The sequence below is a fragment of the Oryza sativa genome, chromosome 1, assembly GCF_034140825.1.
Source record: "Oryza sativa Japonica Group chromosome 1, ASM3414082v1".
Taxonomy (NCBI): Eukaryota; Viridiplantae; Streptophyta; class Magnoliopsida; order Poales; family Poaceae; genus Oryza; species Oryza sativa.
This window is the reverse complement of record NC_089035.1, coordinates 2,347,262-2,485,548: the sequence shown is the minus strand read 5'-3', so window position 1 is coordinate 2,485,548 and position 138,287 is coordinate 2,347,262. Positions and strand designations below refer to the sequence as shown.

Sequence of the window (138,287 nt, the reverse complement as noted above, 5' to 3'; positions counted from 1 at the left end):
AGCCAAGTGGTATTCTTTCTTTCAAGTTCCAAGAGCATTTATGTTCTTAGTGGGTTTTATAATTCATGACAAATGTATTTACACCTAAATTTAGCACCTAGGGATGAAATAGGGGAAAACTGCTAAAGTTTGGCTAAATCGAGGTGATTGGTGACTCTATATCACCGCAAGACGTTTAGATGTTACAATCATGTTTGTCGACTTGTCACAAAAAGTTGCCAACGAAATAATTAAGAAACTAACGTGTTTATTAAGTATCAAGAGAGCGCAATATATATGACCACAACGATGGGCATAAGTGTGTTTGCATCCCTCGACTTATATGCTGTGATCGATTAGTATCCCTCAATTACAAAACTGAGTATAAAAGCATTCCCTAATTATCAAAATCAGTACAAATCAACTCTCTCTCGGTGGTCTTTTTGAGCGGTTTTGTTTAACTTATCATTTTGACTCGGTCCACACACATACTGACGTGACGTTTACGTGATAATTATATATTCTAGGAAGAAATCAGAAAAACCATAGGGCCCTCATATTAGTCATGTGGAAAAGGTAAAAAAAAAACACGGCCGCCACCACAGTTTTCTCTCTCTCCTGTAAGGCCCCGAGATAGCTGAGCTCTAGTGGGTGGCGACGGCTAGGGGAGGCTTCATCATCTCCGTCATCAACTGTTGACTGCTGCTGTGCTGAACATCATAGATAAGGTAGAAGAAACCATTAATATCACCACGGCAGATCATGCATACAACAACATCGCCGAGGATTACAACTGCAATGCGTTCATTCGAATATGGCCGATGGCAGGTGCAGACCTGCAGTACCACGCTTACATTTTTCAGATGTTTTCAGCAAATGAAGTTTTATATCAGCTTGAATTTGCTTTCGTGAGATAGTGTGATGGGAACAAAACCTTATGTAGAAGCAACCTTACGTGCTCAGATGAAATCATTTGTATCATGGAGCTCTTCTTATTGCCTCCAAACAATGGAAATGTTTTTTTTTTTTTTGAAACAAACAATGGAAAAGTTTTGCATAGACAGGGGTTGGCGAATTAAACTCCGAACCTCAACCACGCGATTTATTCGTGCTCAACTGGATCGCCACTTTATGGCCCATTAAAGCTTTGGGCATCGTTTTGGGAGAAATTTGTAAGCCCAAGTCAACCCATGAAAATATGGATAGCTGCCCAAGTCAGCCCAAGTTTAGTTGGGCCGAGCTCACTGTGATAGTTGGATCATGTCCAGGCTGCGGGGATATGCACAACATTACTTGATATTCATTCTCGCTGCCAAATTTTCAGATTCAGTCACAGCATCACAATGCACTAAATCACGAATATTTAGTGCAATTTAGTCATAAATTTTGATATACAAAATGGTATGGTTATAACTAGTCTGAAAAAGGCTGAAGATTGCACACAAACAACGGTAAAAGCCTAATATTAGAAAGGAGATTGAGCATCCCTCTCCTAATAACAAATCTTCCGAATTCCGATTATTACATGACATGCCAGGAAAACTGTCATACTCACCAGTCTCCCACATGTGAAAAATACAGACAATGGCAAATATACAAAAGTTGGGCTCCTCAATATACTCCCTCCATATTTTAATGTATGACGCCGTTAACTTTTTATCCAACGTTTGACCATTCGTCTTATTCAAAAAATTTATGTAATTATTATTTATTTTATCGTGACTTGATTCATCATCAAATATTCTTTAAGCATGACATAAATATTTTCATATTTGCATAAAATTTTTGAGGAAGTCACGATACCTGTATGAACCACTCAAATCAGAAGAGGTGGCTGCGGTGTTCTTACAAGTCAACAGCTGAACGGCGCACGGCCATCATAGCATCCACAAATCTGTTGCAATTAATACCGCATCCGCGATGCCGACCAGATCCTGGCCAAGATCCGCCGGCGCAGTTTCACGGCGAGGGGGTGGCCGGAGGACGGCTTCCGGCGACAGTGATCGGATCGTGGCCGAGCAAAATTCCGGCGACAAGATTTAGCGAATTGAGGCAGAGAGGAGGCAAGCGGATGTAGTTAGGAAGACGGAGCAGCGAGACGGAGACTTTTTTGGAGTGTGCAGGGCGAGGGCGAGGGCAAAGGCGAAGTCGCCATGGCCGTGGCCCTCTCGGGCCGCCGCAGTCGCAAGTCCGCGAGACCGCGACCCTGTGATGTCTCCTCCTCCACTAATCCTCATACCCTCCTATGTGGCATGTGGGGTCCACTTAATATGCCCCACCTTTCCTCCAAAATCCAAACAATTCAATCATAATCTTTGATTAAAAACTGGATAGAAAAATCACAAAAAGAATCCTTTTGGCCATCACATGACAGCGGCTACTTCTTCCCAAGGGAGAACAAGGCGGCGGCGGGCCGGCCGTACGGTGCGCACCGTCGCCGGAGCCCCGCCAGCGGCAGCGACGAAGTGGATGTCGAATTGGTGATCACGAACACCATAATCGCCGGTCGGCGCGCCTCCGCCGGCTTCGCAATTCGCGGGGTACTCCAAAATTCCAAATACACTCTTCTGTAAATGAGCTGATTTTTTTGGGGTTGATTTGGGGACTCAAACTTTCATCTCATATTCATCAATACGAGCACTGATCAATAACACAACAGCATCAGGAAATGGAGGGAAACAGCGTGATCGATTGATGGTAGAATAATGACCCAAACAGCAAACAGCAAGAAAGCAGCATCACACAACTGAAACAAGTAAGATACATATAAGAGAAGATACATTCGCGCCTATCCAGGGAGAAGCTGGCGCGGTAGGAGGCGGCGGCGGCGATGTCGGTGTTGGTACGTGTAGATGAACCAAGGTGGGATTACCAGAGCAGAGCCGCTCCGGTGAGGCCGGCGGCGACGAGGAGGGGTGCAATAGAGGCGTACATGATTTTCTTGCCGACGGCATGGCGGCCGCGAGGGTCGTCGGCGACCCAGACGGCGGCCGCCACCTGTGCCACTCCGGAGAGGAAGGATCCCACGAGAGCGAGGTGGTAGTAGGCGCTGTCACCAAAGCACGACGGTGGCCCCCGTGTCGCGGCCAGATTGATGGCCAGAGAGGCTGTGGCGAGGCCGAACGCCCCCAGCGCGCGCGCCGCGGCGATCTTGGACGCAGCGCCGACTGCGCCGTCGGCCTGATCCAAGCGAGCAACGTTCACCATGATCAGCGATTATACGGTGCGGGAGGTGGTCGGGTGGTGGACGCCGTCGGAGGGGGAGAGTTGGGGGGTGGTGGTGGTGGTGGGGCCTAAATAGGCGGAGTACTCGGGTAGTGCGTGGCAACAAGGGACGCGTGGGCGGAGGCGGGCAAAACATGGCGAAATCTTCCGTTTCCTCCTCGCCTCGGCATCCTTCCTTCCGGCGTAGTATCGCAGCTTGCCACTAGAGTTCATATAGAAATACAATTTAGAAATAATTGAAATTCGGAATTAAAAATATAAGAAATATTAGAAGAAGAGACTAGAGTCCATATAGAAATACAATTAGGAAATAACTGAAATTCAAAATTAAAAATAAGGAATATTAGAAGTAGAGTATAGAGTCCATATAGAAATACAATTAGGAAACAATAGAAATTCAGAATTAAAAATAAGGAATATTAGAAGTAGAGTATAGAGTCCATATAAAAATACAATTGCGTGGCTAGCACCCATACAAAATTATATATATTTTTAATATGACTTTACTTAAAATTTATTAATTAGTTATCTCGTTGTCTTAAGATTTTGAAATACCAAACCTTACCATCCTTGTAATTCTAATTTTATAGTTTTAAAAAGTTACACCAACTACTACCCCTTACTTCTGTCATATCCTTATTTATTTGCTTGCTCGGTCTACTACTGTTTCTATTCATTCTTCTTGGAACCTTTAAAATTTTGATCTTATAGTTTTTAGAGTTTATTGTCCTATTTGGTTTCGTTTTTATAATTTCTAGAAGTCCCGTCAAATACTACCATTATACTCCTCTATGGTCGTCCACTGCCTCTTCTCTTTTCATTGATATTTTAAAAATCAAACATAATTATCGTTTAGGTTTATTTTTTTTACTTTTTAGAAGTTCCGCTAAAACGTCAGCGACTTTGTCACTGTACTCCTCTGCGACTCGCCTGCTGCCTCCCTTTGTTATTATCATTGAGATTTTAAAATAAAAATGATTATCGTTGGTGTTTATCTTTTCACTTTTTAGAAGCTCGAACCTTTAAAAATTGGACATTATAGTTTTTAGAGTTTATTGTCTCGTTGGGTTTCATTTTATATAATTTGAGAAATCCCGTCAAACGCTGCCACTATACTCCTCTATGACCCATCCGCCGCCTACTCTTTATTATCATTAGGATTGTCAAAGTTGAACATAACTATCGTTGGAATTCATTTTTTACTTTCTAGAAGTCCCACCAACCATCGACGGCACTGCCATTGTACTCCTATACGATCTGCCCATTGCCTCTAATTTTTATTGTCATTGAGATTTTAAAAATCAAATATGATTATCATTGGTTTTTCTTTTACTTTCTAAAAGTCCCGGCAACCGCCTTGACCGATTGTTTCATGACCTGCCTATCGTCCTTCCTTTTAATCATCTTTAGTATTCTATTTGGTGTTTTATTAATAGTTTTTAGATGTCCCATCAACCGCCACCACTCTACTCCTTTATAAGTCTGTTACTTAATTAATCTCGTCATGTGTTTTAGATGGTCTTTTCTTTTAATAGTCTTTATTTTTTACACCAATTTTAGTTATATATAAATTGTATTCCTAGTTGAAATCTTATTTTCCTTTTTCTAATTTCAGATTTTATTTACTTATTTTTCGAATTTTAACTACTATCGTTTGGGTTCTTTTAATTTTTTATTTTTGTTTTCAATTTCAGTTTTTCAAAATTGTATTCCTACTTGAACTCTCTTTTTAATTTGTCTAATTTTGGATTTTATTTTATTCTGAATTTTAATTAATCTCGTATTGGGTTCTTATATGTACTTTTATTTCAATATTGCTTGTACTTAATTCCGAATTTTAGTTAATTTTAAATTGTATTATTACTTGAACTCTTCTTTTCTGTTTTTTTCCTAATTTTGATTTGTTTTATTTTTTATTCCGAAATTTAATAATCTTGTATTGGGTTTTATATGGACTCTTCTTTCAATATTGCTTAATTTTAATTCCGAATTTTAGTTATTTTTAAATTGTATTTCTACTCGAACTCTTCTTTTTCCTTTTTTTTTGCTAATTTCGGATTTTATTTTATTTTATTTTTTTATTCTGAATATTAATTAATCTCGTATTAGGTTCTTATAAGGACTCTTTTTTCAATAGTGCTTTTTTTAAATTTCAAATTTCAGTTATTTTTAAATTGTATTTCTACATGGACTGTCCTTTTCTTTTTCTCCGATTATTTCTTTTTTTTCCCAGTAATATGTCGTGTAGGTGTTGATATCAAGATGAATTAATGCACGTGGCTTTAGCGGGACGGCAAGATTATTTGGGCTAAGTGAACTTGAGTCCAGATGGACTCTTCCATGGACTGTGCATCTGTTTTTTTTCCCTTTTATTCCACACCCAATCGGAAAACATCCTTGATCAAAGAGTACTATTAGAAATCCAACATAAATGTATGCTCATTATGTACGTGAAAGATTAGGGGTAACTATCATGTATTGAGTAGACTTTGTTTCGTATTGATAAAATTTCTAGTTATTTCCTAATTGTATTTCTATATGGACTTTATACTCTACTTCTAATATTCTTTATTTTTAATTCCGAATTTCAGTTATTTTCTAATTGTATTTCTATATGGACTCTATACTCTACTTCCAATATTTCTTATTTTTAATTACGAATTTCAGTTATTTCCTAATTGTATTTCTATATGGACTCTAGTTTCCTCTTCTAATATTCCTTATTTTTTAATTCCGAATTTCAACTATTTCTAAATTGTATTTCTATATGGACTCTGCCTTTTCTTTTTCTCCGATTAATGTGAGAATTTCTAGCCCATGAGAGCGAACGTGGAGGCTCTTTTTTCTATTCCTTTAATAATATAATAGATCGATCAAAACCGACTAGGGAATTAGAAGGTTGGACAGAGATGGTAGAGAGATAAAAATGAGAGTATATATAGGCAAACGGTGTTGGGTGTTGTGGCCCACCGGCGTGAAAGCGACTTGAAAAATGCGGTAGACTACTGGCTGAGCTGTCCACGCGGCATACAAGCCTCAGGACGTTTACCAAACAGCCCCTATATTCATCCGGAACTTGGCCTGTATGGATCCGTTCTCCACCCAAAAAACACAAATTCGACGGGAATGCGGCCCGCACCCGCACCTTACGAACTTGAAAGCGACTATAGCCCGTGGGTGAGGGTCGTTTAATTTTCACGAAAATCTCGGGTAGAACTATCGCAAAAAGAAGAAGAAGAAAATCTCGGGTAGAACACTCCGAAGTTGCACAAGCAACAAGGTCGAGTGTCGAACTGTCAATGAACAAAGTGTGGGGTTTGACTGGCTGACAATACGGGCTCCATTCGATCTCGCTGACCTTGTCATCCGTCATTCGGATGGTGCATGCGATCTTGATTCCAAATTTCCTTACCTTTAGTTCCAAATTTCCGTTATTTATAAATTTTGTTCATATATAGACTCTAAATCCTTCTTTCAATATTTTTATTTTTCAATTTCGAATTTCACTTATTTTTAAATTGTATTTCTATATGAACTCTATATATACTTCTCTTCAAATGTTCTTTATTTTTTTAATTCTGATTTTTTAATTATTCATAAATTATGTTGCTATATGAACTCTATACTTCTCTTCCAATATTATTTATTTTTTAAAATTTTGAATTTACTTGTTATATGGACTCTAAACTATTTTTAATTTTTCTGTATTTTTTTAATTCTGAATTTCAGTTATTTCTAAATTGTATTGTTATATGGCCTCTAGACTCTCTTCTCCTAATAATCCTTATTTTTAATTATGAATTTTAGTTATTTTTAAATTTTATTACCATATATATAAACTTTCTTTTTTCTTTTTCTCCGATTAATACGAGAATTTCTAGGCTCTGAGAACGAACATGGATGATCATTTTTCTGTTACTTTAATAAGTTAATAGCTAATCATATTAAAAATATAATCCTTAGAAATTCCATCCTTTAAAACTAGCATGGTGGCCCGCGCAAATTGCGCAGCTAGCAACATTATATTTTCTCTCATATAATAGCATATATGTTTTCTCATTATATTATTCAAATATATTAAAATGATAACATAATTTTAAATTTTGCAATAACTTTACGAAACTACTAATGTGCAATATTCATATTGTATTTTATATACGTGTTAGTTATTAATTATTTTTATTATCAAATTTTAGTTATTTATAAATTATATATATTCGACTCATCTTTTAATATTTCTTTTTTTAATTCTGAATTTTTATTATTTCTAATTGTATTTCTATGTGGACTCTAAACTCATCTTTCAATATTCTTTAATTTTTAATTTCAAATTTCAGTTACTTCTAAATTGTATTCCTATATTGACTTTAAACTCTTCTTCCCATGTTTTTCTTAATTTTGAATATTAGTTATTTGTAAATTGTATTTTTATACGGACTCTAAACACTACTTTTAATTTTATTATGTTTATTCCGAATTTTAGTATGGACTCTATACTCTACATCTAATATTCCTTATTTTTTTAATTCTGAATTTCTTTTTTTTTTCTTAATTGTATTTCTATACGGACTCTATACTCTATTTCTAATATTCCTTATTTTTAATTCCGAATTTCTATTATTTCCTAATAGTATTTCTATATGGACTCTATACTCTACTTCTAATATTCCTTATTTTTAATTCCGAATTTCAATTATTTCCTAATTGTATTTTTATATGGACTCTAGTCTCCTCTTCTAATATTCTTTATTTTCTAATTCCGAATTTCAACTATTTCTAAAGGACGCCTACAATTTGACCTCTTGCGAGCCTGGCCGTGCCTATTACTCTATAAATGTTTGGGTTCCGTTTTAAAAGAATGCTTACAGCCTTTTATCAATTTAATTTAACAAGCATTTTTATATATCACTAGAAAAATATGCCCGTGCATTGCAACAGGTGAAATCCATGACTCGTGGGGGATCCATCATACTTGGTGGAAAAGAAAAGAAGAAACGTGATATGAATAATTTCCTGTTATTTCTTTTAAGGCCCTGTTTGAATCTACTTAAAAGGGTGGATAAAATTTTGGATTAAAATGGCACGTTTTTCAAACTGTTAAACGGTGTGTTTCGTGCGAAAACTTTCTATATGAAAGTTGTTCTAAAATATCAGATTAATCTATTTTTCAAGTTTGTAATAATTAAAACTTAATTAATTATATATTATTACCACTTCGTTTTACGTGAAACACTTAATCTTCATCTTCATCTTCAGAAGATTCAAACACCACCTAAGTATGTATGGGATGCTTGATTACCATAACAGCAGGTTAATTAACCCGATCAATACATAGACTTAGGAGTTAGGACATGTATAATATCAATTAATAACATATTGTTAGAGTTGTTAACAAGGTAACTTTGCTAACATTTACTACGAAAGAGGGTAAACAGAGAAACAACATGTTGTTACGCATGACAACATCTTAACATTGACTCTTAGCGGTTATAAAAGGAATTTTCGTTGTATAAGAATGAAGAAAAGGAAAGAAAAATAACAAAAATATTGTTTTACTGTATTAATTAATGGGGCTATCAAAATGGGATTCACATGATTTTTTATGCTTCCATCATGCAGTGTTTCACCAAGTAGATCGGAAATGTTTTACCAAGTAGATCGAAAATGTTCCAATATTTTAAAAAAAGCTAGAACACAATCAAGTCACCCCATGAAACATTTTGTAACAATGTATGAAATAACGGTTCCGAAAATATTGAAACATGAAACAAATCCAAGTACATCGAGAAAAAGTCTATATGTGATTCGCATGATTTTTTAAGCTTCCATCATGCACATTTTGATGCCAATCAAGCGCTGTTTCGCTAAGTGGATCGAAAATATTTCACCAAGTAGATCGAAAAAGTTTCAATCTTCTAAATAACTGAAACACAATTAAATCACCTCATGAAATATTTTGCTACAACGTATAAAACAATAATTCTGAATATATTGAAACACAAATAATTTAGATATCAAAAATCGTTCGACTGCCATTTAACCTTCATGTTAATTATATATTTAAGTCTTTTATCGTCTTAACTGTTTATAAGATACTAATAGTCTCTGCTATACCAGGGCCTTGAATATGCCCCTATATGGATACATCGAACCAAAATTAGGTTATGAAATAATAATTACCCAATCAACCTTAGGCCTGGAAGATTAAGTATTATAATCACATATTGGGGCTCAGAAATAGGAAATATAGTGTAATAGCACGGTACAAAACAGGCCTAGCCAGCCCATAATGAGAACATCCCAATTCATAAATGCCGATAGATTGATTCAGAGAGAGTTTGGGTCAAGGCCGAACAATTAAGGGACTACCTATACATTTGTCAACAAATTTTTCCTCAAAAATTTGACAGATGTAATTATAGTACAATCGTAATGTAATTACACTGTAACTTATATGTAATTACACTGTAACTTGCATGTAACTACACTGTAACTTATATGTAAGTTTCACATAATTTTGAATCGTTAGATCTATTACAAGATTTGTTTTGGTGAGGAAAAAAACAAATCATAGCACACACATATGTGAAAGAATTTGTTCCCATGACCTAAATTTTACCGAAATAACATGTTACGGAGAGATTTTTGAAAGTTACATACAAGTTACACTATAGTTATAGTGTAATTACATGCAAGTTACAGTGTAATTACACTACGATTGTACTGTAATTACATGTGTCAAATTTTTGAGAAAAAATTTATCGACAAATATATAGCAAAATCGACAATTAATTCTCCTGATGGACTCGTGATGGAACCAAATTTTCACCGGAAGTCTTATACTTATAACTTACACTATAAAAAATAACCATGTGTTGTGACGGGTGAAAAAATTCTAATCAAAATATATATTTTTCATGCATAACCATATCAATGACAATGTTTGTATGGATCGTTTGTAATTAATACAATCAAAAAATTGAAACATCTTCAATGTAATGGTCCAACATCGACGGTGGACATTAATTAATTGGTAAAACATTTTCGATCTGCTTGGTAGAGGCCGGGTAAAAAATACCCTTCTCTAAAAAAAACATCGACGGTGGCAACCTGACTGATGCGTGCTTTACTTAAAATAATTAGATTAATCATGCGAGAACATACATCTATAATCTAAAAATACTCTTTCAATCTCATTCTTGCAACCAATAATAGAATCAATCAAATCATACACTGCCTTGCATGGTCAAGTCAACACAAAATAGAGTTACTGTGCACTCTTCTCTAAATAGCAATTAAAATATGTTTATTTTTTAATATTATTTCTATATCATATGTTATTAAGAATAGTAGTTATACTTAACAAAAATAGTCTAACAATTGCATACAGAGACGTGCAGGGTCTCCAATACATGAGAATAGATGAGAAAACAAAAGTTGTGTAGGAAATGGAAAAAAAATTGATGGATCCTATCCAACCCATGCGTCCATCAGTCTTATCTCCCGTGAGTCATGCGGGTTTTCGGGGCGGTGCCTACTATAATCGCTAGTTTTTTTTCTCGTGTTGAGTTGGATGATTTTCTCTAATTTTTTTTTAGAAATGATAGTTTTTTTTCTCATGTTAAGTTAGACGGTTTTCTCGAACTGTTTTTAGAAATAGCGATTTTTTTCTCGTGTTGAATCCAATTGTTTTTTTTACTCGTTTTTTATAAACGGTGTTTTTTCTGATAGTTTTTCCAGAGCGGGTTGTTTTTTATGAATGGTGTAGTAGATGGAAAAAAAATCAATGGATCCTATCCAACTCAAGCGTACATGAATTTAGCATTTTTCTGACAGTTTTTCCAAAGCAGCTTGTTTTTTTATATATAGACGGTGTTTTTTCTTGCGCAGTTTTTTCAAACCATTTTTTAGAAATGGCGCATTTTTTTCTGATAATTTTTTCCTCGCATGTTTTTTTTAAAAAAATTTACGGACGATGGAAATATTTTTTCTCGCATGTTTTTTTATTTTTTACGAAAGATGGGAAACCTTTTATAGCGTGTTTTTTTTCCTTTTTTCTAACTTTTTTCTCACGCGTTTTTATTCTCTCGTGCACTTTTTGTTTTTAGTTGTACGATAAAAACTTCTCCTTTTAAATAGTTAGGTTAGATTAAAGATAGAGAAGAGATACATACGGAAATGAATACAAATTGGACTTTTTTCCCGTCTTTTTATTTTTTTTTCTCACGCGTTTTTTTTATTTTATACGAACTTTTTTCTCTACTTTCTTAGGGAATCGGACGGACTTTTTTTATTTTTTTTTGGGTTTTTTTTGCCTTTATAGGAATATTTTCCCTCTTTTTAAAGGAATCCGATCTAGCCTTTTTCTTGCCACTTTTTTTTGTTTTTCGCCTTCTTTAGGAATCGGATTTTTTCCAGTTCGGATCTACGGATATTTTTCGCCACTTAGGTGAAACAGACTGTCAGGGTTATGGATACCACATACCTAATAGTAGTTGACTAAATCTCGGCAGGACCCACCACATACCATGTCTTATACGGAAACAACCTTCGAATATAGGAGGAGTTCCGCATAAGGAATGATGAATAGAGTTATACATGGAAACGACAAGGACTACTTGGATTATATTCATATTGGTTTCCCTAGTTCTACTTGGACAATAGGACACCTATGGGTATAAATACAAGGCCCTCTAGGAGGAGAGGGGACACAGAACAATAGATCAAGACACAAGATCAACATACAAGCCAACATGTGCCAAGATAAGACGCCGGATATCGACTTCAGAGATAAGCATGACTAGTCCCCCACGGTATCTACGGATATTGTCAGGAGAGACAGCACTGTCTTTGATCTCGCCGGATGCAGATTCGAGGAGGAAGGCTACCCTATTGTCGACTACGAGTCAGAACTTCAAACCGCCAAGTTGACAACAGTTAGATAGGCTACCCCAAATATGGTACTGGTGTGATTATGGTGAATAAGAGTAACGACCGACTTCAACCAATAGGAGTAGGGTTATTACCTGACAATTCAGGGGTCCGAACCTGTATAAAAATCATCGTCTCCATCTCTTTTACCTCAATCTCGCATATATCCTAATACCAACGATCCCCATACCATGTAAATACCGGAATCGCGACATCAAACGTCGACACAGACCTCTTTTATTTTTGTTGTTTTCTTCGCTATTTTTTCTCAGATTTTTTCCCCATTTTAAGGGGGAATTGGATCTACGTTTTTTTCGCCACTTTCTAAGTAGTAGAGATAGAGATTTACTTTTTAAGATTTAGAAATTATAGATCTACTTTTTAAGTAGTAGAGATAGAGATTTATGTTTTGAACCTACTTTTTAAGTAGTAGAGATAGAAATTGTTGACACTTTTTTTATGGCCAACACAAGATCACCTAACGATTTGTGATTTAATCGACGGAGTCGTCAAAATCGATAGATCAAAACTAGCCGACTAAACCGATTTTGAGATTAATTCACTTTCGTATAATCACACGGCTAATTTAAGAGCAAATTAGCAAAGAAGGTAAATATCGTACTTATGTGACGACGAACTACTAATTTCCGAGCAAACTAGCAAAGGATAACCTCGTCTCTTTTATGGAAAAGCACGACCATTTTTCAGCACAAAACGGCAAATATTAACCAAATTCTAGGGTTACTAGAACTCATCCATGAAAGTAAAATAGAAAATAACGAAAAAGTAAAGAACGAGAGAAATAGTATATCCATAAATTGTTCGAGGCTTTTCAATTAACCGTACACCCGCATATATACGCAGGTAGCATGGTCATCGGTCCAACACAAAAATAGCAAGGTTCAAACAAAAAGGAAACAAACTGTTAAGATGGAAAATCTATCGGCTCTAGTGTTTGGCTTATTCGGCATATTCACAAATGAAAAATAATTTTGTGAATAAAACTTTTATATACGTGTTCTTAGTGATCTAAAAGCAAATGTTGATAAATAAATTTTGATAAAAAAACATTAAAATCAGCTTCAAATTGAAGGTTAAAAATTTAAATTTTGGCTGATAAGTATAAGCATACGTAAACAAGAGATGAGGCCGCATATCTTCCTAGCAGCTGCACACGCTAATCATATCGCATCGTTTACAAACCGACGCCACAACTGCATATCCTTCACGCAGCCGCACACCAATGCCATGCTAATACGGCTCTCGCGCACGCAAGCGATTAAGGGAGAAGTCAAGTAGATTAGGGAAAAAAATGCCATGCTAATATGGCGCACGCAAGCGAATAAGGGAAAAGTCAAGCAGCAGCACGCACGTATATGATCATCAGCCCCAAAAGCTCCCCAACGGCAGCAAATTTTTGCCGGCAACCAACTGCACAGGTCTTCACCTCTCAATCTACATGCAAATAGTACCAACGCAAAAACCTTCCTTAAATGTGGTTAAACTTAGCTGACCCATAGCAAAAGAGTCTGTAGCCTAATGGTTACAAGAGCCTCAGTAGCACTTAAGGTCTTAGATTCGACTACCCATGAGAGCGAATTTTTCAGGATTTAACAGCGTTGTGCTTTCAGTGGTAAGCGACGTACCCGTCGACAGCGGCCCAGTCTTCGAAGATACTCATAGGGGTAGGGTTTGCGTGCGTGTATTCATAGGAGTGAGTGCGCGTGCGTTATAAGTGTCTGCGTTATACTGTCTAATTCTTGAAAAAAACTTAGCTGACCCATAATATCTCTATGTCACAAGATAAATGCTAAGCCTCCCAGCAATCACACACATTTAACCAACCACTCGATAAAAAATGAACTATCAGAAACCAATTAGGACGATTTGTTAGTTTCCAAATTTGATAGCAAATTAATAGTATTTGAATGGAAAATGAGATTTTCTTATGTCAGAGAGGTCGACACTAAAATGATTGATGGTTAGGTTCAGCGCGATTGTATTTGGCGCCGATATAGGGTGCATATACGCAACAAGTTTTCTCGCAATCTGTTTATAAAATATGTTCTTTAAAAGGACTAAATGGCAAACATCACGTAGATCTGCTTCTCTCATCATACGACATCGCAACTACCTGTGCGAGAGTGCATCAGTAGTACGTAAACAAATATAAATCAGGCCGGGAGATCTATTACATCAAGTACAATGCAAATGCACGCCTGGAAACACATCTCATGCATAAAGATATACAAAGCCGAGTTGACAAACTTACGAGCCTTTGGATACGACAAATGGTCCAAATGGATTGTTAGACCAACACAATGCAAGCCTGCAAGGGACACCAGATCAAGGTCATCACCACCTGATTGGCGAAAAACTTCAGGAATACTGTTGCATACTGTTGAGAGCGCTATCACGATTGGTAAAGGGACATTAGAAAGCATCACATCAATGTTACCCCATCACAAAGAGATCGATCAGAATAATGGTCGTTGTCAAACAAGCTTCAATTTCACACCCAGGTCAGCTAGCAGAGCACAAATATGGGTTGACAAAATAAGTAAAACATCAATTTTTATTCCTAGTTCATTTTGTATACAGTACTCGCGTTTGTTTAGTGAGAAGAGTATAGAATAAGGCCAAATTGGACCATTTGATACTCATGTGTCCCAATGCCCCTTGTTATGTCGGTTCAATGACTTTTAATACCACCACCAACAACTCACCACAAAAAACTACTCCTACATTACTTATCGGTTATCACAAGCATAATGCTTGTCAGGTTTGCACACCCCGAGCACAAGTTGACATGATTAACAAATTTCACAACTCTTTGCTGCCAAGCTTTCAGAATCGGTCACACCAGCACAAAATGCACTAAGGGTGTGTTTAGTACGTTGGGTGTAAAGTTTTTTATATACGGACACAAATTTGAAGTATTAAACGTAGACTAATAACAAAAAAAAATTACAGATTCTGCATGTAAACTGTGAGACGAATTTATTAAGCCTAATTAATTCATCATTAACAAATGTTTATTGTAGCATCACATTGTCAAATCATGGCGTAATTAAGCTCAAAAGATTCGTCTCGCAATTTACATGCAAACTGTGCAATTGGTTTTTTCCAACATTTAATGCCCCATGCATGTGTCCAAATATTTAATGTGACGTTTATGGCAAAAAAAAAATTAGTATCTAAACAAGGCCTAATTCTAGGATGTTCTATCAGCTCATTGTTTTCTGCCCAACCAACACAAATTGTGAACCTTAATCACAAATTTTGTCGTAGAAAACAGAACTGTTATAACTACGTTCACTCAAGGAACTACAAAAGCCTTACAAGGGAATTTGCCTATGCCTCTCCTAAACAACTCTTCTGATTACATGATGCAGAACATTTGGTATGCACACCAATCTCCACATGTATAAAAATTACAGACCCTGGCAATTATATGTCAGGTTTGATTCTTCAATATGCCAGTGATCCACAATTACCAGAGGATAGAAAACACCAATTTCTGAGTATTGTACAATAACTCAAATGTGTATGAATTTTCACCAAACATATCAAATTGCTCTATCAAATCCTGGTAGGCTGCAGTGATATGAAAGTCTTCTGAGCACCGGTTGTGTTCCAGACTTCCAGGGTTCAACAACAGAACCTACACCAGACTATCATCTTATGCCAGCAGAAGGGCATGTAAGAGCAAGTGACTAGCAACCCCCATAACAGCCTGTGGGCATCAAAACAGACAGATCTCCTGGCAAAGTTATGTCTAACAAGGCTATGAAACATTTCCTTCGCTGCTCTTTGAGTCTTTGACAGGTTAATATACAGGCCTCTCAAATCAGAACAGATGGCTCTGGTCTTCTTACAAGTCAACGTTCCCCCTATGGAAAAGCAGAACCACATACTATCCGTTAATAAAGAACTGTTCCTGATGGTAAAAATACACAATTAAAAATCTGTTGTTCAGTACATGAAACAGATAGGCACAAGGATGATGATTCTTTAAGAAGTATGTTAAAATTTACCAACTCTTTCTGTTATACTTACACTTTAAAGGCACCTGCTATTCCTATTCATTTTGACCAAAAAAAAAGAGACGAGAACAAGCAAAAGATTTGCTTGTCTTTTGTACAAGTAGAGAATGATTTATAATCTGCACTTCCATCACTCAGAAGAACAGCATTACCACCTATTACACAGTACAAATTTTAAAAGTTGAATGTTTTTTCCGAGACGCATTATGGTATTTCGAAGGTACCAAATGCCCTTTATATTTCTCCTAACACCTCCTCTGCTCTGGTTCTGCTATTTCTTTGTTTGCTCCTAAAGTCCTAAGTTTGTAGGAATGCCTCTAGGCCCTAGTTCCTGGCCTTGGGTTGCCATGCCGCTATTCATCGAGACAAAAAAAGGTCATCTTGAACAATTCAACATTACGAGATGTTCTCAAGCGTTCAGCAATAAGTCAAAACGTGGACACTAACTACTATCAACCACAGCATATCACAACAAAATATACAGCTGAATACACAGCTTTTTTACATCAAAACAAAAACAATTATAGATGTAATACAACAGTAGGGAGATAAGCCTATTCTTAGAAGTTTAACAATTAGAGTATAGTGTGTGGATTGACATGTATGAGTTATCACGTGTTGCCCCGAGGCCATTTCACATCAAAATAAACACATACAGTTCACATTTCATAAACCTATCAGGCAAACAGATAACCATATTCATGTACGAAATATGGCTGCAGTGCTGCATCATTGGGTATAGAATTTTAGTTGATCTCAATGTCTTGTAAAAATGGATTTTCAAAAGTCTATTGGTTCAGATAGACAGAGCGCAAGCACATAGCATGAGCGTAGCTACCTACAAAACCCAGACTTATTATAAGAGTAAGAGAATAGATGAGTTCCAAAATTTTTTTTGCAATTACTTAAGTTTCAGTTATGGAACAATGGAAATTAGCACAGCAGAGAAACCATCATTTCAATTTTGTTTGCATAAGGGTTGTTGAAAGAAGCAATGTGTTTCTAGCACAACTCCCATTCAGCTCTAGTTACATGAATTGCCAATAGCAGCATGTAACAGAACACAAATCATGTATGACAATGCCAGAAATTTAATAACGTTATAGCAAATCAAACAAATACTCATAACAGGATATAACAGCCATAAACAATAGCTTACCTTAGCGAACTAATTGGATTGTACTGTGGCACAAGCTTGCTGAAATGCATCTCTTTTTTCTTTACATTAAACCCCTTTTTTTTCACTTATACATTAAAAGAGAACAAATCATCTTGAACCACTCAACATAACAAGATGCTCAATGGTTCGGCAATTTAACTAAAAAGACATCTTGGAACTAAATATGCACCGATCGTAAAGATCAACTGGTGCGATGAACAAGAAGCACATCACATACTGCCAAATACCAATATCAGTCTATACCTTTTCTTTTTTAGTCTAAACATAAGGGATTATATGTAACTGACAGCACAGAGAAAAACTTACTCTCAGCATTTTGACAAGGTATCAAAGACAATATCAAGGGACCTAATGTGCGATACAAATGATTATATGTCTCCCTGAGTGCAGTTTTCATGACCGGAATGCGCACTTGTGAAGTACATAGCGTGCTACCAAACAAGTCTAGTATAATCTGCGGGCTCGAAAAGCATCGGCAGGCAATGTAGGATTTTATGGGAATAGCAACTGAAGATGTGGATACTGACGGAATCAGCATAACTCAATTAGCAGTAACTCAAAAACACATCAACGATTCTGTCCTCCAAACCCAAGTGCCCCCAAAACCTACCACAAGCGATCCCGATCAGATCCTTGCCGAGGACGGGCGGCGCAGGTTCGCGCGGCGAGGGGCTGGCCGGAGAAGACGAATCCCGGCGACGGCGACCGGAAATCCATGGACGAGCGGAATCTCGCGCGCCGCACGGGCTACCGCCTCGATCAACCACCGCCGGAAACGCGATAGCACAGTGGAGATAGCGTTGGGGGATCAACCAGGCGTAGATGCGGAGGCGGAGGCGCCGGCGAAGCAGCCGACCTCACCGGCAAATGGCCGCGCGAGATCTCCATGGCCGTAATAACCGCCGCCGGCAACGCAAGGTCAAAGGATATCATGCGGCATTTGGGCCCCACTTCTATGGCCCATGTAGCAGTTCAGCATTGAGAGAGAAAATCACCCCCCAAAAAAACAAAAAAAAAAAGTAAAGTGCATTGGCGGTACTTAAACTTGTAGGTTGTGTCATATAAATTCATAAACTCTCAAAATGCATATCCAGGTTCCAGAACTTGTCAAAATGTATCATCTAGGTCCCAAATTGACACATTCCCTCTATGATCCTATGTGGCGCTGATGTGGCAATGCCACATGGACGTGACTTGTCTTTTTTTTTCTTCTTTCCTTTTTCTTTTTCATTTTCTTTTCATTCTTGTTTTTTTCCTTTCTTTTGCACGGATCACAGAGAAAAGGAGAATAAAGGGAAAAAAATAAAAAGGAAAAAAATAAATGGGTATCATTTATCAGTCAAAATAATGCCACGTCATGTCTGTGTGGCATGCCACATCAACGCCACATAGGATCATGAAGGGGTTGTGGCAATTTGGGACCTAGATGACACACTATGACAAGTTCTGTGACTTGGATATGCATTTTGAGAGTTTAGGGATCCAGATGACACACCCATACAAGTTTAAGGACCGCTCATACACTTTACTTAAAAAAAATATATATGGCTTTTGGCGGAACGCAAGCTTCCAGATATAAGCTTTTCGGCGTCGGCGTCGATGGCGAGCGGCGTAGAGACTAGAGAGACGCCACTGCTGCTATCCATGATGAGAAACGCCGTTCGCCGGCGACGGCGTCAATACGCATGGATCCTACGATGTACTCAAGCTGAAAATTACTACAAAATAATCTGTTTTTTTTTTCTTTTGCGAACACCATACAATACAAGCACCATACTTTCAACTTGGGATATTTGAAGTATCAAGACTCTTGACAAACGCTCGTCGATTAAGCCGACCGGTCATTAATCGAACAAACACGACAGCCAAACAAAACATACAGAACGAGACACTCAGACACTGATATGATCATACGTAAGGTGATACCTTCAAAGCCTGGGTGATACACACAAACTCTACAAGAAGTAGTAGTGCACACAATTTCCAGGGACACAAACACGAGCAACAAGCTAGAGATCGACGCCAGCGGACGGTGATGCGGTCGGACAGGGGCTTGTGCATGAACATTTGACGGACTTACCACAGCAGCGCCGCCACCGATATCCCGACGGCGGCGAGGAGCGGCGGGACGGCGGTGTATAGCAGCTTCTTGCCGGCGGCACGGCGGGCGGCCGGGTTGTCGGCCACCCAGATTGAAGCGCCGACCAGGGCGACCCCGCCAAGGAAGGCCCCGGTGAGCGTGAGGCGGTAGAAGGTGTCGGCGACGAGGCTACCCGGCGGCGGCTCGAGCGCTGCGGCCAGAGCGGCGGTGGCCGCGGAGACGGTGGCGATGCCGACTGCCCCCAACGTGGCCTCCGGTTCCCGGCGATCAGCACCCGCCGGAAGCTGTGGCGCCATCTCTTTCGCTAATCCCTCCCCAAAATGGACAATCTCCCGACCGGTTCCTAGCTGATCAATGATTCGATCCTCTCCTTAATGGATCTAGCTATGAATTAGAGGGATCTGCGGTGAATCAGGGACGGGACGGGGTGGGCTAGCTTCCGAGTTCCCAACTATGAACGTGGAAGTATATATATTGTGCGATGCGCGCCCCCTGCGGCTTCCAGCTTCCTGTGTGTACGCGGGATGCGCGCAAATAATTTCATGGAAGTTCTCCGTTCTGAACTTTGACGAAGGGTTAAGATTAAATGGATGATGGATAATGAATGGTTAGGATTTAAAAATGGGTGGGAAATTATTTCCCTTAGACATTTGCCAAACACTGCCAAAGCGTCGGTGACGTCACCCTCCATTTATGTCCCTCCCTCTATTCGTGGTATGTGTCGTTACTGCTGTGATTATGATGGTGATGTTTAATACTATAATATCTAATCTAATGTTCTTTGTGTATGATCCATGGTGGTTTCGTGTAATCTACTGTTTTTTCATGTATTCATGTCCCTGTGATGTTTAATAAATTAGGCGGGTCGTTAAAGTATGCAGTAGTACTCCTGGTTCCTGTGATTGCCACAACGAAGGGCCTGTAATTAATTTCTTTTCTAATTCAGGATTCTGGATTGTCGCGGGCATGGTTTCCAAGTTCCAAGCTCCTAAACAATGTGTTTTGTGTAAAATTAATTGGTAAAGAAACATTAGAAACATCACATCAAAGATGCAGGTCATCAGCACAAATGGGTTGACAAAGAATCATCATTTAGTCCCTATTTCATTTTTGTATAAAGTACTCGTATTTGTTCTTCTCTTTTTGAGAGGTACTCGTATTTGTTTAGTGAGAAGAGTATTGAAAAAATTGGGCCATTTGAGACTCCTGTGTCTCGATTCCCTTAGTATCTCGGTTTAATTTGCGTCTCCACCACAGAATCAGCTCTAAACCAAACATACCATCACCAGCTCACCTGAAAAACTATAGGCATAGCACCTATCAGTTATCACAACCATAATGGCTGTCAGGTTTGCACACCCGGGCACAGGTTTAAGTTCCAAGGTTTTTAATTTTGAAACTAAGATTTCTGCCGCAGGTGGGTGATAGAACCGAAATTTCTGAGTTTTTTTTTATTTTTTTCGTACAATTTTTTTTGAATTTTTGACTGATTTTGAATAAATTTGACCAAATTCGGAAAAAAAAAAGCAAAAAACCAAAATTTTGGGCGATATGTGAGCATTTCGGTTGGGGGGGGGGGGGGGCGGGGAGTTTCGAACCCTGGGTTTAACAAGAGTAGCAAAATTCACAGCTGCAGGAAAAAAATGCTGAACATTGCCCTTGCTGCCAAGCTTTCAGAATCAGTCGCAACAGCGCAATGCATTCAACTCTAGGGTGTTTTATCAGTGCTTTTTTTTTTTCTGCACAAAAGACAGGAATTGTAGACACAGTTTAATCATAAATGTCGTCATAGAAAACACTACTGTTATAACCATGTTAAACTATCAAGGAACTACAAAAGCCTTACAAGAGAATTTGCCTATGCCTCTTCTAAACAACTCTTCTGATTACATGACATTCCAGAAAATTAGTACACACACCAGTCTCCACATATACAAAAATACAGACCATGGCAATTATACGTTAGGTTGATTCCTCGTTATACCAGTGATCCATAATTACCGGAGGATAGAAAACACCAACTTCAGACTACTGTACGATCGCTCAAATGTGCATGAATTTTCACCGAACGTACCAAACTGCTTGATCAAGTCCTGATACCAGGGTTTAACAACAGAACCTCCACCATGCTACCATCTTATGCCAGCAGAAATGCATTTAAGAGAAACTGAGCAAATGTTTAACAATGCCATAGCAGTCTGTGTGCTTAAATAGAGAGATCTCCTGGCAAAGTTATGTATCACACAGCTATGACGCATTTCTTTTGCTGCTCTTTGACAGGTTATACATGCCTCTAAAATCACTAAATCAGAGCTGATGCATCTGGTCTTCTTACAACTCAACATCCCCCTACATAAAAGAAGAGCCATATACTATCCGTTAATAAAGAGCTGTTAGAGATGGCAAAAATACATGTGCAAATCTGTTGTTCAATACATGAAAAAGATAATGGCACAAGGATGATGATTCTTTCAGAAGTATATTAAAATTTACCAACTCTTTCCATTATACTTGCACTTTAAAGGCACCTGATATTCCTATTCATTTTGACAAAAAAAAGTAGATAAGAATAAGCAAAAGATTTACTCATCTTTTGTACAAGTAGAGATTGATTTACAATATGCAATTCCATCACTCAGAAGAACAGAATTTAACCACCTATTACATAGTACAAATTTTAAAGTTGAATATATTTTACGAGATGATTTATGGTGTTTCAAAGGTGCCAAATGTCCTCTGCTCTGGTCCTGCTACGTCTTTCTCCGTTTGCTCCTAAGTTTCTAGGAATACCTCTAGGCCCTAGTGCTCTTGCCTTGGGTTGCCATGCCACTATTCATCAAGACAAAAAAGGTCATCTCGAGCAATTCATAAGAGTTAAACATTACGAGATGCTCTCAAGGGTTCAGCAACAAGTCAAAACACGGACACTAACTACTATCAACCAGAGCATATCACAACAAAATATACAGCTGAATACACTGCTTTTGACATCAAAACAAAGGAATTATAGATATAATAGAACAGTAGAGGGATAAGACTTTTCTTAGAAGTTTAACAAGTAGAGTATAGTGAAAAGAGAAAAGGGCATTAAGAAAATATCTCAGGACCTAGTGTATGGATTGACATGTATGAGTTATCCTGCGTTCCCCTGAGGCCATTTTCACATCAAAATAAACACAGAGTTCACAGTCCATAACCTATCAGGCAAAGCGATAGCCATATTCATGTATGAAATATGGCTGCACCATTGGGCATAGAAGAATTTTAGTTGACCTCAATGTCTTGTGCAAATGTATTTACAAAAGTCTATTGGTTCAGCAAAAGAACAGATGAGTTCCTACAAATTTTGCAATTACTTAAGCTTCAGCTATGGAACAATGGAAATCAGCACAGAAGAGAAACCAGCCCATTAATTTTGTTCGCATAAGGGTTGTTGAAAGAAGCAATGTGTATCTAGCAAAAATCCCATTCAGCTCTAATTACATGAATCACCAATAGCAGCATATAATCAAGTACAAATCACGTATAACAATGCCATAAATTTAATAACTTTACAGCAAATCAAATAAATACTCAGAGCAGGATATAAAGGCCATAATAGCTTAGCGAACTAATTGGATTGTACTATAACACATGGTTGCTGGAATACATCTCTTTTTCTCTTCCCATTAGGAGGGGACAGCCCTCGTTTTTTACTTCCATTAAAACAGAACAAATCATCTTGAACCACTCACAAGAAGATCAACATGACAAGATGCTCAATGTTTCAGCAACTTAACTAAAAGGGCATATTGGGACTAAATATGCACCGATAGTAAAGATCAAGTATTGCGATTAACAAGAAGCACATCACACACAACCAAAGACCAATATCAGTCTTTAAACATAAGGAATTACTAGACGTAACTGGACAGCACAGAGAAAAGCTTACAATTTGCATTTTAAGCAGCATACTGAAGAGAAAATGGTATCTACGACAATATTTGGGGACCTAGTGTGTTGGATCGCTTGATACAATTGATAATATGTCTCCCAGGGTCTATTTTTCATCACAGGAATGCGCTTTACATAACCTACCACGCAACGCAACTGCTGAGATTTTAGGGATTATGGGAACAATCAGCATAACTAAATTAGCAAGGAACTCAAAGTCAAAGCACATCAACGATGCTGTCCTCCAAACCCAAGTGCCCCCCAACACCTACCACAAGCGATCCCGACCAGATCCTGGCCGAGGTCGGCCGGCGCAGGTTCGCGCGGCGAGGGGCTGGCCGGAGAAGACGAACCCCGGCGATGGCGACCGGAAATCCGTGGACGGGCGGAATCTCGCGCGCCGCACGGGCTACCGCCTCGATCAACCACCGCCGGAAACGCGATAGCACAGTCAGTGGAGATAGGGGTGGGGATCAATCAGGCGTAGATGCGGAGGCGGAGGCGGAGCAGCCGACCTCACCGGCAAATGGTCGCGTGAGATCTCCATGGCCACCGTAGCCGCCGCCGCCGCCGCCGCCGGCAACGCAAGGACAAAGGTCATGGATATGATACGGCATGTGGGCCCCACTTAATATGGCCCACCCTTCCCTCTCTTCTAACAGTTGCCCCCCAAAAAAAAAGGAAAAGAAAAAAAAAAGGAGAAAAAGATGGGCTTTTAGCACCAGAAGGACACGACGGCCGACAAGGCAAACTTCCAGAACTATTCAGCGTCGGCGGCGACGGCGAGCGGCGCCGATATGCATGGAGTACTCCAAATCCACTCTTCCCTAAATGTAATTAAGCCAAAAACTAGTACTGCATAGCTCCCCTTTGAATCACCATACTTCAAATTGGGAGATATGAACTCATAATTTTTTTGAAAATTCACCCGGGGGGGAGAGCTTCCCCACCTGAATCCATTAATAGCAAAGAAAGTACAGAGAGTCCAATTATATATCGAGGGAGCGGATAGAAAAGGAGAAGAGAGATTTCCACGCCGAGATTACATGTCTGTCATCTAACTTAAGTCTCTCAGCCCACGCCGAGATTTCCACGCCGAGATTATATGAACTCATAATTAACAAAACACTCGTCGATTAAGCCGGCCATCAATCGAATAACACTTTGACAGACCAAGAACAGAAGGAGACGTGATCATACATAGGTGATACACACAATGGACTAGAATAAGAAGCAAACACTATTACATGATGATACTACAGCTCCACGAGACACAACCACGACGCAGCGATCGACCAATAAAACAAACAATATGAAGAATTAAGGTTACATTTGATTGACATAAGGAGAACGCTAGGGACGGCCGGCTTGGCTCCGATCATGGCGGATAGTAATGCGGTCGGACAGGGGCTTGTACATGAGCGTTAATTTGAGAGGCTTACCAGAGCAGCGCCGCCACCGATAGAACGACCGCGGCGAGGAGCATCGGGACGGCGGCGTAGAGGAGCTTCTTGCCGGTGCCACGGCGGGCAGCTGGGTTGTCGGACACCCAGACTGAAGCGCCGACCAGGACCACCCCGCCAAGGAAGGTCCCTGCGAGCCCGGCGACGGCGAGGTGGTTGTAGGTGGTGGTGGTGCGGAGGCCGCCCGGCGCCGGCGGCGGCTGGAACGCTGCGGTGGCCAAAGTGGTGGCCGTGGAGATGGCGGCGACGCCGAGCGCGCCTAATGCGTCACTCACCTCATACTGTGCCGCCATTTAATCTCTCGACTGATTGAGCCGCTCCTTGGACCTGGATGAAGTAGAAGAGAGAGATCGATCGGTTGGGAGGGAGTTGGTTGCTGGAGATGTGCAACTCAAATGCGCTATATATGGACGGCATGGTACTGGACCCCGGACCTCCTAGAACATAAAGTGGTCCTAACTCATCTAAAATGGTCATAGCACATACTGTAATAACAACAAAAGTGGTCCTAACTCATCTACCTGGTCGCGGGACGTGTTGTAACAAAAAAATACGGCATGGTACTGGATCTCCTCGAACAGAACAAAAAAAAAAGTGAGAAAGAAATCACATTGAGCACATGGCATCGCGGCGCCAAATCTACTCCCACTGACACAGCGGGACCAGAGACCAGAGGCCAGAGGCCCTAATCGTCCGCTAGTGGAAGGAAATTGCTGGTAGTAGTATTGACGACGTCTTTATCAACGAAGCTTCGTGCCAACCCGCTCTTCCTTCTCCAGTTTGCTTCAACCCGATTATTTCCCGTCGGGCGTCGGGCCGTCGGCTACACGTTGGGGACGCCATTTCACCGGCTTTTTTTTTTTTTTTTGCGGGGGGCATTTCACCGGCTTTTGTGTCAGTTGGAGCAAATTCAACCCAGAAATCAATGAAGCTTCATTCTAGAGGTGATGCCTAGGCAAATAAGACAAAACAGTTTACTAAAGAATAAAAATTAATTTATAGGTAAAATTTTTACTGCCTTTATTCTAAAATATGTATAGCTGTCAGTTACCGTGTCCAATGTTTGACCATCCGTTTTATTTGAAAAATATTGATGATTAGTATTTTTATTGTTATTAGATGATAAAACATGTATAATATTTTATATGTGACCAATTTTTTTAAATAAGATAGACGGTCAAATATTGGACACGGAAACCAACAATTACGCTTATATTGGGACAGAGGTAGTATATATTTATTTGTAACAACCTAAAACTCAACGCTAAAGGCTTGGTTTTAAGAGCTTTCTTCGGATAGCACTACGGCTCGGACGTTCGATATCTCACCAAATATCGGACGCCCAGCCAAACACCGAGCGTATGTGCATGTGCATGTTGCCGCACTTTATTCTTCACTCCTCAATCATGAAGAATCTTCTCATCTGACGTCCCATGTCCTAAAGAAAATTGGTTGGTCAAATGTTCTAGTTGACCATTGAGTGAAACATCAAATTATATATGGTGAAACAAAAAATCAGCAACTGAAACATTTAAAAATTTTATGAAACATGATGAAGATATACGTTGAAACATATCGCTATCACATATGAAACAATAGTGTTAACGGATTGAAACATATGTTTTTCTTTCATCAAAATATAATCATGTGATATCTTGTTGTAAAGATTTAATTACAACGAATACAACGGTGTGACCGAATCATAGATTGGATAATTAGTTTATGAGAAAAATTATTTTGAAGCTCGCTAAAATGCATACATGCATGCATGTTTGAGGTGGAGAGAGAGTAGTGAGATATAGTTTCATGAAATTTGTGAAACATGCATAAGAGACATATTGAAACATATCTATCACTATCGCGTATGAAACAAAGAGTGTTAATGGATTGAAACATATGATTATTTTTAATCAGAATATAATCATGCGACATCTTGTTGTAAAGATTTAATTACAACAAATACAACAGTGTGATCGGATTGTAGATTGGATTAGTAATTTACGAGAAAAAAAATGTTTTAAATATCGTTAAAGGTACATGTGTGTAGGCTTGAAAGGATGTGTCAGAGTCAGCCCGTCCAATTTTTCTCCTTCCGTCCGGACGTCCGAGTTGAAGCATTAACGGTTTTCTTCTCAAATCAACCTATATTCGGACGATGTTATCGTTCCGTTGACTTGTGTCCTTCTCAAAGGCTTGGTTTTAAGAGATTTCTCTTGTTAGATTGCTATTTTTAGATTTAGTGTATGGTTTTGACCAGTTTTCCATAATTAATAAGATTTTAGGTCTGACTTTTCCTATAAACTAGATAACTCTCTTCTCCCTACCCGTTCCCTCAAAAAAAAAAAAGGGGCGGACTAAGGCTTATTTATATGCCAGTAAATCGGTAATATGGCGATGCAGAGGCTGAACGGTAGGCGTGAAAAAGTACACTCACTTGAGACAACTGTCGCTAATCCGAGTACTCGATCAATAGGGGGAGAAATAGATTTTGTAAATCACCAATCAGAAAAAACAACATTCCGAGTAGCAATTCTAAGGCTTACGGACCTTAAGAAATGTGTAATACAGCTTAGAAACCATAAGTTTGTGTTCCTTGCAATTTTATCGAATTGTAAAGAGGGATCCAAACTGCGGGTGATGCACAACAAAACATAGTTCTGAACATAAGTTAGGAAGAACATGGTACGAAAAGATTTCACTAGTCATCGTCCTTGATTCTTTTCAGCAGCCTAGCGGCCCACCGGCGTAGTCTTCTCTTCAGTGTGAAGCCCACCACGACACCGACTGCGAAGCTGACGGCGCTGATCTTCGTGCAAGTTGATAGAGAGACAACACGACCGCAATCCCATATGGATCATGAAAAACAAAAGCTTCCACAAATCTGTTGCAATACCACCCACAGCCGCGACGGCTACGGGCAAACGGCTCGCCGGCGCAGGTTGGCGGCGAGGGGAAGATGGCAGCGGAGGACGGATTCCGGCGACGGTGATCAGGTTGTGACCGAGAAAATTTTGGCGCGCCGTTTCAATTCACCGCTTCACGCGCGAATTGAGAGGCAAGCGGATGAGTTAGGGCGCAGAAGCTGCGAGACAGAGATACTTGGAGTGGGTGGGCAGGGCGAAGGCGAAGTCGCCGGCGCCATGGCCGTGGCCCTCGGCCGCCGCAGCCGCAAATCCGCGACCCTTACCCTCTCCTCCTCCACTAATATTACTCCTACTCCTATCCTACGTGGCATGTGTGGGGTCCACTCATACAACCAAACATTATAGTAGTAATTCAATCAGAATCTTGATTAAACATAGATACAAAATTCACTAAAAGAACCCTTTTGACAGCGGCTATCTTCCCAAGGGAGAACAAGGAGGCGGGCCGGCCGTACGGTGCGGCGTGCGGCGTGGACGTACGGACGCCACACCGTCGCCGGAGCGGTAGACACCCCGCCGGCAGCGGCGAGGAAGTGGACGTTGGATTGGTGATCACGAGTGCTCCAAAATTCCAAATACTCCCTAAATTAGATAATTTCTACAATTAGTTGATTTGCCTTTTCTATATGGACTTAAAACTTGCATCATCACATGTTCCATCGGTCCAAGCATTGATCAACTAACACAACAGCTAGCACAGCAGCAAGCGGTGGAGGAAACGAAGTGATCGATTTATTGTAGATATATAGGCGAGGTGATACACAAAAGCTCGATCAGTGACCCAAACAGCAAGAAAGGAGCATTACACAACTGAAACAAGTAAGATCGATATAGATACATTCGCGCCGATCTAGGGAGAAGCTGGCGCGGGAGGCGGCGATGTCGGTGTAGTTGAACGAACCTAGGTGTAATTACCAGAGCAGAGCCGCTCCGGTGAGGCCGACGGCGACGACGAGCGGCGCGATGGAGGCGATCATGATCTTCTTGCCGACGGCGGCACGGCGACCGCGTGGGTCGTCGGAGACCCAGATGGCCGCGCCAACCTGGCCCATTCCGGCGAGGAAGGAACCCACAAGAGCGAGGTGGTAGTAGGTGTTACCACCGTAGGCCGGCGGTGGGTCGCACGCGGCGGCCAGGTTGATGATCAGAGAGACCGTGGCGACGCCGAACAGCCCCAGCGCCGCCGCGATCTTGGAAGAAGCAGCGCCGTCGACCTCCGCTTCCCGGCGAGCAATGTCAGCCATCACCTGTGATGTATGGATCTTCCTATTATTCAGAATCAAATAAATCTAGGAAATTGAGAAGGTTGGAGCTTGGCAATTAGCAGAGATGCTAGAAAGATCAAGCTAGAGAGGAGTGTTGTGCCTGCGTGCCTTCAGTTTTGCCCTGGTTTATATAGCGGAGGGGAGGTGAGGAGAGATGACGGGCATGTGGCATTCTGTCCCCTGTCGTTTTCTCAGTCTCATATCTTTTGACTGTCGAATGGTCTCGCTCGTTTCTTATGTAAGAACCGGATAAAAATTTAGATACTCGTGGCACGTTTTTTAAACTGTTGAACGGTACGTTTCGTACGAAAACTTTATATATGAAGGTTGTTCTAAAATATTAAATTAATCAATTTTTTAAGTTTGTAATAATTAAAACACAATTAATCATACGTTATCAACACCTTATTTTATGTGAAACACTTAATATTTATCTTCATTTCATCTTCTATCCCTACGAGCGGTTTGTTTCTATCTGGGAATGATGTCATCGGTTTGTTTCTATCTGGGAATGATGTCATTCAGATGGTACAGACTTCCGGACGTTTCAGATGGTTTTTACATAGGAGATCGTGGTTAGTACCATAGAAATTGATAGCGATAGGAGCACCATATTGACTGGGAGACTTTCCTCGAAAAAAGGATATCTTTTATAACAGCGTGTGATGAATTTTCACATTTCCTCAAAAAAAAAACCGCACTGGACTACGATTGGTGACTAATATGTTCCACATTTCTCTATCCCCGTCTTGATCTTTTGGCTAATACTCCCTCTATCCCAAAATATTTGACGCCGTTGACTTTTTTAAAAATGTTTGACCGTTCGTTTTATTCAAAAAATTTAAGTAATTATTAATTCTTTTTCTATCATTTGATTTATTGTTAAATATACTTTTATGTATACATATAGTTTTACACATTTCACAAAAGTTTTTGAATAAAACGAATGGTCAAACATGTTTAAAAAAGTCAACGGTGTCTAACATTTAGAGAATGAGGGAGTACTTCCTTTTATCATTTTGTTGTCTTTCCCTATCGCCATCTTTCCACCTTTTTCTATTAATTGTCCCCATTGAGGGACCTAGCTAGCGTGTGGATCGCTTGATACATCCCATCGCCATCTTTCCATCTTTTTCTATTAATTGTCCCTATTGAGGGACCTTAGCTAGTGTGTGGATCGCTTGATACATCCCAGGGTCAATTTTTCATCACAGGAATGCGCTTTACATAGCCTACCATGCAACGCAACTGCTGGGATTTTAGGGATTATGGGAATGGTATCTGAAGATGTGGATACTGATAGAGTCAGCAGAACTAAATTAGGCAGCATAACCCACTTTCTCCGGTCCTTTGGATGAACCACACTTAGGGTTGAAAACGGAGCAGATAGTTTCTGTCCGCTCCGGAGGAAAACGAAAACGGATACCTCTCGGATCGGATATTTCTCGGATAGTTCGGATACGGATACGAATACGGATATTTTCTTCCGGATGCGAATACAAATATGGTATCGGGGTTTCCGTCGGATACGGATAATAATTCGGATGTCCGGTGAACAGTGCTATTCAGATATCCGCAGAAGCCATGAGACATACCTCATTTCTTTATAACTTTATGACCTTCAATATACCTTTTTACATTTTAATAGTAGTTCATCTCTTAAATCTAGTCCACACTATTAATATTATTTAAATTTTAAAAAATATTTATAAATTATACTATATTTTATATAAAATGAGCTAACTATATATGTTGATATTTTTTTATATTAGAAGTTAAGTTGGTTTTCGTGTTCCGAAAAAAAATTGTTTTCGTATTCGTGTCCGATCATATTCGATACTTATTTGTATTCGAGATAATCCGTATTTGTTTCCGTATTCGAGCTATCCGTATTCATTTCCATATCCAGCAAAAAATATGAAAACGAATATGGTATGAGCATTATCCGTCCGTATCCGCTCCGTTTTCATCCCTAACCACACTGGGCTGCAATGTCAAAAAAGGAAAAACCACACTGGACTGCGATTGGTTTTTTTTTTAAAAAATAATAATTCACCCGGGAGGGGGAGTTTCCCCACCTGTATTCATTTGAAAAGGGAGAGTCCAAAGGGTTTAGATCGTGAGGATTGCTCCCATCCAGCAGGTACCACGGTACTAGCCCAGTTCCAAATCTCAGCCATTCATTCAGCTCGATCGGACGGTGGAAATTATGCGGTAACTCAGTACATATTTGCCCATGAGGTGGTACCAGAATAGTTAGAGGGGTGGAAGGGTAATGTTGTCTTTTCACGTAGGGATGCGTTTTGAGTGGTGAAACTAGGGTTTTTACAATCCATCTCGATTCAGCTCTGATCCGTGAGAGGTGGCGGCGGTGCTGGACGGGAGCAACGCTCGGAGGACAGCGGCGAGGTGGTCCTTGGGAGGTGGCGGCGGCTGATCCGTAGGCGGCGGCGGCGAAGTGGGCGGTGGCGACAGCTGATTCGTGGGAGGCGGCGAGTAGGTGGTCCATGGGAGGCGGCGAGGAGGTGGTGGCTGGTCCGCGGGCTGCGGTGGTGAGGTGGTGTTGGCGGCGGTGTCCGGTGCTTGGGCCCGTGTCCGCGAGGTGGCGGCGGCGATGGCGTCGGCAGCAGGTGGTTCGTGGCGGGCATCCTTCTTCAACCTCTGGTTATTCTGTAGCACTGCCCACAGCTCAAGCACTCAACTGTTATGTTGAGAAAACGAAGGCAGAAGAGAGAAAATGAAGCTAGAGCTGGAAATGGCTGACCGGCTTTCAGACATGGAAAATTCATTCAAGAAGTTGTCCAAGCAGAAAAAAGAGACTGATGACATTAGAAATTGGTTCATAGGAATAGTAGTTGTAGCTGTGTTCCTTCTCATGAAGCTATTTGATAATATGTACTATGCTTGCCATTGTTGATTTTGTACATGTCAATTACCAGAATTAATGGATGGGGATCACCCAGCATGTTGATGTCTCAGCAACCAATCCATGTGAATTTTGTTTATCTATCTCCCATTGTCTGAAACTCTAAATTACAGCTTTTTGAGATGGGTTGTCTAACTTATCCTTCAGTTTTAGATTCTTGCTAAGTCCTAGTTCGTTCTGTTTGGCTGAAAATTTGCAGAACTCTGTTTATCTATCTCCCTGTTATGAAAATAGATGCACAACGGACACGAATTTTACATGGAAAACCCTTGCGGGAAAAAACTACGGACGCCGACCGGCAATGATTACTACAGAGGAGATGATTACAAACGTAGGGGAATCACAATGGGAACGTCACCCCTTCCTGTACGGCTTACAAGAGTATATATAGGGGATAAAAGAAAGACCTAATAGAAACTCCTACTATGAAACTAATCCGAATATATTGTGGGCCCAAAATTTGGATCACATATTTAACAATCTCCACCTTGAGACGAATTTCCTCTTGTAGCATAAAAACATCAATCACCAAAAATACCTCATGTAGGTAAAATCACCGCGCGCCAAATAGTCTCTAGGACTATACTGTAACACCAACCAAGCTTGAGCAAAACTCAAACTTAGTAGCAGGAATTGTCTTTGTCATCATATCAGCTGGGTTATCATGAGTACTTATCTTGCATACCTTGACATCATCTTCAGCAATCACACCTCGAATAAAGTGATATCTCACATCAATGTGCTTTGTTCTCTCATGGAACATTTGATCCTTTGTAAGGCATATTGCACTTTGACTATCACAAAATATATTAATGTAAGACGTAACTCCACAAAGCTCAGTGTACAAACCTCTAAGCTAAATAGCTTCTTTACAAGCTTCAGAAATAGCCATATACTCTGCTTCAGTAGTAGATAAGGCATCAGTTGCTTGCAAACTTGCCTTCCAACTAACAGCACATCCTCCAATAGTGAAAACATAACCTGTGAGCGATCTTCTCCTATCCAAATCTCCAGCAAAATCTGAATCCACATAGCCAACAAGTCCATCTCTAGATCTCCCAAACTGCAAACAAGCACTAGATGTACCACGTAGGTATCTGAAAATCCATTGAACAGCTTTCCAATGCTCTTTGCCAGGATTAGCCATGTATCTACTGACAACACTCAATGCATGTGATAAGTCAGGACGAGAACATACCATGGCATACATAAGTGAACCAACTGCACTTGAATAAGGAACTCTAGACATGTACTCAATATCATAATCTGACTGTGGACATAAATCTGAAGATAATCTAAAATGTGCAGCTAAAGGAATACTCACTGGTTTTGCATCATGCATATTGAAACGACGAAGAACTTTTTCAATATAACCTTTCTGACTAAGATATAAATTGCCAGAATGTCTTTCTCTAGTAATTTCCATACCGAGAATTTTCTTCGCTGCACCCAAATCCTTCATCTCAAATTCACTACTCAATTGTGCCTTCAACTTTGCTATCTCTGATTTGTCTTTTGCAGCAATCAACATATCATCGACATAAAGAAGCAAATATATAGCTGAACCATCAACAACTTTGAGATAAACACAACTATCATAATTGGATCTTCTAAACTTCTGAGAAAGCATGAAAGAGTCAAATCTCTTATACCACTGTCTAGGTGACTGCTTCAACCCATAAAGAGATTTCTTCAACCTACAAACTAGGTTCTCTTTTCCAGGAACAGCAAAACCTTCAGGTTGCTCCATATAAATGTCCTCTTCTAACTCCCCATGTAAAAATGCAGTCTTAACATCCATTTGCTTTAGTTCATAATCATGCATTGCAACAATACTGAGTACGGTGCGAATTGAACTATGCTTCACAACAGGGGAAAAGACATCATTGAAATCAATACCTAAAATCTGGCTATAACCTTTAACAACTAACCTTACTTTGTATCTTGCCTCATCACTTGGAGATATACATTCCTTTCTTTTGAAGATCCACTTGCAACGGATAGGTTTCTTCTCCTTTGGCAACTTCACCAATTCCCAAGTATGATTCTTTTCAAGTGACTCCATCTCATCATGCATAGCAGTTATCCATCTATTGCAATCGTCAGAAACAATAGCCTCAGAATATGTAGAAGGTTTGAATTACCTTCAATTTCTTCTGCCACACTCAAAGCATAAGCAACTATGTTCGCTTCTTCAATATATCTTTGAGGAGGTCTAGTATTTCTTTTAGGCTTATCTTTTGCAATAGAACGTTTTGGAGACTGCTGAACTATAGAAGAATCTGAATCTTCAATAACAAGTGCATCTTGGTTAATAGCAACATTTTCTTTTTCTGGTGCATGCCCTGAACTGATCAAGTGCTCCACCTGCACATTTGCTTTCTCCTGACTCTCAACAGGAACATTAGTAGAATGTTTGTCATGTAACATAACTGATTCATAGAAGACAACATTTCTACTAATCACAACCTTTTTGGTTTCAGGACACCATAACCTATAGCCTTTCACACCAGACGGATAACCAAGAAAAATGCACTTAATAGCTCTAGGCTCCAATTTACCATTATCAACATGAGCATAAGCAGTACAACAAAATACTTTTAAGTCTGAATAATTTGCTGGGGAACCAGACCATACCTCAATTGGAGTCTTCTTATCAATGGCATAACTGGGTGATCGATTGATAAGATAACAAGTAGTGGAAACGGCTTCCGCCCAAAACTGTTTGGGCAAACCTGCATTAGACAACATACAACGGGCCTTTGATATAATTGTCCTGTTCATACGCTCAGCTACGCCGTTTTGTTGAGGTGTGTGAGGAACGGTGTAGTGACGCACAATGCCTTCAGACTTGCAATATGATTTAAATATCTTAGAACAGAACTCCATCCCATTGTCAGTACGAAGGATTTTCACCTTCCTTTCAGTTTGTCTTTCAACCATAGTTTTCCACTCTTTTAAACACATCAAAAGCTTGATATTTGTGCTTCAAGAAATAAGGCCAAACTTTTCGTGAATAATCATCAACGATAGTCATCATGTAATGAGCACCTTCAAAGGATGTCTTACGAGCAGGCCCCCATAAATCAGAATGCACATAATCAAGTATACCTTCAGTAGTATGTGTAGATGTGTTGAACTTCACCCTCTTATGCTTGCCAAAGATGCAATGCTCACAAAATTTGAGCTTCCCGATGCTTTGTCCATCTAGCAATCCTCGCTTGCTCAATTCTGCCAAACCAATTTCACTCATATGCCCAAGACGCATATGCTAAAGATTAGTAGCATCGGAATTAGATAATGAATCAGAAACTGCTACAACATTACCTAATATAGTTGTACCTCGCAGATGGTATAGGTTGGCAGATTTAATATCAGCTTTCATCACAACGAGAGAGCCTTTGGTTACCTTCAAAATTCCGTCTCCACCGGAATATTTGTACCCTTTGCGATCAAGAGTACATAAAGAGATGAGACTTCTCTTCAAATTTGGAATATGCCGCACATCTGACAATGTTCTAATACAGCCATCAAACATCTTGATCTGAACTGTTCCAATACCTGCAACCTCGCATGGTGTATCATCACCCATCAAAACAGTACCACCTTGGACAGCTTCATAGGTGGCAAACCAATCCCTATTCGGGCACATGTGATAGGTGCATGCGATAGGTGCATGCAGTATCAAGAATCCACTGGTCACTAGTTTGTACACAACCAACATAAGCAACAAGCAATTCTGCATCAGACTTCTCATCAGTAACAACTGCGGCTTTACCTTCCTCTTCTTTCTTACCTTTTGGTATATACTTTCCGGTTCTTTTGTCTTTGTCCTGTAGCTTCCAACATTCAGAGATATCATGTCCATCTCTCTTGCAGTATTTGCATGACTTATACCTACCTCTGGACTTTGATCTCCCACGGTAGCCACTTGAACTTTTATCTCTTGATTTGCTGTTTGTGTTCTTCTCCTGTTGCCTGCCCCGAACAACCAAGCCTTCTGCTTGCGAATTTGAACCTTCAGAGGGTACCATCTTCTTCATCTTTTCTTTGGCATGCAAAGCATCATAAACTTTTTTCAAAGTTAGAGTATCACGACTATAAAGTATAGTATCCTTGAAGTTTGCATATGAGCTAGGCAATGAACACAATAAAATAAGGCCTAAATTCTCTTCATTATACTTTACCTCCATAGACTCAAGGTCAGCAACAATTTCCTTAAAAGTGGAGAGATGGTCCATTACAGACCCATCATCTTGCAACTTGTGCAAAAATAACTTTTGCTTCAGGTGCATCTTACTGGTCAGATCCTTAGTCATGCATATCTGTTCCAGCTTCAACCACAGCCTAGCGGCTATCTCCTCCTTAAGCATCTCCTGCAAAATATTATTAGATAGATGAAGATGAATATATGACATAGCCTTATGATCCCTTTTCTTCTCATCGTTGGACCAATCCTGTGTCTTCTTGTCAAATCCAGAAAGTGCATCATCGAGGTCTTGTTGTGCAAGAACGGCTCGCATCTTCACTTGTCAAAGTGAGAATCTTGTGTGTTGGTCCAGGAGCGGTAGATCATACTTCAAACTCGCTATGGGAATTAATCCTGAATTTGCTAGAAAGAAATTAGGGTAAATCTAGCAAAAACGCGAACCTCTGGTGCACTTTCCGTGTGCACGAAGCGTAGATCAGGGTATCTCCTGGTACACAAGCTTAGGTGGCCGTAGCAATTCCCACTTTGAAAAAATCAACCGGATCAGAAATCTCTCGGTAGATTATTTTTGTTTTCTCGGGAACTGTGCGCTGGTTGGATGGATTGGACGCTGTTGCTCCTCCTGCTTTTCTGCTTCTCCCGCGCGGCTTCCACGCGGCACTGCTGCTGCTCCTGCGTGGATGCGCAGGGCGGTCAGGAGGACGGCAAGTCGGCAACTCGACGACACCAACGAACGACGAGCGCCGCCGCCGCCGCTGATCAGATTGATTCTCCGATCCCAAAAACACCGGTGGCCGCGTGATTAGTAGATTGATGTCCAATGCTATGATACCACTTGTTATGAAAATATATGCACAACGGAGACACGAATTTTACGTGGAAAACCCTTGCGGGAAAAAACCATGGATGCCGACCGGCAATGATCACTACAGAGGAGATGATTACAAACGTAGGGGAATCACAATGTGAACGTCACCCCTTCCTGTACGGCTTACAAGAGTATATATAGGGGGATAAAATAAATACACCTGATAGAAACTCCTACTGGGAAACTAATCCGAATATATTGTCACATATTTAACACTCCCACTGTCTGAAACTCTGAATTACAGCTCACTAGTACGAGTATGTTTGTTTCAGTCTTTCAGAATCATGTAAATTATACTTTTTTTCAGCAATTATTGCCCATGTGTCTAGCACTTTACTCCAGTGATTCCTCAACTTTTAGATCTCTAGCTGGATTGCTGTTCATTGAAAACACTTGTTTGTAACCATTGTTGTGCTGCTGATCACTCCGCAGAATGACATGTATTTTACAGGAGATCGAGCAAAAACAGCAGACAAAATATTAATGGCTCTCAATACGACATATATATCATGCTCTGTTCACAGCAGACAAAAATTATGTCAAAAGCTCCATTCAACGATAGATCATGCCCTGTAAACAGCATAAAAAAAACAGACGACAGATGAGCTTAAAATTTTCCATTCAAAGATTAAAGTCTCCAGCAAAAGCTTGTGCTTTTCTCACAAATTCATTACAAGAAACATGGCAGATTGAATTGTTCATTACAAAATAACTAGACCATATAGTGGAGCAGTGTTTGAGCCGTAATGGGGGCCTAGGCTGCGCCGATGGCAGCGGGGGAGGTTAGGTACTTGCTTGAGCCGTCGAGGGGGGGGGATAGGGGACACAGAATACCACGGCACCTTCGCTCGTGAATGCGGCGGCGTTGCTGGTGACGGAGCGCGTCGGTGGCTTCGCTGCCGCGGACAGCAGATGGATGGGGAAAAAATGGGCACTGGCGGAGGCGTGGATGCGGGGCGAGCGCGCCGTTTCTCCAGCACCGCGGCGCGGACGGTAGATGGATGGGAAAAAATCGTCCAGCGGGGCGTGGATGCGGCGCAACTGCTCCGTTTCTGCGCTCGGAGGGAGGAATAGATGAGAAAGAAGCGATGCGGGGAGGGAGGAAAGAAAGAGCGCAGCTAGGGAGGAAAGCGGCGGCGTGACTCTGGAATCGTTCCGCTTCTCTTTTCTGTTTCCCAATCGTATCATTTCAAGATGGACGGCCAGATTTGATCTTGTACCTCCCGGTACTAGTACCGTCTGGTACAGGCTGCCGGACGCCGACGGGAGTAAAACTCTTAGATCATTATTACTCTCTCCATCCCATAAAAACCAACCTAGTACTATTACGAATCTGGACATACATATGTAGATTCATCGTACTAGAATATATCAGTACTGATTTGTTTTTTATGGGACGGAGGGAGTACATGTTTAGAGTTCTGAGTGAGGAGGAGAAAAGATCTTTCTAGGAAGAAATTACAACTCTATCATCGAGCTTAATACGTTCCGCCCAAAGAGTCACATTTTTAATGCAATTCGTCAACAATCTATGAAGAGACAGAGCTTCATTTCTTAAAACCACTCCATGCCTGTGATTCCAAAGATTCCAAAAGCAGAGGAGGTAAAAGACCTGGAAATGCTTTGGGGGAATGTGAACTGGTGGTAGAAGGGCAGCCAGGTCTCTCGTCGTCGAAATGTGGACTGCGATTGGTGGCTAATATGTTCCACATTTCTCTATCCCCGTCTTGATCTTTTGGCTAATACTTCTTTGATCTTTTGGTTAATACTTCCATTTTGTCGTCTTTCCCTATCACCATCTTTCCACCTTTTTCTATTAATTGTCCCTATTGGGGGACATAGCTAGTGTGTGGATCGCTTGATACATCCCAGGGTCTATTTTTCATCACAGGAATGCGCTTTACATAACCTAGCTACCACGCAACGCAACTGCTGGTTTTTTAGGGATTATGGGAATAGTATCTGAAGATGTGGATACTAACAAAGTCAGCATAACTCAATTAAGCAGGAACTCAAAGCACATCAACGACACTGTCTTTCAAACCCCAAACCCCAAGTGCCCAACAACCACAAGCTATGCCGACCAGATCCTGGCCGAGGACGGCCGGCGCACTAATGTTATAACCATGTTAAACTCTCAAGGAACTACAAAAGCCTTACAAGAGAATTTGCCTATGCCTCTTCTAAACAACTCTTCTGACTAAATGACATTCCAGAAAATTAGTACACACACCAGTCTCCACATACACACAAATATAGACCATGGCAATTATACGTTAGGTTGATTTCCTCATTATACCAGTGATCCACAATTACCGGAGGATAGAAAACACCAACTTCGGAGTACTGTACGATCGCTCAAATGTGCATGAATTTTCACCGAACATACCAAATTGCTTGATCAAGTCCTGATACCGGGTTTAACAACAGAACCTCCACCATGCTACCATCTTCTGCCAGCAGAAATGCATTTAAGAGCAACTGAGCAAATGGTTAACAATGCCATAGCAGTCTGTGTGCTTAAATAGAGAGATCTCTCCTGGCAAAGTTATGTATCACACAGCTATGATGCATTTCTTTTGCTGCTCTTTGACAGGTTATACATGCCTCTAAAATCAGAGCAGATGCATCTGGTCTTCTTACAACTCAACATCCCCCTACATAAAAGCAAAACCATATACTATCCGTTAATAAAGAGCTGTTAAAGATGGTAAAAATACATGTGCAAATCTGTTGTTCAATACATGAAAAAGATAATGACACAAGGATGATGATTCTTTCAGAAGTATATTAAAATTTACCAACTCTTTCCATTATACTTGCACTTTAAAGGAACCTGCTATTCCTATTCATTTTGACCAAAAAAAAAAAAGTAGACAAGAATAAGCAAAAGATTTGCTCATCCTTTGTACAAGTGGAGATTGATTTACAATATGCAATTCCATCACTCAGAAGAACAACACTTACATAGTACACATTTTAAAAGTTGAATATTTTTTACGAGATGATTTATGGTGTTTCAAAGGTGCCAAATGTCCTCTGCTCTGGTCCTGCTACGTCTTTCTCCACTTGCTCCTAAGTTTCTAGGGATACCTCTAGACCCTAGTACTCTTGGGTTGTCATGCCACAATTCATCAAGACAAAAAAGGTCATCTCGAACAATTCATAAGAGTTAAACATTACGAGATGCTCTCAAGGGTTTAGCAACAAGTCAAAACACGGACACTAACTACTATCAACCAGAGCATATCACAACAAAATATACAGCTCAATACACTGCTTTTGACATCAAAACAAAGGAATTATAGATGTAATAGAACAGTAGAGGGATAAGCTTATTCTTAGAAGTTTAACAAGTAGAGTATAGTGAAAAGAGAAAAAGGCATTAAGAAAATATCTCAAGAGTGTGTGGATTGACATGTATGAGTTATCCTGCGTTGCCCTGAGGCCATTTGACATCAAAATAAACACATAGAGTTCACAGTCCACAACCTATCAGGCAAAACGATAGCCATATCCATGTATTAAATATGGCTGCACCATTGGGCATAGTAGAATTTTAGTTGAACTCAATGTCCTGTACAAACGGATTTACAAAAGTCTATTGGTTCAGATAGAGAGCGCATGCACATAGCATGCCTGTAGCTCGAATGCATACCTCACATTTATTATAAGAGTAAAAAAACAGATGAGTTCCTGCAAATTTTGCAATTACTTAAGTTTCAGCTATGGAACAATGGAAATCAGCACAGCAGAGAAACCAGCACTTTAATTTTGTTTACATAAGGGTTGTTGAAAGAAGCAATGTGTTTCTAGCAAATATCCCATTCAGCTCTAATTACATGAACCACCAATAGCAGCATATAATCAAGTACAAATCATGTATAACAATGCCAAAAATTTAATAACTTTACAGCAAATCAAATAAATAATCAGAGCAGGATATAACGGCCATAATAGCTTAGCAAACTAATTGGATTGTACTATAACACATGGTTGCTGAAATACATCTCTTTTCTCTTCCCATTAGGAGGGGACAGCCCTCGTTTTTACTTCCATTAAAACAGAACAAATCATATTGAACCACTCACAAGAAGATCAACATGACAAGATGCTCAATGCTTCAGCAACTTAACTAAAAGGGCATACTGGAACTAAATATGCACCGATAGTATCATAGTAAAGATCAAGTATTGCGATTAACAAGAAGCACATCACACCCAACCAAAGACTAATATCAGTCTTTAAACATAAGGAATTAGATGTAACTGGACAGCACAGAGAAAACCTTACACTTTGCGTTTTAAGCAGCATACTGAAGAGAAAATGGTATCTACGACAATATTTGGGGACCTAGTGTGTTGGATCGCTTGATACAATTGATAATATGTCTCCCAGGGTCTATTTTTCATCACAGGAATGCGCTTTACATAACCTACCACGCAACGCAACTGCTGGGATTTTAGGGATTATGGGAACAGTCAGCATAACTAAATTAGCAAGGAACTCAAAGTCAAAGCACATCAACGATGCTGTCCTCCAAACCCAAGTGCCCCCTAACACCTACCACAAGCGATCCCCGACCAGATCCTGGCCGAGGACGGGCGGCGCAGGTTCGCGCGGCGAGGGGCTGGCCGGAGAAGACGAACCCCGGCGATGGCGACCGGAAATCCGTGGACGGGCGGAATCTCGCGCGCCGCACGGGCTACCGCCTCGATCAACCACCGCCGGAAACGCGATAGCACAGTCAGTGGAGAGAGGGGTGGGGATCAATCAGGCGTAGATGCGGAGGCGGAGGCGGAGCAGCCGACCTCACCGGCAAATGGTCGCGTGAGATCTCCATGGCCGTAGCCGCCGCCGCCGCCGGCAACGCAAGGACAAAGGTCATGGATATGATACGGCATGTGGGCCCCACTTAATATGGCCCACCATTCCCTCTCTTCTAACAGTTGCCTCCAAAAAAAAAGAAAAGAAAAAAAAAGGAGAAAAAGATGGGCTTTTAGCACCAGAAGGACACGACGGCCGACAAGGCAAACTTCCAGAACTATTCAGCGTCGGCGGCGACGGCGAGCGGCGCCGATATGCATGGAGTACTCCAAATCCACTCTTCCCTAAATGTAATTAAGCCAAAAACTAGTACTGCATAGCTCCCCTTTGAATCACCATACTTCAAATTGGGAGATATGAACTCATAATTAACAAAACACTCGTCGATTAAGCCGGCCATCAATCGAATAACACTTTGACAGACCAAGAACAGGAGACGTGATCATACATATGTGATACACACAATGGACTAGAAGAAGAAGAAGCAAGCACTATTACATGATGATACTACAACTCCACGAGACATAACACATGACGGAGCGATCGACCAACAAAACAAACAAATGAACAATACAAATGGAATAATTAAGATTGCATTTGATTGACACAAGGAGCACGCTAGGGACGGCCGGCTTGGCTCCGATCATGGCGGATAGTAATGCGGTCGGACAGGGGCTTGTACATGCTTACCAGAGCAGCGCCGCCACCGATAGAACGACGGCGGCGAGGAGCGGCGGGACGGCGGCGTAGAGGAGCTTCTTGCCGGTGCCACGGCGGGCAGCTGGGTTGTCAGAGACCCACACTGAAGTGCCGACCAGGGCCACCCCGCCAAGGAAGGTCCCTGCGAGCCCGGCGACGGCGAGATGGTTGTAGGTGGTGGTGCCGAAGCCGCCCGGCGGCGGCTCGAACGCCGCGGTGGCCAAAGTGGTGGCCGTGGAGATGGCGGCGACGCCGAGCGCGCCCAAAGCTGAGGCCTCCGGTTCGCGGCGAGCATCACCCAGCAGTAGCTTTGCCGCCGCCATTAGATCTCTCGATCGATTCGTGGCTGCCCGACTCGATCCTGTGGGGAAGGCTTGGTTTCCTGGAGAGAGAGAGGAATATATAGTGATAACCCCGCGGACGCAAACGAAACGACGACATTCGACGGATTTTGCATGTAGTAGAAAATTTTGCACAATGGGCAAAATAGTAAAAAGATCACGACCTACCAAACCTGACATAAAACTGAAAACGACATTCAACGGATGGAGTAGTCAAGAGAAAGACCCACATGGCATTCCAATCGCGGGCTCGCGGCGCGAGTGCTCGATCTAGTGCCACTGACATAATGGGACCTTCTGTACTGGGCCCACTTGTCATCCAGTCATTCCAAGGTACTAATAACCCTTCAGTTTACGTTCTGCGCTACGGTGGAGAGAGATTAGAGAAGCTTCTGCGAAGGGCGAACGCACATAGATAACCCTGCAGTTTACGTTCGGCCTTCGGGTACACGTCGACCCGTCCCGTGCTCTTTTTATTTTGTTCGGGGCACACGTTCGGGACGGGGTCCGCCGCCCCCCGCCCCGGCGCGACTGAGCGATTTTTCCGGGTTTTTTTCGTTTCTCCTGTTTTTCCTTTTTCCATTTTCGTTTCTCTTCTGTTTTTCTTTTTTGTTTTTTCGTTTCTCTTCTGTTTTTGGTTTTTTCTTTTTTTAATGTACGTATTACAAAGTTTGTATTTGTGTGTATACCAAGTTTGTATTCATACGTATACAATCTTTGTATTCGTATTTTTTTCTCTCGGTTTTTAATATGTAGATATACAAAGTTTATATACACGTATGCAAAGTTTATATACGCATATGCAAAGTTTGTATACGCGTATGCAAAGTTTATACACGCGTATATAAAGTTTGTATATGTGCATATTTTTTATACATCGATTTTTTGGTACACATAAAAATTATATATACACGTATGTATATACTTTATATATATATGCATAAACTTTATATTATTTAATACAAAATTTATATGTATATATACAATAATACAAAGTTTAATATACAATATATACATATTCATATATACATGTAGTAGTAGCAGTAGTAGTGTATGAGTTGTAGATTTGTAGTAGTAGTAGCAGTAGCGTATGAGTAGTAGTGGTGGACCTGGTGGTCGCGCGCCCGCGTGACCGCGCGACTGATCGCGCATTAGGGGCACCCCCCTCCCCCCTGTATGCTCCCTCCTCTCCCCCTTCTTCTCTTCCTATTACACCACTAAAAAAATAAAAAATAAAGTTGAAAAAGTTTATGTATAGAAATATTATATATAAAAAATATTTGAATTCAAATTTAAATTTAAAACGGGTATGTAAACTTTTGACTTATAAACTTTGGATCTATAAACTAATATTTGAATTCAAATTCAAATTTGAAACGGGTATGTAAACTTTTGACTTATAAACTTTGGGTTAATAAACTTTAGGTGTATAAACCTTAGATGTATAGAAATACTATATATAAAAAATATTTGAATTCAAATTCAAATTTGAATCGGAAATATAAATTTTTGACTTATAAACTTTGGGTCTCTAAACTTTACATGTGTAAACTTGAGGTGTATAAATTTACTAAAATAAGAAAGTAATGTGGTGCCAAAAAAGCAAACCACGTGGAGGAGGGGGTGATCGCTCAGGGCGATCGATCGCCCCTTAGCAATCTGATTTTCAGCCCACAAATTTTCCATAAATATATATATCTTTATCTTTACCTATTATAAAAGTTTAAGATGTTTTTTCCAACTTTTTTTCGTACGTTGTACCTGGGCGCGCGGTTCGATTCCCTCCCGTACGCAAAACAGACAACTCTATGGTTTGCTATATGGCTTAATTCTAAGGTCGATACGATGCGATTTTGCTCTAATTATTGAAAAAACGGAAAGAGAAGGAGATAAGGATTAAAATCCCTCAATCAATTTTGTTTTATCTCCGTGGATGTGGAGGGATTTCACGAAGGGGATGGTTTCCGACAGTGTTGGGAAGCTGCGGAGTTGGACGGAGGTAGGGGACGACCATGTAGCACTGGGACCCACGCGACAGCTAGAGGAGGAGAAGGGACACTAATTAGACTTTGTGGTTGCTTGATGGGCTGGATGCGCGCTTGCAGGTCGAGGTGGAAGGGAGGAGAAGTCAGGTTAATGGGCTGGCTTTGCTACGGGCTAAAGAAAGAATGGGCTCAAAATGGCCCAGGGAGAAAGGAGGGTTCTCATTTAAATAAATGATAAAATGATGTTTGTATTATCAAAACTAGTTGGGTTGCCCGCGCAATTGCACGGCTAGCACCCAAACAAAATAATATATTTTTTAGTATGATTTTACTAGCTATCTCATTGTCTTAAGACTTTGAAAGACCAAACCTTATCATCATCGTGTTTTTAATCATATAGTTTTTAAAAATCACACCAGTTGCTATCCCTCATGTCATCTCCTTCTTTATTTGCTTGCTCGATCTACCACTATTTCTATTCATTCTTCGTGGAACCTTTAAAAATTGGATTTTATAGTTTTTAGAGTTTATTGTCACGTTGGGTTTCATTTTTATAATTTCTAAATGTCCCGTCAAACGTTGCCATTATACACCTCTACAGCCCGTCCACTGTCTCTTCTCTTTATTGTTATTGAGATTTTAAAAATCGAACATAATTATCGTTTAGGTTCATTTTTACTTTCTAGAAGTACCGCCAAACCGTGAGTGGCTTTGCCATTGTACTCCTTTATGGCTCACCCGCTGCTTCCCTTCTTTGTTGTCATTGAGATTTTAAAATCGAATATGATTATCATTATTTTTTTTTTACTTTTTAGAAGTTCCGAACCTTTAAAAATTGAAATTGTAGTTTTTTATTTTCTAGAAGTCCCGTCAATATTGCTTATATTTAATTCCAAAGTTTAGCTATTTTTAAATTGTATTTCTACTTGACTCTCCTTTCCTATTCTAATTTTGGATTTTATTTTATTTTTATTTTTAATTTTGATTAACCTCATATTGGGTTCTTATATGGAAACTTCTTTCAATATTGCTTATTTTTAATTCCGAATTTCAGCTATTTTTAAATTGTACTTCTACATGGACTCTCATTTTCTTTTTTTCTTTTTATCCGATTAATGTGGGAATTTCTAGCTCACATAGCGAACGTAGTGCCTCCTTTCAAAACTATTTTTAATAATATAATTGTCATTGAGATTTTAAAAATCGAATATGATTATCAATGGGTTTTTTTTTTTACTTTCTAGAAGCTCCGGCAACCGCCTTACTCGTTTGCTTCACGGCCTGCCTAACATCCCTCCTTTTAATTGTCATTAGGATTCTATTTGGTGCTTTATTAATAATTTTTATATGTCGTATCAACCGCCACCACTCTATTCCTTTATATGCATGTTACTTAATTTATCTCGTCATGTGTTTTATTTTAGATGGTCTTTTCTTTCAAAAATCTTTATTTTTATCAAAAAATTTGGTTATTTATAAATTGTATTCCTAATTGAAATCTTATTTTCCTTTTTCTAATTTCAGAATTTTTTTTAAAAAAAATAGTTAATACCGTATTGTGTTCTTTTAATATTTTTTTTTATTTTCAATTTCAATTGTTTCAAAATTATATTTCTACTTGAACTTTCTTTTAGTTTTTCTAATTTTGGATATTGTTTTATTTTGTATTCCAAATTTTAATTAATCTCGTATTGGGTTTTTATATGGAGTCTTCTTTCAATATTGCTTATTTTTAATTCCGAATTTCAGCTAATTTTAATTTGTATTCCTACTTGAACTCTTCTTTTATTTTCTTTTGCTAATTTCGGATTTATTTATTTTTATTCCGAATTTTAATTAATCTCGTATTGGGTTCATATATGGACTCTTCTTTTAATATTCCTTATTTTTAATTTCAAATTTCAGCTATTTTAAAATTGTATTCCTACTTGACTCTCATTTCCTTTTCTATTTTTGGATTTTATTTTTTTATTTCGAATTTGGTTTAATCTCGTATTGGGTTCTTATATGGAAACTTCTTTCAATATTGCTTATTTTTAATTCCGAATTTCAGCTATTTTTAAATTGTATTTCTACTTGGACTCTCCTTTCCTTTTCTAATTTTGGATTTTATTTTATCATTATTCCAACTTTTGATTAATCTCGTATTGGGTTCCTATATGGACTCCTCTTTCCATATTGCATATTTTTAATTCCGAATTTCTGTTATTTTTAGATTGTATTTCTACTTGGACTCTTCTTTTCTTTTTCTCCGATTAATGTGAGAATTTATAGCCTCCACAGCGAACGTGGTGCCTCCTTTCAAGGCTGTTTTAATAATATAATAGATAGATAGATAGATAGATAGATAGATTAGCAATGGTGCTCTACTGCTCTGAAAATACCGAAGAAATTTCACATAGTGTTATTAATCATGGAGAGTTTAATAAAAATTAAATCCAGCTATAGTTTATTTGGAAAATTTTATTTTCCACATTTAACTTATTTTTAAGAGCTTTTTTTCTTCAACATCATATACACGTATAGTTGCGATTTTATATTTAAATTAATTACATAATATAAATATTTCTTAACCTTTACGTAAATTTCTCATGTTTTTTTCCGTTGCAATGCACGGGTATTTTTTTCTATATTTATTTTACTTCGGTTCTCTCAACTCGTTTCGTCCACCACTGGTAGCATGACACGTTGGTGACGTCATCACTTTTTCATCTCGACCAATCAGCTGAGAGATCATACATGAAGACGGGAAGAAATTTTAACGGGCAAAATTAGCAGGTCCACTGCACCACAGCAACAACTGCATATACTTTTGTAGTTTATTAGGCTGTGTTTAGACCCAAAGTTTGGATCCAAACTTCAGTCCTTTTTCATCACATGTCATACACACACAACCTTTCAATCACATCATCTTCAATTTCAACCAAAATCCAAACTTTGGATCCAACTAAACACAGCCTTAGTTTACTTATTCACTTAAGTCTTAGACTGCGTTCCTTCTACTAGTTCCCAACCTCTCTTTCTCGTTTTCCGCGCGCATGTTTTTTAAACTTCTAAACAATACGTTTTTTTAAAAAAGTTTATATATGAAAGTTGCTTAAAATTAATATTGATTCATTTTTGAAAAAAAAAACTTAATTAATCACGCGTTAATAGAACGCTCCGTTTTTCATGTATAGGAGATTTGTTCCCAACCTCCCACAATGAACACAGCCTTAGTCTATATACGATCATCTTTTGTTCAATGCGAAAATTTATCTAACCGATAAGTCAATCGCAATCACTTGTATTTAGTAAAGCCATTATAGTCAATCGCAATCACTTATACATTAAGTTGTATACGCCGACCAATTTAATCCAAAAGCTTAAACTAATGAGAAAATGTGGGTAATTCAGTTTATATTCCAACAACTTTGATTTATTCCGTTTGTTGTTCTTCCTTGTTTTCTTCTTTCTTCGGTTCTGCTACAAGGGAAGCATGCATAGACGCCGATTTAACATGCTTGAGGTCGCCGTCGCGCCGAATGTTTTTAGTTGGTGAAGCGAAGTCCCTCGGGGCGCCAATGGCACTATCTGGAGACCACCACACACGAACATCTTCCAAACATCTCCTGATCGGATGAGTATATTAGGGTTTTAGGATTTGTCGAGACTTAGAACTTCCTCTCTATCTCTCCTTTTTCTTTCATTTTCACGAGGGCGTATCCTCAAATACTCCCTCCGTTTCAAAATGTTTGACACCATTGACTTTTTAGCACATATTTGACTATTCGTCTTATTAAAAAAAATTGTGAAATATGTAAAACTATATGTGCACATGAAAGTATATTTAACAATGAATCAAATGATATGAAAAGAATAAATAATTACTTAAATTTTTTAAATAAAACGAATGGTCAAACACGTACTAAAAAGTCAACGGTGTCAAATATTTTGAAACGGAGGGAGTAGGATTCAAATTAGTTTTTATACCAATAATTATATCTTCCTTTCTTGATTGGTAAAAACCGCTAGGTAGTATTATCTCCTCCCAATAATTGGGCTGATAAAATCAACCGACACATAGAACTAGCCATAACTGCAAAATGTAGTACCCACCTAGCCACTTAGGTCTTGTTTGTTTAATCCTTCACCCAACTGCTATTGCAACATGGAATTAATCCCCCTAATCCCTTATGGGATTAAGCGAACCGTGAAAACATGGTAAATTGATTGTTGAACTCCCAAAATAATATTATAAGAGGAAGAAGTTCGAATTAACCCTTGAATTATTGCAGTCGACCTAACTAACCCATGATCTCGAATACCAGACATTTTGATACACCCAACTACTCAAACCAAATTACCCCTCACCCCTCTCAATCTGAAGTGGTTTTTGTTCTACATGACGTACGCGCAACATTCAACGATTATATTTTAAAAATTAGTGGGCTCACCTATCATATTCTCTCTAGGGATGGCAACGGGGCAGGGCGGGGCCGGGTTGGGCTGAAACGGCCCCGCACCCGACCCCCGACATCATCCCCCATCCCGGACCCCTCCGGGGCCCCGCAACCCGACCGGGGCCCTGCATTAGGTAGCATCTCCATCCAATCAGCACAAAAATTACAAGACAATCATCAATTCGGCAAGAACAAATATTGTACATAATTAACACCATAAAAATAAATAGCATCAAAAAATTCAGCAAGAAGCCAAGAACACATTGATCCATCATTCGATTCATGCGCACCTATCCCCTCGCTGCTCGCCGGACGCCACGTCGGTCCCCTTGCCGGCTGCCACGCCTGTGCGCCACACCCTCGCCTCTCGACGGCGTCCTCGCCGCGCCCGTGCGCCTGTGCGTCGTCGCCTCATTGGCAGACCTGAGGGAGAGCCGGAGAGGGATATTGGAGAGGATGGGACTCGGAAGGCCGGAGGGGAGGGGAGAGGGCGACCGGCGCCGGCGAGATCCAAAGAAGTGCGTCGTGTGCTCGTGCGCCCTGGCCCCTAGCACCGCCTCCACCGGTGGATGATGCGTACGGGAGCCAGGAGGGGAGTTGGGAAGACACTGGTGAGGATAAGGCTAGGGTTCCTTTTCATTTTATCTTTATTTTATTGGGTTGGGCTCTTTTGGGTCTTCTATGTGCTACATTTTAAGGGTTAATATACACCCGCGGGCCCCGCGGGTGAACTGTCTCCCCCGTCCCCTCCTCGTAAAAATGCGGGGCCCGCCCCCGCCTCCCCCGCGGGTCAAAAACTTAACCCGTCCCCGCCCCCCGCCCCCATAGGGTCGGGTCCCCGCGGGGGAAATTGCCTTCCCTAATTCTCTCCCATGAAAAAACTATAAGGCATCAGCGGAAAAAAAAAAAGAAGCAGCAGAAAACCCATAATCATGTAGCAAAATCTCACAGTCAATAGTTTCCATTCGATGAATCATTTTTAATTATTCCATTGCACATTTGAAATGCAGAAACATGGAAAATTCAAAATATAGAGCAAACTAGTGTATACCGAGTAGTGCAGTATATCGCATCAAGAGGCAAACAAATAACCGGAAGAAAAAGAACTGCACAAGCTACACATGATTCAGCGCCCGCTTGGGCCAGGCACCCGGGAGAGAAATAAGTTCATCAGCCATCTCTCAGCTTTACGCCGAGTCTGTTTGAGGTCCCCTAACCGCAATACCAGAAATGTATACCCCTAAACTATGTAAAACCATCCAAAAAAAAGTCCCGAGACAGTATAGATGCCTAGTTTCGCTGACGTGGCAGCCTAGTCAACAAAAAAATTAAAATAAATATGTCGAGCCCACATGTAAGTGAGAGAAAATGGTGTGGATCCCACATCTCTCCTTTCTTTTTTTTTCCTCTTCTCTCCTTGATTCTCTCGAGCAGTCAAGCAGGTGCGGCGGCAGATAGGGAAGCGGCGGCTGGCGGTGGCGGCAGGAGAGGGGGAGAGAGGCAGCCGGCGCGACGGCAACAATGGGAGAGGAGAGGAGGTGGCCGATGTGACGGTGATGCGTTCGAAGGGGGAAGAGAAAAGGGGGAAAGAAAAGAGAGAGGAAGAGAGGGAAGAGGAAGAGGGGAAGGAGAAAGGATGACATGTGGGCCCCACATGTCGGTGGGTCCCACAATATATTTATGTGTGAGTCCCATAGATATTTTTTTAATTCTAATGCCACATAAACGCCATGTGGAATGAAAACCACGTCAGCGCTGCCACGTTAGCAAAAACCGCCCTCCAAAACCGCTGGAGGAGTCAAATTACATTAGTTTCAATAATTCGGGAAGTCATCTTACCCGGTTTTCCAGTTAAGAGTCACGAATTAGATTCGGTGAACAATTAAGGGAGACAAATTGGACTTTTTCCATTGGTGACCGTGAATCTGGATCGCTACAGTTAGTTGCCATCCAAGTTTAGTTGGGCCTGACCTGACTGCGGTAGTTGGACCATGTCCGGGCCGCGGGATATGCATAACATTGATCGATATTCATTCTAGCTGCCAAACTTTCAGATTCAGTCACAGCAGCACAATGCACTGAATCAAGAATATTTTTGGCACTCATTGGCAGATTAGCAATCAGTGCAGTTATCCGCACAACAAGACAAATTCTTAGATCAATTTAACCATAAACATCGATATAGAAAATAGCATATGGTTATCTTTATATACGATTTCAGGGTGCGATCTCGGGCCTCTTATAGGGCCACGTGGCACTACCTGGTTCCAGGATTACCTCCTCTAAAATCGTGCCATGTGGCCTCCTAATCCTTCTACGGTTCTACTTGATTAAAAAAGGTTAAGATAAATATGCAAATTACGATGGTAAAAAATCGCTTTCTAACGCGCTAGCGCACATCTTCTCGCCCCTTCGAGCGGTATTCCAGGGCAGCCACGCATGCGATTTGGGCCATGCCTAGGCCTGTGCCGTTTTTATTCATCTGGGCTGATAAAAAAAAATAAAAAGGAGCTGGCTGCTGCTCTATTCCCAGTGGTGCTCCCTGCCAGGGCAGTAGGGAATATCAGTAGTTGGTGAGAGAAGAAATAAAATAAATTGTTAGTTATTAACAGATTTCACGCTATAATAAACTTAATAAAATACAAAATCTCATGATAAAAATTAAAAAAGAATAGGAAAATAATAATTTAATATGAAAACGGTGTTAAATGTTTAAAAATACGACTCTAGACGTTGCCAATTGGTAGATAGTATCATATTTACACTTAAAAAATGTTGAAGTAAAAACAAACTATATTTTTCAATATAAGCTATTATCAGTTAATCTAAAGCTGATCGCACTCCGCACAAGCTGATTGGTTAACATTTCACCCTCATTAAAATTGGACAGGTTTCCCCTATTGGGTGTTAGAGTGTGTTCAGTTGTTTAGATCAAAGTAGCGGTGTACCGGTGGTGCAAGCGAAACAATATGTCTCTCTATTTAGTTTTCTTTTTTCGTTTCTTTTTGCCTCGGTAACTTTTTAGAGGGGGAGTTCGCCGGCATGTGTCATATAGGCTTGGTTTAGTACAATAGACCTGTTTGGCAGCAATGCAGCATGTGCTATGGCTGTCAACATGCATGTTCGAAGAAGCAAAGACAAGGTTGGTTGTACAGCCGCAGCCGCATATCAGCCTTCCGAACAATATAGTAGCTTGGGCAGCGGGGAGGAAACAAAAATAAGAGACAGAGAATGGTGGAGAAAAACAATAAGCTTTATTAGGAAGAATGATTTGTTCAACACTACTCCCTCCGATTTGATAATACTTCGTTTTGGCCGAGAGCTATTTATAAAGGGCGTGACTGATCCTTTTTTCCTCTCAAAATTTTAAATGTACAAATAGGCCTACCGAGGGTCATTTATAAAGGGTGTGACTCTGGTCTTTTTTTCCTCTCAAAATTTAAATGTACAAATAGGCCCTCGGTTTGTAGTATTTATAAATGGCCCTAAGATAAAACTTATTAATAAGTAGGCTTTTGTTTATAAGTTGGACAAGTAATTTTGCTATGTAATTCATGTGCATATATCAAACTAAAATTTGCTATGTGGTGTGCATATGAAACTCGGTTGGGTAAATTAAGATGTTTTTACACATACCCCTCCCAGAGAGACACTAAACATTATGCAGAGGTAAAGAAAATAAAAATCAGATTTGTGGGTTTTTTTTTTACCAAAATACATCAAATTTCCTTAAGATATTTAGAAATATTTTGACCTTCGAGAAGTTAGTACAAAACTAAACTCTCTATCCCAAATAAATTTTACGATAATTGAACTAGCAGTTGACTGTGCCAAATTATTGTGTTCTAAACAAACCATAGAAAATATATAGTCTATTTTTCATGAGTTCTTAAAAACGGATAAAATTGACAGAATTAAAAATTATAGGATACCTTGAAAACTAATAAATATATGTTCTAAATAAGTCGTAACTAAGTCGTAACTGTTACATACAAGTGTTATATACAGGCTATAAAAGTACTAGGTGCGCCAACTGGCGCACCATTTTCTAGTAACTAGTCTGAAGTCTGAACACAAGCAAACCTGTAAATGCCTATTAGAAAGGAGATTGCCCTTCCCTCTCCGAAACAATGCTTCCGATTACATGACATGCCAGGAAATTGTCATACACACACCAGCCTCCACATCCACATGTGCACAAATACAAGAGCATGACAAATATACAAAAGCTTGGTTCCTGAATATGCCAGTGATTCACAATTACCAGAGGACAGAAAACGCAGCACCAAACAATTGTTCAAATGTCTACAGAATTTTCACCGAACATACCAAATTGCCCTATCAAATTGTAAGATAGGCTATCACACCCTACGAAATTCCCCTAAGAACCTGTTGTCTTTCAGTTCAAGGGTTCAACAACAGGATCATCATCACCCAAGGATTATTATTTGCCAATGAAAAATGCATGTACGTAACTATGTAAGGGCAAGCAGATACCTGTAATGTATGAACCTCCAAAATCGGAACAGATATGGCTCTGGTACTCTGATGTTCTTCCAAGTCAACGCCTCCAATGGAAAAAAAAACAAAAAATCACATACTCCCTCCGTTTCGAAATATTTGACGCCGTTGACTTTTTAGCACATGTTTGACCGTTCGTCTTATTCAAAAAATTTAAGTAATTATTAATTCTTTTCCTATCATTTGATTCATTGTTAAATATATTTTTATGTAGGCATATAATTTTACATATTTCATAAAAGTATTTGAATAAGACGAACGGTCAAATATATGCTAAAAAGTCAACGGTTTCAAATATTTTGAAACGGAGGGAGTACTATCCACAGATCTGTTGCAATAGCACAGACGCGACGGCCAACGGCGATGCCAACCAGGTCCTCCCGGCGCAGGTTCGCGGCGAGGGGGTGGCCGCGGAAGACGGAGGATTCCGCCGGCGCCGACGAGGTCAGATCGTGGCCGAGCCGGAGCGAAATCTCGCGCGCCGTGTCACCGCCGCACGCGCGAATTGAGACGGAGAGGTGGGGGCAAGCTGGTGTAGAAAAGGCGCCGCAGCAGCGAGACAGAGACATGGAGTGGGCGGGACAGGCGAAGGCGCCATGGCCGCCGCTCCTATGATATCTCCTACTCCTCCCTTCCCTTTTTGGGGAAAATTTTTAGCATGTGGGGCCCACTTAAATATGGCCTACTCCCCCTTCCAACAATTCCATCAGAATCTTTAAAAAAAAAAAACAGAGTGCCCTTTTGGCCGTTGCATGAGTCACAGGCTCACAGCGGCTGCTTCCCCAGGGAGGACAAGGCGGCGGCATGCCGGCCGCACCACCGTCGCCGGAGCGGTAAATACCCCCGCCGGCGGCGGCGGGAAGTGCACCTTGAATTGGTGATCAGGAAGCGCATGCTCGCCGGCGTCAGTGAAAATTGGAGTACTCCAAAATTCCATATACTCTGTTCCCCTCATTAGCAGTTTTTTTTTTTTGAGAAATTTTTCATTGATTGTAGTACACAATAGTATGGACTTAAAATTTACATGAAATATTCATCAATCCAAGCATTGATCAACTAACACAAACAGCAGTAGCCAGTAGACAAAAACATCAAGTAAAAAGCATCATCACACTATCACGCGACTCCACTAAGTAAGATAGTAGTACAAGATACACTCGCTCCGATCCATGGTGTTGGTACGTGTAGTGGAATTACCAGAGCAGTGCCTCTCCGGTGAGGCCGATGGCGACGACGAGCGGCGCGATGGAGGCGATCATGATCTTCTTGCCGACGGCGGCACGGTGGCCGCGTGGGTCGTCGGCGACCCAGATGGCCGCGCCAACCTGGCCCATTCCGGCGAGGAAGGACCCCACAAGAGCGAGGTCGTAGCAGGCGCTTTCAGCGAAGCCCTGCGGTGGGTCGAACGCGGCGACCAGGTTGATGATCAGAGAGGCCGTGGCGACGCCGAACAGCCCCAGCGCCGCCGCGATCTTGGAAGCACCGCCGTCGGCCTCCGCTTCCCGGCGAGCAATATTGTCAACCATCATCTCCGATGTGTGGGTCTTCCTATTATTCAGAATCAAAGCTAGGGAATTGAGAAGGTTGGAGTACTAGCAGTAGCAGAGATGCTAGAAAGATCAAGCTACAGAAACGTCGGGATCACGCGCGGCTCGGGCTGCTTTTATGGATGCGAAGGGGAAGACCTCCCGTAATTTTGACAATTTGACCCTTTCAGAAAACTTATTTCAAAATTGAACTGTACCAAAAACTAATTTGAAAAATAGGCCGTTTTCTCAGCGCCATTGTGGTTGGCGCTGAGCTATAACGTCTTGGCGCAACTATCATTGACGCTGAGATGCCATCCGAGGTGTCACGGATTTTACACGTTATCCGAGGTCACCTCTCTCCAGTCTACAAATATTATCAAGCTACAAGCTACCACAACTGAAAAAAAAAACGAGATAGCTTGGTGGAGAGCTCTTCATGCTAACATCTTCGTGGTACGCCTGACCTCTAGTTAAGAGAGGCGGGCTTTCACCACTAGGCCAAATCTTCCATGTATCACGGTAGTACATGCATAGTATTTATACATAGCAAGCCACGGAGGTTAGCGCCAAAGAATTTGGCGCTGACATCGTATGATGTGTGACACCAGTGACATGTCGGACGGTATCTCAGCGCCAAAGTAAGTGGCGCTATGATGTTGTAGCTCAGCGAATGGCACGAAAAAAGGTCTATTTTTGAAAATAGGTTTTGACATGGATCAATATCAAAATAAGTTTTTTCAAAGGGTCAAATTATCAAAATTACGGACCTGGGGAGTTGGGGCCTCTGGGGCGGACGGACTGATGGGCTGGGCGGCGCCGGTTATCGGGAGGAGAGTCTGAAGGACGGTTTTGCCCCTGCGGGACTGGACTCGGCCGAGCCGCCGCGAACCGGGGGTGACACGTTTTCTGGGGAGGTCTAAGCAGTACAAAGGGCAAATCTGGTAATCTATCGGACTCAACGTAAATTCGAGGGACAGCAAATTGACTTATTCCAACCGTAGTAGGCGGATTGACTATTGGGCGACGTGCGCTACTTGTCCATCGCGCGGACAGGTCAGGGTGGGGAGACAAAAGGAAACGTGGCGATGCGTGACAGGTGTGTTGCGTCGTTACGGCGTCGTCTTTACATTCCTAATTTTCCTTTTTTCTTTTCTACGTGATTCTTTTCAATTTACCGTGGTCCTTTTTTTTACGTTAATTCTCCTAACGGTACATATCATTTTTTCCCCTTCTTTTTGTTAAATTACTTTTTTCTCTTTATAGTCATTTTTATAGCTTTTTTTAGTACAAACTTTTTTACATGTATTACTTTTTTACATGTACGCTTTCTATATATATGGAATTTATGTGTATAAACTTTCCATATATAGATTTTATGTATATAAACTTTCTATGCATAGAGCCTTTAAGTATATACACTTTATATTATGGACTTTTTATTTATAAACTTTATAGTATGAATTATAATTTGCAATTAGAAGTTTAATTATTAGTGTATAAATTTCAGTATAAATAAAAAAAATTTAAGCATCACTGGATTTTTTTTTCAAGAAATAAAATCCAATCTGAACAACTTGATAATAGGAAAAAGTGATTGGTTGGTCTTCTAACTGAAATAACAAAATACTATATAGTACGAGCTTAAACACGTCGTTAGAACTGATAACGATAAAACCTATTGAACTGTTTTGCGAGATGCGAACGTTCGAGAACTAGACCCACCTTAGTCGGACCACGTAATTTGTCCGAGCTTAGTAGTTGGATCATGTCCGGGCTACGGAGATAAGCAAGTCTACTTTTCCTCTCTCATCTCTTACTCCCGATTGAATCATCTTCCTCAACCACAAAACTAGATATAGCATCTCCCTCATCTTTAAAAACCAGTGCAAATCGACTACTTCGGTGGTTTGGAAAACGGGTTTTATCAACATGATAGGTGGGACCCACCTATCAGTGAAACATTTGATCCTCCTTCTCTATCCTTTCTTTCCTTTTTTTTTTCCCAATCTTGTTCTCCCAACGAGGAAGACGGCCGGTCGTGTAACAGCCCTACCTCTACAACCGCGTAGCCTAGCCCATCCGATAGATGGGCCCACTTACATATACCACTCCATTTACACTAGTCACAGGTTGGTCCTAGGTTGCTGCAGTGGTGGTAGCCGGAGACGAAGCCGACGACAACAGCTAGTGATCGTCAAGCAAGGCAGTAGCACGGTCGATGGCCGGCGAGGAAGAGAGGAGGGAGATGAGGAAGCCATCAAGAGTATCCGCGGATTCCTCTGCGTCGATGTTGTCACTACCATCGCCTGCTACTGCTGATTCGATGTCGCCACTTCCTCTTCCTCGTCGTTGCCTACTACTGTTGCTTCGATGCCGCCACTTCCTCTCCCTTGCCGTCGTAGCAACCTCATCTCCATCACCGCCACTGCAATCACCTATTATTTCCACTTCAACGCCACCGCCTGCTGCTGTTGTTGCTTCCACGCCGTCGTCTCGCAGCCTCCTCTCCCTCACCACCACAGCAGCCACCTGCTGCTTCCGCTTCGACGCCGCCACCACAACCTCCTCTCTCTCTCGCTGCTGCAGTCGCTTCCTGCTGCTATTGCTACTTCGTCTCCACATCCTCCTTTCCCTCCTCCTTCGTCGTCGCCACCCCCGAATCCGGCTCACTACCACCGTAGCCCTCATGGCCTCTGTTGCTGCTGGAAGGTAAGAGAGAGAAGGGAGATTAAAGAAAGGAAAGAGAAGGGGAGAAAAGCATGATATGAGGTGGATGTCGCTGACATGTGGATCCCACCTGCCAACTCGGCGAGTCAACTGCAATCAAGCAGCCACGTCAACAAAAACCGATTGTCAAACCACTGAAGAAGGTAATTTGCACTGGTTTGTGAAGATGACGTAATACCCAGCCTTGTGGTTAAGGGAAACCATTCAATGATGGAGGTAAATAGACTTATTCCACGGGGATATGCACAACAATACTTGGTATTCATTCTAGCTGCCAAACTTTCAGATTCAGTCACAGGAACACAATGCACTAAATCACGAATATTTTGGTACTACCTCCGTCCCAAAATAATTGTAATTCTATGTTGTTTAGCATATATTAAGGTTTGAGAAAAAAGACTATGGTGCCCCTCATTAAATGGTGTTTATGTGAGAGTGGAAAGATGGTTGAGGGTATAATAGGAAGAAATTTGAATGAGAGATGATTGATGGGGCAATTAGTGCTCTAGAATTATAATTAATTTGGGACAAAGTTTGAATCATAGAAATACAATTATTTTGGGACGGAGGTAGTACTCATTGGCAGATTTGCAATCAGTGCAGTTATCCGCACAACAAAAGAAATTCTTAACTCAATTTAATCATAAATATCGATATAGAAAATAATATGGCTATTTGTGATGCACGGATACGTGATACTGGTACGGCGATACGGATACGTTGATATTACATGACATTCCAGAAAAATGGCATACACAACAGTCTCCACGTATACAAAAGACACCCTGAATATTATATGTCAGGTTGATTCCTCAATATGCCAGTGATCCACAATTCCTCCATATGTCAGTGATCCACAATTCCTCGATATGCCAGTGATCCACAATTACCAGATGATAGAAAACACCAACTTCGGAGTACTGTACAATTGCTCAAATGTGTATGAACATACCAAATTGTTCGATCAAATCCTGATAGGTTGTAGTGATACAAAATTCTTCTGAGCACCGGTTGTGTTCCAGGTTCAACAACAGAACCTCCACCATCTTATGCCAGCAGAAATGCATGTAAGAGCAACTGGGTAACAATGCCATGGCAGCCTGTGTGCATCAACAGATAGATCTCCTGGCAAAGTTATGTATCAGACACGGCCGCGAGACATTTTTTTTGCCACTCGTTAACTGGTTATACAGGCCTGTAAAATCTGAGCAGATGCATCTGGTCTTCTTAGTTCTTACAACTCAACGTCCCCCTACAGAAAAGCAGAACCACATACTATGCATTAATAAAGGACTGTTACTGATGGTAAAAATACATATATACAAATCTGTTGTTCATTGCATGAAAAAGAAAATGACACATGGATGATGATTCTTTCGGAATTATATTAAAATTTACCCACTTGTTCTGTTATATTTACACTTCAAAGGCACCTGCTATTCCAATTCATTTTGACCCAAAAAAAAAAGAGACGAGAACAAGCCAATGATTGGCCCATCGTTTGTATAAGTAAAGATTGATTTACAATCTGCAACTCCATCACTCAGAAGAACAGCATTTAACCACCTATTACATAGTACAAATTTTAAAATTAGAATATTTTTTATGAGACGCATTATGGTATTTCAAAGTTACCAAATGTCCTTAAGATTTCTCCTAATGCCTCCTCTACACTGGTTCTGCTACCTTTCTTCGTTTGCTCCTAAGTTTCTAGGAATGCCTCTAGGCAGGGGCGGAGCTAGTATATATTAGGGGGGTGCCCAGGAACCCGATCAAGAAATTTTTTTAGCTATACCTTACCTATTTTCACCATGTATGCACCCTCCTCAATACAAACTTAAGCACCCGTATCAGCTTAAACTTGATCTAAAGTAGAGTAAATTAAGCAAGTGGCACCACCCTCTGTTTCGCTCTAGCTCCACTCCTGCGGCTCTAGGCCCTAGTGCTCTGGCCTTGGCCCTTGGGTTGCCATGCCGCTATTCATCCTATTCATCAAAAGAGATAAGGTCATCATCAACAATTCATAAGAGTTGAACATTACAAGATGCTCTCAAGGGTTCGGCAATAAGTCAAAGCACGGAAACTAACTACTATCAACCAGAGCATATTCTCAAGTGAAGGATGGTGAAAAGTGAAAAGGTCATTAATAAAATATCTCAGGACCTACTGTGTGGATTGACATGTATACTCATACATCAAAATGAGTTGCCCTGAGGCCATTTCACATCAAAATAAACACATAGAGTTCATATTTCATAACCTACCAGGCAAAGAGATAGCCATATTCATGTATGAAATATGGCTGCACCATTGGGCATAGAATTTAGTTGACCTCAATGTCTTGAATACAAATGTAAATACAAAAGTCAGATAGACAGAGCGCATGCATATAGCATGAGTGTAGCTACATACAAACCTCCCTTATTATAAGAGTAGAAGAATATATGAGTTCCATCAAATTTTGCAATTACTTAAGTTTCAGCTATGTAACAATGGGAATCAGCACAACAGAGAAAAAGGTACTTTAATTTTGTTTGAATAAGGGTCGTTGAAAGAAGCAATGTCTTTCTAGCAAAACTCCCATTCAGCTCTAACTACATGAATTACTAATAGCTGTATATGATCGAATATAATCATGTATAACAATGCCAGAAATTTAATACCATTACAGTATAACAAATAAATACTCAGAACAGGATATAACAGCCATAAATAATAGCTTAGTGAACTAATTGGATTGTACTGTAAACACATGGTTGCTAAAATACATCTCTTTTTCTCTTCCCATAAGCAGGGGACAGCCCCTTCTTTCACTTCCACTAAAACAGAACAAACCATCTTGAACCACTCATAAGAATATCAGCATGACAAGATGCTCAACGCTTCAGCAGCTTAACTAAAACGACGCCTTGGAACTAAATATGCACCAATAGTAAAGATCAACTGGTGCGATGAACAAGCACATCATCCAAAGACCAATATCAGTCTTTAAACAGAATACTGAAGAGAAAATGGTATCTACGACAATATTTGGGGACCTAGTGTGTTGGATCACTTGATACAATTGATTATATGTCTCCTAGGGTCTATTTTTCATCACAGGAATGCGCTTTACATAACCTACCACGCAACTGCTGGGATTTTAGGGATTATGGGAATAGTAACTGAAGATGTTGATATTGACAGAGTCAGCGTAAGTCAATTAGGCAGGAACTCAAAGCACATCAACGATGCTGTCTTTCAAACCCCAAGTGCCCAACACCTACCACAAGCGATCCCGACCAGATCCTGGCCGAGGACGGGCGGCGCGGCGAGGGGTTGGCCGGAGAAGACGAATCCCGGCGATGGCGACCGGAAATCCGTGGACGAGCGGGATCTCGGCGCCGCATCACCGCCCCACAGGCTACTGCCTCAACCACAACCTCCGCAAGTCCGCAAGAAACGCGATAGCACAGTGGAGATAGGTTGGGGGGGATCAATCAGGCGTAGATGCGGAGGCGGAGACGCCGGCGAAGCAGCCGACCTCACCGGCACATGGCCGCGACCCGCGAGTCGCGAGATCTCCATGGCCGTAGCCGCCGCCCGCGGAAGAAAATTATACAAGACCTCGGTCCTTCGCTCATCCAGAAAGACTTGTCATCTTGAGTGACACGTCTCCACACGAATTTTAACGTAGTCATCTTCTACCTGAGCTCAAGTGCAGAGTGCCAAACTTTCCCTTTCTCTCTCCTCTCCACTTCCCACCTTCCTTCCTCCTTCTTAGCCAGGGAAGGTTCCACTTGCAGGAGGCGGCGAGCTCGCTGAACTTTTTCGTCGCATTGCTGCTACAGCATCATGTTGCATCCCGCGACGTGACAATGAGGAGGAGGAAGAGGCGACGAACCATGTTTCCGTGCTGGAGATTGGGCCTCCGGCCATAGAGAAGGGAGCCAGGGGAGGTAGGGACTGCCGGACTGGGAAGTGGAAAGGGAGAGGAGAGAGAGATGGGGGAATTATTTTGGTACTTTAGTCTGAGGTAGAAGACGACTGTTGTCTGCCTCAAGATTCGTGCGAACACGTGTCATTCACAAAATGAAGTCTTTCCAGATGAGCGAAGGACTGAGGTCCTGTGTAATTTTCTTCCGCCGCCCGCAACACAACAAGGTCAGGGGGCATGTGGGCCCCACTTGTATGGCCCACCCTTCCCCACTTGTATCACCCAAAAAAACCGAAAAAAAAGAGAGGAAAGGATGGCTTCTAGAAGGAGAAGCGCCAGAAGCTTCCAAATAGAACAATTCGGCGTCGGCGTCGACGGCGAGCGGCGCAGAGAGACGCCACGCCGGCGACGACGCCGCCTCCATGGCAACGAACGAGTCCCCTACCGCCACCGAAACAGTGGTACTACCAGCGGGCGGCAGCGGTGGCGCGATTGAATTGATGATGAATTAATTGGTGAGGAGAAACGGCGCCATGCTCGCCGGCGGCGGTGCCGATATGCATGGATCCATGGAGTATTCCAAATCCAATATTCGCAGAATGCAAGTAAGATGAAAATTAGGAGTACAATCACCATAACTTTATCATCTCATTAAAAAAAATGAAGCACCATATATACTTGAAATTGAAATCGAGAGATATGATGAACACTCCATAGAACACTGGTCGATTAAGCCGGTCATCAATCGAAGCACACGAGACAGAGTAAATAAGAACAGAACAGTGGACTCTCTAACTACTTGCAACAACAGAACATGCTACGACGACAAGACACAACCACGACGCAGCAAACGAGCAAACCAAATGGAAGAAGAATATGATATTCATTTTCAATCACACAAACACGATCGACCAGCAAGCTAGAGAGAGACGCCGGCAATTATTATTGTTTGCTCCGATCATGGATATGCGGACAGCGGTGCGGCCGGACCGGAGCCTGTTCGAGAACCATACTTACCAGAGCAGCGCCACCACCGATAAACCCATGGCGGCGAGGAGCGGCGGGATGGCGGTGTATAACAGCTTCTTGCCGGCGGCACGGCGGGCAGCCGGGTTGTCGGCCACCCAGACCGAAGCGCCGACCAGGGTCATCCCGCCAAGGAAGGTCCCGGAGAGCGCGAGGCGGTAGAAGGTGTCGGCGAGGAGGCCACCCGGCGGCGGCTGGAACACTGCGGCCAGAGTGGTGGCTACGGAGACGGTGGCTATGCCGACCGCACCCAACGCGGCGGCGCCACCGCCGGCCTCCGGTTCCCGGCGATCAGCACCCATCAGTGCTCCTGCTTCTGCCGCCATGAATGATTAGCTTATTGAGAATTCGATCCTAATCTTTGATGGTCTAAGAAATCGAGCTTGCTAGGAAGGAGAGAGAGATCTGAAGAGGAGGAGGGGGGTGTCGAAGGGTATATATAACGAAGGGAACGGTGGGTGCGGGCGGATTCTTTCTCTCCTGTCCTAGTTGATGGTGAACGTTTTTAAGTAAAACGTTCACCATCAACTTCGTTCACCATCAAATTTCGTCTAAAACCCAAAACGTTCACCATCAACTTGGACAGGACCTGTTTACTTAGACCACAGAGGATGCATTTGATCACTGAGGATCTCAGGATATGTTTACTCTGATGCTATTTTCAACCTTACCAAATTTTGGTAAAGTTACTAAAAAATGGTTATATTTAGTTTGCTGCCAAATTTTGGTAACTATATAAGAAATCCTGCCAAAATTTTGGCAACTGTACCAAAATTTTGATAATGCCAAAATTTGATAAGATCTATTATATTATTAAAACAGCTTTGAAAGGAGGCACCACGTTCACTGTGGAGGCTAGAAATTACCACATTAATCGAAGAAAAAGTGAAAAATCTACACCATTGAATTATGATAGATCAATCATTTAACCATTGAGATTGATTGGACAGATATAAGAGTCCTACTCAAACTTTGTCAAAAAAAAAAACCGTACAGCAAAAAAAAAAAAAAGTCCAAGTTCTATTCAGACCCAAGTCCCATCCGGACAAGGCTGACAACTAACATGTTTTCTGTTTTTTTTTTATCAGAGAAGCTCATTAAACAAAAAATCTATCCGGCCTTTTGATTGGCAATCTGCCCGCTACATGCAGCAATGGCACATACAATTAATAATACATCCAAATATTACATAAGGATATCTATAAATTACCAAATTAATAAGTAATAAAAAGAAAAAGAAAAAATCTGCACCAATTTTTTTTCAACAAACAATTTGCACCAATTCATGGTGGACATATGTTATAACGGTTGAGAATGATTTCCCAGAAATAAGTACCGGGCAAATCCTACTCACAAGTTGTAAAAATACAAGAAAAATATAAAAATAAGGTTTTAAAAAACAAGAATCTATCTATTTGAACTCCCCATCGGGCAAGGACTGACAACAGACAAGCTCTTTTTAAGCAAATATTTAACTATCAGTCTATCTAGAGCATAACATGAGATTAATTAAACTCTAAATGAAAAATAAAATAAAATTCAAACTAGAAAAACAATAAAAGTTCAAGTAAGAATACAATTAAAAATAACTAGAATTAGAAAGACAAAATATTGAAAGTAAACTACAATATATAGAATAAAAGAAGAAATGAATTTTATTGCATTATTAAGAGGACAAGATGAGGGTGGCAAAGGAAATTGGCAATGACGGCTAGCGAGACTTCTACAAACTATGAAAAGAAAACCAAAAAATGATCAGGTTCTATTTTTAAAATCCCAATAATGAAGAGTTCTAACAGGAATAAAATTTATAAATAATTAAAATTCAAAATAGAAAATAAAGCATATTAAAAAGAATAGTCTAGATAGGGTAGAACACAAGATTAATTAAATAAACCCTAATGATAGTCACGTTTGATTTTAAAATCTCAATGACACTAAAGAGGGGAGACAGCGAGCGAGCTGTATAGGAGTACAGTGACAAAGTTGTTGATGGTTTGGCGGGACTTCTAGAAACAAAACAATAAACCCAAACGATAATTATGTTTGATTTTTAAAATCCCAATAACAATAAATAGAGGAGTCAGCAGACGGACAGTAGAGGAGTATAATGACAGCGTTTGACGGGACTTCTGAAAATTATAAAAATTAAACCCAATGAGAGAACAAACTATAAAAACTACGAGGTCCAATTTTTAAAGGTTCGAGACTTCTAAAAAGTAAATAAAAATAATGATAATCATGTTTGATTTTATATCTCAATAACAATAAAGAGGGGAGGCAGCAGGTGAGCCATAGAGGAATAGAGAGGCAAATTAAGCCGCTGATGGTTTGGCGGGACTTCTAAGTAAAAAAATGAACCCAAACGATAATTATATTTAATTAATAAAATCCCAATTAAAAAGAGAGAGAACCCAAACGATAATTATATTTGATTTATAAAATCCCAATGAAAAAGAGAGAGCAGGGAGCGGATGAGCCATAGAGGAGTACAGTGGCAGTGTTTGACGGGACTTCTAAAAATTATAAAAGCAAAACCTAACGAGACAATAAATTCAAAAAACTATAAGGTCCAATTTTTAAAGGTTTCAAGAAGAATGAATAAAAACAGTGGTAAATCAAGCAAGCAAATGAAAAAAAAAGGGTAACAGAAGTAACGAGTAGCAACTGGTGTGACTTTTAAAATCCATAAAAACAGAAACACGGGGATGATAAGGTTTGGCCTTTCAAAGTCTTAAAATAATAAGATAGTTATTTAATAAATATGAAGTAAAATCATATTAAAAAATAAATATTTTGTATGGGTGCTAGCCGCGCAATTGCGTGGACCACCCCGCTAGTTTTTTTTATCAAAATGAACATGCCCTCAATTTCTAATGGCAATTGACTCACGAGTCACGGACTCACGGATCCGTTGAGTTGTTGGAAACGGGAGCCAAATTACACGCGGCAACTTCACCGTTGTGCTTAGGTCACATCACTTGTTTTTGTCATGTGTGTCTTTGACTCATTATGTTGCAACCAAAACAGATTAACTTTCTAGCTTATCAAATCAATTAAAAGACATTTATTTAGTTTAAGTTGTTTTTTTATTGAATAATTAGCATGGTGGCCCACACAGATTACGCGGCTAGCATCATTATATTTTCTCTTATATAATAGTATATATGTTTTCTCATTATATTCTTCAAATATATTAAAATGACAACATAATTTTAAATTTTGCATTAACTTTACGAAACTACTAATGTGTAATATTTATATTATATTTTATATACGTGTTAGTTATTAATTATTTTTATTATCAAATTTTAGTTATTTGTAAATTATATATATTCCTATATGGACTCTAGACTCGTCTTTTAATATTTCTTTTTTTTAATTTTGAATTTTCTGTAAATTGTATTTCTACATAGACTCTATGCTCTTCTTCCAATATTTTTTTTTATTTCTGAATTTTTATTATTTCTAATTGTATTTCTATGTGGACTCTAAACTTATCTTTCAATATTCTTTAATTTTTAAATTCGAATTTTAGTTACTTCTAAATTGTATTCCTATATTTGTATTTCTATATTGACCTTAAACTCTTCTTCCCATATTTTTCTTAATTTCAAATTTAGTTATTTGTAAATTGTATTTTTATACGGACTCTAAACTCTACTTTTAATTTTATTATGTTTATTCCAAATTTTAGTTAGTTTTAAATTCATATATGGACTCTATACTCTATTTCTAATATTCCTTACTTTTTAATTCCGAATTTCTTTTTTTCTTAATTGTATTTCTATATCGACTCTATACTCTACTTCTAATATTCTTTATTTTTAATTCCAAATTTCTATTATTTCCTAATCGTATTTCTATATGGACTATATACTCTACTTCTAATATTCCTTATTTTTAATTCCGAATTTCAGTTATTTCCTAATTGTATTTCTATATGGACTCTATACTCTACTTCTAATATTCCTTATTTTTAATTCCGAATTTAAGTTATTTCCTAATTGTATTTCTATATGGACTCTATACTATACTTCTAATATTCCTTATTTTTAATTCCGAATTTCAGTCATTTCCTAATTGTATTTCTATATGGACTCTAGTCTCCTCTTCTAATATTCCTTATTTTTAATTCCGAATTTCAGTCATTTCCTAATTGTATTTCTATATGGACTCTAGTCTCCTCTTCTAATATTCCTTATTTTTTTAATTCCGAATTTTAGCTATTTTCTAATTGTATTTCTATATGGACTCTAGTCTCCTCTTCTAATATTACTTACTCCCTCCGTCCCAAAATAAGTGCAGTTTTGCACTATTCATGTTCAACGTTTGACCGTCCGTCTTATTTGAAAATTTTTTATGATTAGTATTTTTATTGCTATTAGATGATAAAACATGAATATTACTTTATGTGTGACTAAATGTTTTTAATTTTTTCACAAATTTTTCAAATAAGACGGACGGTCAAACGTTGAACGTGAATAGTGCAAAACTGCACTTATTTTGGGACGGAGGTAGTATTTTTTAATTCCGAATTTCAGCTATTTCTATATGGACTCTGCTTTTTCTTTTTTTCCGATTAATGTGAGAATTTCTAGGCCATGAGAGCGAACGTGGAGGCTCCTTTTTCTATTCCTTTAATAATATAATAGATAGATAGATAGATGATTTTAAAAATTGGGGAAAGGGAATAGTGAAGCAGGAAAGACTTATATGAAGGTGATGCAATAGTATACTCCCTCCGTTTCAAATTAGTTGTATTTCTATGATTCAAAACTTTATTCTAAAATAGTTGTTACAATGAAGTACTACTTATCCCATCAATCACTTCTAATTCAAATTTGTTTCTTTTCTACCCTCAACCATCCTTCCACATCCAACCATACATCATTTAATAAATGGTATTATATATTTTCACAAACCTTAATCCATACTAAATATCGGTGGTAGAGATGATGTGAAAATAGACACCACCACTATTAATATTTTAAGTAGTATAGATATGCTTGTGATGTTCTTTGTGTGTGAACTGGAGTACTACTATGGGTTTGTTTGGGGAGATTAAGATTCTGAGAATCAACTTGTTGGTAGTCAGCTTCTGAGAATCTAAAAAAACTGGGTTTTCTAACTTTTAGTTTCTAGTTCTTTTTCTGAATTCAACTACTGCAATTTCTTAGAATCTGAATCCCTGTTTGAAAGAATTTCTGTCTCTGGAAAAAGATGCAGCAGCTAAAAACTGTTCCAAATAAGTCTATGTAGGATGGGTTTCCTGTAGAACCGGTTGTGTGCTATCCACGGCTAAGTTCTTGTGATTTCCACAAAGAAGTTTTAATTCCAACTTGTAGTTTACGAACTACAAGTTGCTTGCATATGTACAGAATTACTCCTCCATCTGATGAGAGAGTACCTTGTTCCATCTAACGTACAGATATTTAAATTGGATTAATATTTCCTAAAGTCACTTAGAAAAGCATTATGTTTGCATCGGGAAGCCATACATGGTTGGCTCACCTATATTTATTATACTCCGTTTAACTAGCATAGATTGCGTGGCTAGCATCGTTATATTTTTTTCTTATAATAGCATAAATATTTTCATATTCTATTTATTAAAATAAATTAAAATGATAATATAATTTTAAATTCTTGATCAAACTAACAAATATGTGATATTCTTATTGTATTGTATATACATGATAGTTATTAATTATTTTATAATTTCAGATTTTAGTTATTTATAAATTGTATTCCAATCTAGACCTAGACTCATCTTTCAATATTTCTTATTATTTTAATTTTGAATTTTCATTATTCATAAATTCTATTCCTATAAGGACCTTGGACTCCTCTTCCAATATTCATTTTACTTATTTGTAAATTGTATTTCTATATATACTCTAAACTCTTCTTTTAATATTCTTTTTTTAATTTTGTATTTCCTTTATTGGTAAATTGTATTCCTGTATGGACTCTAGACCTTTTTATCAATATTTATTTTTTTTAATTTTATTTATTTATAAAATGTATTTGTATATGGACTCTATACCTTTTTTTAATATTCCTTATTTGTTAATTCTAAATTTCAGTTATTTATAAATTTTATTCATATATAGACGCTAGACTCCTCTCCCAATGTTGCTTATTTTTTAAATTTTTAATTTTTTTTCTAAATTGTATTTCTATATAGACTCTAAACTCTACTTTTAATTATTTTTTAATTTCAACTTTCACTTAGTTCTATATTCCTATATGGACTATGGACTCTTCTTCCAATATTTTTATTTGTCTAATTCCCAATCTTTTATTTATAATTGTATTTCTATATAGACTCTATTTTTTTCCAATATCTGTATTTTTTAATTCCGAATTTCAATTATTTATAAATTGTATTCCTATATAGACTTTAGAGTTTTTTCTAATATTACTTATTTTTAATTTCGAATTTCAGTTACTTATGAATTGTATTCCTATATATACTATAGACTCTTCTCCAAATTCTGCTTATTTTTCTAATTTCTAATCTTAGTTATTTCTAATTTGTATTTCTAAAAGATATTTAAGTTGATTGTGTATACCAGTAAAACAAAGTACACTCGCTTGAGTCAACTGTCACAAATCTGAATACTCTATCAAAAGGGGGATAAATAGAATTTGTAAATCACCCATCAGAAAACAAACATTCTGAGTAGCAATTCTAAGGCTTACGGACCTACAAAATATGTGTAATACAGCTTAGAAACCATAAGTTTGTCTTGCTTGCGATTTTATCTAACTGTAAAAAGGATTCCAATTTGCGGGCGATGCACAACCAAACATAGTTCTCAACACTCAACAGAACTTGAGAACAACATGGCATGAAAAGATTTCACTAGTCATCGTCCTTAATTCTTTTCAGCAGCCTAGCAGCCCACCGGCGTAGTCTTCTCTTCAATGTGAAGCCCACCACAACACCGACTGCAAAGCTGACGGCGCTGATCTTCGTACAAGTTGATAGAGAGACAACACGACTGCAATACAGAATATAACACAAGTATAACTATTGTCAGGTTCTAAGGTGTTGGACAGTTGAGCACAGGGTTCATGAATAAAATGGTATCAGTGCCTGGAAATGATAGCAAATGTTGAAAAGTTGTGCCAAATAAATTTTCCTGAGGCAGTGCAACTTACTTAATAAGCTCTTAAAGCTGCATGCAGAATATATATATAGGGTATGCAACCATGTCTAGCTCTTGTTGTTAAGCTTTCAGATTTAGTAACAGCAGCACCAATGCACACAAACTCTAGGCTATTTTGCAACTCAAACACAGTTATACAATCAATATATTCACTGTTCATCCAACTGAAATTCTGAACACAGCTCAATCACAATCAAGTACTCTCACGGTCTTAAACCTCGTAGCTTTTGATCTAGAAAGACACTAAAATTTTATCTACTCTGAACTCAATGAGCTGCTAGGATCACAATGGAATCTGCTCATATTCTTCTGAACTCACCATTGCCTCTTCTGGTTGCATCTTGTATGACACGAGAGCTATACAAATACAGACCCCTTGCAACATATCAATACACTCAACTTTGAGACGAGCCCTTGCAATACTCCTGAATTCAGGAACTCAATATGCCAGTGATGCCAAAAGTTACTTGAACACTGCACCACCTAATTGCGAAGAGCACTTCTCAACTTCGAGCTATTGACCTATTTTACAATCCCTCAGTCGGTATGGCTTTTCATAGGACATACCAAATCACCCTATCAAACTCTGATCAGTTTTTGTAAACACGCCTAATTGCAGTTTGCTTATTTCAGATAGTAGCTACATGGCACAAATCGGGAGCAATTGGAGTCATTCGATACTGCAAATCCAGCACCAAACCAATTCAAGGCAAGCAAGAAATTGAGCTGAACCTGGAGCTCCAATGTGCGAAAACATTCAAGCTAGAGTAGGTGGAGGGCAAGTGAGGAGGAGAGGAGAGTATACCCTGCGGCCCTGGGCACGAGGACCTGGTGCGCCTGCTCGGAGAAGGCGGCCGCCGAGCGCGACGAGGAGTTCGCCGCGTCCTGCGCCGCCGCCTGCAGCTTCTCCACCGCCGACGCAACCGACGACGCCGGTGGCATCTCCGGGCTTCCTGCCCCCTCCCGCCGCCGCCGCCGCCGGGGAAGGAGCTAGGGTTTAACGGCGGGCGTAACTTGGAAGCGAGAGAAAAAAAAAGAAAGAAAGAAAAGCAAGCAGACACCTTCAGGACGATGCGTCGACCATATTAAAGCCAATGACAGGTGGGACCAGCCAGTTCGAGTCCTTGGGTTGAGACTTGAGAGAGCCTTCCCAAAGGGGAGAGATTATTCAGGTGGTAGGCATTATCATCAACCGATGTGATATTAACGTATGATTAATTGAGTTTAATTATTACAAACGTGAAAAATAGATTAATTTGATAATTTAGAGCAACTTTCATATAGAAAGTTTTCGTATGAAATTTACCGTTTTGCAATTTGAAAAGTGTGCCAAGAGTATCCAAAATTTTATATCCCTTTTTAGCATATTCAAACGGGACCTTTGTGGATATCTCGTGCTTTCTCACGCAGTTCAATTGCTTCCAATTCCAAGTGTGAAATATACGCAAGCAAATCCACTGTAAATCATACGAGATCAAATGAAACCGTGGGTGCAAAGGAAGGCAAGGCAATCATATCTCAATCAAATACACTTCCAACATATATCCAGGATGCAGCATTAACCACTGTCAAAACTGTAATTTCTCATTGCTGCTGCAGAACCTTGTTACAGCAAAGTAATGCAGTAAACAACATATCAAGAACAGGGGAACAGTTGAAACCAAGATTAGGCAAGGACAAACATTTTACTGTAAATAAACTACTGGTTACCAGCTTTCTAGATATAACTCGCGAAACAGGAGAAAATGCTAATCAGATACAGAGTACAAATGGGGTACAAGAGCAAAGTTTTGGCTACGCTAACTCCGGACTTCATTTTGATTTCCGTGGTCTAAGAAGATTCCAGTCAAGCTTTTCACGCTTGTTTGACTTGTGAGACCCACGGCCATTGCTTTGGGAAGATGAATCACCATCGATACTCTTACCTGTGGTCTTGGGCTGCCTATGTGATGGTGGTGTTTCCATTTCAAGCTCAGGCTGTTTCCTCTTTAGTTCATTCAGAGATATGCTTTCTGAACTATCAATGTTGAAGTCACTAAATCTTGTTCTTGATACTTCATCCGTTCTGCATTTCCATTGTAAAAGGGATCACGTGAAAATTCATTACATCCACAAGCTATTCAAAGTGCTCAAAATTATATGTGCCACATAAGAACTTGTACAATGATTTTGAGCGGCTCAAAATTACATCCACAAGCTATTCAATTGCCTCACAATGATTTTGAGCGGCTGTAGTTAGCATTTTCATAAAAAGTACAGATGAAAGTGTTCTCCTGGTGAATTGTGTCCATAAGGCTACACCTTTTTGTGTTGCATAGTAGTGATTTGTTAATTTCTTATCTGACCGAACTGAATCAGAATTCTACTAAAGAATTTCATTAATTTTTTTTTGGGTGCCAAAAATGTATGCATTCTAGATTTTTCATGCCATTTGTGCAAAAAGCTTCCTCATTTGTGAATATGCAGTAACTCATAAGCTTCAGAATAGCATTAGTTGTATAAGCTTTACTTTTAGCAAATAATGTTAACTATAGCAATACATCAATAATGTCTGAACTACTCAGAGCAAGCTACCAGTAATGACGGATATAGTGATATACAGTTATACACTAACAATGAATGGTAACTCTGCATCCAACATTAGCGCCACAACGAGTGTATTTTTTAACAAATCAATCACTTCAAGCTTAGATTTCTACCTTACATGATGTCAAAGCTGCAGTGAAGTTATTAACAGGTGATTCATCTTTCACAAGGCTGAAGTGCACTAAATGAATGTTAATAATGTCAAGTCTGGTAACTATGTAAGAGCTTCAGGCTCTTCTGCTTTGGTTATGTTTCCAGTTCAATGATCAAAAGTCCAAACTAAATAACTCTTAGCACATACTCACGACATTAATCCACATATTGTGACAGGTAATCTATATTTTGTAACAGATAAATTAGCTATAGGTTAACAACAGTTACAGCACAGAAAAGAGCTGGTAAATAGCTAACCTGCTGGAATTCGAACCATCCTGATGATTATTACTAGGTGATGCTAACTGTGATTGGCGGCCACCCGTTGCCTCTTGAGTTAATTTCTACAGTTCTAGGTTTGGGTGAGGGAACACGACAATATTGCAAATAACAAGATATAAAAAAATAATCTTGAAATCTCACATCAATGGATGGGTTGAAATTCAGGAATGACATTCGACCCTTTGCAGCTCCAGGGTGTGGATTACCCTCCATGATAACTACGCTGAAGAAAGAGTTAGTATTGGTTTAGTCTGCATTGACAGATCAAAGAAAGGTATTGGTAATGAAGTACTGCGTGTCCAAAACTAAACCCAAAAAATGAATTTGCATGACAACATCAAATGCATGTTTAGCTGATTAGTGTGAAGCATATCTGGGAAGAAAACGTTAAAAAAAAGTATCCAATTATGGACATACACATGAATGTTATAGTTTCTGAAGCACAAAGTATCATTTCTACTACCTCCGTCCCACAAAGACTTCATTTCTAGCTATGAACTTAGACGAGTACTTGTCCAGGTGCATAGCCAGAAATCCCAAATTCTCTGTAATTAGGTAAGAAGTAAATTAGATGGGAGGTTTTGCCAGATATCTCATCTAACAAACCCAAAAAGGCACAATCTTCATCTAACAGATTCAGCTTAACTCAAACATAATCTCCAATTCTTCATCGCACCTTGTTATATAGCATACAAAACATCCCATGCTACCCTAGAGTCAAAATCTCTAATACCATGCTAAAAACACCAACTCAGCATAAACGATTAAAAAAACGAGCCTTTCAATCCCCATACCACTTCCGAGCGACTTTAACCGACGAGCCAACACCTCCGCTAGGCACCGTCACCACCTCCTCCTCCGCCGCCGCCGCCGCCGCCTCAACCTTGGGCTTCTCCTCAACCTTCTGCGCAACAGCCGCCCGCTGCATAAACTGCATCCCCCCCGCACACAAATACAAAAATAAAAACATCAGACGAGATAGCAACGCGTGCGGATGTAATAAGAGGCAACATTTCCAAGGGATTTCCTCCTCGCCTTGAGGTTCCTGAGGGTGCTCGAGAGCTCCCGCTTCGCCGCCATCGCCACCTTCCTCCTCCGCCGCCGCCTCTGCCGCTGCCGCTGCTTCGCTTACCGATTTAGGGTTAGGGTTTACGCGGCTCGCGGAAGCCGTCGCCGCGGGGAGGAGGCGCACGACGAGAAGAGAGAGAGGAGAGGAGATCGGGTTCGAGTCGGACTCGGGCCCATCACCACGGCCCGGTGCGCGAGTGGCGTGCGGGCCCACATGTCAGCCAGGGAAGGAGAACCGCTTGCCTGGCTGGTCCTACCTGCGGTCTGACCGACATGTGGGCCCGGTATTTGATGTGGTGGACTCCTACGCGGTTTATTACTGATTCGTGTATACGAGGGCGATTCGTATAGGCGGTTTATATTGGCCCTGGATATCTGGAAGCCTCACCTGAATACCTGATTTTGATCTTGTTCTATTGATTTGTCGTGTGTTCTTCGAATTCCATCGGAAGAAGAAGAGGGGATTTGACTAACTCGATCGGCAGCCAATTAATTTAGTCGCTGACTTCATCAGTTCATCTTAATAATGGTATGTCAGTCAATTGCTCTGAAATCTTTTTAATCCAAGTTGTTGTTTTATCCCCTTCTCTTCCATCTTTTCGATTCTTTGGAGCGCAACCAATCTGTCATTGTTCTTGCATATATTACCATGCTAATTATGTTCTTGATTCATGCATATACTGGAGTTGTTTAGGATACCGGTTCTGAACTTCTAATCTAATTGCTGGTTCGTTGAATGCGTTGTGCAGGATTTCGAGGAGTATCTCAACTTGCAATCGGCGACGTTCGCGCAGCTGTACCGCTGCTTGCCGATCTCGCTTCTCAAGAAGGAGAACGCCGACGATGGCAACAGGGGTAAGTTGCTAATTAACCTGTTATTAATAGTCAGTAGTCAATCTATTTTTTTTTCTAACTGAATATTACGAAGTTTTGCTTATGTTTAATTTGTTTGCAGTCTTCATGCCTGTATCTGCTCTTGATCGGCTCGGTAAGTTCCTAACATCTTCAGTAAAAAAACGATCTTTCCGTACATACTTGATCATCTGGTAATAAATTAGTTGGTTAAATTACTGATGTTATTGCTTGTGGTTAATTTACTTTCAAGGGTATCTGCACATCGAGTACCCGATGCAGTTTCAGATTCAGAACGCCACCACGCTGCAGACCTCGTACTGCGGCGTGCTCGAGTTCACCGCCGACGAGGGCTTCATCCACATCCCGACCATGGTTAGTATACTCTTCATAGAAGAACATCAAATTAACTTTGCCCAAATACAAATTTAATTTAAACAACTCTTCAGAGCATTAACATAAACTGATGCTGATTTATATTTTGTTCCTGAATATTTTCAGATGATGGAGCACTTGGGCCTGCGAGAGAACGATCTCGTGCTGCTGCGAAGCACGTCGATCCCCAAGGCCACCTTCATCAAGCTGCAGCCTCACACCTCTGACTTCCACAAGCTTTCTGAACCAAGATACCTGTAAGTAATTCTATCGAAAGAAGTTTTTTTTTTCTTTAGAAATTAATCTAAATTGTTCACCTTTTCTAATTCAGATTTTTTTTACTGGAACTAAAACTCATAGAACAACAGTTAGGATCATCTTCTACTGATGGTAATATTGACAAAATAACTTTCAATACTGACTGAATACGATCATTATGACTAAATTATTGAAATTTCCGTTCGAATTTTTTGAAATTTCAGGCCCTCTCGGCACCGAACTATTTCGTCCGAAATTTTCAATTTTTTAATCAAAATTTGATCAAATTCCATAAAAGTTCTGATCGAAATTTCGATGCCCCGTCGTAGATATGAACAACGAAATTACTAAGCCTGGTTATTCTTTCCTACTATAAAGTTAACTTACTAAATTCTAAAGCTTAACGTACAGATATATCACATTATCATCCACTAACAATTATTACATTTAATTATCATAATAAACATTGCTATATTATCTATTATTTTATTCGACATTGGTTGACATATGTTGTGTTGATGTGCGTGTAGGCTGGAGTACAACTTCCGCAACTACTTCTGCCTTACGACCGGCGAGACGATCGCCGTGGCGGCGGGGGACAGGTTCTACTACCTCGACGTCGTGGAGACGAGGCCGGCCGACGCTGTCTGCGTCATCGAGACCGACTGCGAGGTCGAGTTCGACCAGGCCCTCGACCAAGCGGAGCCCGCCGCCGCCGCCGCCATGCAGGTCGACGGCGTCGGCGCCGGCGAGCCGGAGCCGGCCCGGTTCACCGGCTTCAGGATGCGGATGGACGGCAAGCCGGTGGAGGAGGAGAAGAAGACGATGCCGCCGCCGGCGACGGCGGCGGCGCCGCCCAAAAGGGGGCTTCGGTTTGGCTCGTCGGCTCCTGCCGCCGGTGGTGGCGTCAAGGAGGCCAAGTCCGGCGAGAAAGACGATGGGAATCGGTTCACCGGCAAGAAGTATTCTCTGCAGTTTTAAAAGAACAAAAAATGGGATTTCTTGGTGCATCGATATTTGAAAACGAGAGAATTTGCATCGATGTTGACGAATTCGCTGATATTCGCGTTCGCGAAAAAAAATTCGCTGATATTCATACGATCTCTTTTTTTTTTTTCCTTGTAAGTTTTCGTAACGAGGATCAAATATATGTGCATGTGTTTGTGATGAAATAGGTACCTGCTCAGTGACGTGGCTTTCAGATTTTGTTTGCTAATGGTAGAGCAGAGTATTGTGTCCAACTTTCCATGGCTATGTTGTTACTTACTATTTCTCTTATCTTATAGCATCAATATGAATATGAGAAATGCTAGAATAAATTGTATAGTAAAATTGAGGGAGTATTTGCTACTACACCTAGGAGGAACTCCAGGATTTTATATTCCACTGGCAAAAGTGCCCGTGCGTTGCAACGGGAAGTGTATAGACCAGAAAATAAAGGAAAAGTTAAGAAAAATTTACATTATGTAGAAAGGTTATATTCCCTCCCTTGTGTAAAAAATTAATTTACAAGTAAAGCAAGTATAATAAATAAAATGACAGGTTAAATTTAATTTTATTAAATTCTCCATATTTAATTAAGCTCTTTAGAATTTTATTGGAATTTTCAGAGCTTAATTGCTAATTTTAATAATACAAACCTCATTTAACAATTATTTAATTGGAAAAAGGAATCAAAATCCTCCCTTTCAGGTTTGGGCCGAATATAGAAAGTTTATATTCTCTCCCTTACGTCTATTCTATGTATCTGGCTTGTTTCCTTTCTCTGTTAAGTCCATTGCATCCTCTTGATATCGACCACACGGTCCATTCGGTGGCCCAATAGGCCGGCGGCCCGACGCGGGAGCAGCTGGAGCTGTCCGATCGAATGGACGGCCCAGATTAATCCTAACCTAAATAACTACACCCAAAACCTAACCCTAGGATTCATTCTCACCCCCTCCCCCTCCTTTACCACTCTCCCTCCCCCGAGCGGCGGCGGCTGCGGCAGCGCCTCTCGCCCCTCCCCTAAGCGGCGGCGACGGCGCCTCTCCCCGAGCAGCCCCCCTCCCCGAGCGACGGCGGCGCCGCCCGAGCAGCGGCGGCAGTGGCGGCGCCTCTCCCCCCGAGCGACGGCGGCGGCGGTGCCCTCCCCCTAGCGACAGCGCCGCTGCCCGAGCAGTGGCGGCGGTGGCGGTGCCTCTCCCCCCGAGTGGTGGCGGTGTCAGCGTCCTCCCCCGCGAGCGGCGACGGTGGCTCTCCCACCACTGGCAGCGCGGCTGCGTCCTCCCTCACCACCGGCAGCGCGGCTGCGTCCTTCCCCACCACCGGCAGCGCGGCGGCGTCCTCCCCTACCACCGGTGGCAGTGGCGGCGCCCTTCCCCATCACCAGCAGGCGGCAACGGTGGCGGCGCCCAACCCAATCCCAAGCAACGGCGACGGACTCGATGTATTTGGAGTTTTTGGTCGATATATTTGGTGTTTTTGGGTGTTGAAGTTTGGGTTTCTATTTTTTTTTTCAATTTTTTCGATCATTCACAAAATCGAAATCAGATTAGGATTTGATGGAGGGACGAAAAATACGAATCTTTTAATTAGTTAAGATAGAGAAGAGATATTTACGGACTATTAAAACGAATAGAAATCGAATTTTTTGCCGCGCTTTTTTCCGCCCTTTTTATTTTTTTTTTGTTCGTTTTTTACTTTTTACTAACCTTTTTTTTTTGCCACGGAATCGAACAGACCTCTGTAGATGTGAATTTTTTAAGTAGGGACAGGAGTAGAGATACATATGTATACAAAGTTTATATACAAAACGTATAAAAATATAAACGTATACAAAGTTTGTATACGTGTATATAAAATTTGTATATATACATAGTATTAAGAAATAAAAAAACCAAAAAAACAAAAAAAGGAAAGAAAAAAACTGAAAAGAAACGAAAAAAGGAAGAAAAACAGAACAACCGTGCGTGGGCCGGAATAGGATTTTTTTCCCCTTTTTAAGGGATCGGATCTATTTTTTTCGCCACTTTTTGTGTTTTTCGAATTTGACTTTTTTTTTCCCGTTTCTAGGGGAATCGGATTACAGTTTTTTTCCCTATTTTTTCCTCCGATTTTTTTTGTTTTTCTTTTTTAAGGGAATCAGACTTCTTTTTTTTGTTTTTTTTCGCTATTTTTTATTTGTGACGGACGAAGGAAACGTCTCTTATTTTTTAAGTAGTAGTAGAAGAAGTAGAGGTAGATAGATAGATACCGGTCAAAAACGAACGAATTTAAAAACCGATCCATACACGGATGACGTACCAAAGTACCGACAAAAATATCCTCAATTTTTCGAGAAGTCTTTTTCGAGGGAGTCGGACTTTTTTTAAGGAGTCGGACGTTTTTTTTCTTTTTTAGGTAGAAGTTTTTTTCCTTTTTTTGTCGCCTTTATTTTCTCCACAGGGAGTCGGATTTTTAAGAGTCGAACGCCTTTTTTTTTGCGACAGATTTTTTTTCTCTTCTTTTTTTGTTTTTTTCTCTCCTTTTTATTTTCCACCGGGGGAGTCAGACTTTTAGGAGTCGGACTTCTTTTTTTTTCGTTTTTTTATTTAAACGGTGTTTTTTCTCGGACTTTTTTTTTTCCTTTTAACGGATCCGATCTTTTTTTTTCAGGGGAATCGGACTCTTTTTGTTTTGTTTTTTTTTCGCTTTTTTTATTTATTAAACGGACGAAGGAAACGTTTCTTTTTTTTAAGTAGTAGTAGATTATAAAAAGAACAGCTAGGAAGAACTCTGTTGTCAAAATTTGCTTAGCATATGTAGTACTCCCTCCGATCATTGACGCACAATGTTTTTACACTAAAATTAGTATTAAAAATCTCATATATTAATGACGAGACAGAGTGACACCTTACTACTCTGCATAGTAAAAAAAAAACCATCCACAATGCAAATAGCAAAAATTTGAAATCCGTGCAATTTCATGCCATTGAAATCTTGAATGAAATGATATGATAGCACCCTTAGGGTCCCTTTAAATCGCATGATTGAAAAAACATAATAATAGAAAAAACATAGAATTTTGATAGGAATGTATATATAAAACAGATATTGCAAAAACGCAGGGAAAACATAAGAAGGGTAGTTTGATTGAACTGAAAAAAAAAACGCAGGAATTGAATAAGAGAGATAGACCCAAAGAAAAGTTACCAAGATGTTGAAGCTCTTTCTAAATTTCCTCCAAATTCTCTATAGGATTGTCCATTTCATAGGAATTTCAAAGGATTAGATAGGATTCAATCATTTGTTTCAAAGGGCTTCATAGAAAATTTTTTCATAGGATTTAAATCCTCCAAAATTCCTATGTTTTCCCTCTAAATCAAAGGGGCTCTTAATATCAAAATAAGTTCATTTTTTATTCATCCACCCATACTAATTAGAAAAGACTTTCTCAAATCCCAAAGCAATTATTTTTCTCTTTATTTATTTATTCTCAATACATTTATTTTATAATTTTACAAATTTCGATGCAACGATCACTTTAAAAATAAATTTATTTTTGATAAACAAGAAGAACCAAAAATAAACATTTATTCTGGATAGAGAGAGTATGTGCCTCATGTTGAATTACGAGTAGAATGCAGGGGGTTTTGCGTTAATATCCCTCTCCTCTTCTCCCCTCCCCCTCTCAAAGCACCGCGAGCTCGCGACGAGGACGACGCAGCGAGACGAGACGACAAAATTTACCAAAGTGCCCCTCAAACCCCTCACCCCCTCCGCCTCCGCCTCCGGCGAGCCCGTCGCCGCCGGCCGGCATGCCGTCGGGGTACCGCCCGGACCGGGAGACCGACTTCGCCGGCTTCCCGAGCACCACCCCCATCGTCATCGACAACGGCGCCTCCACCTTCCGCATCGGGTACGACCTCCCACCCGCCGCCGCCCGGAAACTCCCCCCCCCCCCAAACCCTAACCCTAGCAGGGCTTCCGTTCCGTACGTGGATTCTGTGAAGTGACGTGGTGGTTTGGTGCCGTGCAGGTGGGCCGGCGAGGCGGAGCCCCGCGTCGCCTTCCGCAACATCGTGCAGCGGCCGCGCCACCGCAGCTCTGGTACGCCGCATTGCGCGCTTTGGAAAGCTTGGCTGTGATATCTGTTTGGTGATTGGGGTTTTTCTTTGGATATACTGCGAGAAGTTTGATTTCTGCTTCTTCCGTTAATCCTTAGCGTGCGTTTTCAGAATGTTCAGTGAATAGGTATGGCGTTTCGTTGGTAATTGGGTGCTGTTTGTGTAATTTGTTTTGTTTTGATGCACAGAAATTGGGTGCTGCATTTTAATTATGTCTATCAGCAGCCACTTATTAGGCCCATTTTGAAACTCTACTCAATTCAAGTGGGAGTTGAACTGTTACTTGTCAGATTCCAATGGGCTTTATTTATTTTTATCGTTTGCGATGTTTTGATACAACTTGATTCATTTTCTTCGTAAGTGATACTAGTAATTCTGAAAACAGATCAAGTTCAGATGTTTTAGTGCTCTCTTTGTGTTTGTTCAATTACACTGTATGGTTCATGCTTGTCTGAATATACCATTACTGAACTGAACCTCTTATGGGTATGGCTTGAGTCAGGCTAATAATAACAGAGTTTGACAAAATATGATAATTCAACTGATTGGAATTCGTTTTCTGTGATGCAGGTGAAACTGTCACAGTTGTTGGGGACACTGATCCAGCTTTGATGAAGTATTTCGATTGCACACGATCAGCAATTCGCTCACCATTTGATGATGATGTTGTCTACCAGTTCGAGTACATGGAATATGTTAGTTTGCTTAGTTATTCCTATGAAACCATCTTAACTTTTTTTTTGTTTGAGTTGGTAGCAAGATCTATAGATGGTTTGCTATATGTTTAGCTTGAACTGATCAGTCTGGTCTGTCATCTTTGATTCTGAATGCAATCTTAATGTGTGTGTTAATTTTTAGGCTCACCAGAATAATGCATATGAAACATTTTAAGAATAAGATACGTGTCTTAACTGTGGTTGAGATGTATATTAACTGATATTAAGAAAAGCTTTATCTGAAGTTAGAAATTCATATTCTAACTTGCTTCTATGAGTATGCTCTATTCTATAGCTATTAATGATAATATCTTTCATAGTTCACATATCCTTTATGACATTAGATACCAATACATATTGTTATGTTTCACAAATTTAGAGTGCAGCACATGATTGCTTACTTCAGAGTGTTGATATTTGCACTCCAACCTTTATTGCTTGTGTAACAAACATTTTTTAAGTATTTCTTTGATCTGGTATTATTACTGTCTGGGTTGCAGATTCTTGACTTTGGTTTTGATCGACTAGGTGCCACTTCAGAGGTAAATTGCACTCTGCCATCATCTGTACTATGAATATATTCTGAATGTAGTTGACTTATGTACTGTTTCCTTGGTTTGACAGCTTTGCTTTACCTTGCACTAGTAAATGTGGGGTAGTCCCTCTCAAATAAAAATGATGAAATTTGGGGGTTCTTTTGTATGCCAGTTCTATGTATAAGTGAAGTGTGTGCAATGATTGGGACTATGTAGTGTTTATTAAAACTTGAATTTAGCATGTGAGTTCTAAAATGGTCAGTTGGTTTCGGGTTCAGAATTAAGTTTCTTATGAATATATTGCATAGTGACACAGTTGACGTTCACAAGTTGAACGTAATGCTTCAAAGTCTTTGGGAAACTTTAGTATCAGGCTCTCAGCCTCTAAAACAGGCAAGTTAAATGACAAGTGAATGTCATATTCAGCATATCCATCCTAGACATATGACAGACATGGACAATTATCTTCATCAGTGAGCTTTCTCCTCTCAAGTGTATGGTGGGTGACAGTGAAAAAATAACCCAGGCATAGCAGGCATTTCTGAACAGATTTTTCTCATTAGTATCATATAGTTCTAATAGAAAGTGTTATGTGCCTTTGGTTATATAGTAATATATTTGTATGCATCCTTTTACCTTAGAATTTTCTGGTTCCCACATGAGCTATTTGTTTGGTTTCATGCTGCTGGAAGTAACAGTAATGCTGGGCAGGTGGGCCATCCCATTCTTATGACAGAGTGTGAATGCAATCCATCCTTTTCTCGAGCCAGAATGTCAGAACTACTTTTTGAGACATATGGCGTGCCATCCATTGGTAATGATACTTATCTTTTTGTGCCATTGTTATCAATTGTGCATGGTAGTTTTGAAGTAAGAATTGTCGATGCTAAAGATGTTTCTTCCTATGTGAGTTTCAGCTTTTGGCATTGACGATGTGTTTAGTTACAAGTACAATCAGAAACTTGGGAATTGTGGAGAAGATGGACTGGCCATTTCGTGTGAACATGGAACATGCCATGTTGTTCCAGTAAGTTTGGTCCTTCCACATGCCTTCCTCTTAACTTTGTGCAACATACAAATCCTTTGCCATTGCATTTCCATTACCTTGTCAGATGTTCGGAAAATTAATGCATTGCATGCTTGAAGAACACAGTATTGTTGAATGCATTGTAGATTCTAAAACTCTGATTGGATAATCTGTAGTGGGTAATGCTATATAACATGCTCATGGAAAGAGAGAGAGAGAGAAAGAGTGCCCCTATTCTTAGCTAAATCATTTTGCTCATGGAAGTCGGGATGTATTTTCTTGATCTCCAGACACAGCATGTTGTTTTCTTTCCATCTAATCTATGATGCTTCCGGACAACTACATTGGTAAAAGTTGCTTTGTATTTTGAGCCCTGTGTGTTTGAATTTCTGCTTACTTTTCCATGGTAGGCTGCATACTAACTCATCCAATCCAAGTTAGACTATTCTTCTCTGTAGTGTATTTTTCACAATTTGTTTATTGTTGTCATGATCCTGAAACAATCAATAAACAAAAATATTATGTTGTACTCATCAAAGTGGTTCTGTGAAATAAAATCTTCTTTCTTTGTCCACATATGCATTCTGATTAATGCTTTGCTGTGTATATGCATTCAGTTTTTAAAGGGAGAACCTGTGTTGGGGGCATGCTGCAGAACCAACGTTGGTGGCTTTCACATCACAGATTTTCTGAGGCAGCTCCTCTCTCTAAAGTATCCCTATCACAGGTAGGTGCCCGCAGCATATTTCTGAAGTGCTCCATGCATTTTTTTTTCCTACCATGTCTAATCGTTGCCACTTTACATTGAGTAGTGCAAGCATTACATGGGAAAAGGCTGAAGAGCTGAAGAAGGAACATTGTTACGTAGCTCTTGATTATATGTCAGAGTTGCAGATATTTAAGGTGAGAAACTTTTATTTACCGTTTGTTTTCTTACCAATGTAAATTCCAAATCCAGTTCATCTATAGAATGCACAGGGCTTTTCTACCGTGTTACATTTCTAGCTCTTTCTTTCAACACTATGAATTTATTGATCCACTTGGCAGAACAATAAGGAAGAAGCTGAAGAAAAAACTAGGTATTGGCAGCTACCATGGGTCCCGCCTCCTGTAGAAGAACCACCATCTGAGGAAGAACTTGCAAGAAAAGCAGCTTTGAAGGAAAAGGCTGGTCAACGTTTGCGAGATATGGCTGCTGCAAAAAGGTCGCAGAAGATAGCAGAACTTGAAAAACAGCTTTCTTATTTGGAGGAACTAATGGAGCAACTTGATGGAGCTGAGGAAGAAGAAGCAACAGCCATTTTAGGTAGATCTGGGTATCTTTCCCAGCAGGAAATCAAATCTGCTATTTTGAAAGCAACACAATCCTTAAGGAAGGCAAAGGGGGAGTCCAATGGTAACGAAGAGAAAGCAGATGCTTCTGGGGTTGATAAGTATCCACTTGTGTCTGTCCCTGATGAAACATTGACACCAGAACAGGTGTGTGTCTGTCCATTTATCATCTGTAGCAAAGGGGTTTGTTTTTGCTTGTGTTTTGGGGAGACCTTTTGCGACTGTGTGACATGAGCACATATCTATTATACCAAGTTTAGATATTTTCCATGTTTCAAATATTTACTATTCTTATTTCACTTTCGTATACTTTCAGTTAAAAGAGAAGAAGAAACAGATACTACTTAAAACCACAACAGAAGGTCGAATGCGTGCCAAGCAGAGACGTGCTGAGGAGGAAGCATTGAGGGAGAAGCAAGAAGAAGAGAGGCGTTTGTAAGTTGCGATGTCCCCAGTCTGAAATTTATCATTCATACGGCCGTCATAATTAGTTTATCTGCATTCAGCTTAAGATCCTCTTTTTTGAAATTTTAAGTACACTGGGTTAGTTAACCAGTTATTTCAGAGCCATCTTTTTAGTTTTTGTTCTTGTGATACGCTTCGTGCTGATATAAGCCCTGGAAATCAAGCATGCATTCTGCAATTCCAAACAATGTTCAATTTACTATTCTATTATCCTCATATCAATGAAATATACACTCTATGAAAAGGGATAAATTTTTCTCGAATCTGTCATAAATATTTGCCATGCGCTCTATACGCTGCTTTTATGATATGTTTTACTTTAATATCCAGGGAGAACCCAGAGTTATACCTTGAAGAGCTCCGTGCTCGATACTCGGAACTTTCTGATAGGGTTGATCAGAGGAAGCGACAGAAACTCAATGGTGGTAAGACCAATGGTAATCATAATTCATCTGGTGGAGTAGGCCGTGGGGAACGTCTTAATGCCGCCCAGAAAGAAAGGATGCGGTTGCTCACATCTGCTGCATTTGATCGGGGGAAGGGCGAGGACACTTTTGGTACGAGAGATGAAGATTGGTTAGTCTACAAAAAGATGAGCAAAGATAATGACGACGACGACGATGGGAACGATGATGATGAATCAGAACTTGCTCGAATTGCTTCTAAGATCCAGGTAAGATCTCACGTTCAAGCAATCTTGCTTGTGAGCCGTGATGGCCATTTTGTCTTACTTAGATCTCACACCTCAATAGTTTCTTTTACAATCATAAACTATTTGATGCTTCCATGTGCAGGATATGGACCCTACATTTGTGAACAAAGCTGAAGCTGTCCAACAGACTCCTGAGCCTCCTAAGGTCCGGACTCTTACAGCAGAAGATTACAGGATTTCCATAGGGATCGAGCGGTTCCGGTGCCCTGAAATATTGTTCCAGCCTGGTATGATAGGAATTGACCAGGCTGGTATCGATGAGATGGTCAGCATCTCACTTAGGCGACTAATGGAAGACGAGGCTGTCAAGGAGCGCCTTTGCCAGTCCATCCTTGTCACTGGAGGCTGTTCTTTGATCCCAGGCATGATCCCTCGGCTGGAATCCGGAATCCGGCAGTTTCGGCCCTACCTCTCACCCCTGAAGCTTGTTAGAGCAGCCGACCCCCTTATAGATGCATGGAGGGGCGCTGCTGCCTTTGCAGCTTCCAGCAAGTTTGGGAGGCACACCTTCAGCTTAGCAGATTACAGAGAGCATGGAGAAAACTTGTTTCATCGGTACAACATTGTTTACTCCTTGTAGTATCTTTGGCAGCATGGGCTAACATGGATATGCTGACACCCAATGTTGTTACATATTTATGAACAAAGAACACAAGTCAATTTATTGACAGGCAATAGCAGTAACCATTTTTGAAGCAACTCGGTGTTCGGCGTAATTTTACTGTGGCATTTATGGTTTTATTATGTATATTGGCCTGTTAGCTTTAGAACCTTTTAATGTAAGACAATGGTAGCTTGCATATTATACAGAGAGGGTCTTGAGTTTCGTCAAGAATTTTGGTTTCGGTTACGTTATATAGTCAGCGTTTTATTGTCCTGTATAATTTACCGTCGCGAAGAATTCTACACACATTATTATAAATTGTCAATAAAACCATATCGAAACTGTCAAGATGGCCGAGTTGGTCTAAGGCGCCAGTTTCAGGTACTGGTCCGAAAGGGCATGGGTTCGAATCCCATTCTTGACAAGAAATTTTTTTTTGTTTTTTGGGTAAAAAAATTGAATTTTCGGTCTTCATCCCTCTCTCTGCAACTCAAATTTCATGAAACTTCCCTAAAAACTCGAATTTTCGGTCTTCATCCTTCTCTCTGCAACTCAAATTTCATGAAACTCGAACCTTCTGTTTTTTTTTACTCGAATTTTCCATAATCTGGGTCTTCAGCCTCATGAAACTCGAACCTTCTGTATCTTTATCTAGCGCTAGGAAGCCTAGGATCGCTTTTTTTTTTTTCGGTCTACAAAAATAACATTACATTTGATCAAAATATCCCTAAACCTGCTCAGTTCAAAACATCCCGCACATGCATGATGTATGTCCTTACATTTTTCAGCTGCTCGTGGCAAAAACATATGAACCTCGTTTATGATCTGGGATGGCTCCAAGAAAAGCATGGCCACCCTCCAACCACCAAACACCCCCTAGAATAGGTTGGCAACTTAACCGCTCCACCAGAATTTAGCCCTTGTCACCACTATAACTCAGAAATTGGTTCCCTCAGGGTTGCCAACTTTAGGATAGAGTCCATTTCTTGCCTGATCAGCTCCTCCCAAAGCTCTAGGATTTGGTTCCATTCTTGCACAAATCATGAATGAAATCAGAAAATTGAAGCGCGGGATCAGCACCAAACGAGGTGATCACCCCGTCCAAAATGGTAATAGATTTGTCGGTCTTGGTTCTTTTCTTCTCATCTCAAATTTCACCATTCCTGCATGTTTCATAATTTCTCATGACATTTCGATCTTGGAAAATGTATAGCTTGATCAATGTGTTCCAAATTATTCTTCTGGAAGTAATGATACAGGGATGTTAGTGCCTCACCTGCCTAGAAATAAAGAAATGATCATGCCTGATTGACATTTCCCTCAGCGTCTCTGAATATTGCAGGCCAAAATCCAGTCGATGAATGGGAGGAGCAACAACGATACTGGCCTTCGCCACGGGCACCGCCGGTGAGTCCGATGGGATCGCCGCGGACCCCAAATGGGAGCCAGAAGAAGCCAGTTCTCGGCAAGGTGAAGAGCAAGGCTAAGAAATGGATGCACCTGCTGCATCACAAGAAGAAGCCGCAAGAAGACATGATGTGGACCCCCCGAGCAGGACCCAGTGCAGACGACAGCAAGGAGCACAACGATGCAGACTACGGATCCCCAAGCACAGCTCGACATCCCCATTCCTGTATGTCTGCCAGACTTCAGAATATTGCATGCATTGGACAATCTCCAGTTAAATTCAGTCAAGATATCAATTATAGTATAATTTTGTTATGATGAAGAGTAATACTTGTGTTTTCCATGTAAATCGTAGCGTGTGAATCAGCATGTGCACCTGAGGTTTTCTTGGAAGCATCATCAAGGCAGAATTCCCCACTCCCGAGCCCAACTGCACACAAGGAGCAACCATACTTCAAGGTCAGCAGCAGGTTTGAGTCAGAAATGAAGGAAGCCAATGAAATGCTGAGGGAATCAAAGCAGCTCCGTGTCAACACAACCAAACCGAAGACTGTAACATTTGCGCCAATCTTAGAACAGGGGCCAGAACCTGTAAAAAATGATTGGCACAGCAAAGAACTGTCAGAAACAGCAACCGAGATATTCAGTCATGCATATGCTATAGTCTGTGAGGCAGTCCTCAGGATGGTCTCTATAATCCAAGGCGCGATGTCATCATATAATATTGACAGAAGGCAAATGTTAGAGAAGATCGTATCGTTCAAGAGATACATGATGCTGAAGCTGGCACCTGGAGAAGGTGATAAAGTACTCTCAGAAGTCATTACTGAGGCTGTCCTCGATATGTTTGACGCCTGGTGTGAGAATGTTGAGAGGCCTTTGGTACAGAGGGCAAAGGAAGTGTATTCTTGGTTTCTGCCAGAAAGGAGAGAAGAGTTACCTCCTGTTCCACTGTCCACCCATCCTTGTGTGTATGAAGGTAAGCTTCACCAGGTGTGCAAGGGTAGTCCTATCTGCAGAATATTATTATAGGGTTTAGCAATAACTTGAAGCCTGTGCAATGCAGATGCAGAAGAATTTTACTCATTAGAGAATTGACTACGGCTTGAAGCATGAGATCAAGACTCTATGAAACAAGATAAGTAGAGAGATGTTTACCTTACAATGTCCGAAGACCGGAGGCGAAGACAGAGTGTTCGGCCCAAGTATACTTTGTTCATAGAATTACATCATACCTTACAATGGCTGCATGTGAAACCAAAAGGAGGTTTCTGTGGCTGTGTACCAGAAACTAATGTACAAGATTTCAATCTTAAGTGTCTCTTCAGATAAAGCTCAGTATCAGATATTAGATTCACAATCAGTGACCACAAATTCCACAATGTAGGCAGTACAGAAATATTGAAAGAAAACAAAAATCCTCCAACTGCAGAACTACAATTACTCTGGAAAGAAGTATATATATTTCTTTGAACGAGCAACTAGCCCTCACATTCTTGTCTTATTTATTCTGGACATAACCATGCCGTGATTAGCACAAAAAGAACACACAGGTAGGTTCAAATTAGAAATTTTACCAGCTTATAATCATATTACAAAGAGAATAAAATACATCTTGCTCAAAATCACTGTTACAAACATGCCATCTCAGCTCTTTTAATGGGACGCCATTCAAAATTATGAGTTCAGTACACACATTGTGTATATTAACATCCGCAAATACTATAATGACAACAGGCCTGTCAGTCTCTCACTGCAGCTCGTAGGATGAAAAGGTAAATCCAGAATCTTTCTCATTGGTACACTTCAGTTCAAGCTTCTGAAACGGACTGTAAATTGAGAGAGCAGGAAATATTTATATCACTTCAATTCCTCAATAGAATTTAGTTGTTACATCGCAATAAAAAGTGCCAGCGAAATATACATTACCTGCTGTTTGGATCATAATAATACCCGCTAATGGAACCATCGCTACATGAAAAGCAGACATAGTAGAAACCAGCTATGGTCAACCCACAGTCCACTCCAACATTGACAAAGTACTGCTCTTTCCATCTCTACATGTAGCATCAGAATAATGCTAAGTTGTTATGACTTTGTATTTCAATAAATGGGGCACATACATGAAAGGTCAGATGGTGCAGTACCATGAATATGTAAGCATAGTTGCTGAAGTCCACAGACTTGCCACCATCTGTCTCTATCTGACTCTGTGGAGAAACATAAGTGAGAAATGTATCCTAACAAATCGTGGCAACTAACAACACGAAGATAGGCAACAGAATACCAGAAGAGGTGTAAATGATGGGAACTTGGACCAGTGTCTAATATCATCCTCTGGGCTGCAAAAGCATAAGCAGGAATAATGTTTGATGAGTAAGTTTGGACTGTTACCCTAAACTAGGGCATCAATTAATAAAACAAGTAGATGATAGTATCAAGGATAAAACATAAATAGTTAACTACTCACGATGCCTCCCACTTGCCAGTGAAAAATGTATAATTTTTAGCATCCACTATCTCCCCCTCCCAGAATGTTACCACCTATGGAAATTATTTACAAATTGCTACGCAAATCAGATAATGGTAACAAGAAGTAAAACATAGCATTATTTTACATTTTATCGGAACAAACTGTTTGCCTACTAAATTAGTATACGAATGAACAATTTGGAACATAAAGATCAGAGTCAAAGTGGAAAAGGAAGTAGTAGCTCACAGGGGTATCAGCTAAGGGAACATTAACTGCTTCCATTGTTCCACATAAATAACCCTGTTCAAGATCACAGTCATTGATCCGCACATTAACTTTCCAAGCTTCTTCTTTTTGTATAGTAGAGACATTCTGGGTTCCAGCATAACACTGAAAGAATGGTACAAGCATATGGTCTGGTCAGTTCCATAAACAACACCGATAAGAAGATTCGATCCTTGGTCAAGTTCCAAATAACAGCACAAAAAGACTTACTCTTCCAGCACTTAAGAGGGAACAGCTAGGAGGAGACGGATGCCCAGCATTTGCATCTTGACCTGCAGCATTTTAATCAGTATGGCACATTGGCACGGCGGGCTATCTATTTCCAGAAATACATACAAAATAACTAATGAAATTTCAATTGCAGGTGAACAAAATCAACAATTGGTTTATATAGAAGGCCTCCTGAAACAGAAGAACACTTGACACAAAGCCACAAGCATAGCAACGCCTCAAAAATATACAATACATTACAATTAGTTGTCAGCTTAGCTACAAAACCATCCGAGCTCTCCCCAAATAACGCATAGCGTGAGTGGCCAAAATTATAAAAAATTGAGTATATTCCAAAAGGATCAACACAGATACCCTCAGTACAACTCAGACCAATCTAGATTAAACCTTAAAATCGCACTATATCAAACCCCACAAGCTACCTGATACCTGATTAGACTCTATCAGATGATCAGATCTAAAGCTTGGATTACACAGCAAAATTAGGGGTGGGTGCATAGCATAGAGAAGGTAGTGGGGAAGGAGGTGGACGAACCTGAGGTGGGCTGGGAGGATGGGGTTGCGGTGTCGACCACCCTCACTGGCATCCTCGGCGGCGGCGGGAGGCGTCGCCGGCGACGACGAGAAAGAGACGATGGCGGTATGCAGGATAGGGATTTGTTCGTAAAGACTCAAGACAATTTACAAATTACACCCTAATGAATTATTTATTTTTACAGATGAGTGCTCATAGATCTTTTTGCCAAATTGTTTCCCTTATCCCAAAATGTAGACATTTTTTTTAGGTTGGTACGGTTATTAATAAAAAATAGGTGAGAATAATCGGAGGAAATGTGTGATTGGTTGATAAGTAAAAGTAGGTAAAGGAGAATAGTGATGATTGGTTGAGAGGAGAACGTATGTGAAGAAATAGTTTCATTTTGAAATAATGTACTGTGCTAGAAATATGTATATTTTGGGATGCAGGAAGTATCACGGTAGTGGCAGTAAAGTTTTTTTTTTTGCTTAAAAACCCAAGGTAAATTTGAGTGGTGAATTTAAAACGTGTTCAATAGTTTAGGAAATCTGGTACTCGTAGTTCTTATGATGGTAGCACACACTTTTTCACCGACTCCCTTCGTCTAAAAAAAATTATACGTTACATCCAGTGCTAAATTGGTATTTTATGGGACAGAGGGAGTAACTCTGAACATACAAACACTAAGATATATCAAATAAAACATATTTCTCCGCAAAATAATTATATTGAAACTTGTAGTAGCAAGAAAGTGAACCATTTCCATTTTTTAATAAAAAAATAAAACCTGAATCATATCAGAATGGCTGGAAAAATTCCTTTTATTTTCTCCTCCTTTATACTAGGAAAGAACAGCCGACGTGGCGATCAACGATTGGTCGACTGAGCAAGCAACCCACGAACAGATAAGACGGATAAACACACCGTCGCTAAAGAAGAAACACAAAGAAACCAACTCCGACGACCACCGGAGTCGGAGAGCATCAAGAATCGACGACGATCGATCATGGCCATCCCCACCATCCTGGGCAGTCTGAAGCTCACGCCATCCCCACCCTCCGCCACGCCGGTGCGCTCCTCCGCCTCCTCCTCCCTGCATTTCCACCTCGCCAACGCCGGCGCCGCCGCGCTCGTCGCGGCCTCGCTCCTCGTCGCCGACCCGGCCCTGGCATTCAAGGGAGGAGGCCCGTACGGGCAGCAGGTGACACGGGGGCAGGACCTCACCGGCAAGGACTTCAGTGGCCAGACGCTCATCAGGCAGGACTTCAAGACGGTACTCTCTTTGATTGTTCCCATTGCCTTTCTGTTTCAGTTCTTGAACTCGGATATGATCATATTTCTGTAGATAAATTGTAACTGTTCTTGTGGGTGAATTACTGAATTCTATGTCCAGAAGAGTATCTGAATTGTCAGCAAATGCAATTGCAAAGCTTATGCTGTTTTCTTGGTATGTTTTTGTTGCAGTCTATACTGAGGCAGGCGAACTTCAAAGGCGCGAAGCTGCTCGGCGCGAGCTTCTTTGATGCAGATCTGACAGGTTCTGATGCTGTGCTTGTGAATTTGTTAGATGTTCCATTTATCACAGTAGTTGTAGTGATTCTTCCCCAATGTGAAGTTCTGAAATGGCAAAACTGATGTTTTGGTTCTAGTTGCATTGATTATTCAGAGTTTTCTGGTGATAAATTCAGGTGCTGATCTCTCTGATGCTGATCTTAGAGGTGCAGATTTCTCACTGGCAAATGTATCGAAGGTAGTACTGCATATTGCTCAAAGAAAAGCATTAGCGATAGCAAGCTAATTGAAATGCTACTACATTCCACATTGACCATTGCATTGTTCAGAAAGCCTGGATTGTTTTTTCCTTTTTACTGATTAGACCAGTAATAAATTGATAGCAATTTGGCATTGGCATCATAGCAATATTGAACAAGCTTGCGTTACATAATATAATTGGTCATTACATAAGTCCTCACTTTCTTCAGAAAGTCATTGACCACTTTCTGATTAAGTTACTACCAGTTTGTCAAGCATGGATTTCACAGGTTTGCAGCACAAATAGTTTGTTACTAGCTTGCATAACCTAGTGACAAACTGACAATCGAGTGATGGTGTGTCTCTTGAATCATTTCACAGGTAAATCTGACAAATGCCAACTTGGAAGGGGCACTTGCCACAGGAAACACGACGTTCAAAGGTTCCAACATATATGGAGCAGGCAAGTTACTGGTCCTGTCTCTCTGATGGCCATGCCAAACTAAATGACTCCTTTTATCTGCAAACTATCGGATTGTTGACATATTAATATGATCAATTATTATTTTTTCAATCTCTAACCAACCTCTTACTCATCTACAAAATGCTTCAACAGAGTTTTGATTTTGTCAGAGGCTGACCAAAATTGCATTAGACTGAATTGACTATTGTTTGATGGGATCATCAAACATCTAAGTTTCTCTCTCTCTTTTTTTTTGGCCTTCCAGATTTTACAGATGTTCCACTGCGAGACGATCAGCGTGAATACCTCTGCAAAATTGCTGATGGGTAAGTAACCAATGTTGCAATCATGCACACACCAATGGCTGTCCATTGCACTTATTTTGTGTCTCCCTGTATGTACATTACATTGAGCTCACTCTAGCTACAATTAACTTTTTGCATCAGGGTCAATACAACCACTGGAAACGCCACGAAGGAGACTCTTTTCTGCAAATGATGAACAATAGAGAGACAGAGGAAGAGATCCAGTAGAGTTGAGGGTGCTGATTAAATTAGTTGCTGAATAGTATCACTACTACTAGTATATTGCCGCCATGTTCTCTCTTTTTTCCCCAAGTGCAGAGAGGAGTAGTACACGATCACATGACATGAATAAATGTGCAAATGCTTAAGAGCAAGTTCAATAATATAGCCAACTACTATCTCCAATTCATCTATAGTCAATATAATAGCTCATTCATACAATAGTTACATACTACACTATTAATACTTGGTCTCACCTGTCATACTCACACTGTGTCTTGGAGTCCGTGCTGCAGCTGGCTACAAATCTGTAGCCTGCTACCCTTCTCTCTCTACATTTATCTACTTAAAATATGTTTGCAGCTGGCTTAGGGCACCCACAATAGTTATCTATAAGCTCTCTACAAAAGATCCATGTCAGCATATTTTTCTACTTGGAAGAGATTAAATGAAGCGAGAGAGCAAAGCTATCTACTAACATGGAGATAGTCTATAGAGAAAAACGAGGCAATGGATTAGAGAGCTATAGATACCCATGTAGATATACTATTGAAATGGTTTACTATTAATCTAGTCTATTGCTGAGATGTACATATTTTATAGATAGCACCTTACTTTACTATTGCGGGTGCTCTTATAGCCTGCTATTGTACCTGCTCTAAGAGATAGAAATGATGTTGACTAAATGGTCAAATGTAATGCGAATCCGTGACACGAGTTTGACCATTTGGTTTCCTGGGCAGGAATGAAATGGAAATACTGGGTGCTAATCAGTTGGCATAATAATCCAGAGAGTTGCACGATGGAGCATTCGTTAGTGTTAGGTACACTAAAATTTCAGATATAGCTACCAAATTTCCTGTGTTGACCATTGACAATTTTCCAGACCTATTTGACCATTGACTAGTAATAACATGTACTAGTAGTAAGTACTTTCAGCCCAGTGGGTTGGGCCGGAACCCACCGGGCCAGGCCGACGGCCAGCGAAGCAAAGAAAAGAAAAGGAAAACCAAAAGACCGGTAGGTAGACCCCACCTGTCAGTGAAAGCAGGCGACGGCGACCGACATCCCCCAAATTCCCCCATCTCCCCGTCTCGGAATTCGGGTTGTGCTCCACTAAATCCCTCGCTAATGGCGTGCTAATCCCACCACCACCCTTGCATTGCACGCGGCCGTATAAAATCCCGTGCCACCGTATCATTCACTCCTCCCGTCCCTATCGCGTCGGATCGCCACCCACCTCGCCGCCGCTGCTTGCTTCACTCGCCTCAGATCCGCGCCGCCGCCCCCCGCGAATCCCCTCTCCTCCCCGAACCCTAGCCCCGCTCTCGGGGGTTCCCCCTCCTCCTCCGCCGCCCGCCGCGTCCGCCACTTCCATCGGAGGTATTGCTGCTGCTGCTGCTTCTGCTTCTGCTGCTGCGTTGGGGGGGGGGGTGTTCCGATCTGTGGGCTGTAGGGGGATCTGGATTCCGCCCGTGCTGGGGGTGTGATTTTGTGTGGGCATTTGTTTGTGATGACGGGATGATGATATTGTTGGGTGCGAGCAGGTGATCGATCGAGCGGGGGTGGGGGGAGAGGTTGGGCGGCTTGGATTGGAGAGGGCTCGGAGTGGATGTCGAGGAGGTCGGTGAATCCGAGCCGGCGGGTGGCGGATGGGGGATTGCCGTCTGTCGGTGGCCTGCTTCACCCCAAGTCACGCTCGCCGCCCGTGCTCACCATCGCCCTCGTGGTCCTGGTAGTTTTCCATCTTTCTTTTTGTCAATTTAGTTGTTAGGATTTCTCATGTGCTCAGCTGACAGAAGTGTGCTTGTTTTTTTTTTTGGGGGTTTCAGGGTGTCATTATTCTGATCGCCTACTTCAATAGCGGCTCAGGTCAGCTTGAACTCCACTTGAATATTCTTCTTCACCTGTTTATTTTTGTTCCGTTTAGCTTGTATTGCAAAATGGTGAAAAAACCGTAGTGAGAGTAACTCATACTAATTCACTCTGTTCCCTTATTCTGTTGATTCTCTGCTTTCTATTAAAGAAAGGTAGTAGCAACTTAAATAATAGATTTGGAGGTAGGGGTGGGCGTGCTAGATGCCATCACTGATTGTTGCTGTCACAATTAGTGCACAGTGACATTGCTGCAGCATTGTACCTGCATTTTCTTATTGGTACTGCATTGTTGCTGTCATGATTTTCTGAAATATCAAAACAAAATCAACTTGGGATATTCAATTGTTAACTGAGATTGCCCTGTAGTATGAATATATTTTGTGATTTTTTAACGTTGAATTGTCCTGCTCCTAGAGATAGCAAAGTGGACCAGCTCATACTCGAGTGCCAAATATCGTGGACCAGCTCATACTTCTAATTGTCATTTTTCTCCAATGGCCAGGTGTAACAGTTACTAGCAGAGAAGCTGTGAGCAGGTCTGAAGGTATATTATTCTTTGTGTGCCAAATCATATGCTGCTGTCATCTTTTAACCTCTCTTAATGCATTGTTGATTTATCTCTTCAATTTCTTCTGATACTCGCTGCAGTAAGAAATAGGTGTTGTGCAATCCTTCATATAAGCATTCTGGAGATACTGCATTTGGTTTTTTATTCTCCATGAATGTTTCTGTCTTTTTTTTTCTTTGTTGATGCCTTCGGTGTTATTCTTCATTAGGCCATGAACAGTATATAAAGAATTCAACTGGTATGACATGATCAACATGGACCATGTGATAATTATTTTTTCCCCTGCTGAATTTTGACACTGTCATACCAATGTAATTTGGCTGTCTGAGTGTCTGATGTGTGGTACAAACAGCAACGCAGTTTACTGTATTATCCTAAGCTTCATGATACTAATAGATAACCCTCTAAATTTTGATAAAATATATTGGAACATGATAGTTATAACTTATAAGACCCTCTCTGGGAGGGTTTAGTAATTGATTTTTTTAGGAATCTCCATTGTATTCCTTTTCACACGTGTTATTGGGAAAAGTTTTGTGCTTCTCATTATCTCAACCTTTCCTTTGCATTTGCATTCAGGTTCTTGTACACCAGAAGTCATGCAAGCACTTCCTTATCTTAAAAAGGCATATGGCAATGAGTTGCATAAGGTTCTCCATGTTGGCCCTGATAGTTGTACAGTAGTTTCTAACTTGTTGAAGGAAGGGAAGGTTGAAGCATGGGGAGTGGAGCCTTATGATTTGGAGGATACTGATAGTAGCTGCAAAAGCCTTGTGCGCAAGGGCTTTGTTCGTATGGCTGATATCAAGTTCCCTCTTCCATACCGCCAAGATTCCTTTAACCTTGTTATCGTATCAGATGCTTTGGATTATTTGACCCCAAGATATCTGAACAAAACACTTCCAGATTTAGCAAGGATTTCTACAGATGGTCTTGTTATCTTTGCCGGTATGTATTTCTTTGAGTTAATCGCATACTTGTTGATGATCATAGTTGACACATAAACGGCTATATTTGTAGATGTACATGATGATTCCCCTCGTTTTAAATGTCATGGTAGTTTGGTCAGACCTGAAGTGATAGCATACTGATTGTTCATTTTCCCTAGATCTTACATTTAAAATGAAGCTTCGTTTATTTGATGTTTGGTTGTGCAATCATCATTGGTATTTCTAGTGCTCTTTAATTGGATGCATCCTAATAAGCCCATAGCCCCATACTAATGATATTTATATTCTTTTAACTAAATGAGAATGGTAAAACAATACTGTAACATTTATTCTAGTACTAGTATGGTTTGACTTTTGGACCTTTTAAAGTGCTTGTTTCTTAACATTTCTGTGGAGTATATATACACTATTTGTAATGGTGGAAGCTATAGAAAATTTGAACTATTTATTTTTGATACACTAATTTCAGGCAATCCAGGTCAACAGAAGGCTAAGGTTTCTGAACTACCAAAATTCGGAAGACCGGTACGTATGGATGACCTCTAATAGCTACATGCAAATTAATTTGTCATATGACCTCTAAGACCAGTACCGTACTGACACAAAAGGATTGATTTGACGCATTCCATGTCCATGATCCAGAAAGGCAGCTTATAAAAGTTGTAGAATGGTTTTATGCTTTTAATAGGTTACCGATGTTCTGGATATTCATGCTTAGCATTTTATTGATGTTGTAGCGATGTTGCATGTATGGTGTTCTTTTCATTATACAGTAGTATATGAGTATATCACATCATGGAATATAATTTCAATTGCATTCTGTATGTTGGCAGTTACAAATATGCTGTTGCCTATTGACTAGTATTGCTTAGTCTGTTAGGCTGTCCATTAATGCTATTGATGGTTACTTGTTTGGAGAGGAATGGAATAACCGTTGATTTGTTTGATGTTATGCATGCATTAGTATTTTCTAGAACACAATATAAATAATTGAGCTATATCGAAGGCTAGAAGTTTGGTGACATGGACTGTTTTTTTTCACAGGCAAAGTTGCGGAGTTCTTCGTGGTGGTCGCGATACTTTATCCAGACTGGCTTGAGAGAGAATGAAGGGCCATTGAAGAAGTTTGAGCAGGCTGCTTCCAAGAACAAATACAAACCAGACTGTCAAATCTTCCATCTTAGCTCGTAGGCGTGTTCTGATCTAGGTGATGTGTATCCATGAAACCTGGATCGTTGCCTCGCCGGTTTTGTAAGCAATATCCTGTTTACCCCCGTTGACTTGCGCTTCTTTTACACGGAGGAATTGTCACATTAAGAGCCAGCCAGCCTTGAGCATAGGTAGCTTATGTAGAGAGATTTGCCACATGCTGCTAGAAAATTCTTCCTGGAAAGTTAAATTATGTGTTACCAAGAGGTGCAAATTGAAGCCCTGAGGATATATATGTAAGAACTTCACACTGTTGTACCCTGTTATTCTTCTTGGTGTTACAGTTATTCCTGGTGAACCAGCTGCAGTTCCGTGAGCAGTTTGTAATGTACTCAGTTCAAGAGAGAGAGAAAAAATATATATCTACCCTTTGTCTGCTACTCTGACCTAGTAGGGTGTCATTCTCACGACTTGGATGATGCTTAAAGTCGACCCAATTCTTTCTATTGGGATACCTGAGAACGATGGTTCACCAGACTTCGGATTTAGCCTTTTATCTTTTTTGTCTTAATTATAGGGTTAGTTGAGGCCTCAATTGCAAGCTTCACTAACAAACACAGAAAAAGAAGAGGGAAAACACAACAAACTCCATTACAATATACCCTTTTGAGGTCAGGTAAGATGTCCCTTGTCTTCAAACCACATCTGTGCATCATTTTTTCCCTTTTTTTTTGTGGCTTTCCCTTCCTTCAAGCACAAAGCCATTGATATTCTTTATATGATTATATAGGATTGGTCTCCCTCCCCTAACACCCAGACCAGAATCAGCAGAAGCTGTCCTATTTTAAACCTAATTCCAATCAGAAACCAGCAGTCACCACAAAACCCAATTGCCCCCTGATTTGTTCCTGTGTGACACCTTAAATTCCAATAGCTGTTTCATCACAAAAAACTAATGCACCTTGTGTGTCCCCCTGAAGTGTAAACAGCATCTTTGTTCTGCTTACAAAAAATCCATTTTCCTATCCACAAGTCCACAGGCATGCGTGCATGCATCCCATCATCATCTTCTCCAATTGATGTGGCTCTCTCATTTGACCATTTCCTTGTGCTAGCTAGCTAGTAGCTTAGCTGAGCAAAGCTAAGCCAGTTGTTATCCACTAATCAGCATTGATTAGTTTAGTCAAAAAAAAAATCTCAAGGCTCACCTTATTATACTAATCTGCAGTTGTGCCCTTAAATACCCACACGCCTCTCTTTCTTCCTCTTTATCCTTTGCAGTTGCACCACCAAACAGAGACAGAGGTAGAGAGGGTTCTTGCTTTGCTTAGCTCCATTGTTTTTGCTTGGCAAGAAGAAGAAGAAGAAGAAGAAGAAGAAGAAGAAGAAGAAGAAGAAGCCATGGAGGGGTTGCTGCCGTTCTTGTACAGGGCGATCGTCCACTACGCCAACGGCGGGCAGACGCCGATCGGCAACCCGTTCACCAACGAGTCGCCGTCGGCGTCGCCGCGGGCGCCCTACTACGTCCGCCTCGCCGGCGGCGCGGCCGACTCCGGCCGCCTCCGCTTCGCCGAGGTGCCCGTCTTCCCTTCTCCGGCCAGCCGCGACGCCCAGCTCCTGTGATGTCATGTCATGGTCGTCTCTTCTCTTGGAGGATTATTAATTACAGTAATAATTCCCGCGTTTTTAATTCTTCTTCTTTTTCTCCTTCTTATCTTGGAATTATCAATCGATAATAATAAAGGCAGGATGAATTGACAGGAAAGGCCTTGCAAATGGGGGCCCCTGTCTCTGTCTCTGTCTCTGCCGTTTGTATAGTAGCTCGATCTTGTTCCTGCCAAATTGCAGGCTCTCAATCAGAATCAGAAACAGTAATTAAACATGCATAATACTATTTACTACTATATGTAATCTAAGCACTTGCTTCCAATGTGTAGCACAGCAAAGTCTTGTAAATTAAATGTTCTTGTTGATGCCCAATGATGATCCTTTAATTGTCATGCAGCGCTTGACTGTTCCTTTCTTTGATGAAAATCGATCCAGGCACTACACTAAATGTTGTTTTCTTCTCTCTATTTTCTTTTTTTTTTAAAAAAAAATCTATTTTCCTAGCTTTTTTATCTCGTTTTCTATGTGCACGCTTCTAAAACTGGTAAACGATATATTTTCACGAAAAAATTATATAAGAAAGTTATTTTATATACTTTTTTTTTAAAAAAAAACCTAATAATTAATTAATGATGCACGAGGGATTATCCAACTACAAGAGCCAAACACAGCTTCAGATGTTGTATCAAATCATAGTGCTAGACCATTTGGAGAAGGAGAATTAATTTCACAAGCACAAGAAACCCATACGCAAGTTCTGTTGATTTTTTGTAAAAACGAAATCGTTGAAAGAGGACAGGAGGCAAGTAGTGTCAGCGACAGATGGGTCCCACTAAACGGTAGGTATAAGCGTCATCCAAAACCCCTCTTCCCTTTTCTTATCCCCTCCCCTCTCCTCTCTTCTCTCCTTCGCTTCGCCACCGCGTTCGCCATGGCCTTCGTCTCCGCCGCCGCCGCCGCCACCGCCGCCGCCGCCTTCCTCCCCGGCGTCTCGTCCGCGTCCCGCGCAGGAACACCCTTGCTCTCGCTGCAACGGCAGCCGCTCGCGGGTTCCCTGCGCGCGGCGGCGCAGGGGTCGAGCGCCTCTTCGGGGCAGGTGGTGATGGAGAGCAAGGTCAAGGCGAAGAAGAAGAAGGGGTCCGGCGCCGGGAACCTCCCCGGAGCCATCGACGCGGAGATCAGGGAGGCGCAGGACTACCTCGCCATCGACGAGCAGGTGAGAGTGAGACGCGCGCTCTTCTCTTGCGCGATACTGTACTACTGTCATCGAAACTTGACTGATTTGGCGCGCCAAATGAGATATTATTTTGTCATATTGGACAGTGATTTTGTCTTGTGGGGATGATGAATTTTTGGTGAGGTTTTGTCAAATTATAGTGCTGTCTTGCGTGAATGCTACACGTCGACTGGTAACTGGTTGATAAATAATGGGCATCTCTAGCTAATTGAACACTACAATTGGGAAATATATTTACGATTGCTTTCACCTAAAATAGATTACTTTTGCAGTCTCGTTCGGCGCTTCTCTCTTAATACAGATCAATTGGTGACTGATGACGTATTGTTACTTCGGTATGCTGGTGGCAGTTAGAGAATAGAGAATTTGTTCATCTTACTCATGCATCGATATCTTCTATTTATTTATTTTATCTTAAGCCATTAGTCTAGGTGTCTGAATTCTTTAAGTGATAGTTTATTGGCAATTGTTTATTGCAACTGGCATTCAGAGAGTTGTTAAGACTTTAGATTTATTCCCTGCGTCAGCTATGCAATGCTCATCTGGTTTTCAAGGATCCTATAACTTTCTTGCATCTATTTTGTCATGTTTGACCTGAATGTCTGGAGAGAAGTCTTATACCCTTGTGTAAGCAAATCGTTTCTTAAGCGTTTTCCTTGTTTCAAATCATTGAACCATTCTAATGATTCTTTTAAAGCGGTATGACTTTGGAATAGACAAATAGTGGGACTGATGATAGAGTTTGTGATGGTTTGGGTTCAATATTTTGATCAATTGGAAGCTCCAGGCAAGGGCAATATTAGAACTGGCATTGAGGTTGAATAATCCTTTCCGCATAACCCTGAAAAGTGAATGAATGAATGGACATCAAAGCTGTAAAATTACCTCTGCAGGTGTGACATCTAGCTGTAAAATTGACATGCTGGTTTGACATCAAGGCATTTAACATCTGTTATTGAATATTCCAAAGGTGTTTCATCTTACCCATTTATCTTTCTTGCAACAGGAACCTGTTCCGGAAAACTTCCCTTTTGAAATCCTTGACGAAGAAGGGATGAGTGTGGTTATTCTGAAAAGGGACTACAAAGATGAGAAGATTGAGGTCATTGTCAGCATGCCAAATTTAGAAGGGGGCCCTGAGTTTGACGACGAAGAAGCCGAGGGTGAGGGCAAGAATGCTAGCAAGGATGATGAAGATGAAGAGGAAGACGAGAGCGCTGGAGATAGCAGCGTGTCTCTAAAGGTGACAGTCTCCAAGGGCTCTGGGCCCAAACTTGAGTTCACCTGCACAGCCTTTCGTGAGGAGATCACCATCGACGACATGTTAATAGTGGAGAATGCAGCCACAGAAGGAGATGAGAAATTCCCTTACGAGGGCCCTGAATTCACGTAAGAACACCGGTTTCAATCTCCATTTCTCAATCCTTCTTGAGCACCATCTCTACTCATAATCCTCATCGAATCGCTTCTTTCTACTACAGCGAGCTACCGGTGAATGTGCAGAAGGGCCTATTCAAGTACCTGGAGCAAAGAGGGATCACTCTGCCGACCACCAACTACATGCACGATTACATGGTGACCAAGCAAACCAAGGAGTACGTCGGGTGGATGACCAAGCTGAAGGACTTCGTCCGGCAATGAGAAATTGCCGAGCAATTTGGCAGGATTTTTGGTAGCTTAGCCTTTTAGCATACCTGCATATGTAACAAGGATTACTAGAATTATGCGAAGCAATGCAACAACCGGGGAAACTGCCTTCCCTGCAATGTGCGATTTCTGATGCCCAGTAGTCAATCTGAGGCTATTGGCACTTATGATATCAGTGCTTATTTTACTAGCCTTTTACCGTTTCTTGGTGCTGCTTATCTGAATTTTGTGTGGAATTGTGAATTGTGATGGCTGAAATGATATTCTATGTGAAAAGAAATTACTCGATGGATGTCTGTTCAAAACTTAAACCGCTACTAGGAATGCTTAAACATGTGAATAGAGGTAGTAATATAGTCTGATAATGACAATGATGATTAGATAATGAGCAAAGCAAGGGGGTAAAGAGAAAATCCGTAAAAGAACAATTGAATTTATTAACTATCTATACTAATGGACAACAATTCTTGATTGAATTTAATTAACGGATAACGATATTTGGTAGATAATCGATTTTTTTTTCTTCTTCTCCAAGAAGCAAACAAACATGATTGATAACAGAATGGTCCTTTCCATTTTTTTTTCCATATTAAAACAACATAAATTGTCGTCCTCATCTCCAATTCTCCACAGCTCGTAAACCCCCAAAACCCTGACTAAAACCTTCGTCATCCGCCGCTGCACCGTCGCCATGGCTCTCTTCGCCGCCGCTCGCCGCGCCGCCACATCCACCCTCCCCCTGCTCCGCCCGCTGGCCGCCGCGGCGGCGCGGCCGCAGCCCCGCTCGATGCCGTTCTCGTCGTCGGCCCCCTTGACGAAGCCCGCCTTCGACAGTGAGCTCGTCAGGATCATCGACAACGCGATCAACGACGCCGAGGAGGAGAGCGACGGCGACCAAGACCGGGTGCGTGCGCGCGCGAGCTCCTGAATCTCACTAAATCAAATGCTGCTATTCGATCTTCTGCTCTATCATCAGAGAATTATCTTTTGACATCATTGAATCCCCTTTGTTTGTTTTGATTTTAGTCGTATTATATATTACCATGAAATAAACTTAAGCAATCTGTCGCCGTTAGGTACTTCATATGTTGTTTGCGTTATGTTCTATGTTGCTATAGTAGGGATTGGGATTAGTTATTTAACTTTGTTTTTAAAGAAAAGGAGTAATTTTCATACTGTAATTGGTAGCATAATCATGTTTACAGCATTGCAATTGCTTTGCTGAGATTGAGGTAATATTTGGTACAATGATGTGGAGTATTTGCTATTCCACTTTTTCATGCTCATATTAACTTCAACTTCTCTTGATTATAGTAGATTTTGGTGTTATTTATTTGCAGTTACTGCACTATTTTAGTGCTTGATCATTGTTGTTGTGCCTTGTTTAATTCTTGTGTAAGGTTTTGTGCGTTCCTCATAAGAATTCAATATGCCTTGCTATTGTGCCTTATGAATTGTAGTACTTTTTTGTCTCCTGTATTCTTGTTCTATTAGTGCTGATGTCTAAAGTCGTTTATTTTGAAATTTTTCTCCGCTTAGAACTCTGCTGGTAAGTTTTAATCATTCTATCTAGTTCCTGTACCTTTCTCTGCGATTATGCATAACCAGATTGTTTTCCTGAACTATACATTCATGCCAGTTTGATTACTCTGCGCAATTATATATGATATATAAGTTCAATGCTTTGAACAATTTTCATGCTCTCCTTGAGAGCAATGTGCTGTGACTGTCTGACTGAGGGCCTCATTTTCATTGTCATACTGATACAGGCCAAGGAGATCCCTAATAACTCCCCCTTTAAAATCTTTAAATTCTTTAAAATCAATTATGGAGAGGGCTCGAATGCAATTACTCTCACAAGAACTTACCATGGTGAGAAGATTGAGCTTCAGGTTTCCATGGACAGCCTTGAGAGTGACGATGAACCTGAGCCTGCCACTGCCAAGGTCAAATGTGAGAAAAGATGGACCAGCGATGAATCTGAGTACGAAGAGATTCAGGTTCCCTCCAAATCCAGCATTCCTCTCACCGTCACCATCTCAAAGGGAGATGGACAGATCCTTGAATTCTCCTGCACTGCCCATCCTGAAGAGATCGTCATCGACACCTTGTCCTTGATGCAGCCACCAGAGGATGACAACAATGAAATGATCGCAGATGAGGGTCCTGATTTCGAGTAAGATAACAAAACCTAAATTATTGAGCAGTCTAATTAATTCTTAACTATTAATCGCCGAGTTCTTATGTGCAATTTGCTTTGCCCTGTCTGCTGCAGTGACCTCGATGAAAGTCTGCAAAAGGCGTTGAACAAGTACCTGGAGCTGCGTGGGATCACACCCATGGCCGCAAAATTCTTGCAAGAGTACATGATCTACAAGGAAAACGAAGAATACCTCCTATGGTTGAGAAAGCTGAAGGATTTTGTTAGCCTGTAACAATTAGCACAATCGTTTTCTTGCCGTAAGCAAAACTTTTTAGATAATGGAATAGATAACATCCCGGCCTTGGCCGTAAGCAAATACTCCCTCCATTCCTAAATATTTGACGCCATTGACTTTTTTAAATATGTTTGATTGTTCGTCTTATTCAAAAACATTTGTGAATATTATTCAAAAACTTGAGTAGTAGTAGTATATTTAACAATGAATCAAATGATAGGAAAAGAATTAATAATTTCTTAAATTTTTTGAATAAGACTAACAGTCAAACATATTTAAAAAAGTCAATGACGTCAAATATTTAGGGACGGAGGGAGCAATTGATCAGCGCCTTGATCCACGAATAAATTGAAGCTCGCCCCTAGATGTGTATATATATCACTTCATTTTCTTAAGCAAATAATGAAGTTTAGAAGACTTAGCTAGCTGTTAGTCTTTGTTATTTTTGCTCATCACGATGGTGTCAGCTCCTTCCCATGTGGTACGTAGGTGTATATCATTTCTTTTTCATTAGCAAATAATAAAGTCTATATTGATTCTCTTAAAAGATTCATATTGACGTAATTGTTAGATTCATATTGATGTTCCTGTAGCCCATCCGAAAATATTTTCTCGCCATCATCCACCATTCTGCCAGGCTTGAGTCGTTGATCGTCGGCGGCAAGAAGCCAATGCCAATCCATCCTTGCATCAGCGCCCATACTCGTCTAGTGAAGTCGCATTTTACAAATAGATGCAAGCAGCTTTCTTCCTCCCGTTGGCAGAGGGAGCAGAGATCTTCGTGCGGCCAGCCTCTCTTTTCAAAAAATGGTTTCATGACAACAAACTTTGGTTTCTCCCGCTAAAGCCTAGTAAAAAATGGTTTCATGACAATACACCATTGAATGATTTCAATCCGTTTAAAAACTGATTGAATGGTTTCGACGGCCTCACGCTACACAAGCTGCTCGTCTGGGGAGCCTTCCTGTTTAACTACCCGGTGATCTCCTACACCATCGGCCTGATGCAGTCCTCGTCCATCCAGAACGAACTGTTCGTCGTCTGGGCCTGCTTCCTCCTCCTCCTCCTCGGCAGCGCCGACACCATGACGGCGTTCAGCTTCAATGACAGCAGCCAGCAGACGAGGTCCATGATGAACCAGACCCTCCACGTCGTGTACCTCCTCTTCCTCATCCTCTACTACAAAGGCCAGCTCCGCGGCACCTTCCTCGTCAGCCTCTTCCTCCTCTGGTGCTTGAGCGTGGTGCGGCTGGGCTTGAGGGTCAAGGCGTACCTATGAACGAACCGCTCCCATGGGCTCATCAGGGAGAACCAGGTGGTGTACGAGTACATGAAGTACGAGCCGCTCAACAGCGCTGGCATTCAAGGTGGCTCCTCGGAGTACATCTATCTCGTCGACGGTGAGGAGGTGGAGAAGGTGGACAATGGGGAGGTCATAAAAGTGTCGTACAAGGTTCCAGAGACGGTGGACGTCGAAAAGTGTCCACAAGTGAGGTTAAGGTTCGCAGCCGATCATGTCGGTCATATCAACTTCCCTTTACAGTACGACAAGTGCCGAGACTTTGTCGTCAAGGGGCTCCTCGCCAATGACGAAGACCTCGGCAGGGCATTCCGGGTGATCGAGGCTGAGCTTGGGTTCCTCTTTGACTTCTTTTACGCTCGGTACCCCTCAATCAAGGACACCCTGGCTCCTGACCTTGCTGTGTACATCGTGATCCTGGCGACTAGCTTGTTCACCCTCTTCTCTCCAGACCTTCTCCGATACAGGTCCCATTGGCAGCAACGCTGCCAACAACATCCTTATCCATGGCTTTAATCTCGACCTCCTTGTCACCCGCTTGGTCATTGTCTGGTACATCTTCCTCGAGTCGTACCAATTCCTTGCCTTTATCTTCTCCGACTGGCACAAGGTGAAGATGTTGTGCCGATATGTACGCAATGAGTCATGGCAATGGAGGTCCCGCTAAAGGTGTTGTGCCATTTCACTGTCACCAGGTACTGGAAGGGGACCATCGGCCAATACTTCATCCTCGACAACATCCAACCTCACTGGGTCAAGACCTTCCTCTCATGGTTCTCTCTCGAGGCCCAGGCCCTTGATTCATCATTGATGACTCGCTCCGTCCGCTTGATGCCGGTGGTGCTCCGTGAGCTCAACAACTGCGATGGCAAGATCACCGACGGGAGGATGTGGATGTACCGGACAGGCATTATCGACTTGAACCTCGATCGTGATGTCTTGCACGGTACATACTGACATGGCACATCGCCACAAGCATATGTGACTATGGGCTTAGCATGGACACCACTGCTGGTGGCATTCCAGCCGGAGCTGGTCCCGGACAGCACGTACACGAGCACTTCGATGGCCCGTGGCACACTGCAGAATGCCTGCGACTTCCTCGCCAAATGCGAGTCCGCCAGTGACAAGTATGATAAGCTGATGGATCTGGGGCGCTTGGACCACACGGAGCACAATGTTCGGTTCCTATCTGAGGGCGCAAGGATCGCCGTGTACCTCGTTGAGCGGATCGAGGATGCCGGGAAGCGGTGGAAGGTGCTTGCCGCCTTCTGGGCAAACATGATGTTGTACATCGCCCCGTCGGATAGGGCGGTCGCACACGCCACGAGGATGGCCACTGGCGGGGAGTTTGTAACGATCATTTGGGCTCTGCTGTCACATGCCCATGTAGTAGACAAGCTTCAACATCGTGGCGGTGCCCCGGGATTGCCTATTCTACTTGAAGAAGAGGAAGATAAAAGGGCACAAGCAGGGCCGGCCCTGATCTGATGGAACTTGTTAGATCCTTGATTCTCCGTTGGCAACTTGGCTTGCATGGAGGAATGCTAATCATATAGTATAATGACAATTGTGGGCAGATCAGATGCATATGCTTGGCTCATTGGAGGATTCTGATGCATATACCTGGCTCACTGGATGATTTGAGAAGGTTCTTTCACAAATCAATATATCATGATTCAGTGCACCTAATTTGTTGAGTTTCCTTTTGTTTTCAAAAATCTCTTCCCAGGTTAAGTCTTGATAAATAAAAATAAATTATTGGAAATGAGTTAGAATATACTGTATTGTTAGTCTTCCTGAAATTTTACAGCACACTCCACTTTGGCGCCGAGTTAGGGGTTCATACGTGTAATAAATTTTCTAGGGTCTATTTATAAAATATACAGTATATTTTTCTAAAAATTCCATCTCCTGGAATTGCTCGTACTCACTCACAGATCGCGGGAAGCAGCATCATACATTAGGTCCCGATCATCACCAATGACGTACGGGATTTCTCTCACCAATGGTGAAGCCTGAGATGTGGACTGACCACTTTTTTTTCTTTTTTTCTTTTTTTTTTTGGGAATGACTGACCACTATTAATATTGGCTGCAAGCCTGCAATACACCATCGGCACGCTCACCAGCGAAATACAGGCAATGTTAGTAATAAGGGACTATATGCAAATTTAATTTGTTGTCACGGTGGTTACCTGGAAAGCCTAAATGTGAAGTTTCGGCCACCGGGATCGAACAACCAAGAGGTAGTTATTCTTAGTCAAAGATGTTTGAATGCTGTGATACATTAAACGTAGATTACAAATCTAGGTGAGTAATTCATAACATTATGGATCAAAGTGACATCCCAATACAATTTTAAGAACTGACAATAGAGTTTACTCCATAATTATGTATCAAGATGTCAGCACCGTCTTCAACTCCTTGATCCACAAAGAAATTAATGTTAGAATAATTCCCTATTAGGTGGATGCGCATGTGTATACATATGAAAAATTTTACCATGCTTGAGAGGTATTAATTTCGAGTTGCGTGCAATAATCAACCATATAAAGCTGGCCATGCGTAAATCGATGTAGTTTATTCGTATTTGATTTTGATGAGAGTTTTGACTCTACCGTCTCTCCATGTGCATATAGATATTGACTTGGCTCTAGTCATTTCTTTCTCCACGATGGTGTGAGGCGGTCGATGCGGTCTTCTCGGAGCGTCCAGTTTTATTCATGACGATTATATAGAGACTGCCTACTCCAAGACGCCAATGCTCTGTACCACTCCATCATTAGCCTCTCTCATCTCCTCCATTTGACCTTGCTTCCTTTCTTCTACACCACCATGGATCAAATTGTTGCTTCAGCGAGGAATGCGACCCAGGCCGGGAAGCAGTTCGCCTCCAGCTCCTCCGGGCAGCTGGCGAGGATCGAGGTCCTAGTGACAGTGGGCTACCTCCTCGTCAGCGTCCTTGTCCTATCCAACTCGAGGCGGCGCCACCACGGCGGCGCCCTACTTAGGCTCCTTGTCTGGGGAGCCTTCATGTTCAACTACCCGGTGATCTCCTACACAATCGGGTTGATGCAGTAGTCGTCCATCCAGAACGAGCTATTCGTCGTCTGGGCCTGCTTCCTCCTCCTCCTCGGCACCGCCGACACCATGACGGCGTTCAGCTTCAACGACAGCAGCCAGCAGACGAGGTCCATGATGAACCAGGCCCTCTATGTCGTCTACCTCCTCTTCCTCATCCTCTACTACAAAGGCCAGCTCCGTGGCACCTTCCTCGTCAGCCTCTTCCTCCTCTGGAGCTATAGTTGGCCATATGGGCCGCCCGGCACGGCACGGCCCAGGCACGGCCGGGCCTGGGCCGAGGTCAGTCGGGCCGGCACGGCCCGACGAACAAGCCGTGCCGTGCCGTGCCAGCCCACGGGCTACAACCACGGCCCAGGCACGGCCCAAGTAGCCTCGGGCCGTGCCGGGCTGGCCCGACGGCCCGGCTAGCCCATTGTGCCCGTGCCGGCCTAGGCACGCCCTGGCAAAAAAACCCCTTCAAAGGTTCAATTCAACACAACAAATTGACATAACACATCAAATTCATGAAATTCACATGTAATTCATCAAATAAGTCAAAGAATCACAAACAATTCATCAAGTCACCAGTTCATCAAATCATGCATACATCACGTCACAGATTTACAAGCACAGATTTACAAACAAATGAACAATTCTTCAAGTCACCAATTCATCAAGTCACAGTCTCACAGATTTACAATCAGTTCAAATCAATTCATCAAATGCATACATCAAGTCATCTACTATTTTCCATCAAGTCCATCTTAGAATCACAAACCTCAGAAAGTTAGAATATAAAAGGGGTTTATATAAGCTGTGATTATGCAATGGTGCCTCGTTAAAAACCTTTCTAGGTAAAAACACACACCTCGTGAGAAAACCCTAGAAAGGAAAAGAGTACAGCCCATAGCTAAAATGTTCATATCAATTACAATCATCCAGTTCAAGGGTTTACATCAATTTCATCATCAAGATACATATTCTCATAAGCATTTTGAAGCTCCACATTCTCAGTAGTATGCTGACTTTTTGCATCTGCTAGCTCCCAGTCCTTGATCACTGCCAGAATTTCCACCAGCCTATGGTTTAGACGCCGCCGACGGTCCTCGATGATCCTGCCAGTTAAGCTAAAAGTAGACTCGGACGATATAGTAGAAACAGGAACAGTCATAACATCTTTAGCTAAGATTGAAAGAACATGATAAGTTAGTTTGTGCTGTTGCCACCAACTAAGGATATTGAAGTCATCATCATATTGGTTGACAGTGTCACTGTCAAGATATGCAGACAGTTCAGAAGGATTGAGATTAGCAGTTGAAGAAGCTGCCTGAAGCAAAGCAGTAGCAGATGTCATCCTGGATAATGAACCAGCACCAAGCCCAGCACCTGGACTGGCACCAGCATTACCAGCACCAAGCCCAGCACCTGAACTGGCACCAGCATTACCAGCACCTGGACTGGCACCTGCATTACCAGCACCAAGCCCAGCAGCAACAACAGAACCAAAAATCTTCCCCCATGCAGTCCTTTTCTTACCAGTGGAAGGGCCTGGAATAGTGGAACTATGCAATCTAACAGAACCAAACTTTCTTTCATACTTAGCAAAAGTATCAGACAATGAAGCTCTAACAGTTGTTAAATAAGCAGAGTAATCATCACCAATGAGTTGAGCCATAATCTGAAGCACTTTACTAAACCCCCTAATCTTGGCCCTAGGGTCCAAGATAAATGCAAATGAATAAAGAATTGGAATTTTAGACCAGTAGTTCATAAACTTAGTTTTCATGGGACCAACAACATTTGCAAGGTTTTGAACATTGCCATATGTGTTTAGATGTCCAGCAATCTCTAAAATGTGATGCATGATTAATGGAGATGTTGGATAATAAACACCAGACAAAACAACAGTTGAATCATAAAATTGTTCAAGGAAACACAAAACAGATTCAGCACATGCCCAATGTAAGTCTGTGAGTAATGGATGGTCATTAACAAAAGGATGTTGTGTACTAATAAATACTGTGAATGGTTCCCTATGTGGTATGAGATGCTTAAGCATTAGATAAGTTGAATTCCATCTAACATCCATGTCCAAACCAAACATACGAGGACGATAACCCGCAGCAATGCAAACATTTTTATATGTAGCAATGCGCTGATTAGATGCATTCAAGAATGAAATGGCAGCTCTAATGTCATTTAGCATGGGCTTGAACTTGTCAAGTCCAGCCTTAACAATCAAATTGATGATATGACATGCACAGCGTTGATGCAAAAATAAATCACCAATATAACCAGACAGAGCAGGAGTAAGGGTGTCCATAGCTTTAGAATTAGCAGAAGCATTGTCTAATGTAATAGAGAAAACCTTATCAGTAATACCATATTCTTCAGCAACAGCAATCACACGCTCAGCAATATTAGCACCAGTATGTGACTCATCAATAAGCCTAAGACCCAAGACCCTCTTTTCTAATTGCCAATCAGAACTAACAAAGTGATCTACAACACTCAAATAATCTTCCTTAGCATGACCAGACCATATATCAGATGTCAAAGCAATAGAGCTAGCAGAATTGAGACGATCAATAATAACAGAACGACGATCCTTAAACAACTTATAAAAATCTCTGGTAGTAGTTTGTCTAGAGACAGGAACAAATCTAGGGTTATGAGCAACCTTAATATAGTTCACAAAAGCAGGAGATTGACCAAAACTGATTGGAAGATCCTCTCTAGCAATCAATCTACACAATTCAAACCTAGCAACTTCAGGACTATATTCCCATGGAATAACAGAACCATCTGCACTAAATCTAAGCATGGACTGAGGCAAAGCATTAGACCCAAGCTTTCTAGGTTTGCATGACTTAATATGCCTAAGCAAATGTCCAGTGCCAGCAGAAGAACGAGCACTCAAAGTTTTATGACAGTAATTGCATTTAGCAGAGACTCGAACCCTATTACCATTGGTCGTTTCATAAAGTTCCTCAAAGTCATCCCATACCTTGGAGGTTTTGGTCTTCTTGTTGGTACAAGTCGCACTAGAGCCAGTCGGCGTCCCATTGCCACTGTCGTCGACCGGCGGGTCGTCGTCATCGACATTCACATGGATCGGGATGTCGGAGGTATTGCCGAACACCTCCACACGATCCTCCTCCACATCATCATCGTCATCACCGCGCATCCCCATAGTCCTCAACTCGTAGTTGACAGAGGTAGGATCGTCGTCCATCGCAGGCACTCTGGTCCCTCAACGGCGGCTGCCGCTAAGCAACGGGCTTGCGACCTGCAAGCAGCCAACAACACTCAAGGTTAGGGTCGGAAATGGAGAAAAAAAAAAGAAAAATGATGGTTCCATGCTTGTAACTGCGCAGCCGGAGCACCAGAGTTGCCGTTGAAGACGATAGGCTCAGAGATCTACGAGAAGACCAAGGGATCTGGCGAAGAAGAACAAAAGGGAAAGAGACGAAGAGGAAGGCTGGATCTGGAAGAGTGGAAGGACGATGACTCAGGCGACCATGCGTGGCCGGTGGCCCCCATCCTCATGCGCCCCTCATGCGAGTCAGGCGAGGCATCGATCGGAGACGAAGAGGAAGGCTGGATCTGGAAGAGTGGAAGGGAGGCGACTCGGTGAGTCTCACCGGTGCGCGCCTGAGGCCCTGAGTGAGTGAGCGGCGGACGGTGGAGGAGGAGATCTAGTGGGCGGTGGAGCGTCGGAGGCGGATCGGCGGAGGCGGTTGAGCGGTGGCGGCTAGGGTTAGGGTTAGGCGGAGAGGCGGAGAGGCGGAGAGCGAGAGGCGAGAGGGGACTGGGGAGGGGAGGGGCGGCGCTCGCTGGCTTATATATGCGGGCGCACACGGCGCGGCCTGGCTGTCTGTTGGGCTGGGCCGTGCTCGTGCCTACCGTTGGTACGGGCCGTGGTCGTGCCGACCGTTGGGCCGTGCCGTGCCGGGCCGGCCCATCGTGCCGACCTCGGTCCGTGCCGTGCCGGGCCGGCCCACCGTGCCCAGCCATAGGCCCAGGCATGGCCCAATAGTCATGCCGGGCCGGCATGGGCCCGATTGCTACCGGGCCGTGCCGTGCTTGGGCCGGGCCAAATTCCCGTGCCATGGGCTGGGCCATCGGGCCTCGGGCCATATGGCCAACTATATCTGGAGCTTGAGCGTGGTGCGGTTGGGGTTGAGGGTCAAGGCGTACCTGTCGACGAATCGCTCCCGTGGGCTCACCAAGGAGAACCAGGTCGTGTTGGATTACATAGAGCATGAGCCACCGAGCAGCACCGGCGTCCGATCTTGTAAGGGCAACTATGACCCCGAAACCATGAAGGAGTACATCTACCTCGTCGATGGCAAAGAGGTGGAGAAGGTGGAGTTCGGGCAGCAAGTCAAACAGGTAGCCTACGGGGTTCCGGAGACGGTGGATGTCGAGAAGGTCTGGCAATGCAAAGGGAAACTGCTGAAGTTGAGCGACGGTCGAAGGGATCAAGGTGTGGCGCGGCGGCGGGACCTATGCCTGTCCTTCGCCCTCTTCAAGATGCTCAGGTTAAGGTTTGCCGTCGATCATGTTGGTCGTTTTGCCCTCCCTTTCCAAGAAGGCAAGTCATGGGACTTCGTCGTCAAGGGGCTCCTCGCCGATGACCAAGACCTCGATAGGGCGTACCGGGTGGTCGAGGCCGAGCTTGGGTTCCTCTTTGATTTCTTCTATGCCCGTTATCCATCTATCAAGAACAGCCTGGCTCCTGACCTTGCTGTGTATGTCGCGATCCTCACGACAAGCCTATTCACCCTCTTCTCCCCGGACCTTCTCCGATACCGGCCGCTTCGGCCTGGTCCCGGAGACGGTGGAGATGCCAGCAACATCATCATCCATGGCTTCAACCTTGACCTCCTTGTCACCCGTTTGGTAATCGTTTGGTACATCTTCCTCGAGTCCTATCAGTTCTTTACCTTCATCTTCTCTGATTGGCACAAGGTGAAGATGATGTGTCGGTACGTGCGCAATGAGTCATGGCACAGGGCGCTCATGGAGGTCCCACTCAAGGTGTTGTGCCATTTCAGTACCATCACGAGGTACTGGAAGGGAACCATCGGCCAATACTTCCTCCTAGACAACATTCATCCTCACTGGATCAAGACCTTCCTATCATGGTTCTCCATCGAGGCCAAGGCCCTGGACTCATGGCTGATGACTCGCTCCATCCGCTTGACACCGGAGGTGAGCCACGCCGTGCTCCGTGAGCTCAAGAACTGCAACGGCAACATCACCGACGGGAGGATGTGGTTGTATCAGAAGGGCATCATCGACATGGACCTCGATCGTGACGTCTTGCTCGGCAACCCATACGCTAATTACATCCTGAAGTGGCACATTGCCACTAGCATCTGTGACTACGGGCTGAGCATGGAGAACGGCGCTACCACCACCGACGACGAGTTCGCGAGGAATCACGAGGTCGCAATGAAGTTGTCAGGGTACTGCGCGTACCTGCTAGCGTTCCAGCCGGAGCTAGTGCAGGACAACACGTACAGGAGCACGTCGACAGTTCAAGGCACGCTGCAAAATGCCCGGGACTTCCTCGGCGGCTGCAAGTCCCACGGGGAAAAGTACAAGAAGCTGATCGAGCTGGGGCGCTCGAAAATAGTGATGGACCACGAGATGGCGCAGAAAAGCAAGGACATCATCTACAGCTACGACTCCGACGAGGAGAAGGTGAAGAAGATGATCGAGCTGGACAACTCGACGAGCAACGACACGGTGAACGTGCTTAAGATCCTGTCTCAGGGCGCGAGTGTCGCCGTGTACCTCGTCGATAGGATCGAGGACACGAGAGAGCGGTGGAAGGTGCTCGCCGCTTTCTGGGCGAACCTGATGCTGTACATCTCCCCGTCGGATAGGGCGGTGGCACACGCCACCAGGATGGCGACCGGCGGCGAGTTTATAACGATCCTATGGGCTCTGCTGACACATGCTCATGTGGTAGACCCGCTCCAGTCGCGCGGCGGTAACTCGGGATTGCATATGCAGCTTGAGGAGGAAGAGAGGAGGCGGCCGCTGATCGAAGAGCAAGAGATGGAGCTGGTGACGAGGCGCAAGCTGCGCGAAGAGCAAGAGAGGAACATGCAGATGCAGGGCCAGCCGCCGATCCAGCCCTGATCCCATCATCTATTCATCTTATTGTTCGTTGTCCCCTGTCCTTCAGTCCTTGTCCATAAGAATTGGCATGGTCACCGGCGAAGGGTGTCACTGTGCGTAGATGCTACTACTCCCTCAGTCCCATAATATAAGGAGATTTTGCCCTTTCTACTTGTCCCACCATATAACACAAATTAAGTATACTTTAATTACCTGAATGACACAAATTAAGTATACTTAGAGAAATCTACAGTATATTAACAAAATAAGTAAAAAAACAAAATGAGTATAGAAAAAATGCTCGAAATGATTTAGTTGTTCCATCACTTCTTATGTTATTATAGCAAATCACACCAACCTTGCAAGGCGTTGCATCCGTGCGCTCACTTGTTAGATTCTTGTACTAGATTGTACCCACATATCAAATTGTTGCGCTACCACGCTTACTTCTCAAGTTTTTACACTAAATTGCACTTGCATGTTAAGTTGATGTACCATTAATGCAATTTATTCATCATGTATAATACTATTTGTTATTGTATAGCTAGCTTACAAATTGGAATGATCAAATTGAGTTAAACTAAGGAGATAGTCATTGGCACCTCAAAATTATGGGAGTTAGGCTCCACTGCAATAGGCAGTAAATCCTCAGGTTCAACTTTTCAATTGAGTGCCGGATTCCAACTCCTAATGGTAATGGTATGAAGGTTTTCATCAAATTTTGGTAAAACCAAAAATCCCCATCAAATTTAATGTTTCAAATTTGAATTCTCAAAAGTGATTCAAAAATTTCACACGGAATAGCTTTTGTCCCACATCAAAACCTTGAATTTTCACAGTTTCTTGCATTTTTGTCAAAAATGTGAACATTTACTCCCTGCGTAAAAAAAAACTTCTATCTCGAACCTGAATATGCCTATGCCGAGGTTCCTATCTAGAAATGTTTTTTCGATGAAGGGAGTAAAGTGGTGTTTGTTTTTACTGAAAATGAATACAAAATTAGGATATAGAAAAAATCCATTAGCACATGATTAATTGAGTTGTAATTGTTACAAACATAAAAAATAGATTTATTTGATATTATAAAGCAACTTTTATATACAAAGTTTTCATATAAATACACCATTTAGCCGTTTAAAAAATATTGCTAAGGAAAATCGATGTAAAATTTAAATTTTAATGAAAAAGGAACGGGTCTAATAAGTTATGGCGACAGAACTATTTTTCTTCCTCTCCAAGAAGCGAAGAATATTGCTTATAGATCGAATGAACATACTGACCAAGTTTTGACAGAATGACAGGTGGGGCCCATGCCCCTACCTTTTTTTTAAAAAAAAAATTCCCTTCTTAAAACAACACAAATTCTCGCCTCCCCATCTTCCAGAAAAAAACTCCTCCTAAACCCCCGAAAACCCTAACCTTTCGTCCGCGCCGCCGCACGGGTCGCCATGGCTCTCTTCGCCGCCGCTCGCCGCGCCGCCACCTCCACCCTCCCCCTCCTCCGCGCCTCCGCCTCCGCCGCGGGGACCACCCGCGGCGCCGCCGCCCTGCTCCGCCCCCTGGCCGCCGCCGCCGCGGCGCGGCCGCAGCCTCGCTCGATGCCCTTCTCGTCGGCCCCCTCCACGAGGCCCAGCTCAGATGGCGAGCTCCTCCGCATCATCGACGCCGAGATCAAGTTCGCCGAGGAGAGCGACGACCACGACCGGGTGCGTGCGCGAGTTCCCGGGATCTCACTAATTTTGCTATTTCGCTCTGTCCGTATGTCGTAAAAGAAGAGCCTCTTTTTTTTTTTGGCATCCTGAATCCCCTTTATTTTCTGTAATTTTGTTCATATTAGCATGGATGGAATCAAAGTAGCAGCCCTGCCTTTGTTAGATAGTTCATCTGCTGGTTTGCATTACGTTCTTAGTATATTTCAGTAGTGGGAATTGGGCGTCTGTTATTTACTCACTTATTTTAGGTATTTTGTTCTTCTACTTCCTTCTGCAATTGGTAGCGTGAAGCATACTTATTGTTCTGTTGAGATTGTGTGGTAGTATTTTGGTACAAGGATATATTGGTAGCGTTATTATGTTTATAGCGTGGTCATTGCTCTGCTGAGACTGAGGTAGTACTTGGTACAAATATATATTTGGTATTCCACTTTTTCATGCCCATGTTTAACCTCAACATCTCTTGATTATAAATATATTTTGGGTGTCACTTCTTTGCAGTTATGGCACTATTTTTGTGTTTGATCATATTGTACTGTGCTTAATTTTGTGCAATGATTCATGTGTTTCTCTGTGTAAGAACTCAATGTTCCTTTTGCTCTTGTTCCTTGTGTTCTTTATTATAACCTCTTGTGCTCTTTATTATTACCTTTTCCCCCCTGTAGTCTTATTCTATTAATGTTGGTTTCTAAAATCTTTTATTTTGAAACTTTTCTGCTGCTTAAAACTCTGTTGGTGTTTTATGAATCATTGTGTCTAGTCCCTGTCCTTTTTCTTGAGTTTTTGAGGGGACCTGATTATTTTTCTCGAACTGTACAGTTTAAGTTTTCATGCCAGCTTGATTACTCTATGCATATTATACATACTTATATTTTGTATTCATATATAAGCTTAATGCATTAAAGTGCTGGTCAATTTAATGTTATGTACTTGGGCTGGAAAAATGGTGTTCTAACGACCTTTTTGGGTTATGCTCCTAAGTTTCCAAGCCTAAAAGCATCCATGCTTTTGCATCATGCACTGTTTGATATTTCTTGCTTGTTTGAAGAGAAGAAAAACCAACAAAGGAAGTGTAGTTTCTATCACACAGATATAAGACTTTGCAATCCCTGCTGTTTTGACATCAAGCATCTCGTTCTGGTGATCTAGTCTTGCATCAAATTTTAATTATGGCATGATTTAGTGTAGAGTTGTACACATACAATGCAAAAAGAAACCATGAGGGTCAGAAATAATTGAACTCCCAGTTATATTTTTCTTCTGAGAACACTATGTTTTACTTTCATCTTTGCTTTGAACAATTTCCATGCTTTTCCAGGAGCAATTTTCTGTCACTGTCTGTCTGAGAGCCTCATTTTCTTTTTCATCCTGACACAGGTTGAGGAGATTCCTGACAACTTCCCCTTTAAAATTAGTGATGAAAAGGGCTTTAATTCAATTACTCTCACAAGAACTTACCAGGGTGAGAATATTGAGGTTCTAGTTTCCATGCCCAGTCTTGTGACTGGCGATGAACCTGACCGTGAGAATGAGGCTGATGAGGACAGAAACGAGGATGATCAGGAGGAAGAAACTCAGAAGGCCCCAAAATCTAGCATTCCTCTAACTGTCACCATCTCGAAGGGAGAAGAGGGACCAAGCCTTGAATTCATCTGCACTGCCTATCCTGATGAGATCCTCATCGATGCCTTGTCTGTGATGCCATCAGAGAGTGGGGAAGATGAAATGATCACGTATGAGGGCCCTGATTTCAAGTAAGAAAACCAAACCTAGTGTATTTAAATTTATTGAACACTCAAATTCTTCAACTAATCACTGTCACCGAGTGCTAATGTTCAACACCTTGCCCTTTGTCTGCTGCAGTGACCTTGATGAAAACCTGCAAAGGGCATTCCACAAGTACCTGGAGATGCGCGGGATTACGCCCATGGCCACAAACTTCCTACACGAGTACATGATCAACAAGGACAGCCGAGAATACCTCATCTGGCTGAGGCGGCTGAAGGATTTTGTTAGGAATTAATGATTAACACAATCATTTCCTTGCCATAAGATTAGTTTTGAGGGCTGTGAACCGCTCCTTTCTATAAGTATACATGGACCATGAATTGTGAATGTATGCTTATTTAGGCGTTTAAGGTCGTTGTCGTGACCAAGTTTTTTGGCAGTATCATAATGGCTCATGAGTCATGAACCTGGATGTTGGAACCAATGGAAATGCTTCAGTTAGGATATTCTGTGATTTTCATCTACACTGATGTTGCTTTGTTTCATTCCTTTCCCTTTAGCCATGTGCACTCGTTACTTAAAAGTACCAGACATGCAAATCTAATTTGCTGAAAACACATAGTTTTTCTCTAAATTCACACGTCTTCTGATTGTTTGGGAACTATGGCAAGTAGTTCTTCACAGCTATGGCAAGTAGTTCATCACCTCTGTGAAGAACTTGGAGTATTCATGCTTAATCCTACAGCCGTCACTGCAAAAGCCTTCGTAGCCTTCCCATCCCAACTCCAGACCACAACTGGTGGTTGTTTGGGAACTATGGCAAGTAGTTCATCACCTCTGTGAAGAACTTGGAGTATTCATGCTTAATCCTACAGCCGTCACTGCAAAAGCCTTCGTAGCCTTCCCATCCCAACTCCAGACCACAACTGGTGGTTGTTTGGGAACTATGGCAAGTAGTTCATCACCTCTGTGAAGAACTTGGAGTATTCATGCTTAATCCTACAGCCGTCACTGCAAAAGCCTTCGTAGCCTTCCCATCCCAACTCCAGACCACAACTGGTGGTTGTTTGGGAACTATGGCAAGTAGTTCATCACCTCTGTGAAGAACTTGGAGTATTCATGCTTAATCCTACAGCCGTCACTGCAAAAGCCTTCGTAGCCTTCCCATCCCAACTCCAGACCACAACTGGTGGTTGTTTGGGAACTATGGCAAGTAGTTCATCACCTCTGTGAAGAACTTGGAGTATTCATGCTTAATCCTACAGCCGTCACTGCAAAAGCCTTCGTAGCCTTCCCATCCCAACTCCAGACCACAACTGGTGGTTGTTTGGGAACTATGGCAAGTAGTTCATCACCTCTGTGAAGAACTTGGAGTATTCATGCTTAATCCTACAACTGTCACTGCAAAAGCCTTCGTAGCCTTCCCATCCCAACTCCAGACCACAACCGATGGTTGTGCACTGGTGGTTGTCCTCAGGTAGGACTAGCAATTGGCCACGCCTCCTAACGACCTTCCACATCACCTCCTGGACGGCATCCTCAGCGATCTTTCGGCACCGTCGGCACTCCTGGTTGGTCCTCTTGTTCCCGGCATCGGTCGTCGCCGCCTCATCACCGTCGCCCTCAACTTGGCTGATGTACTTTTTCCCAGTGGCGCGAGCCTCATCGGACTTGTAGAGGAGGAGGCCGAGCACGTAGGCCGCTGTCTTGTGGCCCGCGGTGGCAGCCTTGTCAAGGAGGAAAAGGCCCTGGGCCATGTCCTGCTGTGCGAAGACGAGCGTGACACCGATGATGAAGCAAGTGTCCGGGTTGTCCGCGGCGACGAGGTAGCGCTCGTTCTCCACCCACTTCATGTTATCTAGCCTCTCCAGCGCACACGTTTCCCGACGTCGCGCTCCTTGACCGCCGCGTGCATGGCCTTGCAGCTGCAGTACGTGTTTACCACCAATACACACACAGTCAATATACAAAGTATTTCCATATACATATATAAATAAGTTTATATTAACAAGTTAACATATGTAGCACGTAGACTGAGTAGGTCGGCAATTGGCTCCGGTGAGGTAGCAGCCACAAGGCAGGCGACGTGGACGATGTTATCGTGGTAAAGCGCCAACTCCATCGCCGCCGGTACCGGTGACAACCTCTTCCTCTTCATCATCTTTTCCCTCACTGCCATGCTCCGGGTGGTCACCATGGTGCCCTACGAGTGAGACACTTACGCGTACGTGCGTGGATGTGTTAATTAATTATTACCACCTTGATCCCTTGTAAGCTCTCCTAACAATAAAACAATAGCTTCGCTTAGCTATTTGTAACTCGCGCCATGATAATTCATCCGTTCGTAGTAGGAATCGATTAGTGTAGTCCGAATTGGATTTGAATAATATGTTTGGTTCGGCCACATTTGGAATCGGATTATTCACATTTGAATCGGCCACATTTTGAATAATATGATTAATTGATTATTCACCCGTTTGTTTTACATAGGCTGGAATCGGATTCCGGCCCAACTTAAATCTGATACCGATACGGGCTCGGTGTCTCTCTCGCCGCCGCCGCCGTCGACGACGACTCACGAGGCTCGATTCCATCTCCGGCGCCGCCGCTCCTCCGCCTCCGCCTCCACCTCGGCCTGCCACCTCCGGCGCCGCTACCTCCGTGAAGTGGCCTTGCTGCTTACCGCCCCCAACTGTCGTCCACTCCCACTCCCAGACCCCGACAACCACCGTGAGCGCCTAAAATGGCGGCGGCATCCCGCTCCATGACGGCGAGATCATCGGAATATGCTTGCGAGGGAAGCAGGGCGATGAAGAAGTCATGGGTGGATTGGCGTAGCGGCCGACGACCTCGCGGTTACGGAGTAGCCCATGGATCCACGACGATGACGAGGCCGACGAGGACCTGATTGTAAAAAGTTAATATCCAGATAGGGACCTAAATGTAAGAATGACAGATCGCTATAATTGATAGCGATCCTCCCAAATATCTGCGTCCTATAAAGGCCTTCGTCGGATTATGGACCGGACTTTGTGTTCGCGTTGTAAACTTTGGGCCTTAGTGAAGGCCCAACGTTCCATACGTCCGGGAGGCCCATCGCTTCGGATATCGTGGGCCGGAAACTGTTGCTCCCTCGCTTGGAGCCACGGAGGCCCAGAGTAGATCTGGCCCGCATGTTGGCCAGTATCCCGTTCCGAAGGCCCAACTGCTTTATTATCCGTTCTCTACTTATGGGCCAAATTCGTAGTAGCTCCGAATTTTGGGCCTCAAAATGGGCTGATCGATCCTCTTGTACCATCGAGAAGCCCAGAGTCACATTCTTAATCGCTGCTAGGCTTACAGCTTGCTAGCCTGAAAGAGAACACTTCTGCGAATAATCATTGATAATCCAGATTTGAAAAAAATATTGATAATGACATGTGTGATCGAGTTGCTAACGTCTTATCAAATCACAGAAGGATCTTTATAAAAGTAAATACTTTTATCTTACTGATTTAAGTATATTATTATTGCTTAAAGTCAAGACAAAACTAAGTATGGTGGATATTCAGAGTTTATAATGGCATTATTAACGAGGCCAATTAATCCACAATCGTCAAGCATCTCTGTCCGTCGCAAGTGACAATGACACTATCTAGCAGGTGACATTGACCATGCTCAATGCTGCATGATCTGGCAAGGTTTCAGCTGGTTTTTCTGAAGAAAACTAGGGGCGGCCAAATGCCTAAGCTGTTTCAGGCTTCCTTTCCTGTTTCAGGCTGTTGCCTATCCTCTTCCTACTGCATCTGTTTTCATGAATCCATGACATTGCAACTTGGACAAGATATACAAGTTATAATGATGTGTTCATTTTTCATTAATTATTGCTTAGCCAATAGCTAGACATGTCCTCAATACATGACCTTATCTTGCCAAATTCGGTGAACTCTCAGCACACTTGATTAATTTAGTTTAGCGTATTTTCTACATCAATTTGATACTAGCTTGCACCAACAAGTCATTTCAACGTACAAAGAAAAGGTTAAACGACATATACTGATATACCGAATTTGGTTTGCTCCGACATTTGGTTCACACAGAGTATATCTCCATGAATGCAATTTAGATTTGAAGATCATGACATAAACGCTCCGTTGGTTAAATTCCTTTTGGTACATGTGGGCTTGAGTCTCCGACTCATAACAGATGATCGTATTTACAATTAATTATTTTTCTAGTAATAAACAAAATGACGATCAATAGTGAGGTATTTGTTGTGACTTGACTTTGCCAATCTTAGTCTATTTTCTCGAGGATGTTCATATGGATAACATTTGCGTGTGCCGATTGTTGGGAACAATCTGCGTGTGCCTATATAGGGCCTGTTTGGGGGAGCTTTAGATTCTGAGAAGCAGCTGTTTGGTAGCCAGCTTCTGATCTGAAAAAGTTCTAAACCCAGCTTCTCCAGGTTCTAGCTTCTTAGTTCATTTTTCAGAATATATAACTACAGATTCTCAAAAGTTGTGGACTGTTTGGGGCAGCTTCTAGCAGAAGCAGCTTTTGGAAAAAGCTGCAGCTGAGATAAGCTCCCCCAAACAGGGCCATAAGCGTGCACATTTGCATTATATTTTTCCCAAAAAAAACAACATATTACGCATTACAAAATAAATTTCAATACCCAAACAAAATATCTTTTATATGTTTAACTCAAAATTTTCCTTCAGTTTTTACTCAAATTTGTGCCACATCACAAAATTTTTTTTAAAAAAACATAAACATGTACTTACTCGTACTACATACACAATAATGGAAAAAAAATTATCATTATTAAAATAAGGTAGGGTAAAACAAACGTGAGGAGGTGGATGACACTACGCGCCCAACCTTCCCCCCCCCCTCTCTCTCTCTGCTTCGAATTCCTCACCTCACCTCACCTCCAGGCGGCGGCGAAACCACCAGCCGCTTCGCTTCGCCTCGATTCCAACCCTAGCCCTACCCCTATCCGAATCCCATGCAGACGGAGGCGCGGGTCGGGGTCGTCGTCGACGGCGGCCGCGCCGCCATGGGCCGCCGCCACATCGGCACCGTCGCCCACCTCGCCGCCGGGGGCTTCGCCGGCGCCGTCAGCAAGACCTGCACCGCCCCACTCGCCCGCCTCACCATCCTCTTCCAGGTGAGCGCGTCCCCCCAGCATTTCCCTGCCTGAGATTTCGCTCTTCGTCCGTACGGGCAGTATTGGGGGTGGATGTACTGGATACGGCGAGGAGGAGGAGGGGATTGGGAGCTACTGCTACTGCGGAGGCGAATTTTGTTAATTTTCCTTGTCTCGCAAGTGGAATTCGGGGAGGAAGATGTTTCCTCCCCTCCTTTTTTTTTTTGGATGTAGGGATTGGTTGGCACGAGCAGCTACGACGTTTGTTACTAATAACCTTGTTGTGTGTTGCTTTAACATGTGTTTAATAAATGATTTGACCATAAAGGAGTCTCCCTTTTGAACACATAGGGATTTCTCTTCCTGTGGGTGAAACCAGTACAATTGTAGTACAGCATACCATGTGTTGTTGTTTTGGAATCCTGTGTGCCCTAATAAGGAACTGGGAGTAAAGAAAGCATAAGACAAATATGACTTCTTTTGTCACTCAGAAACGGTGGGAGTACTCCAGTAGTGAGTAGTGACTGGTGAAAATGTAAGCCTGAGGGAAGCTTTTCTTTGTTTATAAGCGCTGTACCGCTACTTATTGCTTGGCACAAAAGCACCTTGAAAGGAATTGAATTGTAATAGTGAGGTACTATAGTGAAGCATCTTGCTGTTAGATTGTTAGTCGTCAATGGAAGCTAAAAACGGCAGCAGAGTTTTCGTGTATTGACATTTTCTTACTAGTTCAATTCTCCGGTAAAATTTGTATTTATTATGTTGACAACTTTAGATGCAAAATATCGCACTGAAGAATAATTTTCCTTTCTTAGCGTGTTAGAAAACTTTGGAGATTTGGGCACCTATGGAAATCTTATTATATACGTGCCTCAATTTGTGCCCGCACAAGGCTAACGGCAGTTTGGAACAATCCTTTTCATGCCATTGTAGGCGTTCCAGTTAGCAGGGACTGAAATCTAACAGGAACAGAAGGCAAGTATTCCTTTTGTTTCTTTAATTTCAGTCTATTATTGTTCAAAGGGTTATAGGAAAAAAATAGGTTCCCAATGTGATGGCAGCCAGTGGTTTGTATAGAGGCAGGAACATACCATCGTGTGTCGCTGAAGAAAAAGCTTCTTATAAATATTGTTTTTTGCGCATTTAAGTATTCCTTTGTTCACTGTAAAGGTGCCAGAAAGGATCTAATTTGGTATTTTTGTTGTACATACTGATTAGTGCTCAAATTACTTCCATACATGATATAAAGTGTTCTCACCTCACTTTGTATAAAAAATAATTGGTCAACAATAGGTAGTTGGTCCAATCGTGCATCAAAAGCAGCAAATCGATACCATATGGAGTTCCCCTATTCTCTTACTAGATACAGAGTTGATGCATGGCATTGTTATGCTTAACTATGTGTCTAAACCTTGTGATTCCTGCTTCATAATAACGAGCTACTTATTTCTGTTCTGTGCCTGGTATTAGATTAAATTATAACTACTGAATAAGGTTTGTTATTGCACGTGCTTGACATACTGATCTGACAGGTGGCAGGTATGCATTCAGATGTGGCAGCTCTAAAGAAGTACAGCATATGGCATGAAGCTTCACGAATAGTTCGAGAAGAAGGATTTGGAGCATTTTGGAAAGGCAATCTGGTGACAATTGTGCATCGTTTACCTTATTCTGCCATCAGCTTTTATTCATATGAGCGCTACAAAAAAGTAAGCAGTTCGTTAGCACTTAATGCATGAATTATGATGAGGTTCTGCATTTTATTATCATTAGCTAAATGATGTGAAATATCATTGCAGTTTCTCCAAAGGGTTCCTGGCCTTGATGAAGACTCAAATTATGTTGGTGTTGCTCGTTTACTTAGTGGCGGTTTGGCAGGAATTACTGCTGCATCTGTAACTTATCCCTTGGATGTTGTCCGTACTCGTTTGGCAACACAGGTAATGCTATCCTTTTTCCAAATAAAACATTGCTTATTGATGAATTTAAACATCATCTTTAATATCTCCAAAATATTAATTTTTGTATGATGCAGGCTTCGGGCTTAGTGTATTTTACTTTATTTCAACTATTGGGAGGCTTCATATTTGGCATTCACTAGAAATTTAATCTTAAATTTGTGCAGAAAACAACCAGGTATTACAAAGGCATCTTTCATGCAGTGTCTACCATTTGTAGAGATGAGGGTGTCAAAGGATTGTACAAGGGCCTTGGGGCCACATTATTGGTAGGCCATGAACCTTTTACTGAGATATGTCAATTTTTAAGTTGGGCTGCCTGTAATTTTTGAAGTTACAGGGAGTCGGACCTAGCATAGCAATCAGCTTTACTGTATATGAATCATTGAGGTCTCATTGGCAAATGGAAAGGTGAACATCAATACATCATTATTTCTCTCGTTTGAATAATATTTGAGTATCTATTTTGGTCATTTCCAACTGATGGCTGTGGACGTGCTTCAGGCCCCAAGATTCCCCTGCAGTTGTTAGTTTGTTTTCTGGGAGTCTATCTGGTATTGCATCATCTACTGGTAAGCCATGTTTAACTCCTCTTAACCTTTCTTCTTATTTTTGTAAAACTTTATTGAATAAAGAACACCATGACTTCTGTCATCTGAATACTGACTCACAGCATTTCCATTGGTAAAATGCTATAAATATTGCAGCCACATTTCCCCTTGATCTTGTAAAGAGACGAATGCAACTGCAAGGGGCAGCTGGGACATCGTCAGTCTGTAAATCAAGCATAACTGGAACCATCCGCCAAATCTTTCAGAAGGAAGGCCTTCGTGGCTTCTACAGAGGGATAGTCCCTGAGTACCTGAAGGTTGTTCCTAGTGTAGGGATTGCCTTCATGACCTATGAGACCCTGAAGAGCTTGCTCTCCAGCATAGACGAAGACGACGAGAGCTGAGATCTTTACAAAATGGCTACACGCTTCAAAGAGATTTCTGGCAATGAGTTACTGTGAGACTGAACTGTATCAGAGTGACTACAGGCCAGACAGTTTTGTAGGTGTTGATAGGATAAAGCTTTACCTGATATGTGTCTTGTGTTGTACCATATAGGTCAAGAAGAGCAAATGAGTATTCCATCCGTGTACACCTCTGAGCATTATGCTCAAATTTTGTGTCGTAAGATGTAACGCCCCTTGCAAGGATGGGAAAAGAAACTCTCAAGGTAAACGAATATGTGTATTACCAAGATTCTATATGCTTCTGTGGCAGCAATGTGGGTTGGGTGTTTGAAACGTGATGCATTGTCTTCCATCTGGAGAATTATGTCAGCTGGTTAATACACGGATATGCATATGTACCAAACCTTGTCAAACATTTTACAATCTAATTTCTGCATGTCCTGACGCGGTCACCTCAAATTCATTAGTTGAAGTTGAAAATGCAGGAAACGAGGTACTGCTGATATTTCTGTGTTAAATATGATCGTCAACGATTAGTCACATGGGCTGGGAGTCTCTGATGATTGAACTGAACTGTATCACAAATGGAGATTCAATTCTGGGCTACCTTTTTAAATTAGAAACCACAGGAAATCCCGACATGACATGTTGTTTTGAAAAGTTGGCTTCCTTCTCCCTGGAGCAGCCCGGCCAAGGCTTCAATACAAGTAACACCTCTGTTCAACTTGTGGCCGCATGAACCTTCTTTTTTCTTTTTTTTCTTTTTTTTGCGGGAAGGGGGAATATATTACTCATAAGAAATGCCCTCACATACTTAAATGTGAGATTAGATTACAATTTTCCTCCAACCAAAAGTCTGAAACAGACTCATACCTAGCTGTATTAGCTAACAAATGACTAACACCATTTTGGGGCCTGTGAATCTTTGTCACAATAAGTTCTCACTCCCAATATGAGATCCTTCGCTCCGCTGATGATGTAGGCCAGAGGAGAGTGATCCTTTTTCTTTGATTGCAGCAGTCGAACCGCTGTCTCACAGTCAGACTCGCATGAACAAGTTGATATGGCCCTGAATCAACAAAGCTGATACAAAATGCAACCTTTTTGATGTTTGACTGCAGCTGATCCGAGTTGGCGTGCGGATATGTAAAATAACTTGAAAAGATACAGTATTGCAGCATCATCCATTCCTGATGCCTCCCAAGCCTATTGCATATTTTCGAAGAAATACATCGATGTGTAGCATACTGAGACAAGTGGCACTGGGAGCAGGGCTTGTGAGATGTCCATCATTGAGAGCAGACATTGAGATTTTATAGATTCCAAAATGGATGGAGCATACATATATTTTGCTAATATTTGTGATAAGGGAGTACATCACTGCACATGAATTCTGACCAAAGTGATATTCAGTGTCTGCAAACTGTATAGTACTTGGAATGGTAAATGCCTAATTATTTGCACATGCTGTTGCTGATGAATGAATAAGTTGGATTTAAGCAAACGCATTCAGGCATTTGGATTGAACTTAAGAAAAATAATCTGCATAATGTAGGACTCTGAGCAAAGTAATACAAAGTTTCTGAAAGAAAAAGGGATGCCAATCCTGAACTGTCTGTCTGAAACAAAGTATCAGACTCTGAATGTCTAATCTCTTTCATGACATCAAGAAGTTGAAGAACTTTATTAGTGTATCTCTAGTATTGGATTTGCTCACCTTTTATTAATTGGTTGAAGCCACACAAAACAAAGTTTACTGAAAAGTTTAGCGACACAAAAATGTCATCTTCATCTTATTCTAAAAAAAATATATATCTTCATTAACTTCCCTTTAGCGATTCTAGGTTTTTCACTAAAAAATGGAACCTCTAGTATATCTATCCGATCTTCGATAAACTTTCTGTTTGCCAAGGATCAATTTTTTTTGTTTTTAGAAAAAAGGCTTTTACGCTCTGCTTTTGACTGAAAGCAATATAGAATTGTTGCTGGGAACCAGCTTAAATTTCACGCAACAATGGGTATGCAGGCCAACCAGATGACAAGATCTCAGGACTGCATCCAAACATCTAGCTAACAGATAACAGTACTGAAACAAAACGCCGAACTGAAGAAGCAACACTACGATCAAGCTTCCTTCAGGTCACCAACTTGTTCACCATCAGCCAACGCCTACTTGGGGGTGAAAACTCCCAATAACATCAAGCAGCGATGAGATCAAGCACTCCAGCCTTGTCGTCTCCATCGGTTTCACCAGAACCCTCAATTGCTGCAAGGTTCATATTGTTCTTACCAATTCCTTGTTTATTTCTGAAACCTAGGCATATGTTTTGTGCACATGTGCATAATAATTTGATGCTGAACCGCCTCCACTGTCTGAATTCATTCTCGACCCCTCCCAAGCCCACTATGATATGCACATAAAACATATCTTGTATGGTGATGCAAAACATATGCAAGTAAAAGAAACGGCAAAAGTTTGATCTAGAGGCAGACCGAGCAAGGCTAAGGAGACGAATGTGAGCATTGCGAGCAGACTAGCATATATGTACTGTAATCATCTAGACTTCATATAGGCGAAACAGAGAGGCCACATAGTCACAGAGTGAGCTTTATGGTGGCTATTAGCCTATTAACATGGCTGTTTTTAGTTCTCGAGGAGGCCTGACAATATCACCTCATAATTAATAAGCGATCATAATGTAAAAAAAGAAAAATTAATAAGCAATCTTCTGCGCCTGCTGCGTGGTTGGTGCTAAAATTGCAAATAATTAGACTTTCTAATCTTATGTTCTTTCCTATTGCTTAGGTTTGATTAAACCATTATCAATGTGAGGCTTAGAACTTTCACATTTCACAACACCTCCGATGCTTTCTCCCGAAAGCGAGCATTGCTGCCTTTGCCTCATCCTCCTCCTAATTCTCCGGTGACGGCTGCCAGCGACGAAGGATCCGTGTTTTGATCCATCTACTCTGAGCTCCCAGTTCTTTTCGATCGGCACACTTTCATCTTGTCTCGTACTGATGTATTTCTACCAGCTTCAACTCTAGAGAGCGCAATTTGGATTAGATGCCGCCATACTAGCAAAAGAATATTCCAAGGAAATTCCATGTACATCGAACAACTGTACAAACCCCTGATCGTAGCTAGCAAAGAAAGGGTAAAACCTAAGACGCTCCTGACACCTCCTAGGCCTATTATTATGCTATGGAAGCACAAAAATCAAGAGACGTTCTAGTAGACATACATAGAGAAATTCTCACATGCCAATACATATATCCATGAGAAGACCATGGTAATCAGGAAGGTGAGTTTTCAGAGGAGGACCAATGAGACATTGAGATTTGGGAGCATTCTGTAACCATGCAAACCTTAATACTTTCTTTGCTTCTTATATATATAAGCTAACATAGAGGAAGTGCACAAAATAGATTATATGGTGGTTACCAACATTACTGAGCATGAATGCTGGCCAGTATTTAAGTTGGCGTGTACAGTAGTGAGAAAAAGGTGACTGACTGATGAAAATGAACTGAAGAAAGTTCAGTGGGCACATTCAGGCATTCAACTGGAGGATGAGATCAGGCAGACTTTCCAAACAAAGTGGGAGTTTTTTAATTTGATATTTACAAAAGAACTAACTGAAATTACACTTGTTTCATGTATAATGCTTAATAAGGGTGTCCCAGTCCACAAAAAAAAAAAACTGGTTAGTCCCAGTCTGTCTGCCTTTATCATACAGTTATTAAGGGTGATTCCAATATGGGAAACTCGGGGAGATACTGTGATTTGATAATTGAAGTTAAACTAAATGTGCTATACTAATTGTTCGTTCGTGTAAATACTCCTAAATGACACCAGTACTATAGCCAATTAAGAAAACCGCGTATGCTGATGGGATCGGACAATTTAATCACATAAACCCTGTATATGCTGGAACAGATGGAGTACACCAATGAGATTTGATAATGACAATGTCTGATCTCATCTGAAGGTTAAATAACAATAAGCGATCTCATCTAAAGGAGTAGTAACCAGATTGGCAGCACTCTGAAAAACCATGCATGTCTCAAAAGAACAAATATATCCTCCATCATCAATTCTCATGATTGTCTTTGTGATCAGTCTATTGTAATTATTGATTCAATACCTAAGCCTTTACATGTTTTGGTACAATAAACTGAAACTAGTTCAAATCACACATTTGTTTTTTGGGTTCATCACAAAAATAATCTTCCATCTACTTGATGCTTGAGTGAGTTTGGTGTCACTTTGTGGTGGCTGGAACATGATTGAGTTGCCTGAGCCAGGGAGAAATTTAGGGTGGCAATCAAACAACCCACACGCATACCTCTCCGGCTTTGCTCCAGGCAGAATGATCCCAGCAAGAGCAGCAACCAGAAGAGCTCTAAATCATTCAGTAACTTGCTCTTCCTCAAGTAGTACTATTAACTTCAAATTCGCGATGCCTCCCAAGCCTATTGTATTCTTTTTCATCCAAGAGGAAAATCCGGAAGACTGATATGGGATCCATATCAATTCATAGTCATAGGCTTATGGATCCATATCAATTCATATACTGGTGTACATCTCTTCATGAGAATGTAATGGATCAGGAAATTAACTGATCTTAGGGCAGGGCAGACTTGAGTATAATCACTTGAGGCAGGCTACATAGAGTTTTCATGCACATGCAGACATATGCTTTATATAGGCTTGGCAGGTTATATTCTGATTTCGTCTAATATATTGATGTGTAATCCTTTTGCGCGTTCGCGAAAAAACAAGTAGTGCCAAATTTTACTATTGCTGATATTTGGTAAGGCAGACATAGGTAAAGTATGTTTGGTTTGTTACCAATACCAAATACGGAGTATTTGTAAGAGAAAATTATATAATGACACTGGAGGCTATTTAGGGTAGCATGAGGTACCCACACGGGTTGACAAATACTCCCTCATTCCCTAAATGTTTGACGCCGTTGATTTTTTTAAACATGTTTGACCGTTCGTCTTATTCAAAAACTTTTATGAAATGTGTAAAACTATATGTATATAAACTATATGTATACATAAAAGTATATTTAACAATAAATCAAATGATAGAAAAAGAATTAATAATTGCTTAAATTTTTTTAATAAGACGAATGGTTAAACATTTTTTAAAAAATCAACGGCGTCAAACATTTTGGAATGAAGGGAGTAGCTGCATGCATTGACTGCAATTGAAGGGCTCTTATGTAAAATGATTTAACATCCTAACCGTTTATGTCCCATCTAACGGTAAGAAGCGACCCGATTTTGGACGGTCTTGGATCTACTTGTTCACTTCTTAAAAATTAATCGTGCATCGTGGAAAGTTGCCACCTTGGCTCCTGATCAATCTAGACCGCTGCTTGTACATCGGACGGTTCGTGGAGAAGCACAGGTGTGTCAGTTTGCCTTGTTCAGTCCTCAAGTTCATCCCCATTTTCTCACTAAATCAGTAGACTAAATCTTTTTGACCATGCTCTACTTCTTCCCAATATTATTTCACCAAAATTTGATAGAAATATAACTGGCTCAAGCTACATTGGTACTGAGTCCCTAGCTCCTTAGTATCCCACATTTTAGAAGATATATATAGAGTGCCATGGATGGGAAAGTGTATTCATCCCTCGAGGAGATATTCTCTTGTTTCATACATGTCATCTAAATAGTCATAAAAAAATTTAAAATAAATTGATAAAATAGATTAATATGAAATGTATCATTCCACAAACACGCAGGTTAAAATTCAACCTTTACAAGCTGTAACAAAAAAAATACAAATATAACTGCGAGTGTATGATAACTATTTCCAGTTTAATTTGTTTCTTTGGTTGTAACTTGTAAAAGTCTAATTTGGCCTTGCATGTTGTGGAGTGATATATTTCTTATTAATCTATGTTATCAATTTTTTTTTCAAGCAAGCAACGAGGGGACATCCCCTTGAGGGATGAAAATCTATATCCGCCATGGATGAAATAAATGTACTGTACATATAGGTTTTCACACCGGCTTTATATATATAGGCTTGAAGCTAGACACCGTGTAGTGCCATACATGGAGATAAACATAACATGCAGAGTTTCAGACAGGGGCGGACCCTCCCTTGTGGCATGCTGTGGCGGCCGCCATAGCTGTCCCTTGACACCAATACCCCCATACACCTCAGTCTTCTACATCGCCGTTGAGCTGCCGACCTGCCATGGCTGAATGACATCTGTTGGTGAGGCAACGACGACGCTAGCTCGACCGCGAGGAGGAGCGCTTCACGTCCTGACGGAGCTTGCGTACCTCACGGAGTCAGTGGTCTGTGGTCCTTACCGGCTTTAGTCAAATTAAACAGTGATTATTAGGAAGTTTTGAGCCTTTGTGATAGCCAGCTGATAAGCAAGCAAAGAAATTAAACAACTTGGCTTGGATGCTCGGTCGACGTGCAATGCAAGACGCAAGCGAATGAGCGTGAGCTATGTTCTTATCAAGTAACGATTTCACGCCACATAAACGCCTTCTAATTAGTTAGTGCTTCAATAAGTTTTTATTCCTTAATCATCTTATAATTTTTTTAGCAATTAAGAGCTTGAGCCCGCTTGGTTCAGCTAAAGATTATAATTTGAAGTTTGTTTCCAAGTGTTAGAATTTGATACTTTTTTTTAAGATATTTTTAGTATTGTTTTACGACTGGGCTCGGAAAAATCTAATCTACAATTAAAAAACACTTTGAATTCTAATGTACAACTTAAATTTCTTTCCCATGCTATATAGATTCTTCATCTTGAATTCGAAGTAATAGTAAGTTTGTGTTTTACTCCATCACTGTACGCCATAGCTATAATTTTAGGCTCATGAAGCTTTTTATATATACTACATTGATCGGCCTGTGCAATGAAGCTAGTTACCATTGTGTCTAAAAAACGAAGCTTAGTTACTAGCTAGATCTGGGAGGCACCGGGAAGATGATTGTCCCTCTCCTGCAAATATAACTAGATTCCACGTTATCTTCATGCAAACCATTCTGCTTCCATGCCTCTTGCATCATTACTCTTGCCCCGGGAGCTGGTACTAATGGTTGTGGAATGACATGTATATTTTTTTTGAACGACTTGCACGAGACGGTGTGAAGTTCTAGAATGACATGTATGCAATCTATACAGATGAAAGCATGAGATCGTATGAGATCACTAAAAACGATCGGTTGATCTAATTAACAAATCCTGCAGATCATGGATCAAGTGCCTGACCAAAACTACGGTGTTTATATTTGTATGAATATCAATTCTCCCAATTGTTTTGACCAAGTGCAGCACTCCACTATGACCTCATTGTGTGATCCATGATCATTAATTTCTTTCCTAAATTCCTGCCCACAAAAAAAATCACATCTTTCTAAGAGAAATAAAAACCAGATTAGTCTCTCAGAGGAATTTTGGGTGCATAGCTCAGGCAACATGGAAGAAATCAAATTGGTGCCTGGTGTTCTACAAGGGATGAGACATGACACTGAGGTGGTCACATATTACTGGTAGCTTGGAAAGTACTTTTGATAACTGACTGTTGCTTTAAATTAGTACATCAGTTAGGGTCGATTGGTTATTAGATGATTGGATCCATGATTTATGCAATTCAGATATATTTTCCCCAAAATTTTTCTCACATAAATGTACATGCATGTCCCGATAAATCACAGGATGCACCGTAGCACATGATTAGGTAATCGAATAAATGTACATATATATCACAGGATGCACCATATATAGCCTGCATATACATAGCTCTGTTCTGTGAGAGATATCTACATGTGTCTGCACGCTTGAGATGATACTCCATGAATACATACTAGTGCCAAGATCGAGCTAAGCTCAAGCAGATATGCACAGTTAAGCATGAGAGACGTCAGGAGTTTTCAGTTTTGCGATGATGAAGAGCTACGCACGAACAGAAATGAAAGCATCGGTGATGCAGATAGACACGTTTGTCCTGCATTATTTGTTTTCCCTCCTCGACTGGTGTAGCTCGCCAATAATTTCTTAGGATCTAGTTGTGACATACTTGCTATAAACCAGACTACTTGATCTCGTTTGGTGCAACTATCTCAATGAACACGGGCATGTCGAAATGCTTATTTTTGCACAATGTATATATTATGTGCTAGCTTAGCTTGTTAAATGAAAATATCGGTTTTGTACCGACAATTGAACACTTTAGTGGGATTAACTAGTTTGACGAATTCTAATTTTGTGTTTTGATTGGGAATTGTAACTTTGGATTACGAAACATTGGCCAACTAGCTAATAACAAACGTACTGTCATCCTGCATTGAAATTTTGCAAAATTGAAAACATATCATCACCCCCGAAAAAAAAAAATAATAATCATATCAACACCATCACATTTTCCATCTTCTTCCTTTTTTTTTTCCATCCTCCCTCGTCCGAGGCCATCGCTGGAGCCAGGAAGGCCATCCCTAGTGCTTCCTCCCTCCCCCATCACCTCACCCATGGCGTGGAGCTCCTAGCAGCGGCGGCCATTGAAAGAAGACAGCCAGGCCCGGCTCTGGGGCATGGCAATGAGGGTGACGGCCTAGGGCCCGTCCTAGCTAGGGGCCCATGCCTAAAATTGTATGAGTACTGTATGAGCCAAAGTATTATTTTAAGATTAGTGAATAATTACATACTATCTACCACTTCTGATTATCTACTAGTATCTATATAATACTGATTAGTGAATTAATAAAGATTCTATATTCAACAATCAAAATTGTATGTATAGATAGATTCTTGTTGATAATATATATTTCCTTTATAATTTTAGGTGCTGATAAGTTGTAATTTTACTCAAGAAGCATTTTTATGGTGCTAAGTAAATGGGAAAAATAAACAAGATCAGTTTAAGTGTTGATATTTTTCTATTTCTAAAAACATATATATGAAATATTATCAATGTTCATTTCTCTCTATGATTAGATTTGAAAACACACTTTGAAAATGAAGGGGCTGTTCATATTGTAGCCAAAATAAATCTTACCAAATTTTGGCAATACCAAAATTTTTACAATTTAGTGATATTGCCTAGTTTTAGCAGGATTTCTTATGTATTTACTAAAGTTTGGTAAAAAAACTAAATGGATGCACATCTTTAACAACTTTATCAAAAATTGATATGGTTTAAAATGTGACGGAGCTCGTGGCTCCTCACCGGGAGACCGCGCAGGCCCCCCTTTGCCAGTTCGGCCGGGGGCTTAGGGTGAAATCTCAAGCTCTCACTCTCTCTGTATGTGGAAATATCGTATGCCAGCCAGAAAACACGAGACACCGACGATCTATACAGGTTCGGGCCGCTGAGAAGCGTAATACCCTACTCCTGTGTTTTGGTGGATCTGCGTATGAATGAGCTACAAGTGTGAGCTGACTTCTCCCCCGTTCTAAGCTCATAATCTGGGAAAGAATCAACCAACCCCCTCTCTATGGGCAAGGTCCTCCTTTTATACTTCAAGGGGATACCACATGCACCCTTCTCTTTCCAAACTGGACTGTTCTTTTTCTCTTGAATGGGCGGAGATCAGCACGGTTGCTGTCCGGGAGCCCTTCTGATGGGACAGCCCACACCTACCCCCACCTCCCCCGAAGACAGAGATGACGCGGGACCGTGGCTGTCTGTCGATGACGCGACCAGTGCCAGATCGGTCATTCTTGTCCACCACGCGTCAGCTTAACAACGTGCATGTTTGCCCTTCTTCGTGTAACACCTTGCCTGTAATGGTTAGGATGAAGCCTGGTATAAATCTGACCAGGGCTAACGTGCCATCTCTAAGAGATAACACCCTAGCTCCGGCTTGAGACGAGTGCCTAGAGGCTTTCGTCTTGACGGGATGGGGCAAGGCGTGCGTCAGACCGCCAGCCGCCACCTAACCCGTGATCTGACCGGTCTGTGACTGGTCACAGACCGGATAAAGGAACGCGCTGTACTGCGTTGCATGCAGCGTGACACGCTTGACCAGACTGCAATAAATGCTGTTAGGTGAGCACAGCTGTGCTCACTTATCCCATATATGTGGCGCAGACTTCCTTAAGGGGTCGGGGTGCCTCGGCCCTCGGGGCCGGGGCAAGCGCAACCCGACCCCCCCCCTCGGGGGAAATCAGGAGGAGGGCGGACACCTCACCCTCGGGCCCGACGTCCCCGAAGGTGCCAGGCCACGTGGGCGATTGCGTCTGCCTCAAGCCTCTGGTCATGATACTCCCGGTCCCATATCACCGACAGTAGCCCCCGGCGTTATGCCAGAGCAATTTCCCTTCCCAAGGGAAGCGGTCAGGTGTGACGCCACCCCTAAAGCCTGGTGACAGGTGGGACCGGTCTCCGTAGTTGGGCAAAATACCCAACGGTCTCAATCCATGCACATTGGTAATGGTGACTTGGCTGTCCATAATGGGCGGTCTCTTCAAGACTGCCACATTACCTGAGCAGCGCACGAATCTGGGCGAGCCGATTTGCTTCGCCTGGAGATATGGTGATGGTGCTTTTCTCGGAGCCATCAGAATAGCGTATAGCATCTTCTGGGCCCGAGGGTATCGGGTTTTGGCGTCCCGGAGGGCCTCACTAACAAAGTAGACGGGCCGCTGCACCTTTCGGCGGGGCCGATCCTCTTCGCTAGGGGCCGCATCTCCAGGGCGCTCTTCATCCGAGAGGCAGCGCGGGGCGCCCTCGGCTTCTGCGCCGATATCCTCGGGGTAAGAGGGCGACAGGCGCGGCCTTCCCGCAGTGGCCCCGAGGCTATCCTGAGGGTCGGGGGCGCCTGACACCGTCGGACAAGCAGGCGGAGGGCCAACTCTGGCCGTCGGGGGCCTTGGGCCGCCGTTCGGC

General features: G+C 41.4%; 17 protein-coding genes, 2 long non-coding RNA genes and 1 other non-coding gene across 33 annotated transcripts; 11 read left to right on the top strand and 9 right to left on the bottom strand.

Annotated features, from left to right (window-relative positions):
* Positions 1 to 15,398: 15,398 nt before the first annotated feature.
* Positions 15,399 to 18,226, bottom strand: LOC107280502 (uncharacterized). Its single transcript, XR_001544918.3, has 2 exons — positions 17,972 to 18,226; positions 15,399 to 16,028 (listed from the first exon to the last, which is right to left on the bottom strand). It is a non-coding gene; the product is annotated as an uncharacterized lncRNA (long non-coding RNA).
* A 3,005-nt stretch (positions 18,227 to 21,231) lies between these two features.
* Positions 21,232 to 25,236, bottom strand: LOC4325203 (uncharacterized). 3 transcript variants are annotated; one of them, XR_001544293.3, is made up of 3 exons: positions 23,668 to 24,000; positions 21,956 to 21,999; positions 21,232 to 21,811 (listed from the first exon to the last, which is right to left on the bottom strand). XR_001544293.3 is itself a non-coding variant. In XM_015773982.3 (2 exons), the coding sequence occupies exons 1-2, from the start codon at positions 25,149 to 25,151 to the stop codon at positions 21,592 to 21,594; spliced, it is 534 nt and encodes a 177-aa protein (XP_015629468.1). In that variant the 5' UTR covers positions 25,152 to 25,236; the 3' UTR covers positions 21,232 to 21,591. The 3 variants fall into 3 exon arrangements, 1 of the variants encoding a protein (XP_015629468.1); XR_001544291.3 differs by lacking the exon at positions 21,956 to 21,999; XM_015773982.3 differs by lacking the exons at positions 21,956 to 21,999; positions 23,668 to 24,000 and adding an exon at positions 24,838 to 25,236.
* Positions 25,237 to 39,026: 13,790 nt separating this feature from the next.
* Positions 39,027 to 42,942, bottom strand: LOC9272059 (uncharacterized). Of its 2 annotated transcripts, none has more exons than XR_003240472.2 (2): positions 41,619 to 41,913; positions 39,027 to 39,708 (listed from the first exon to the last, which is right to left on the bottom strand). XR_003240472.2 is itself a non-coding variant. In XM_015762912.3 (2 exons), exons 1-2 carry the CDS (start codon positions 42,898 to 42,900, stop codon positions 39,615 to 39,617), a joined length of 426 nt encoding a protein of 141 aa, XP_015618398.1. In that variant the 5' UTR covers positions 42,901 to 42,942; the 3' UTR covers positions 39,027 to 39,614. The 2 variants fall into 2 exon arrangements, 1 of the variants encoding a protein (XP_015618398.1); XM_015762912.3 differs by lacking the exon at positions 41,619 to 41,913 and adding an exon at positions 42,569 to 42,942.
* Positions 42,943 to 58,746: 15,804 nt separating this feature from the next.
* On the bottom strand, positions 58,747 to 63,518 carry LOC107279564 (uncharacterized). 8 transcript variants are annotated; one of them, XR_010738987.1, is made up of 3 exons: positions 63,056 to 63,518; positions 59,923 to 60,107; positions 58,747 to 59,374 (listed from the first exon to the last, which is right to left on the bottom strand). XR_010738987.1 is itself a non-coding variant. In XM_066306968.1 (3 exons), the coding sequence occupies exons 1-2, from the start codon at positions 63,388 to 63,390 to the stop codon at positions 60,062 to 60,064; spliced, it is 381 nt and encodes a 126-aa protein (XP_066163065.1). In that variant the 5' UTR covers positions 63,391 to 63,518; the 3' UTR covers positions 58,747 to 59,374; positions 60,022 to 60,061. The 8 variants fall into 8 exon arrangements, 2 of the variants coding, with proteins under 2 accessions (XP_066163065.1, XP_025878520.1); XR_003240468.2 differs by lacking the exon at positions 63,056 to 63,518 and adding an exon at positions 62,006 to 62,129; XR_003240470.2 differs by lacking the exon at positions 63,056 to 63,518 and adding an exon at positions 62,006 to 62,129 and having other exon boundaries at positions 60,022 to 60,107.
* Positions 63,519 to 69,689: 6,171 nt separating this feature from the next.
* Positions 69,690 to 71,301, bottom strand: LOC4325470 (uncharacterized). The gene is made up of 2 exons (XM_015774660.2): positions 71,048 to 71,301; positions 69,690 to 70,074 (listed from the first exon to the last, which is right to left on the bottom strand). Exons 1-2 carry the CDS (start codon positions 71,182 to 71,184, stop codon positions 69,936 to 69,938), a joined length of 276 nt encoding a protein of 91 aa, XP_015630146.1. The 5' UTR covers positions 71,185 to 71,301; the 3' UTR covers positions 69,690 to 69,935.
* A 499-nt stretch (positions 71,302 to 71,800) lies between these two features.
* On the bottom strand, positions 71,801 to 74,458 carry LOC4325469 (uncharacterized). Its single transcript, XM_015768338.3, has 5 exons — positions 74,299 to 74,458; positions 74,058 to 74,194; positions 73,405 to 73,486; positions 73,240 to 73,325; positions 71,801 to 72,307 (listed from the first exon to the last, which is right to left on the bottom strand). The coding sequence occupies exons 1-5, from the start codon at positions 74,341 to 74,343 to the stop codon at positions 72,055 to 72,057; spliced, it is 603 nt and encodes a 200-aa protein (XP_015623824.1). The 5' UTR covers positions 74,344 to 74,458; the 3' UTR covers positions 71,801 to 72,054.
* A 231-nt stretch (positions 74,459 to 74,689) lies between these two features.
* Positions 74,690 to 77,146, top strand: LOC107276927 (uncharacterized). Its single transcript, XM_015768326.3, has 6 exons — positions 74,690 to 74,860; positions 75,081 to 75,186; positions 75,287 to 75,319; positions 75,437 to 75,558; positions 75,685 to 75,815; positions 76,347 to 77,146. The coding sequence occupies exons 1-6, from the start codon at positions 74,858 to 74,860 to the stop codon at positions 76,795 to 76,797; spliced, it is 846 nt and encodes a 281-aa protein (XP_015623812.1). The 5' UTR covers positions 74,690 to 74,857; the 3' UTR covers positions 76,798 to 77,146.
* A 3,323-nt stretch (positions 77,147 to 80,469) lies between these two features.
* Positions 80,470 to 86,390, top strand: LOC107275681 (actin-related protein 5). The gene is made up of 12 exons (XM_015789726.3): positions 80,470 to 80,695; positions 80,816 to 80,886; positions 81,474 to 81,598; positions 82,120 to 82,161; positions 82,867 to 82,969; positions 83,073 to 83,182; positions 83,800 to 83,909; positions 83,995 to 84,085; positions 84,230 to 84,661; positions 84,831 to 84,949; positions 85,310 to 85,652; positions 85,774 to 86,390. The coding sequence occupies exons 1-12, from the start codon at positions 80,595 to 80,597 to the stop codon at positions 86,269 to 86,271; spliced, it is 2,145 nt and encodes a 714-aa protein (XP_015645212.1). The 5' UTR covers positions 80,470 to 80,594; the 3' UTR covers positions 86,272 to 86,390.
* Positions 86,391 to 86,638: 248 nt separating this feature from the next.
* Positions 86,639 to 86,719, top strand: TRNAL-CAG (transfer RNA leucine (anticodon CAG)). The gene has a single exon. It is a non-coding gene; the product is annotated as a tRNA-Leu (tRNA).
* A 200-nt stretch (positions 86,720 to 86,919) lies between these two features.
* On the bottom strand, positions 86,920 to 88,172 carry LOC136353623 (uncharacterized). The gene is made up of 3 exons (XR_010736953.1): positions 88,034 to 88,172; positions 87,572 to 87,942; positions 86,920 to 87,458 (listed from the first exon to the last, which is right to left on the bottom strand). It is a non-coding gene; the product is annotated as an uncharacterized lncRNA (long non-coding RNA).
* On the top strand, positions 87,259 to 89,457 carry LOC4325467 (uncharacterized). Of its 2 annotated transcripts, none has more exons than XM_015756716.3 (4): positions 87,259 to 87,404; positions 87,638 to 87,928; positions 88,058 to 88,681; positions 88,769 to 89,457. In XM_015756716.3, exons 1-4 carry the CDS (start codon positions 87,338 to 87,340, stop codon positions 88,798 to 88,800), a joined length of 1,014 nt encoding a protein of 337 aa, XP_015612202.1. In that variant the 5' UTR covers positions 87,259 to 87,337; the 3' UTR covers positions 88,801 to 89,457. The 2 variants fall into 2 exon arrangements, with proteins under 2 accessions (XP_015612202.1, XP_066160744.1); XM_066304647.1 differs by having other exon boundaries at positions 87,267 to 87,404; positions 87,620 to 87,928; positions 88,769 to 89,062.
* LOC4325466 (uncharacterized) lies at positions 89,257 to 91,369 on the bottom strand. The gene is made up of 8 exons (XM_015756760.3): positions 91,227 to 91,369; positions 90,671 to 90,732; positions 90,422 to 90,565; positions 90,173 to 90,246; positions 89,990 to 90,044; positions 89,850 to 89,912; positions 89,632 to 89,759; positions 89,257 to 89,531 (listed from the first exon to the last, which is right to left on the bottom strand). Exons 1-8 carry the CDS (start codon positions 91,276 to 91,278, stop codon positions 89,453 to 89,455), a joined length of 657 nt encoding a protein of 218 aa, XP_015612246.1. The 5' UTR covers positions 91,279 to 91,369; the 3' UTR covers positions 89,257 to 89,452.
* A 773-nt stretch (positions 91,370 to 92,142) lies between these two features.
* On the top strand, positions 92,143 to 94,133 carry LOC4325465 (thylakoid lumenal 15 kDa protein 1, chloroplastic). The gene is made up of 6 exons (XM_015756772.3): positions 92,143 to 92,481; positions 92,673 to 92,745; positions 92,897 to 92,958; positions 93,342 to 93,423; positions 93,689 to 93,749; positions 93,870 to 94,133. The coding sequence occupies exons 1-6, from the start codon at positions 92,215 to 92,217 to the stop codon at positions 93,919 to 93,921; spliced, it is 597 nt and encodes a 198-aa protein (XP_015612258.1). The 5' UTR covers positions 92,143 to 92,214; the 3' UTR covers positions 93,922 to 94,133.
* A 1,023-nt stretch (positions 94,134 to 95,156) lies between these two features.
* On the top strand, positions 95,157 to 98,932 carry LOC4325464 (probable pectin methylesterase CGR2). 2 transcript variants are annotated; one of them, XM_015756749.3, is made up of 7 exons: positions 95,157 to 95,330; positions 95,495 to 95,682; positions 95,780 to 95,819; positions 96,337 to 96,369; positions 96,973 to 97,341; positions 97,813 to 97,868; positions 98,388 to 98,932. In XM_015756749.3, the coding sequence occupies exons 2-7, from the start codon at positions 95,560 to 95,562 to the stop codon at positions 98,532 to 98,534; spliced, it is 768 nt and encodes a 255-aa protein (XP_015612235.1). In that variant the 5' UTR covers positions 95,157 to 95,330; positions 95,495 to 95,559; the 3' UTR covers positions 98,535 to 98,932. The 2 variants fall into 2 exon arrangements, with proteins under 2 accessions (XP_015612235.1, XP_015612227.1); XM_015756741.2 differs by having other exon boundaries at positions 96,328 to 96,369.
* A 2,048-nt stretch (positions 98,933 to 100,980) lies between these two features.
* LOC4325462 (uncharacterized protein At2g39795, mitochondrial) lies at positions 100,981 to 103,202 on the top strand. Its single transcript, XM_015756731.3, has 3 exons — positions 100,981 to 101,316; positions 102,344 to 102,726; positions 102,819 to 103,202. Exons 1-3 carry the CDS (start codon positions 101,032 to 101,034, stop codon positions 102,976 to 102,978), a joined length of 828 nt encoding a protein of 275 aa, XP_015612217.1. The 5' UTR covers positions 100,981 to 101,031; the 3' UTR covers positions 102,979 to 103,202.
* Positions 103,203 to 103,615: 413 nt separating this feature from the next.
* LOC4325461 (uncharacterized protein At2g39795, mitochondrial) lies at positions 103,616 to 105,550 on the top strand. The gene is made up of 3 exons (XM_015791045.3): positions 103,616 to 103,888; positions 104,754 to 105,160; positions 105,260 to 105,550. The coding sequence occupies exons 1-3, from the start codon at positions 103,676 to 103,678 to the stop codon at positions 105,417 to 105,419; spliced, it is 780 nt and encodes a 259-aa protein (XP_015646531.1). The 5' UTR covers positions 103,616 to 103,675; the 3' UTR covers positions 105,420 to 105,550.
* Positions 105,551 to 112,120: 6,570 nt separating this feature from the next.
* On the bottom strand, positions 112,121 to 113,022 carry LOC136353625 (zinc finger BED domain-containing protein DAYSLEEPER-like). Its single transcript, XM_066304680.1, has 2 exons — positions 112,226 to 113,022; positions 112,121 to 112,136 (listed from the first exon to the last, which is right to left on the bottom strand). Exons 1-2 carry the CDS (start codon positions 113,020 to 113,022, stop codon positions 112,121 to 112,123), a joined length of 813 nt encoding a protein of 270 aa, XP_066160777.1.
* A 905-nt stretch (positions 113,023 to 113,927) lies between these two features.
* On the top strand, positions 113,928 to 115,943 carry LOC4325459 (uncharacterized). Its single transcript, XM_015780927.1, has one exon. It carries the CDS (start codon positions 113,928 to 113,930, stop codon positions 115,941 to 115,943), a length of 2,016 nt encoding a protein of 671 aa, XP_015636413.1.
* A 1,361-nt stretch (positions 115,944 to 117,304) lies between these two features.
* Positions 117,305 to 119,886, top strand: LOC4325458 (uncharacterized protein At2g39795, mitochondrial). The gene is made up of 3 exons (XM_015766431.3): positions 117,305 to 117,628; positions 119,012 to 119,388; positions 119,498 to 119,886. Exons 1-3 carry the CDS (start codon positions 117,371 to 117,373, stop codon positions 119,655 to 119,657), a joined length of 795 nt encoding a protein of 264 aa, XP_015621917.1. The 5' UTR covers positions 117,305 to 117,370; the 3' UTR covers positions 119,658 to 119,886.
* Positions 119,887 to 124,249: 4,363 nt separating this feature from the next.
* On the top strand, positions 124,250 to 127,742 carry LOC4325457 (uncharacterized). Of its 2 annotated transcripts, XM_015766430.3 has the most exons (8): positions 124,250 to 124,514; positions 125,427 to 125,468; positions 126,026 to 126,202; positions 126,293 to 126,433; positions 126,619 to 126,720; positions 126,792 to 126,862; positions 126,956 to 127,023; positions 127,159 to 127,742. In XM_015766430.3, exons 3-8 carry the CDS (start codon positions 126,035 to 126,037, stop codon positions 127,404 to 127,406), a joined length of 798 nt encoding a protein of 265 aa, XP_015621916.1. In that variant the 5' UTR covers positions 124,250 to 124,514; positions 125,427 to 125,468; positions 126,026 to 126,034; the 3' UTR covers positions 127,407 to 127,742. The 2 variants fall into 2 exon arrangements, with proteins under 2 accessions (XP_015621916.1, XP_015621915.1); XM_015766429.3 differs by lacking the exon at positions 125,427 to 125,468.
* Positions 127,743 to 138,287: the final 10,545 nt, after the last annotated feature.

Excerpts from the sequence above, each read along its gene's own strand:
- LOC4325462 (XM_015756731.3), top strand. The coding sequence starts at position 101,032 with ATGGCCTTCGTCTCCGCCGCCGCCGCCGCCACCGCCGCCGCCGCCTTC. Across the intron at positions 101,317-102,343 it reads ACCTCGCCATCGACGAGCAG|GAACCTGTTCCGGAAAACTT; the intron begins GTGAGAGTGAGA and ends TTCTTGCAACAG. Across the intron at positions 102,727-102,818 it reads TACGAGGGCCCTGAATTCAC|CGAGCTACCGGTGAATGTGC; the intron begins GTAAGAACACCG and ends TTTCTACTACAG.
- LOC4325470 (XM_015774660.2), bottom strand. The coding sequence starts at position 71,184 with ATGCCACCGGCGTCGTCGGTTGCGTCGGCGGTGGAGAAGCTGCAGGCG. Across the intron at positions 70,075-71,047 it reads CTCGTGCCCAGGGCCGCAGG|TCGTGTTGTCTCTCTATCAA; the intron begins GTATACTCTCCT and ends TCTGTATTGCAG.
- LOC107275681 (XM_015789726.3), top strand. The coding sequence starts at position 80,595 with ATGCCGTCGGGGTACCGCCCGGACCGGGAGACCGACTTCGCCGGCTTC. Across the intron at positions 80,887-81,473 it reads GCCGCGCCACCGCAGCTCTG|GTGAAACTGTCACAGTTGTT; the intron begins GTACGCCGCATT and ends TCTGTGATGCAG. Across the intron at positions 82,162-82,866 it reads GACTAGGTGCCACTTCAGAG|GTGGGCCATCCCATTCTTAT; the intron begins GTAAATTGCACT and ends AATGCTGGGCAG.
- LOC4325466 (XM_015756760.3), bottom strand. The coding sequence starts at position 91,278 with ATGCCAGTGAGGGTGGTCGACACCGCAACCCCATCCTCCCAGCCCACC. Across the intron at positions 90,247-90,421 it reads TTCCCTTAGCTGATACCCCT|GTGGTAACATTCTGGGAGGG; the intron begins GTGAGCTACTAC and ends TAATTTCCATAG. Across the intron at positions 90,045-90,172 it reads ACTGGCAAGTGGGAGGCATC|CCCAGAGGATGATATTAGAC; the intron begins GTGAGTAGTTAA and ends ATGCTTTTGCAG.
- LOC4325469 (XM_015768338.3), bottom strand. The coding sequence starts at position 74,343 with ATGGCGGCGAAGCGGGAGCTCTCGAGCACCCTCAGGAACCTCAAG. Across the intron at positions 73,487-74,057 it reads GTTAAAGTCGCTCGGAAGTG|CGTAGTTATCATGGAGGGTA; the intron begins GTATGGGGATTG and ends CTCTTTCTTCAG. Across the intron at positions 73,326-73,404 it reads ATTTCAACCCATCCATTGAT|AAATTAACTCAAGAGGCAAC; the intron begins GTGAGATTTCAA and ends CTAGAACTGTAG.
- LOC4325467 (XM_066304647.1), top strand. The coding sequence starts at position 87,338 with ATGAATGAAATCAGAAAATTGAAGCGCGGGATCAGCACCAAACGAGGT. Across the intron at positions 87,929-88,057 it reads AGCTCGACATCCCCATTCCT|CGTGTGAATCAGCATGTGCA; the intron begins GTATGTCTGCCA and ends TGTAAATCGTAG. Across the intron at positions 88,682-88,768 it reads CCATCCTTGTGTGTATGAAG|ATGCAGAAGAATTTTACTCA; the intron begins GTAAGCTTCACC and ends TGTGCAATGCAG.
- LOC107279564 (XM_066306968.1), bottom strand. The coding sequence starts at position 63,390 with ATGGCGGCAGAAGCAGGAGCACTGATGGGTGCTGATCGCCGGGAACCG. Across the intron at positions 60,108-63,055 it reads TCGGTGGTGGCGCTGCTCTG|GATGAATAGCGGCATGGCAA; the intron begins GTAAGTATGGTT and ends TTTGATGAATAG.
- LOC9272059 (XM_015762912.3), bottom strand. The coding sequence starts at position 42,900 with ATGGCGGCGGCAAAGCTACTGCTGGGTGATGCTCGCCGCGAACCGGAG. Across the intron at positions 39,709-42,568 it reads TCGGTGGCGGCGCTGCTCTG|GGGGATGTTGAGTTGTAAGA; the intron begins GTAAGCATGTAC and ends GCTTTTATGTAG.
- LOC4325203 (XM_015773982.3), bottom strand. The coding sequence starts at position 25,151 with ATGGCGGCACAGTATGAGGTGAGTGACGCATTAGGCGCGCTCGGCGTC. Across the intron at positions 21,812-24,837 it reads TCGGTGGCGGCGCTGCTCTG|GGGGATGTTGAGTTGTAAGA; the intron begins GTAAGCCTCTCA and ends TCTTTTATGTAG.
- LOC107276927 (XM_015768326.3), top strand. Across the intron at positions 75,320-75,436 it reads ATCTGCTCTTGATCGGCTCG|GGTATCTGCACATCGAGTAC; the intron begins GTAAGTTCCTAA and ends TTTACTTTCAAG. Across the intron at positions 75,559-75,684 it reads TCATCCACATCCCGACCATG|ATGATGGAGCACTTGGGCCT; the intron begins GTTAGTATACTC and ends GAATATTTTCAG.
- LOC4325457 (XM_015766429.3), top strand. The coding sequence starts at position 124,353 with ATGCAGACGGAGGCGCGGGTCGGGGTCGTCGTCGACGGCGGCCGCGCC. Across the intron at positions 124,515-126,025 it reads GCCTCACCATCCTCTTCCAG|GTGGCAGGTATGCATTCAGA; the intron begins GTGAGCGCGTCC and ends CTGATCTGACAG. Across the intron at positions 126,721-126,791 it reads GCCTTGGGGCCACATTATTG|GGAGTCGGACCTAGCATAGC; the intron begins GTAGGCCATGAA and ends TTGAAGTTACAG.
- LOC4325464 (XM_015756741.2), top strand. The coding sequence starts at position 95,560 with ATGTCGAGGAGGTCGGTGAATCCGAGCCGGCGGGTGGCGGATGGGGGA. Across the intron at positions 95,683-95,779 it reads CCATCGCCCTCGTGGTCCTG|GGTGTCATTATTCTGATCGC; the intron begins GTAGTTTTCCAT and ends TGGGGGTTTCAG. Across the intron at positions 97,342-97,812 it reads TGGTCTTGTTATCTTTGCCG|GCAATCCAGGTCAACAGAAG; the intron begins GTATGTATTTCT and ends CACTAATTTCAG.
- LOC4325465 (XM_015756772.3), top strand. The coding sequence starts at position 92,215 with ATGGCCATCCCCACCATCCTGGGCAGTCTGAAGCTCACGCCATCCCCA. Across the intron at positions 92,746-92,896 it reads CTTTGATGCAGATCTGACAG|GTGCTGATCTCTCTGATGCT; the intron begins GTTCTGATGCTG and ends TGATAAATTCAG. Across the intron at positions 93,750-93,869 it reads CTCTGCAAAATTGCTGATGG|GGTCAATACAACCACTGGAA; the intron begins GTAAGTAACCAA and ends TTTTTGCATCAG.
- LOC4325458 (XM_015766431.3), top strand. The coding sequence starts at position 117,371 with ATGGCTCTCTTCGCCGCCGCTCGCCGCGCCGCCACCTCCACCCTCCCC. Across the intron at positions 117,629-119,011 it reads AGAGCGACGACCACGACCGG|GTTGAGGAGATTCCTGACAA; the intron begins GTGCGTGCGCGA and ends ATCCTGACACAG. Across the intron at positions 119,389-119,497 it reads TATGAGGGCCCTGATTTCAA|TGACCTTGATGAAAACCTGC; the intron begins GTAAGAAAACCA and ends TGTCTGCTGCAG.
- LOC136353625 (XM_066304680.1), bottom strand. The coding sequence starts at position 113,022 with ATGGACGACGATCCTACCTCTGTCAACTACGAGTTGAGGACTATGGGG.
- LOC4325461 (XM_015791045.3), top strand. The coding sequence starts at position 103,676 with ATGGCTCTCTTCGCCGCCGCTCGCCGCGCCGCCACATCCACCCTCCCC. Across the intron at positions 103,889-104,753 it reads GCGACGGCGACCAAGACCGG|GCCAAGGAGATCCCTAATAA; the intron begins GTGCGTGCGCGC and ends ATACTGATACAG. Across the intron at positions 105,161-105,259 it reads GATGAGGGTCCTGATTTCGA|TGACCTCGATGAAAGTCTGC; the intron begins GTAAGATAACAA and ends TGTCTGCTGCAG.
- LOC4325459 (XM_015780927.1), top strand. The coding sequence starts at position 113,928 with ATGGCCAACTATATCTGGAGCTTGAGCGTGGTGCGGTTGGGGTTGAGG.